The sequence below is a fragment of the Tachypleus tridentatus genome, chromosome 11, assembly GCF_004210375.1.
Source record: "Tachypleus tridentatus isolate NWPU-2018 chromosome 11, ASM421037v1, whole genome shotgun sequence".
Lineage (NCBI taxonomy): Eukaryota > Metazoa > Arthropoda > Merostomata > Xiphosura > Limulidae > Tachypleus > Tachypleus tridentatus.
In genome coordinates, this window is record NC_134835.1 from 43,956,636 (window position 1) to 44,100,814 (window position 144,179).

At 32.9% G+C, this 144,179-nt stretch overlaps 2 protein-coding genes across 5 annotated transcripts; one reads left to right on the forward strand and one right to left on the reverse strand.

The window, feature by feature from the left end:
- The first annotated feature begins 41,162 nt into the window (after window positions 1–41,162).
- On the forward strand, window positions 41,163–91,412 carry LOC143232056 (synaptic vesicle glycoprotein 2C-like). 4 transcript variants are annotated; one of them, XM_076467081.1, is made up of 13 exons: window positions 46,375–46,677; window positions 56,379–56,543; window positions 58,669–58,880; window positions 65,069–65,216; window positions 68,151–68,331; window positions 71,293–71,444; window positions 72,950–73,083; window positions 78,779–78,862; window positions 80,002–80,097; window positions 87,202–87,290; window positions 87,677–88,179; window positions 88,786–88,945; window positions 89,744–91,412. In XM_076467081.1, exons 3-13 carry the CDS (start codon window positions 58,704–58,706, stop codon window positions 89,922–89,924), a joined length of 1,905 nt encoding a protein of 634 aa, XP_076323196.1. In that variant the 5' UTR covers window positions 46,375–46,677; window positions 56,379–56,543; window positions 58,669–58,703; the 3' UTR covers window positions 89,925–91,412. The 4 variants fall into 4 exon arrangements, with proteins under 4 accessions (XP_076323198.1, XP_076323196.1, XP_076323195.1 ...); XM_076467080.1 differs by lacking the exon at window positions 46,375–46,677 and adding an exon at window positions 50,872–51,187; XM_076467083.1 differs by lacking the exons at window positions 46,375–46,677; window positions 56,379–56,543 and adding an exon at window positions 41,163–41,287.
- Window positions 91,413–93,302: 1,890 nt separating this feature from the next.
- LOC143232057 (carnosine N-methyltransferase-like) lies at window positions 93,303–116,434 on the reverse strand. Its single transcript, XM_076467084.1, has 7 exons — window positions 116,276–116,434; window positions 113,851–114,049; window positions 111,743–111,906; window positions 109,776–109,916; window positions 107,431–107,609; window positions 102,835–103,052; window positions 93,303–97,193 (listed from the first exon to the last, which is right to left on the reverse strand). The coding sequence occupies exons 1-7, from the start codon at window positions 116,365–116,367 to the stop codon at window positions 97,089–97,091; spliced, it is 1,098 nt and encodes a 365-aa protein (XP_076323199.1). The 5' UTR covers window positions 116,368–116,434; the 3' UTR covers window positions 93,303–97,088.
- Window positions 116,435–144,179: the final 27,745 nt, after the last annotated feature.

The window sequence follows — 144,179 nt, forward strand, 5'->3', positions numbered from 1 at the left end:
TAGACAACCTATTACCTAATAAAGTTATAAAAGAAGTTAAAACCCATATTGAAATGGATAACTACTGTCAAACAATTACGGAGTGCCTTCAGAAAGCAGCCAAGTTAACAATACCAAAACAACACCATAAAACAACAAACAACACATGGAAACCCACCACAGAAATAATCAATCTAATCAAAAAACGAAGACAATTAAGAAAACAGTACATGATAACAAGAGACAGAGAAACCAAAACGCAAATAAACAACATTAGAAATCACATCAGAACACAAATAAAACAACAAAAACAAGATAAATGGGACAACTACTGCTCAAAACTAAATGATAAAACTGACCCGAAAAAATTCTGGTCACATCTTAAAAGACTCACCAATGAAAATACAGTCACAAAGAAATATCCTGCACTCGAACATAATAACACTATAGCACACACAAATAAAGAAATAGCCAAAGCTTTCAAAGATCAACTTCAAAATACTTTTAAAACTCATACTGATCCAGATATGGATACAAATTTCTACAATAAAGTCACTAATCACATATTAAACAATAAACATCAATTTGAACCAATTTTTCCAATAAGCATAACTGATACAAATAGAAGTTCCAACACAGATTATACAAGCACGTTACTAACAAATGAAATATCCCTTCAAGAACTACTCGAAGCAATAAAAACACAAAAAACAAAGCACCAGATGAAGATGAAATACAAGCTACCCTTCTAAAAAAGGCACTCCGAAATTGTTTGACCACCTAAATTCACTTTTTAACCTATCTCTATCCTCAGGATACATCCCAGTTTCTTGGAAGCTTGCAAATGTATTAATGTTCCATAAGGAAGGAAAGGCAGCAAATAAACCTAATAGCTACCGACCAATCAGCCTGACCAGCTGTGTAGGAAAAATTCTTGAAAGAATAATCAGTAATAGACTCTCCACATTCTTGGAGCTAACATCAAAATTACCAAAAGAACAAAATGGATTCAGGAAATTTAGACAAACGACAGACCACCTAATCAGATTAACCGAAACCATAATAGATAGCTTCAATAAAAAAGAATGTACTGTCGCTTGCTTCCTTGATATCGAGAAAGCATTAGACACTGTATGGCACGATGGTCTAAGGTTCCGAATGAATGAAATGGAACTACCGCGAGGAATTATTCGCTGGTTATCTAACTTTTTGGAAAACAGAAAGTGTAGAGTAAATGTTGAGGGAACATTTTCTGAATACTTTACTCCTGAAGCTGGTGTCCCTCAGGGAGGGGTAGTTAGCCCTATACTCTTTATCATGTATGTAAACAATATGCCACTGAAGGATCCGAATCATGGATTCTCCTCACAGTTCGCAGATGATGTGGCAGTCTGGAAAAGTGCCGCAACACCCACGATAGCAGCCACTAACATACAACCGCAACTAAATAGAATAAGTGAATACTGTCAAAAATATAGAATAAAAATAAACACAGCAAAAAACACAACTCGTAGTCTTTACGAAATTGACAAAACACAAAAAAAACAACAGCCAGAATTATATATGAATGGCACACTACTCCAGACTGCCCCATCGGTAAAAGTTTTAGGTCTGGCCTATGATTCAAAACTAATTTGGATCAATCATGTGAACGAAAGTAAAAATAAAGTCTGGCGAAGAACTAACTATGCTAGGAGTCTAACTGGTAAAAACAGTGGAGCATCTACATATAACATACTAAAAATCTATAAAACATATATTAGACCTGTAATAAATTATGCAGCTCCAGCATGGATGACTGTAAGCAATAAAATAATTAAAACCAAACTACAAACAATCCAAAACACACTCCTCACAACTGCATACAGAGTTCCAAGAACTATATCATCTCAGTTCATTTACAAATATTCGAACATACCAACCATACCAGATAGACTCCTACATAGTACAATAATGTACTTTAATAAGAATTGGATGATAAACGAAATACTATGCGAACTGGACAGGTACATCATACATGATGAAGCTAGTCCTAAATATCTCTCCCCAGTTAATTTATATTTTAAATATAAAAATAAATAAAAATATATATAAAATAATAAAAATATACATATATATATATTAAACAATTTTAAAATATGCCGCCAACAAACTTGACATTCTGCTGACAGAATAAAATAATCACTATATATGAGCCACAATACATGGAAATTGCCCTGAAAAGGTATCAAAATAATATTCAGTTCTGTAATTATAAATACCAATCCGACAAGAACATAAGATCACAGAGAACCTGACCCTCCACGGTATGAACTTTTCTTACCCAAACACCGACAGAGATTCGAACGTTTTTCTGCACTACTGGCGTACGTGGAGAGAGATGTACAAGTTTATAAATCACTTGCAGCAATACAGTGTGGTGTAAACACTGGAGCAAGTGAGATATAATTCATATCAATTCATAGATGGGAAAAGAAGAGAAAGTTTTGTTGGGATAAAGCTAAAGTGTGAAAGGAGGTAAGTATTATCATAAATACTTGTTTAGAATAAGAAAATGTAAACTTGCACTGAATCTATCAGGGAATTTTGCAAAAGGCTACTTAAACTTTATGATGAATTATGCTTCTCAGTCTTGTTCCTGCTAAATTAGAAAAGTGTACATCAAGTCCCATCTGTTTACCATGCTGTTCCTGAACACCTTTAATGTGAAATTTATGTCATGTATTACTATTTTACAATTGCAGGATCCTTTAAATATTCTGCAAGCTAATATATTGAAGAATCTGAAAACTTAATCAGATTTTAATTATATCACATTGATGTGTCTTCAGGTTTGAAATTTTATTTGTTCTAGTTGTGATTCATTAAGCCAAATGGAGTCTTTAGCAGGTGAATCATTCTCTGTTACCTGTATAATTACCACTTGGAACCATGCCTGTTGTGTACATGGAAGTCTTTACTAGGTAATTTCATGTTTGAATGTATTCGTCTAGTCAAGATATGTTACTTGAATGTCAACAGTTGTTCTAGACAAAACTTCATCAAACAGAACCAGCTTTTATTCTGCTTCTGTATTCTACTCAAACTTTGCTTGATATATCTTTCATTTTATGTGATTTTGATTTACCTTTCTGCTAAAGAGCCCAACCTGTAAAGTTCAAATCAGATATGTTAGTGCAAGTATTCTGACATTTAACATTTCAGAGGAAAGCCTCAACTGATTCGAACTGTCTATTTTAAGAAATAAAATGAATTTAAAAAACGTACCTATATCTTTTACCTCTACACATCCATGAGTTTTGTGGTTCCTATCATAACTGTAACTAAGAAATCTGGATTGTTGTGAAGAATTGGAGCTTGTGTACATTCTTCTGATGCACACTCAAGAAGTCGTGAGGGTGGAGAATTCTGGGGGGTGTTGATCCATGCTGTATGTTGTGTTAGAGCACTCAAAACCTAAAGTCACGATTGTTGACAACATGAGAGTAAACTCAACAAGCAAATAAGTATCTGCATGAAATTTATTTTGATTCTAAAATTTCAGAAATTATGAATCCCAATTGTGTTAGTCCAGTTACAGTGTATTTAGTCTTTGAAGGGTAACTGTTTTCCTATACCAGCATTTAAATTATTACATAAGAGTGATGTTAAAAGTCATTTTAGCTAAAACCTTTAACCAAGTTATTTATCATATACTTCAGTCACACCTAATTTTGAGATAATTTAAACCTCATGTCTACCTATTGAATATTTTGATAGGTGGCAAACCAAACCAGTTTACATTATACTAGTGTAATGATGACATTAAACATTTATATTTTTGCTTACGTTCCCTCTTTTTAAGTTTTTGAAATATTCTATATTAGAATTACTGAAACAGAAATGAAATTTTTGATTAACTTGAATTTATTAATAAAAACTTCTGAATTAAAATTAAGAAGAGTATATAATTTGTCAATCATATTGTATGTGCTTTATACTGTGTTGACTAGGCCTTTTACCTAATATTAGTAATCTTGAGGCTGGGTGGAATATGAAAGATGTAGTAATGGCTTAGATTCTATTTATATTAGTAAACCACTTAACAACAACTCTGTGGAAAGTAGGCTGAGTTTGTTAAGTGTAATTTCATGTAATTTATTCATATCATAACACATCAGGTTCAGTGTAAGGATTTCTTAAGACTGCTATTGGTTTGTTAACTTATCATCATATATTGTTATTTCCTTGCATTATTGACTTGCTCTTTATTCAGAAGAATTGGTGAAACAACAAATTAGTCTTTCTTGATTCTAAAGTTGGTTAAGCAAACACAGCATCAATGGGAGACTACTACATTGGTAACTATTCATAAAAACTTTAAAGTGAAAGTAAAGAATAATGTGTGATCATTTAGCTCGGTTAACAAATTATTATACTTTTGTCTTTACTGATCTAATGTCAGTACGGCCTTTCATGAAAGGCCAGCAGGATATGACAGACACTGGTTGAGATGTTATTAGTATTATCAAATTGATGAACACCAACTTTCACAGTGTTAACTGGATTGTTTGAGAAGTGTAATTCTTTTTATTAATTTTATATTTGTCACAACACATCCAAATTAGGGTAATAACATGTATGTGTTTATATAATGTTCAGCCTTGACTTGATTTGTAGATCACTTTCAACATAGAAGTTGTAATGTTGCAAAATAACAATTGTTAACTACATTTCCAATCTTTCATGCATATAATACACAAAATATGCAAACCAAATATTATATTTGGTTATAATAAAAAGAATCCTTGCACATAAATAGATTACAGCTAGCAGTAAGTGAAGATTTCTTTGTTGAAGTAATTTAAGTCAGTTTATGCATCACCATAGAAGATTACTTCTTTTTATTAATAACGTTATGGAAGAACCAATACATATTGTCCAAACATCATTTATAGTTACTTTGTGCCAGGCCATATTCACTTGTTTAAAGAATGGTGAATCAGCTTCTTTGAATTCCAGACAGAAAAGCAACTACCATAAAACTAGTTTCCTCATGGTGACGAGAAACCCACTTGAAATAAAAATGTATTTCAGAACAGCTGGTATGGGTATTAACACTTATTGATAAGGAGAGAACAACGTTTTGACTTTCCTAGCATCTTCAGGTTAACCTTTGTTGAAACATTGTTTTCTCCTTATCAGTAAGAGTGTTAATACCCATACCAACCTGTTTTCTGTTGCTACTTAAAGGAACAGTTTATTAATAGCATGAAATCTTGGTATTTTTATAATAGAATGTGTTGAAAATGAAAATTTTTCTCTTGTATGTATAAAGGTGTTTTAAAGAGACTGATAGAAAAGTGTAAAGATGGAGAAAATGTACTTAGCATATGTGAACTTGGTGACAGTCTGCTATTAGAAGAAACTGGAAAAGTCTTTAAAAAAGAAAAGGAATTAAAAAAAGGTAATTTCAGTGCTTCTATTTTTATCTGTCTAAAAATCTTTGTTTTATTTTTAAATTATGCTTCACAGATAAGACCAAAATATTGTTTAAAATAATGTTTATTGTTCTTCTTTTTAATATCAGTTTTAGTAATTTGATTGAGGTCTTAAAAATTCATAACATTTCTGCTACCAGGTTATTTATTGACTTTTGAGTAAAACCAGCAAACTAGTGTCTGCAAGAACTAAAGATTTTAAAAAGCATTTTTGAGCTCAGAAAGGCCATTATACAGACATATTAGCATGTTATTTTCACAAATAATAATCATACTGTAGCATTTTTCAGAAATTATCTACTTATGTTTATAAGGGGCATGAAAATGCTTATTAAAATCTGTAGATTTACAAACTTATACTGTTAAATTAGAACTATCTAGAACAGTAGAATCTGTTTTACTTTCTAGAGAAACTTGTAACAAAAGAAAGTCTTTTTTTTGTGTACAGAAAAAGTATTCAATACCTTGAAACAATCCATTTATCTCTCATCACATTGTAGCTATTTTTCAAAGAAACATTTTAACATGAACTACACTAATCTGTGATATAATCATTGTGCAACAATAGCTCTTCACCAGCAGGAGGGTGACACATACCTTGTGTGCAGTCTATCCCATAAAGCAATTTAGCTCAGAAATAATTTTATCCTTTAACTTGCTACTGTAATGAATGGACATGTTTATCATTGTTCAGTTTTTTTTCAAATAAGTAAGATTTGCACAGCCTTTATTCCAGTATTAATTTTCATTCATTTCACTTCATATGGTTTCAAGTTCAATTTCAAACTACACTGTCTTTTGATTACTGAATTATAAAACTTGATTTGGAGCAATTCTTTAACAAGTAAATTGTTTAGTGAATGTGACTGTTACTTCCTCCTAAGATTCTTGTGATGTTGCCAACACTGCTTCCACTTTGTTTGTGGCCACTGGAGGCTCATTGATTGTGAAGGATGTTACTACCATTGTTCAGTGGATCATGGATTTGTTAGTTCTTTTCCTGCTTCATCTCTTTCTTCTTGTGTTGAAATTGCCTTCCACCATTTCTGAACCCAATCACGGGGATAGTAATTGTGATAGTCCTTTCTACCTCCTAGATTTGCACTAAGCTCCTCTTTACGTGTTGAGGATACTTTTACTCTTCCATGTCACTTTCTAGATCTCATTTCTCAGGTTTGTTTACTTTCACTTTCACCTATGCCTTTTTATTCTTCTTGTTTCTTAGTACCCTGCTCTTGTGCCAAAGGTTATGTGGCTTTTCCTCATTTTTCAAATATGTGTATCCATACTGACCATTTTCTGGAACAGTATTTTGTGTACGTGCACACCCACACAGACAACTTGTGCTTCTTGAGTCCAGGATTCCTTTGCTATAACTCTTGGCTGTTCTTCTGTTCCATTTGTGTATGCCATAGAATTACTTTTACTCACTTGTGGAGCTGATCCCCTGTCTCCAGTAATTTTCTCTAATGCTCAATTTTTCCATTCTCACCTTTTTACCTGCCCATCTTTTTCCTTACTCATCTTCTCTTTTCCTCTTCTATGAAGCCTTAAACTTTGATATTGAAACGTTTTCTAGGGATTTACAGTTGGTACTTTTCAATTACTTGGCCAAGGTTTAGTCAATCATCTGGAGACTTGAGCTGAGGCTATCCATCACCAGTCCTTTTTTTCCTCCTTGTTTTGTTATCTCTTTGCTTCTTTTCATTGCCTTCCCTCTCTTCAAGTTAGCTGTCACACATTCCATAGACAGCTTACTACTTTGTGCCTACTCAGCTCAGGCCTTGTGGGGAGTGAATTTCTGTTTTGATTTGCAAACCCCTGGATGACTCCATTTGAAGCCAAACAGTTACTGTTATTCAATTACTTACCCAAATCATTTTGTTTCTCATCTCTATTTTTCATCTATTTTCCAAGCTTAAGTGTCTTCTGTGTTTCAAAGTTGTGGTATCAGATCTTTTGAACAGGAGAGTCATTAAGCTATGTGATTAACTTCGAAACAAAACAAACTACAAAAAGTAAGGATGCTGTGCTCCTCTCCAGGGTTTTATTCTCATTTTTTTTGTTTCCCTTGAAGAGATTGAATACTAGTGACCCATCGTCAGTTATCAACCTTTTTTGCAACTACTGTCTTGTGGTTCCTTAGTTCAAGATGGAGATATTTCTTCCACTCAGTTGGTTTTTTTTTTCCCTGGACTATTCCAGTTGCCTCATTCTCCTGCCATTTTCATAGATTTGTTTACCAGGATTGCCCTAATCACCAACATTGGGTACAGGAATCAAGACCACTTAATTCCATCCCCAAGTTGTAGAACTTTTGTTATCTGGTAAGGGCTGGCCTATAATGATGATTACTCATGTAGTATTCCACCCTTGATACAGGAACTAGGCTGCAGGTGAAGGGCATAGCATACCTGTTCTGGATGTAGTGTGGTTTCCCTGCTCGTGTACTACTTTTATTTTGTTTTCTGTATGGATTATGCTCTCAAAAGCCCCTCCACTTTCTTGGTGTGGGATTCTAGCTGCACAATCTCCTGCCCTACCTCCCCACTAAGAGCTGGTGCAAGTCTTGAAAAAAGTGATTATATTATCTAAGTGAGGTACTAAAATGCAGTACCAAAATGGAGGGTACATTGATCAAGGAAGGGGTAATCTGTAAATTGGATATTGTTCAGAGCTTTTAAGTGGGGATAAATGGCTGGAGCCATACGAGACCAATTCTAACATAAGAAAAGCCAATGTCTGAGAATAATTATGTTGTCAATGGTGGTAAGTGTTAATGGAAATACATTTTTAGTCAAAGGAAATATTAACTTCAATATTCTGGTTTGTAAGTATCTGTACTTTGTATATTTAATTGGTTGGATATTCTTGTAAGTTGTATAGAGAAAATTTAAAAATGAAACTTCAAAGAGGAAATTTGTCATGTGACACAAAAGTGAATATTGAGAATCAATTTCAGTATATCCTCCTGAAATTAAGAACATAAACTTTAAATTATAAACTGTTTTGATGCCAAGTTTATTAACATACATTGATAATAAAGCTGTTTAAATGTCACAAAGTATAAAAAAATAACGTATTTAAGTTATACATGTCTAATAGCCCAAGCTTAATACATTCCAACTATAAACTGAATTTTAAGTTTTCTTGGGTAGCTTGTACTATCTTAGTTTAATTCCATGAATTGTATAGCAGTATCCTTTCTTCCAGGTATTGCTTTTCCAACATGTGTTTCTGTGAACAACTGCATCTGCCATTTTTCACCTCTGAGAAGTGATCCTGATGTCATATTGAAAGATGGAGATGTTGTAAAACTGTATGTATAACACTATTGCTTTTATCTAACTAGATTTTTAATGTTTATTAAAGAATGTTGTGACATGTACAGAAAAATATGCATGGGGCTAGTGCTAAAATTATATTATTTATCCTCAACAGAAAGCCAAGGTTTTAATCTATCAGATGACAGTATTTTACTTTTTTTTTCTGTAGAGAAATTTATATATTTCCCTTTGAGTGAAAACTTTATTTCCCCCAGGGAACAAATCAACAAGCTCTTATCACATAGTGATGAAACTGGAAAAGTTGAGGTAATTATGGGACATTGTCAGCATTTTGTATGTGATTATTTAATTAAACGAAACATTATTTAGGGCAGTAATTCCAGTAATATAAAAACACCGCAGTAAAGTATCATCTACAGTCAAAAACAACAACAACAAAAAAGACTGAGGTAAGTACTTGATGTTTTTGTCCTTCCTGTGTATTTTTTGGTTATTATAATAAAAGTAACTAAAATGCAAAAATTACAAATTTTTAGGTTAGTCAAGATTAGGTAAAATAAAGAAAAATAAGATATTTTCAAGAGGTATGCTTCTGAGTAGCTTTTGTGTTATGTAATTTTATAGAGTAACATGAACTGTACGTTTTATAGTGATTTCCAAACATTATGCCAAACAAGTCATTTTAAAGGGCAATAAAACAGTAAACATCAAATATAAAAAAGATGTATACTGTTACAAGTTTAAAGCTAATTAACCTTAGGTCATGGGTTAAAGAACCTGTTATTGCATTTGTTGACTTACATTCAAAATTTTATTCAACTACTGTTTTATGAACATATATCCTTAAGCTGTTGGTATCAAGCTGTAGAATATAATTCAAATTTTCTTATCATACATTAAATATTAAACACATTGGTCATTTCCCTTTTGCATTCTTTGATTGTCTTTATATCTCATATTCATTACTGGAGCTTTATTCTCTTGTCTTTACCTTCTCTTCACTCTCATCTCTTCACAATTGTTTTCTTCTTATTTCCTATTTGACCCCTCCACCAGGTTCTGGATAGTTTTCCTGGGATGTCTGTGGTTATTCCTTGTCCCTACTCAGATCAGGATCTCATCTTTGGCTTTCTCTTCATACAGTTTCTGTGTAGTTGGCATCTATTCAGATATGACACCCTTTTTTCTTCTTGTTCATCTCCTTCAATCCTTCAGACGTGACTTGCATCTTTCTTCTCTCTCATTTGCCATGAGGTATCTAAGGCGTTGCTTTCACCTTGGTGACTCAAGCAGAAAGTGTTTATCAATTTATTTTCACTTCTTAGCTCACCCGTCGTGTCTATTCCTGCATATTCTTACACATTCCTTGACTGCACCTTTTTTTTTATGTTTTACATTTCTTTCTTCTTTGTCTCCTCTCACTACTCTCTCTCTTGGATGGTTTGCTTTTGTCTGTCATCCTGATGATTACAACTCTTTGTACCCAATCAACTTAGGGTTGGGGCTCGTATTTTCTTCTTTGTTAACCTATGTAAAAGATCTCACTATGTAGATCAAGTGAGTGAAAACAACTTGATTTAAAGAGAATATCTCACACTTAGTTTATTTTAACTCTTTTGAATGCCTTTGCTTTGTTGATAAAATCTGTTGTTCAGTTCTGGTTGTTTTAGTGTTTTTATTTCTCAAAGCATGCAAATTGTATCACTGCAGCTTGTGTATCAGATGAAGCCCATCTGTACTTCACTAATTTAGTTTGATGGTAAGTCTAATTATTTTATCAATGATTTTGAAATGGAAAGCATTTTCCATTTGGGACTTGGAAATGATATTTATTTGTAATTTGTTTGTTGTTAAGTCTGGTAATGTTCCAAATAGCAACGCTATTTACTTTTCAGTTTTGAAGTCATTTTCTAGTCTGTAAAGCATTTGAATCTGTCTTCTCCACATTGGTTTTGCAGCAGTGGATATCTACTGTGGATATATTTAATGGTTTTTCTAGACCTTTCAGTGCCTTTTCATATCCTAGTTTGTCAGTGTGTTTTCTATGTTAGATCCAAACACGTTTTTGTGGCTACCATTGCAGCTTATACAAAATAAATCCCCTATTACACTTTGCCTTGGTCACTAATCTTGTACTTTACTTAAGGTTTATTTACATGTAAAAATTAAAGTTAGTAAGATCTTAACTTAGTGTGATAGCCTTTTAACTTGTATAAACAAAAACAAATTGTTTATACTTAAAGTTTGAGTGTATGAGAACTGCACCTCAGCAGTATTGTATAATAAAACTCCAAAAAATAAGTTTTGTATACAAAGACAACTTTTTGCAATCAAGTAAAATTAATTTAGGACTGAATTTTCAATGTTATCCATGTTCAGTGGGTTTGCTGATTTTTGAATAAAAAATACACAATTTCAAAAGTTATTTTTCTTCTAGTTATAAGACCCATATTTAGTTTTTTGTAGTTTAATTCAAAATAATTTTCACACCATGTATTTTGTAAAATAATCTATTATTTATCACACTTATTCTGTTTACTATGATTATCCATTATTTTCTGAAATTTCTGTTATGAAAAGTTTGTAGAAGAAAGAAAGATTAATAGTAAACTGCACATTATTACAGTCTTAGTGATGACTGTTGTGCATAGATGCAACTTCCTGGTCTGCACTTAAGCAGACCAGAGGCTCAGAAGTCCATTGGGATATGTTAGAAACTTTACAGTTACGTTTGAATGAGACTATTGTGGTTTCAGTTTCTGTGGTCATATTTCTTATGGGAAACAGTCTCTGGTTTTGAGATGTAACTGGAAGCTTTTGGCTTAAAAACCTTTGTCAGTTTTAGTACTTGTTTGTATTCTTGTTAATTGCACCAAGAAGTAGGTCCATTTTTTGTTGTAGTGACATTTCAGGTGTGGGGTCGTTCTTTGTAATTATGGCCTTGATTTTGAAGATTAGGGTATTTTTGTAGATTGTAATGTAATTTTGGATTACATTGCAGTCTTAAATACTTACTGTTGTGAGTTTTTCACATCCATTGGAAAACAATGAAGCCTTCTTTCTTTAAAATGTTATTTGAATCTATATGGTTGACAATCTCACCATGTGTAAGTCTATTTTTGAAAGAGCTGTGGTATGTTCTTGTAGACATAAACCTATCCTAGTGATATTGAGTGGTTGGGAATTTACCATGAATTAAATAAAGAAACTAAACATAGCTCTGTGACTTCTATCTGTGGTGGATGTCACTTCATTCATATAAATCTCCATTTGTACAAAACATGTAAGGTTATATTTATTGTATTTGATTTTTTATTTAATTTATTCATGAACAAAAAGATTAACTTTGTTTTTCAACTACATACGTTGTGTGTTTTTTGTACATTTCGGAGACCTTGGAGCTCATATTGATGGTTTTATTGCTGTTGTGGCCCACACCTTAGTAGTTGGTAGCTGTAAGGAAAGAAATGTGAAAAAAGTTCATTTAGATCAGACGTGGTAAATATTTTCGGATGCAGGAACCAGCCTAAATAGAGGAACCTGATATGCCTAACATTACTTCACTATTATTTGTACATGGAAATGGGGGCTACATTAGTGCCTCAGTTACCAGCACCTCTGTTACCTACAATCTTCGATTATCTGTTATTGTTTATTTTCCCATATTTTTTAAAATAATTGTGCTATTACAATTCTAGACAATAAGTTACATATTTTGGAGAAATTGTCACTCAGAAATTGTTGTTGCAAAAGTTTTAGGTGTTGGACAATATCTAGGGTTTATTTATGTTGAATCTGGCATTTGTTCAAATCATAAATTAGCTGGTTCAAACATAACTTTGCTTCTTTTATTTTTAGCTGTTGAGATAAGAATACAAAATATTGAAAAATTGTACTTAGATTAAACAATGGGCTAACTACTGAAATATAAAAGTGCTTCAATTATCCTATGTTTTTTTTTTGTTTTTGTCTTCCATGGACCAGTGGGATAATTAAGTCAGCAATGTGTATTTACTTGTTTTCAGGACAACAAGTGAACGTTAATGATCTCATGATATCAACAATCATTTAATAGTATTGCCTGAACTACCTACCTTTGGTATCATTAGAATCTAAACATATCTACTGATTGGTTGAGCTAATAATAATAATAAAAAAACAACAATTACAGTGGAGCAAAATTACTAATGTGTTGTGTAACTGCAGCATTTCATTCCTAAAAAACCATTAAGTGCTGATTCCACTGTTAACTTCCTATAAGTCCCCCCCATTGCACAGTGGTATGTCTGCAGACCCACACTGCTAAAAACCCGGGTTTCGATACTTGTGATGGGCAGAGCACAGACAGCCCATAATGTAGTGTTGTGTTTAATTCTAAAACAAACAAATTCCTCGAAACAAAGCTCATTTTAGAACTCAAAGAACATGAAAATAGTTCTGGACTTCCAAGAATCCAGAACTGTTCTAGATTTGAGTTCTATTTAGCACAACTCTATATACGAATAAAATGGGAGAAAATAATAGGTGCCACATGAAATGTTTAGTCACCATGGCAACTCAGTGTCCAGTATTTGTTGAGGCTTGATATGGATCCTAAACACCATTGCATTAAAATAGTGTTGTTACTTGCTGGTAAATTTCTGAATTAACCAATTACAAAACATCATTCTCACAATGCAACATTTTTTGTATGACTTACATTTTAAATATATACACATTCAGATCTCTTTCTGAAAGTATAAGATCATGAACAAGTCTAATAATTTTTCATTATTTGTGTGGAAAAGAAAAAATTATAACCATTATTTTGTTTTGTGTTTTCATCTACTGCTTATGTTTAAGAATACTAGTTGTGGTACCCATGCTCTGGAGAGAAGTTATGTAAATTCATGATTAACCCTTAAACAGTGAGAATGTTATAGGTAGAAGCATCAATCGATTGATGATGGCCACCATCTAAGGATTAATGAAAGGTTATCTTCAGACATGAAAAGTTGTTTCCTTTATCTATAGTTTTTAAAAGACCCAAAATGGTCATACAAACAGTGAAACTGTAAATTTGCATGTACCTCCTCATGGACCAACAAACTTTCACGCCAAATTTGGTGAAGATTCACCAACGGGGATGAAGTAGTGGTAAGAAAAATACACACAAAAAAACTTATAAAAACTGCAATATTGAAAATTTGTGTGCATTTCCCCATGGAACTAATGAACCTTCATACTAATTTTGGCAAAGATCCACCAACACCCTGCAAAGTATTTGCATGGACATACAACAGACAATACTGTTATATTTACATAGATGGCATCAATGCATTAAATTCACATGTGACATATTCATGACATCATATTTGCACCCTGAGTATGGAAGAAAAAATAAAATTCTCCATGATTGGAAATGGAAGCGAAATGGGAAAATTGTGAGTCCCATTGCATATCTACATGCACACAGAATAAAAATTTCACAAAAAGTTCGTGGTTCCACATCACATAAAGTTTTTCCAGTACCATATACACAAGAGTTCCATTATAGTGTGATGTATCATGTTTTGCATGTCATTGTAAAAATGCTTTCTGATATTTGAGCTTACAGTAAATGATGTGAAGTTGTATTATTATTTTCCTATGTTTTTTTTTTTCATTTCTCAGGTGCAGAAGTAATAACTTTGAGTTCATACAAATCAGACATTTATGAAAAAACAAACTGAATTTAAGATATTCAATTAAACAATTTTTTCTTTTTCTTATTGCATAACAGATTTAAGGTTGTGTTTACAAAACTGGCATCAGTTTGTGTGATATATTTTTAAAATACTTATAATACAACCAAAAGGTTGTTTTTTATTTAAGACTTGCACGTAAAGGTCCAACCTGAGAAATTGTGTATCCATATCTCTTTGTGAGTTACTATTCCACAAACAACTCTTGTACAAAGGTACAATTTACCCTTTCAACATTATAGTTTCTACCTTTCTTTTTCTTCCACTTGTGACATTATTTTTTAATATGGTGTCTGAGAAGTAGCTTCAAAATGATGTAATTTAACATGAAAAAATGCTGATATGCTCTTTTCTATGTGAGTTAAAATTAGCAAAACTGTTGTATGATGTTTATATTCCATCGATCTTATCCTACATATATTCATACTGTATCTATTTCGACATTTTCCCACCACTGTGTCAAATAGTGTAAATATGTGCTTGTTAAATAATGTGTAAAAGTATTATAATAGAGTAGAGGAATACAAGACATTCATGATCCCACACTCATGGCTGTAAAGAAGTAGTCATGATTAATAGGCTCGGCATGGCCAGGCGGGTTAAGGCATTCAACTCGTAATCTGAGGGTCGCAGGTTTGAATCTTTGCACGAAATTCAAAAACAAAGAAACAAACAGTCATAATTAATAAAGGGTTGTTGTGAATATAGTTCTTCAGGAAATCTTTTTGAGGCATCAAAATACTTTTTACGATACATATTGTTTTCTTGCGTAAAGAGCATTCCTTCTGTAACATTTATAACCACATACATTCTAATGGATAAAATGTCCTAGAACCAGAATCAAGACCTTTCTCATACTACATGTGGAGAATATTGAGTACTTACTGTCAGATTCATACACTTCACCCAAGTGTACAAACTTCCACAATGTAGTAGCACTCTGTTTTGCCATTTGCTATGTAGCTATTTAATTTGTCTAAAATGCACCCTCCAAGACCAAGTAATATTTTTGTTTGTTAATACTTCTTAGTTGTGACTTTATTCCATGAAATAAAACTTGTTTTTACAACGACTTGAATCATTGTTGGTTGGATGTATGTCAGCAATTTTGTGTGATGCACATAAACTTGAATTATTATAAACATACATACAAATGGTACAGGAGAATTTGATCACAGAGATATGTTTAAAAATGCAGTTAATTACCTCAAAGTATAGAGAGAATATTCAAATAAACTTCTTTTTAATAATATTTTAAGGATAAAAGAGTACTGGTTATTTTAAGTTTAAAGATAGCTTTGTGTCCACTGTTTTGCTAACAAATTAAAAAAAAAGCTGTAAGTGTTTTGTAATTGATGTACAACATGCACCATGTTATTTATCAAGAGAGAAGTAATTTGTTAAAAGTTCTTTTCATCTAGCATCGACTGAGGTAATACAGATTAGTTTGATATTCTAATATACAATCAAAGAAAATCCTTTTATGATACATAGTACATGTTTTTTACACCAATTTATACAGGAAAATAAGGTGACAGGAAGAAAGGCTGATGTTGTATGTGCTGCACACTTTGCTGCAGAAATTGCTCTACGAATGGTAAAGCCAGGGGATGAGGTGAGTATTTTTTATGTGTGGCTTTTATCATTTTACATAGTACAGCTGTTCTGAGAATACTTGCATAATTTTAAACAATCTATGAATATTGTTTCTGAGAATAAGCTTTTTTAATGTTTATTTGGAAAAGAATACAGTTTAAGTTAATTCTAAGCTCATGGATACTTTTGTTTTTCTGTATATGTTTTAAGGTTTTACTGAGTTGCATTCAAAATTTAATTAAGCAACTTTTCTCTCTATGTATTAAATAAATTTAGTATTATAATCACCATTATGATGTGTGTTATGTATTATCTGAATTATAATTGTTTTATTTCAAAATAAACTTTTAAAACGAAAAACAACTTTAGTTTTGTTGTCCTTTTATGTATGCGAATTCACAAATCTTAACTTTTGGTCTCTATAACTTAAGTAATCATTCATGTACAACAGTGGTTCCCAACCTTTTTTATGCCCTGCACCCCTAAAAAATTTTGATATGTTCTTGCACCCCTCACAGTAATTATTTATTTAAGAATAAAGGTGAAGATGGCCAAATTAATGTTATCTCGCACCCCTAGTTGGGAACCACTGATGTACAACATACGTGTATGTCTAGTTAGAAACTAAGGTAATTGTATTATTTATACATACTTCTTAAAAATTCCCAGAAATAATAAATTAATTTTGGGAACACCTAACAGAAGCCATGCCTCTCTTCTGTACTTGAGATTTACAAGATAAATGCACATAGCTGATGTCCATTTTTATACAAAAAGAAATAGCTCATTTTAAGCAAGAACTTCCTGATGGTTATTGTTAAATGGATGTACAATATTCATTTTTGAGTGCATCTGATTACTGAGAGCATTTTTTTTTTAATGTTTTGTTATTGGTAGCACTTACGGTTGTTTATTACATGGATACTTATTAGTCAGATAGAAAGTTAAATTGTATTTATGTTTGTATGAGTTAATTACTTATGTGTTGCTTACGTTTTGAAATTCATATGGGAAAGGTTTAATACCTTTTTAAAAGTATAAACCAAATTTTGCTTTGGTTTGAGATCCTTCTGGTTATATGTGAATGCAAGAACACTTTGACACCATAATATTGCCCATGGGTGCTCATTGAAGTGTGGTTGAATAATAAATTCTAAGGTAGAGAAAAGAGAAATGAAACATTAAAAATAAACTGTTTTTTAAAACGTAAAGATGTACAATTAAAAATATAATTAATAAAAGATGGTATAAGATTATTCAGTGAAAAATTGAAAGGTATATACATTTTTCTGTTTCTTAATTTTAAACACTTCACTAAACGTTGGCTCTAATTGCTGCAATTAGTACTGTGATAGAGAAAATGAAAAATAAAATATAAATATTTACATATAGAAACAACTCTTTTATTATTCATTCCAGAGGTTCAAAAGGTGATGCAAATTATATTTGAAAACTGTAAGATGGAAAAAGTGTTTTTAATCTTAAAAACAAAATCAACTGTTTTGTTTGGATAGTCTGTATTCTGAGGGCAAAAAGTCTTAAGTAAATTCACTAACAAATCTTTAATTGAAAATTTGAATTTTTTTTGTGAACAAAAGCCCTCGAAATGTGTATTTAATAGTCTGTCAGATGTCAAAAGCTGTAGTGTGGCTAATCTCATGTTTACTTTTGTGGTTCTATTGAGCCCAAAAGGGCATATCTCTTAATCATTGAGTTAACATGTTTAAAATTTAACACCAGCTTCCTTCAGTATAATAATCTTTAAATAAAACTCTTTTGAAAACAAAGATTGAGTTTGTCAGGTTTTATGCCAATTTAACAAGTAGGTTTAACCAGAAAGTTGACAGTTCTGCTCTGTATGAAATGCAGTTGAAGAATCATTTTGCTACACGTAAATTATTTTACTTACATTGTCACTTATAAATAAGACTTGACTACTTGTTTCTGAAGTAGTTAATGAACAGTACAACTATTTGGATAATAGATTTTTCAGTTTTATTTGTTTTAAAACTTTGATTAGTTAGGTGAACCTATCAACTTAATATTAATTTAGAAGAGTTTGAGCTTTTTTCATTTTGTCCAGATAAAAAAATTAACTCCTCTAATGTCAAGATTTTTGCAAATTGAGTTAGAAAAATGGCAGTCATTTATTTCAGTTTTAGATAGCTGATAGTCATATGTTATTGAAACAAAAATTCTTTTATGATCTGTTATATTTCTGAGCTGTGTAGTACCTTGTTTCTGTTATATCCTCAAATACATCATCAGAAAAGATTTTGAAAATGTGCAGAATGCTACTATTAAGGTTGATATTAACATTCAGTGAAGAAGCACCATAAAATTGTAAAGTACGTGGAGATTGGGATACATTGTTTAGTAATGTTTACTTTATATTGTACCCAAGATCATAATAAGGGTTGTATTATAATTTTCACGTTCTAAACTGTGTTCTAAGATGATAGTTTCATTTCCATAAAAGCTCTTTTTAATTTCATCCTAGTCAGTGTGGATTTCAACATGTTTCACAGGTTACAAGCAAAAAAAAGTTACTCTTTTACCACTTGACAATATATATTAGTAACTAGAGTACTGGTTATGTTATTAAGAATAAATCAAATCAAGATCAGCAAAAACAGCATTTCTAATGCTTTAGTGAACACTGATTGTAATGCATAACATATAAATACATTTGGGCAAGTAATACAAAATACAATAAGAAACGATTTGCTTGAATAAACTTGTACAAATATTTTCTGAAATGAGGAGGTTACCGGATTATCCCAGGCAAATCCTGGAATGGATTAGAATATCGTGGCTCATCCTGTTTTAATAATATATTTGAATGAGCAAATGATGCTGTTGTGGTAATATATTGCTCAGTAATTTGGATTTATTCCTGATTTTTTATGGCAGTTATGAGGTATGTCAAGCCAATCAACCTTATATTTAGTTATTGTAGAAAAAATAAGATAAAATATAAAACTCTTTCTCAGTAAAATACTTTTGATATTAATTTGGCAGGTTTTTGAGATTATGCAAATGACATTGAAAATATTGGATGTTAAAGTTTTTTTTAATGTAACTTGAAAACCACTCCACCTTACACTAAAGGCAGTCAACACTGACTCCTTGTATTTATGGTTAATTATTTAGTAAAAATTCATATTTTTCGGTCTTTTAGTGTTTACTGAGATCTTGGCAAACTTTATGAACATACATTAATTACTGTCAGTGTATGCATACTATGCATACTTTTATGGTTGCAAGTTATTTACCATGATGGCTACAAGGTTTTGTTAAGTAAATAGCCCATTTCAAAAATGGCTTGTTCTTGTAACAATAAAGGTTGGACTAAATTTGCCATTCAATACTTAGAGTTAGCTTTATCTCTTTCATTCAGGTTTATATATATGTAATATACATAGATGAAATTAGTGTACAGAAATATTAGTATCATTGTTTTGAAAACATCCCATAATCATAAACAGTGCATCATTTTTCCCAACTCTGCATGTGGATAACAAACTGAAAAAGTTTTAAAAAAGAAAAGAACTTGTAGTTTCAACTACATCAAACTATAAGTTGGTTTTAAGAGAAAGTGATAGTTTTATTTTTACACTTCTGTACATGTTGCAGTTACAGTTGCTTTTAATGTGTATTGATAGTTGAAGTATGCTTATTAATTCTTTCTGCTTTTTGTAAAATTATTTTAACTATATTAACATTTAAGTTATGTTGTTAATCTGCCATATTATCAGCAATGAAAGACTAGCAGCACTGTGTAAGTTACAGTGGAGTAAGATAGTTTGGCTGGTTTTAAGTGAAAATGCTTTGATTTTATGGTGTAGTTACTAACTTATAATTTTTTCTTATCTGATTTAATCTAGTTTTTTTAAGATAATTGGGGATTCTTGTTAAATTAATTTTAAGAACTAATTAGTGATATTTTTTAATTTGATTTTTGTTTGTTTGTTTCTGATATCAGTGGTTTTCAGAGTAACTCCACATTTTCCATCCCTATTTAGTACTAAAAGATCCTGGGCAGATGTTAAGTGAGAAATTTCTTATAAATAAATAAATACAAGAGAAAAACACAATTGCATCACCCTTATTTCACTGATGTGAAGGCTACAAAATATCTTTTTCAAATTTTGCTTTTTATACATAGGAATGTGAATTGAGTTTAGTAAGTATAATTTTAATGTTAACAGTGTTTAATGCTAAAAGAAAGTGAAAAAAATTGGAATTAATATTTCTAATAGTAGGGCTGTAAAGTTTTACACAGAGAAACAAGAATTCAGTACTTCCAGAAAATTGATGACACATAACACTTTACTTTTAATTCCCATTAAGTCCCAGTTTGAACATGTTCATCTATTTAAATGCATTATGCATTTTTGAGCGAAAAGTATAAGATAGTGGCTTTACCAAAAAATAAAACAAACGTGTGTTATTAGCTGAAATGTTTCTAGTTGGCTATTGTATCAAATCAGTTTTATAATTGTGTGTATCATTATTATGAACCATTCTCAAAATAGAATAATGAATTCTAGATAATAATCTCTTTTTATAAAACACAAACTGTCTTTTAATTCTATTTTTACTTTGCTTAAAGCATGCTGTCACATCAGTTGAAACAGTTTCAGGTTGATGGAGGAAAATTTATAATTCAAAATCCCACTGAAGCAGAGAGGTGAGAAATAATCATGATTATACATAGAAGGATACAGATTTCTCTGCTTTTTATAAAACTTCATCTGGTTTAGTACATATCTATCCATGTGTGACAAGGCTTGTGTAACCTAACTGCCCCATCGTCACCAAATCAATGTATGTGTTTATACCCAAAACACGTACAAGTTTTTGGGCATGTGGTATAAACCATAAAAGATTGATTTTTGAAAAATATTTCATAATGTTTTTTGATGCCACTTTAACCCTATCGCCATGGGTATCCTTTACTGCAAATGGCAAAAAGATTGTTTCTTACAGTTTTATTAAACTATTTGTTGTTTGTGTTATACCATATTTCAATAGTATACAAGTTTCAGATTCTATAAGGAAATATTTTCTAAAAATTCCTGAAGATCCTCTTGGGTGATATTTTTGCAAGGTATCTTCTATTTTAACCATCACTTCTCACTATAAAATCATCATTGTTCAGTAAAACCATAATTTTTATAGTCTTCGATTTTGTTTGGTTACAGAGCTATTGAATAGAAAATTAGACTCTTTTTGCCACACCCTCCTGTCGTATCTTATGTCCATTCTCTCTTATGTTTGATTATATATTATCTATAACCAGTGGAAACTCAAGGCTTTCATCTTTCAAATGACATGTGGTGCAATGTTGTGTTCTAGACAGATAAGAATTAATTTCATTCAGAGTACAAGCTTCTTTCCCATTGGAAATTTAACAACTAGCTGAATTTGTAATAGCTCTTTTTGTGTAGTTAGAAAGAAGTAATATTTTGAGAGTTAAGGGAAACTGTCTGGTTTGCATGTTATTATTCTATGTTTTTGGTTTATTATTTAATGAAATAAAAAGTATTTAATGCATTACTACCATTAGTATTAAAAATAGGGTTAAGTGTCATTAACAACTGATAGCAAGACAAAAGAAGATTGGGGACAAGTACTTTGTTTCTTTTTTTCAGGTTTATACTTCATTATTATAAAAGTAATCAAAATGCTAAAATAGGAATCTTTTTAGGTTAGTTATGAAAATATTAGATAAAATAAATAATGATAATATCATTTTTCATGAGTCACATGTGAGCAGCTCTTAGTGGTTTATGGGCAATGTAATGTAAGCTGCATGTTTTTAGTGATTTATAACTAATAATGGCACAAATAGTAGTTATAAATGGTTCAAAGGGCATTAGAATAATAAGATTTAATTATAAAGAGATGTACATTATTAAAAGCTTATAGCTATTTGGGATAAACAAATGGAAGGTCATGAAATGTAAATAAATAAATGTTTAAACACTCAAAATTCTAGAATTTCAATGGTTTTTATGAAAAGGCCCTTAAAAAAGTCTAACCTATTTATTTGATGACAAACTGTATTATTGTGTTTGTCTCAGTTTTTCGAAAAATGGTGTACAGAAAATGAGACATACACTGGTTTTGCATCACTGACTAGTAACAGACTTTGAATTGTGTACCTCTGCCTGCAAACAAACAGTTGTCGTGAGATTATTGTTGGAATTATGCTGTCAGTGTAAACTAAGCTCAAGACTCTTTGTTGAAATCTGAAATCATGAAATTATTGATAGGGTAAAAGAACATGAATGTTTCAGAAAGGTACTTATTCTACCTTCAACATAAGCAGAAAGAAGAATGCAAATAAAAGTATTGCAGAATGAGTGTATAAACTGAACCTATATGTATGAAATGGCAAACTATTTGCCAGTTTAGAGTTTGGCAATTTAATTGATAACATCAATTACATTGATTACTATGGTGTAGACTATTTAATGAATCAAAATTATTATTGGATTGAGTAATCAGAATTGGTATTTTTGATTATCAGTGTTTTTAATCATTCCAAAAATTAAATAATTCAAATCACAGTGATAATAAAAACAGTAAATAGAGGGAAAATTACGTGTAAAACAAAACATGGATAATTCTATTCTTAATGAATTACAAAATACAAGTCTTTGCTTGAGGATGAGCAGAAAAATTCTAAAAAAAAATTAAAGTTGTATTATTTGTGAAGGAGAATCCTAAGAATTGTTTGACATCTTTAAGTTTGACTACAAAAATTACTCCAAATGCATGCTATAAGGTATAAGTTTTAAAGTATTTTTGAGGTTAGTTATTGAAATAGAATTATTATTTGTATTTAGAATTTGAAATTTGATATATAAGTGTGTGTACTTTGCATCTCAAAAGTGCTCTGGTCTGAATATGTTCAAGCTCTATTTTTTCACTACTGCGTGCCCAACTTTAGTTCCTTATAATAAATTGTACAACTGCATGAAAAGATGTATTATATAATATGAAAATTAATGTTTCTATTTGTAATACTCTATTATTAAATTGACTTCTTTTTCTTTAACTAGAAAAGAACATGAAAAGTGTGAGTTTGAATTACATGAGGTTTATGCCATTGATGTCATCATCAGTACAGGAGAAGGGAAGGTAAAGTATTTTTAGTAAAGTTATCATATAAATTAAGTAATTATCATTTCCTCAAAAATTATATGAAATGTGTATATATATGCAATTAGGTTATTACATGACCTTCAAATTGCAATTTAAAAAAAAAGTAGTTTTGAGACTTTTTAAAACTATTGTTTTATTTTTTTCTGTATTTTATTTTGAACATAGCAGTGCCTTAGTGTTTTATGTATAAATGGTTTGTTACTTGTAAATCGTTTAATATACTACAGGCTTCGTATTTTGTCTTTTAATCAAAATTTAGTTTCAGGGGATGGGATCCATTATTAGAGGTTTATTACTGTGTGAGAGGAATAACTTTTTTCACATGTGTGGACGTGCATTATAGTAAGCTATACGTGATTGGTTAGATTTATAAAACAGAAATGTGATGGAAGAAATTCAACCATTTAAAGTTTGTTGGAATAATAAGGAATCCTAGTTAGATTTTCTTTGTGCACCACAAACATCATTTCATCCATCAGCACTTTAGACAAGTAAATCTTGTTTGTTATATGATGTCTCTCACTTGGCAGAGTGGTTTATGAAGACAGTTGATCGTAAAATGTTGCAAAAATTAAAATTTAAAAACTCATTTTACAAACCAGACACATAGTTTCATCATCAGTATATGTGTATAAAAATATCAAACTATCTTTTACCCAGCTGTGCATTCTTTACTACAAGGTGGCAACTTGATATTCCTAACAAAAATATGCATTTTCAATTAACTAATGCTGCTTCTCTTGTATAAAGGCTGAAACACAATTTCTAAACTTGTCAAAACTACCAAAAATAAAAATATTATATGAAGTTTTTTTTCACTCTATTCAGGCCATAATTAAACTGTACATTTTAAAGTTGGCAAAAACAACAGTTTTGATACACATGAATGGAAGTAGTTATGGGAAACACACAAGTAGTACATATACAAAAGTCACATACAATAAGTAGTAACAAATGGATGGTAAATTGTTTATTAATACAAATACTTGTAAGTGTAAAAAATATTAAGTAGAATTATATATTTACAATTAAAAGCAACATAGTTTTTACCTGTTTTTATTAACTTGTCTGTAACATTGACATGAGATATTGCCTTCACCAGTTATGATAACACTGCTTCATTTTTTACTTTGTATTTTTCTGCACCAGAACATATGCATCTTTTTTCTCTTTTTTTTTTAAGGCAAGTCTTTTTTAATAACTATTTATCAGGTAAGGATTTTAACACTATTGCTTCAATTGTAAATAGATGTTTTATACAAGTGTCATTTCCAATTGTTTAGAATTGTAAATGAGATCCATTTGTTTTATGTAGAACACCTTGTTTTCCACTGTCATACAGTTTATAAGAGTATAAATGTGGAAAATATTTCCAAATGTCTTATGTTGCTCTCCCAAATCTAGCCATTTGCTTGGTTGCCTGCCTACAAAGAATAATTGCACAAGAACTTTTTACAGGCAAGGTCGTGGTTTTTGTCTCATTCTTTGTAGCATCACTTCAAAAACACCACAATTTGAAATTTTCATATACTCACTGCCATCTCAGAACTTAGAAGGTGTATATTAATGAAGTTATTGATCCACATTAAGAAATATGTGGCAGTAATGCTAGAGATAAGTAATTTCAATACAATAAAAACTGAGAAAACCATGGGACTAGGGATACATCTCACTCATTATTTGCGAATTATGGACAATAATTGTTAGATCGTTAAAACAGTCATTGGTTGAAGAAATTTTTCTTTCTGCATTACAAAATCTTTTCTTTCACATTTCATCTTATGTACAATATATTTATGAATTTTGTGTGACTTTTCATATTGTTTTCAAACCTTGGTTTGGTTTATAGCTTATGGTGGTTGTGAAGATTTGTTTTTGGTCTCCTGTTGGGTTTTCCTGCCTTTTACATAGAGGTCTATTGCAGGGTGAAGATCAAAATGGCTTACCAGAGGCCATCAATAAAAATGACCATCAGGACTGACAGTGTGTATCCCATCGGCCTTGTCTTGTTGTCACTTTTGATTCTCTTCATAACTGAAAAATCCCTTTTAACATACTGCTGTATTTATAGACAGAAAGAGTGCTGTTAGGACTAATTTGCCTAAGTGGAGAATAAGGTGAAACTCTTCACCAAGAAGTTTCTTTAACATGGGAAAAAATAAACTTTTATTTGCAGGGACAGGTTTTGATACATGATGTTTCATGTGTTCATATTCTTGTATCACAGTCTGCTTGGGTGGCTCACTTGAATGTTGGCCTCTCTCCTCTGAATCATGACCACCAGACTTACTGGAAAATAAACATTCAGTGTGGTAAATGATCAGATTCTTAAGCTAGTCTTTGCTATAGTTTGGCAGCTTGTTAGATCCTGTTGGCCAGCACTTTGGATCTAAATTTTAGAATAATTATATACTTGCCAACATCTGATTGAAATCTAATTTGCATACCTATTCAAATACAAAATATTTACTCATTTCCATAATTTGATGTACATCTTGTGTATTCATTTGATTTAACTTTTGTAGGGTGGTTATGATCTCATTAATAGTGTCAGCAAAGATTAAATTATCTGACTAGGAAGTAGTTAACTGGTGCATAATTTTTAATGAAAGGTGCTGCATTGTGAGAGAAAATAAAATAAACTGATTTGATCATCCTTAAGTGCCCCTTGGTAACAGAAGCTTCATCAGAGTTTGATCTAGAAGCAATATATATAAGGGGACAAACTGTGGTTTTCTAGTTTTTCGTATAACTCGTGAACCTGTGCTTAATAGCTGCCTATCAAATGATAATCCACTTCCCAAATTTTTTGGTCACTTTATTCAACAAATCAGCAGTCTTCATTTCTTGCAAATGTATCAAAGTGTTTGAACAAAAATTGATTATGCTGCTCATTTTGGTTTGAAACTCGATTACATGCTTTATCCCTTTACATGTATCCAAAATAGTGAGCTCTAATTAGTGTGATATATAGTGAATTCCTACAAGATGCATCATGTTTTTACAGGAAGATTACTCTGCCACCATTTGAACCACAGTTGATACTTTCTCCATCTGACCTAAATCCAACAAGCTTTTTCTGCCATGCATTGCTAACATTTACAATCCTAAGCAAAAACTTTTGATGTTCATTATCAGTGAAAATATGAACTTGCACTATTTCTTGCCAGATACAGACATGTCATTTTTTGCAATGCAATATCCTGTTGAGTAAAGCTTTATAAACTTCTCATTTTGCTCATTAGACAAGTAAGTTAAGAGAAAATGGAGTTCTTCAGGCCATGTTAAAAACTGCTTTGCAATTAAGTTAAATTAGACTTGATTTTGAATAAGGGTAATGCTACTAGTCTCCTAAGGTTTTTTTGTATGTTTTACAAAATTACTGCTAGGATATTTCATTTTCCTAAAGACGTTTGTTTAAACTTAGTGAAATGAAAGTCATTGTAAGCCAATTGGAAAGATGGAATTTATTAATTTGATTTTATTTCCTTGTTTGTCTCTACCTGAGTGGAATGTACTAATATTTGCACCTACTTTTTCATTCAAAATATTGTATTAGGGTTACACTATGTTTCACTTTGGAGAAAGGTACCTTGTGACATTCAGAGTATGATAACTTTTAAGTGCATTGTGAAACTATGCTGTCAGTGTAATCAGGAAATTGCTAGTTTCTTGTGTAATATATGCATGTTGTGTTTTTATTGTCAATACAGACAAATATTTAGAAATTACAGTGAACTCACCTTTAGAGATGTTTATGGTTTCCTATGCTTTCTACATTTGTTCACGTTTGAGGTCTCCAACATTTCCTCCATGTTTTTGAAGAGTTCTTTGAAGGCATATAACTTACAAGACCCCACAAGCAACTGGAAATGGCTATCAGAGAAATTTGACCACTTTCTAAAAATCCACAGAATATAACTCCTAATCTACATTCAATTGCAACTAAGACCACTCATTCTTCCATGAATGGTCAAATTTTCTCTTTTTTTTGAGAAGTGTATATGTGAACACTTACTTATTTGGGGAATGAAAGGCATGGATGAGAATAAGTCTTTGTGGCTATTAATATCAGGTATGGGTTTAGAACAAGTACTGCAGAGTTTCTATATTTTTTCCTTTGAATCAGTCTCAGAATCACAAAGTTCATTCACATTTTGATTTTTTTCACCAGCCACGTTACTTTTCTTTAACCCAGTATGCTCCATTTTTGTTTCATTTTCTCAGAAGAAGGCTTGGGTTACTGAATTACCATGAAGCCAAAATTGTAAGAGCAGCCCACATGTATTAACACTTGAGGAAGTGCAAGTTTTATAACATTTTTGATGAAATTTTCATAAGCTTAGCAAAAGAATTAGCTGTTTTAGCCAATTGTGATTCAGCATTCAACCCAACTTGAAACAATGAACTAGTAGTTTTACCATATCTGTCCACTGTCTTAGCTATGTACTGTGTCTGTTTGGAGGGTGATTGTTTTTCTTTGTGGTAATGGGGTTTCCTTTGTCACCATTCTGTGGCCTGTGTAATATTTCACATTTGAATGCTTAGTGCATGCATTGTGTTATGATACGCTGGTAACACAGATTTGTGTGTTTGCAATGGCAGAAAGATAATTGATAAAACTGCGAGTAAAAAGGTGCCTCTTCTGTTTTTCAGTGCAAATTTAGGACGTTTTGTGGTATTTGGATGATCAATTGATTCTCATTTGTGTCAATATTTTATGCTATTGTGAAGGACTACATATGTACAGAAATCCATTAGGTAGTATACCAGTCTGAATATCTGGTATACTACCTAATGGATTTCTGTAGTGCCAAGAATTATGGGGTGCACTGTTTTGATACAGCTGCAGTTTTGTTTGGTTCATTAGTGTATAGCAAAATTCGTACCTTGGTTGGATGAGATGCAGCTCCCCACTTGTATTGATTCCCCACCATGCTTCACTGTAGATGTCATACATTGATATGATACCATACTTCTCTCTGTTGTCATTGTTGAATAAACTATTGTTGATTGTACTGAACAATTATAACTTGTATTCATCTGTAAAAAGCATTCAGCTTTATCTTTGTTTGTTCCACTGTTGTGGTCAAATGCTTGTTTTAACCTTTAAGCTGCCTTTTCTCAGCAGCTGTTTGCAAACAACTTCACCTCATCTCTGACCACTTTATGCCATTGTGTATCTTACTGTTCTAAAGGTAACATTCACACCTTAAGGTTATTGGCCAGATCTACACTTAATTATCTACCTCATACTTATGTATCCTGTGATACATAGCACAAGTTATGGAGAGTCTGGGTTTCTATCTCAACCACTTTTATTATTAGAATGTCAGTTTCATGTATTGCATACAAATGCCACTAAAATGTGGAGTCTTGCCACTTCTTTTGCAAAGAGTATTCTAGACTTGCCAAAATTAATTTCTACCTACTTGTCATCAGTATTTTGGTCCTAAAAATTATGATTGAATTCATACTACTACTGGGCATAGTATAACTGCTTGTACTTCATTTCATTTTCACATTATAAAGGAGTGGCATTCTCATAGTATTTGTCTTTTATATATTCTTTCTTAGTAACTGTTTCCACTGTTACTTCTAGTACTGTATTTATATTTGTTCTAATATAGTAATGTCTATAATTCTTTATCTGTAAACAAATCACAATAAAAAAATTTAGTAAAACCACAAATTTTTGTTATTTCTTAGAAATATTCATTACATGTCCTCTCAGTGTGGATGCTTGTATGTAGTGAGGGGCCTCCCAGACAAAGTTCTGTCTTTTCAGTTTACCTCCTCAGTGACCTAAACTCACCCACACGTTTGCTGTGCAGGGTGATCAATGAAGGTGAGAAGAGGATCCTGGTGGTTGAGGGGTCCAACCCCACTACATCACTTTGACCTTGAATTCACATGAATTGGTGATTTTGGGTCCTCCACCTCCAAGGGTCAGTTGGCTAGTCCTGTTGGTCTAGGGTCAGCTGAGTACCAGTTTTGGGCATTTTCAACAGTTTTTTTGTAAATTTTATCTGATGCTGGTGTTTAGGTATACCTCCCACAAAACCTTGGTGTTGCTTCAGTGCCCTTATTTATCATTATAGTGCATTCCTTGAATCCATGGTTGACGGGCTCAATGGGCACTGAACCTTTCTCATTGTACTATGGATCCCCCAAATCTCAATGAAAATGAAATAGTAAAAAAACAGCTCATTGGTAAATGACCACATCTTGAAGACTTTGAACAACAGTCTCCAAGTCATTCGATATCTGTACCTAATTTTCTTAAACTTCATTCTTTGTCTGACCACACTTTAAAGTGGTTTACTGACTCTTCACAGTCTGGCAACATCTTGGTGGAAACACCTATGCTGAAACACACTAAACTCCTCCTCAGTTGTAAGTCCATTGGGGGTATACTCATTATGTACACCCCATGATACATTGAATTTCTCATGAGGAGTTATTATTGAGAGGGATTTGAAGAACATCCCTGAGTTGGAGATCCTCGCTGGTTTCTTCAGCCAAGGCATTTCAACTGTGCTCCATATCTCCACTTGCTAGGACTGAATTACCTTGACATTTACAGTACCATATCCACATGCCTTTCTTAAGGCAAGTTACCTAATATATAAGGTACAGTCATATGTTTCTAACTCTCTCCAATGTTTCCAGTGTCAGTGGTTCAGATATTCAATGCATAAACAGGTGGAAAACATCTAAAGATATGTTATCAACTGAAATTTTTATGAATTGGTAAACCCTGTGCAAGTTAGAAAATTTGCTAAAAAAATTATAATACATTAAATAATTCATTGGTTGCCAAACAAAAGTTTCAAATCTTTCTCGTGACAAGTGCAGCAATAAATAATATTGAAAAAATGGATGATAATCTGTTGTAAACATGTAATAATAAAATTTCTTCACTAAAGTGAAATTTAAATTTACAAAGATATCATCATTTCTGTATTTTTACATTAAAATGAATTATTGAAAAATGTGTTTTAATCTTTTGTTTCTAACAAATTGTATTCACAGGGCCGAGAAATGGACACAAGGACAACAGTGTACAAGAAGACAGATGAAATTTATCAACTAAAGATGAAAGCATATATAGGTCAGTACACCTTTATTAAATGTAAGTAATGAAAAAACTATAACCCTAATATGCATCTTTTCATTAAATAAGGGTTGCTAGAATCTCTGTATAACTCACTCCTGTTTTCATTGAAAGCAGTTAATGGGGTCTGATCCCCAGTCCATCATACTAGTTTGTGATGATTTATATTAATGTTTTAAACTTCTTTAATACAATAGTCTGCCTGAAATACATCAGGAATTATTGAAGCTACAGTGAACTCAATATTTCTCTTGTTGTTTTATCAAAACCTCATAAATTTCCTTTTCTTCAAAATTGTCAGCAAAAGATTTTATCAAGACACTGAGAAAGCAAACTATTTTAACTTTTTTGCGTTATGAATTGACACTTTTATTCTTCATGTGGGACAGACGCTATATCAGCCATATTTACACCGTGAAGAACAATGCTGACTTTTTAGCTTGGATATGCAGTTATACCATTATGAAGAAATGTTTTACACATGACGATATAGAGATCTTAATTAGATAAATATATGAGTCAATGTTTCCAATACTGTTTCCATTTAATACAAGAGGTGTCAAAATATATACATAAATCAGTCCAAACATGATTCGGTAATATTGAACATGGTGGAATTTAGCTTGTTTTTTGATAAAGGTTGGGAATATTATTGTTGTATGTTCTGACTTCCTTGAGACTTGTACAACCTATACTTTAATGTATTTCATATTTGCTTACTCACATTACTTTATCAAGTGTTTTAGGAAAACAAAAATTGAATATTTTTCCAGAGTAATATGTAAGGTTTCTCATTTTGATGTGAGGAAACATTTAAAGCAGGATCTGTATAATACACCTCTCAGACTTTCTTTATATAAAAATGGGATGTAATACAATAAATTAAAATTTTGGCAAGTTTTACATAACCTTACATTTTGAGCTTCTAGTTTTCTTTTGTAATATATACACTCAGTGGCTACTTCATTAGGTACATCTGCAAATAACCAAACAGTGAATAATGTGGCTGTGACTCGCTATATAAAGCATGTAGACACTGTCAAAGGCTTCAGTTGTTGTTCGACCAAACATTAGAATGGGGAAGATGCAACTTTGACCATGGAATGATTGTTGGTGTCAGGTGTGATGGTTTCAGCATCTCAGAAACTGAGATTTTTATGTACTACAATCTCTAGAGTTTATAGAGAATGGTGCAAAAAAGAAAAAACATCCAGTGAGCAGCAGTTATGTGGGTGAAAACACCTTGTTAATGAGAGAGGTCAGAAGAGAATGGTCAGACTCGTTCCAGCTAAGAGAAATGCCACAAATATTAAAATAACCACTCTTTACAACATTGAGTTTCAGAGGGGCATCACTGAATGCACAACACATTGAAAGTTGAAGCAGTTTGGCTACATCAGCAGAAGATCTTACCAGCTTCCACTTCTGTCATCTAAGAACAGGACGACGAAGCTACAGTAGGCATGGGATCACCAAAACTGGAAGATTAAAGATTGAAAAAACATTGCCTGTTCTGAAAAAATTTGATTTCTTCTGCAACATGCAGATGGTATGGTCAGAATGTGGCATAACCAGCATGGAGCCGGAATTTAATTATGATATTGAGTCAGTATGGACCAAAATCCCTAAGGAATGTTTCTAGCACTTTGTTGAATCCACATTGTGAAGAATTCGGGTTGTTCTAGAGGCAGAAGGAGGTCCTATCTAGTAGTAGATAGGTGTACCTAATAAAGTGGCCACTGGGTGTTAGGTAATAGTGTAAAATTGTTTTTTAATTTAGCATTAGGTACAAGCAATAGTTTATTCATTAAGACACCTTTACCTCTTGTTAGATTTATTGAGACTTAAGTGTAGAAGAGAAACACGAGAAGAGTCTCTCAAAAGTATAGCTTTAATTTTTCATTAATTTGTTATTAGTAATCTGAACACAGTGTTAAAATAAAAATTAAGAAGAAATCACTGTAGGCTTGCAGTAGTTGGCTGCAATTAGAATAATTCATACTGATTTTAAAAAAATCATAAAACTTCAGGTTTTTCTAACAAGGCATCTGAAACATGACTTCTGTAATTGTATTTTCTTCAAGAAATGTATCTAGTGACTTCATATGTAGGTGTGTATGGATTTGTTTTGTTATATATGAGATCAACTAGTTTACCCTTGTATTTTTGGTAGAGGCATTTTATTTTGTTAGTATATTATCTAGGAAGAGAACTCTGTTTAAAAATATTGTATAAACAATAAGTATTTTGGAAATGCAACAGACTATGTAGACAAATAAATTTAATGTTAATAAAAACCCAAGAATGTTTGTACTGATAATTGTCTTGAGCAAGTTTTGTTGTGCACAATTCTACTTGGTATCACTTACACATACATGTATGAAAAAATAAAATTCTACAGAAATGTAAACCTTTAGTGATTTAGAAGTTTCTTTGGGTAAATGGGAATGTATTATGTTGGTTTTCTTTTGCAGCATTTTTCAGTGAAGTAGAAAAGAAGTTTGGAAACATGCCTTTCACTTTGAGGTTATTGTCAAGATTTTTTATTTATGCATGTCTAATTTCAAATATAATACTTAAAACATAAGGTAATAGATTTGAAAGTTCATACAAATTATTTAGTTGCTCTGTTGTACTTAAGAAACTTAAAAATTTTATTGTAGGTTACATTGCTTTAATGGTTGATGATCATTGTTAATGAAATGTTTCTTTTATACACACAAAAAATATGCAACTATCACATACAAAGAATGATTTATTAAATATTTTATTTTCATATATTAATTATAAATGTGAGATATTTTTGTGTGTGTGTGCTTGAATATTTGATATGATCAGGAGTTCGCAAGGTAAATGTCGAAACGTTTTTCATTTTGTAACTAGTGTTATGTTTACCTTTAAAATTTAGATTCTGTGGTCTGTTCTACACCAAGTGTTTAAGATGGGAATGATTTTTAGTGTAAAATGTATGTTAAGACGGCTGTTATGGTTGTTAGAACTTATATTAAAATAAGTAGAGAACAACGTTTCCACCTTTTTAGGCCATCTTCAGGTTACCAAAGAGAAAGTTTGCAACTGACTGTTACCAAGCACATGTCTTAGGAACGAGAGTGTAAACATGTAAGGGATTGTAGGTGGTGTTGCACTTAACATACCAATATCTAGATGGCTTTTTGAAATATTTCTGTTAAATTGAGAAATTAACTAACATACAGTACTAACATGTGGATTACATTTTACTGTTTCATATCAATCTTATTAACATTAGTTCATAAATTAGTAGTTGAATAACATTTTGAAAGGAGTCAAGAAATACAAAAATGTAGCTTTTGACCCACGTCAGTAGGGAAATATAAATGTATTCTTAAAACAATTGGTATGAATATTGAAACTTTAATTAAAATAATGTACATAACGGTGTTTTGACCTTCTTAGGTCGTCTTTAGGACAACAAAGTTTGTAATTGAACATTGCTGGGTACATATATTGGCAACAAGAGTGAAATAGGGCACAGAATTGTGGGGGATGTTGCAGTTAGATGTTAGGTTAGTAATTAGAATAGCCATAAAGGTGTTCCTTTATATTGGTTTAACTATGGTTTTTTTGTTTTATAAGTAGGGATTCTTTATTTTTATATATTTGTATCTCTACTTAGTATCTTGGTATTTTCATGGTTGTGTTGTGTTTATTTGATTTGCAATGTTCAAAATGTGTGAAGGTGTTTTTTTTTTGGTGTTCATTGAAACTAGTTTCCATTTTTCTGCATTCCATTATAAAAGTTGTGGCATTTACACTGTATTTCATAAATAATGTTGGTGTTATTTTGTCAGTGTAGTTTTACATAGTATGGACTTTAGTTTTGTACCTGGTTTATGAATAAATTTGATGTATAGTGAAATGTTGTGTTTTGTTATAGTCCAGTATTGGTATTTTTCTGTGGATTTCTGTTTTGAATTGTGTGTCAGTTCTTGCAATATTGAGGTTGAGAAATGTTATTTGGTTAGTGTATGGAGTTAATGTGGTTGAAATAAAAAAAAGTGTGTGTCCAGCTGTTATATTGACACAATATCTGTACCAGTATAGTGGTGGGTATAAAGCTGAATTGATCACTTGAGATTCGATCTGTATCATAAAGCTACATTGTTTTATGTGGTTGATTTGAATAGATAATGTGTTATAAGTATATGAAGATGTTTTAGTAAAAGTAAAGGAATTTATTTTTCACTGATTCATTGAATATGTATATCAAATCCAGGTAATATTATTTATAATAATTAAACTATTTGTTTTGCTATTGCACATATACATACTTTTCTGTTCTATCTTTAGGGCCTTGGAAGATGAAAAGAAGGCCAGGATGGGTGTGGTAGAATGTGTTAATCATAAACTAATAGAACCTTTCACAGTTTTATATGAAAAGGAAGGTTTGTTGATTGCTGTATACTATTTTTTTTAAATTTATTGATTGTGGAAATTTAGCATAATCATATTTGTTATTTTTATAAAAGATATTTAAGAATAAAAATCATTATTACAAGATAACTACATGAACAAAAATGTTGTAATTGTGTCAAAATTTTGAGAAAAAGAATTTCTGGAATTATGTAAGTTGCTCTCTCTCTCTCTCTAATCATCTTGTTTGTTTCAACTTTTGAAGTTTTTGCCAGCATATAACCATTTCAACACAGGCATGGTCCCTGTGGTCGACCCTGTAACCCTTTTGTGCTTATTACAGTTTTCATTCGATTACTTTTAAATTAGTAAACACATGTTCACAAAATTTAGTAGATTATCAGTAAACATTTCAAGGCTTCCATATGCAAATTTTCATGTTTTTTTATCAACTCTTGATGTTTGTTTAATCATGTTTTTCTCATCGCTTTTTATTTTTACATGTTGCCAATCTAACATGTAAAGTAGGTTTTATTTTAAGATTTAACGTACTTTTCAGATTTCACATGCAATGTCCCTATAAAGTTCAGATAGTTTTTATCAAGTATTTCTTGAGAAAAATTTTATATTTTTGTTATTTTTGTAAATGAAGCTCTGTAGGGGTTCATTCAATTTGACCAATCTTTTGATCACCATATCAATAAATTTAGGAAATGAATATTAATTATGCCTTTTTCATTCTACAATGACTATGGAATATAAAACAAAAATGTAAGTGTTTAGACCAAATAGCTTAGATTTATTATTTTTATTATATTCACCTTTATGGCCGGGCATGGCCAGGTGGTTAAGGCACTCAACCCATTATCTGAGGGTCGTGGGTTCAAATCTCTGTCACACAAAACATGCTCACCCTTTCAACCATGGGCGTGTTATAATGTTATGGTCAATCCCACTGTTGATAAAAATTGGCAGTGTGTGGTGATGACTAGCTGCCTTCTCTCTAGTTTCACACTGCTAAATTAGGGATGGCTAGTGCAGATAGCCGTCATGTAGTTTTGCGCAAACTTCAAAATAAACCAAACCGTATTAAACTTTAAGCCATCCTGAATTACAATGCAGAAGTTACAGTGACACAGCACATGCACTCGTGTTACCATATCCAATAATATAAAACTGTTATTCGTTTTTACAAAGTGACCTATTTGGGCTTCGTTTTAGTGGACTAGTATTTGGTAAATTACAGTCATGTTTGAATAATTATAAATATATGTATTATTACTATTTACTAACAAGTTCTTAAACATATTTTTCTTAAAACATAGAACAGTAAATAAAGTAGTAAAGCAAACAATTATCTCTTTGTTATTTTTATAAAAGATATTTAAGAATAAAAAATCATTATTACAAGATAACTACATAACAGCAGTTTTTGTGCAGTTTTAAATTTTTGTGTTGCTGCAAGAATTATATGTAGAAAATGTGAAGGAAAATTATTTGTTTTTCCTTTCAGATATATTTACGGTTAAATAACCAAAAAATCATACATTTCTTCATTTGTACCATAGAATTCCATTATTAACTAGTTAATTACTTAGCAGCTTTTGTTTCCAAACAATAACAAAATCTTGAACTGGCTGAAGACTGTACTTACCAGCACAAAGGTTTGTTTCGAAAAAAATGAAAGAAAACTATTTTCTATGAAAATGGCTGAGAAAATCACTAAGGGGAAATTTTGAGCTTCCATTGGCTTACTGACATGGCATATTAGAAGTAAATGTATATAAGGGACCATTTCCAGAACTGAAAGAGGTGAGCTAGGACCACTGTGTTTGTTGCACTGCATGAATACAGTGATAGCTCAGCAAATAAAGATCAAAAGATTTTATTTTACATTCTAGTTTGTCACTATTAATAATTTGAGTTCCTAATTCAAACGGAACTATAGACTTTGTATTTTGACATCACAATCAACTAATTTGAACCAGTACTGAGTTTAACATACCATGTGACACACACAAATCAACGTTTAGATGCATTTGTTTGATATTTACTTTTACATTACGAAATTTAATAATGTTTAATATGAAGATGTGAATTATTGTGTACAGTTTGAACCCAAACTTAGGGAGATAAGTTCACAGAATAATAGTTCAATAAAACTTTAAGAGCAAGTCAACAAATGCAATGACATGGCCTATGACCCATTAGCTGTTGAGATGGGGTTAATAATTTATTGTGCTATTAATATGCATATGAATAAGTAAAACAACGAATATTAAAGGATGTTTCACCAAATTTCTGTGAAAGTATGTTGTTTGTTAAAAAATATGTTGTAGTCAGTCAACACAACATGTCGGAGTACAATCATTGAAATCTGCTGGGATGTAGTACAGGAATATTCAAAGAAACTACACTTCTGCAGGGATATAAAACTAAGTGTTTACTAAAAAGTGCTGATACAATAAACAATATTCATGATAATTATGCTTTTTACTGGAAAACAAAAGTAATTATCAGGCAAATAAAAACTTTTTAAAGAACTTGCAAGTTAGTGTCAAACAAGGTTGATATTTATACAAACTTATGTTGCACCAAAGCTTACATTATGTAACATCAATTCATAAAAGTATTTTTATTTAAGAGTTTTGGATTTTATTGTATCATCTATCTTGCTTATCGTAATTTGCACTACTTTATTTATTTAATATTTTTGGTAATATATTTATACAACTTTAAATTTCTGAACATTTGATAAATCGTTCACATTACTTCTTTGTCTCTCTCTGAGAGACAAAACATGAAACCTTTGTGCTTCCTTCCTAACAGTTTTGATAAGTGGTCCATAATGGCAAAGTGAAGAAGAATTTTAACCAGACAAGGCACACAGTTAACCACCAGCAGTGTAAATTAATGATGAAGTTTTTGTTGATATTTGTTGTCAAATTCCATGTGCAATACTGGCACTTTTATGAAGGATCCAAACAGTTACACAAGTCCATGTTTATGAACAGCATGCAGCTAATGTGAGATATAAGTTAACAAGTATCTTTGGTAGATATGCTTCAAACAGTTTACTGATCCATTCACTGTATGCGTGTTTCTACATAAACATTGCCTTCTGTTATTGTATGTGTTAATGTTATTATGACGTATAAAACATGCTCTGCCTTTCTTCTCACAGGAGAACTGGTGGCCCAGTTTAAATTTACTGTATTACTTATGCCTTCTGGCTCGCACAAAATAACGGGTGAAGCAGTGGATTGGGACATGTATGAAACAGAACATGACATTAAAGATGATACCATCAAGGTAAATTTTTCAGCCACTTATATACAATTATAGGAGAGTATCATATAATAAAAAAACAAGTCCTTCTCTGACAACAGTTTTAAATTTTTGTGTTGCTGCAAGATTTGTTTTGTGTTATCCTTGTGGATAACCCTTTCCTTATGATATCCTTGTGATCTTTGTGTCCCTCGATCAGAGCAAAACTTTTGTTTGAGTTCACCACACATTTCTGTGTTTCGTTCTGGGGATGTGTGGCCTTCCTTCTGTTTTTGTCCAGTACGTGCAAGCCTTGTATACAACCACTTCGAGTATTGTTAAAATTGAGATTAAATGTTTATATATCCAAAAATGTTACAAAAATACACAGGCTTTCATAGGGTGTCATAACTTTTTCACATGACTGCATATTGTAAATACTAATAAGTATATATTTCATGACTTTAAAAATGTTGAATCGTTCTCAACACTCAATACCTTATTGCCTGAAGAGAGATTATAAGTAATATACAACTAAGGTGAAATAAATTATTTGTACCTTGCTTAGAATGTTCATTTATACAGTGAATCTTACTACCTTTAATTAATTCACACGTGTCAATGAAGCACTTTTTAAAACCTAATTCAAATTATAATAATAATAAAATATTTCACTTAATTGTTTAACTCTTTTTATTTGTAAATTCATCTCTAATATATATTTTCTTATAGTTTGTAATAACGTAATTTTTTACTTTATGGTGTGTTTGTCACGTCGGCATATGCATAATTTTCATTTGGTTTGAAGTTTTGAATTACAGTGCTCTTTCTCAGTCGTTGTTTGGTATTTTTTATACTCAGGAGGGTGAGGTGCACTTGACCTCTTCCTCCTTCTTTTACCTTGTTTATCTCAACTGTTTAATGTATGGATAAATATTACATGAGGGTCAGAGTAACCCGTACTTACACAGTCCCTTATCAGGGTAATGCCATGTATCATTCACCAATACATTTTGTGCGAAAACTATATCTCTTTACAGTTCCATAACAAATTGCACTTTCGTTCGAAGTAATTAACTAAAACTCATTTACTTAATAAATAACTCTTTCAATGTTTATTAGTGAGTTCCTCACTAATGTGATGTCTAGTTCGTAGGTGGCCTGTTTTTATTTTATTTCATTTCTTTAATTATTTATTTATTTAACAATGTTTATTTATTCTTTTCGACCTAATGTATAATTTAACAGGAGAGAGGTATTTTGGACTATCTTTATCATGTAGAGGTATTTTGGACTATCTTTATCATGTAGAGGTATTTTGGACTATCTTTATCATGTAGAGGTATTTTGGACTATCTTTATCATGTAGAGGTATTTTGGACTATCTTTATCATGTAGAGGTATTTTGGACTATCTTTATCATGTAGAGGTATTTTGGACTATCTTTATCATGTAGAGGTATTTTGGACTATCTTTATCATGTAGAGGTATTTTGGACTATCTTTATCATGTAGAGGTATTTTGGACTATCTTTATCATGTAGAGGTATTTTGGACTATCTTTATCATGTAGAGGTATTTTGGACTATCTTTATCATGTAGAGGTATTTTGGACTATCTTTATCATGTAGAGGTATTTTGGATTATCTTTATCATGTAGAGGTATTTTGGACTATCTTTATCATGTAGAGGTATTTTGGACTATCTTTATCATGTAGAGGTATTTTGGACTATCTTTATCATGTAGAGGTATTTTGGACTATCTTTATCATGTAGAGGTATTTTGGACTATCTTTATCATGTAGAGGTATTTTGGACTATCTTTATCATGTAGAGGTATTTTGGACTATCTTTATCATGTAGAGGTATTTTGGACTATCTTTATCATGTAGAGGTATTTTGGACTATCTTTATCATGTAGAGGTATTTTGGACTATCTTTATCATGTAGAGGTATTTTGGACTATCTTTATCATGTAGAGGTATTTTGGACTATCTTTATCATGTAGAGGTATTTTGGACTATCTTTATCATGTAGAGGTATTTTGGACTATCTTTATCATGTAGAGGTATTTTGGACTATCTTTATCATGTAGAGGTATTTTGGACTATCTTTATCATGTAGAGGTATTTTGGACTATCTTTATCATGTAGAGGTATTTTGGACTATCTTTATCATGTAGAGGTATTTTGGACTATCTTTATCATGTAGAGGTATTTTGGACTATCTTTATCATGTAGAGGTATTTTGGACTATCTTTATCATGTAGAGGTATTTTGGACTATCTTTATCATGTAGAGGTATTTTGGATTATCTTTATCATAGCAGCACCTGACAAGTTCGCATAGTAGCTCATTTTTCATCCACTTTTATCTAAATAATTTATTGTACTATGCAGGAGTCTATCTACGATTATTGGTATGTTTGAAAGTTTATGCATGAACTTTGAGGTAGATCTAGGTACTTTATATGCGTTGTTAGTAGTGTATTTTGTATTATCTGTAAGTTTGGTTTTCAACAGTTGTTTACTTACATTAATCCCTGCTAGAGCTGCATAGTCTATTACAGGCTTTATGTATGTTTTGTATATTTTTAGAATATTGCCAGGTGATGCTCCACTGTTTTTACCAGTTAGACTCGTAGTATAGTTTCTTCTTCACAAGACTTTAGTTTTTATATTAATTAGATGGCTTGTCCATGTTAGTCTCGAATCATAAGTTAATCCTAAAAAAATTGAGGACCCAGTAGTCTGAAGAAGTGTTCCAGTCATATAAATCTATGGTTGTACTTTTTGGTGTTTTGTTAACTTTGTAAATACCACTGGCTGGGTTTTTGCTGTGTTTATCTTGATTCTATATTTTTTATTGTATTCGCATATTCTATTTAATTGTGGTTGTATATTTGTGGCTGCTATTGCTGGTGTTGAGGCACTTTTCCACATTGCTACATCATCAGCGAACTGTGATGAGTATCCATGGTTTGGATCCTTAAGTGACATATTGTTCACATACATAATGAAGAGTATAGGGCTGACTACCCTCCTTGACGGACGCCAGCTTCCGGAGTGAAGAACTCCGAGAATGTTCCCTCAACGTTCACTCTACATTTCTTGTTTTCCAGAAAAGTTCGAGAGCAAGCGAATAATTCCACGCGGTGTTCCCATTTCAGTCACACGGAACCGGAAGCCATTATGCCATACAGTGTCGAATGCCTACTCGATGTCAAGAAATCAAGTGACGGTGCATTCTCTTTTGTTAAAGCTGTTCCTCAGGTAATTTTGATGTTATCTCAAAGAATGTGGAGAGTCTATTACTATTCAAGAATTTTGCCTACACAGCTAGTCAGGCTGATTGGTCGATAACTGTTTGGCTTATTGGCTGTCTTTCCTTCTTCATGGAACATTAATATATTGGCTTTCTTCCAAGAAACTGGAATGTAACCAGAGTAAAATGATAAATTATAGATTTCTATTACGTGGTCAAATAATTTCGGAGTGCCTTTTCTGATGAGGATGGCTTGTATGCCGTCATCTCCTGGTGATTTGTTTTTTGTGTTTTTTACTGCTTGTTTAAGTCCTTGGATTGTGATATTTTTGGATAGCAATAAGTTATTGTAGTCGTTTATGATGTTAATGCTATTGTTGTTTATGTTGACTGGGAAAAGTGGTTTGTATAGTTCTGTGTTTTTGTTACATGATTGTTTACCTTTGTAAAAATAAGTGTTTATATCTGAGTCGTTATGTGTTTTGAAAGTGTTCTGTAGTTGTTGTTTGAAAGCTTCGGCCTTTTCTTTGTTTGTATGCGCCAAGGTGTTATTATGCTCTAGTGTTGGGTATTTTCTTGTGGATTCTACATTGGTAAGTTTTTTTTAGGTGTGACTCAAACTTTCTTGAGTCTGTTTTTCACTAACTTCTGACTTATGTTATCCCATTTTTCTTGTTTTAACAATCTAATTTCTGGGCCCAGCATGGCCAAGCGCGTTAAGGCGTGCGACTCGTAATCCGAGGGTTGCGGGTTCGGATCCCCGTCGCTTCAAACGTGTTTGCTCTTTCAGCCGTGGGGGCGTTATAATGTGACGGTCAATCTCACTTTTCGTTGGTAAAAGAGTAGCCCAAGAGTTGGCGGTGGGTGGTGACGACTAGCTGCCTTCCCTCTAGTCTTCCACTGCTGAATTAGGGACGGCTAGCACAGATAGCCCTCGAGTAGCTTTGTGCGAAATTCAAAAAACAAACAAACAAACAAAAACAATCTAATTTTTGCTCTGATTTTGTTTCTTATACTATTAATTTGTGTTTTTATTTCTTTATCTCTTGTTGCCATAAATTGTGTTCGTTGTTTTTTGATTAGTGTTATCAATTGTTTGTTTGGTTTCCATGTCTTGTTTTTAGTTTTCTGTTGTTGCTTTGGAATTGTATTATTTGCTGCTTTTTGAAGACACTCCGTGATTATTTGACTGTAGCTGTCAATTTCTGATTGTTTCTTGGCTGTGTGCTTAATATTGTTTGGTAACATGTTGTCTAATTGTTTTTGGTATTTTTGCCAATTTGCTTTTTTATAGTCAAATTTATCTTTTTTGTAGGTGAGATCTTTATGAGGAGCGAGATCGAAGACACATCATACTGGTAGCTGATCACTGTCAACATCTTTTCCCACATTAAATTTCACTTACTTCTGACTATTGTTGTATGAAGTGAGGCAGATGTTCAGTATATCACTTGTACTTGTGGCATAAGTAGTACTGGCATATCGTCGTTTAATAGGGCTATGTTATTTTCATCTATGTAATTGTAATTGTGGCCCCCGCTAGTCCAGCGGTATGTCTCCGGATTTACAACCCTAAAATCAGGGGTTCGATTCCCCTCGTTGGGCTGAGAAATTGTCCTCCAAGTTGGGGATTGTGCGGTAGGCAAACAACCTACTCACTTAAAAACCAGCCTGTTCATGAAACTGCAGCGTTTGCGGCCTTATGTTCCTTAAGGAATTTAGTGGTATTATTAGTATATATTAATTGTAATTGTCTTCTGCTTGTATTAGTGGATTTACATCCAAAGTTCGTATGTTAGCTGTTCAGATTACCTGTTACAATTGTATTTTGGTCATGGGAAAGGATGTTGCGAAGTAGGTTTATATCTGTATATTTAATATGGGAACAATATATTCCTGCGTTTTTTTTTGTTTGTTTTTGAGTTTCGCGCAAAGATATCCGAGGGCTATTTGTGATATCCGTCCCTAATTTAGCAGTGTAAGACTAGAGGGAAGGTAGACTAGTCATCACCACCCACCGCCAACTTTTCGGCTACTCTTTTACCAACGAATAGTGGAATTGACTGTCACACTATAACGCCCCTATGGCTGAAAGGGTGAGCATTTTGGTGAGACGGGATTCGAACCCTGACCCTGAGATTACGAGTCGAACGCCTTAACCCACCTGGCCATGCCGGGCCTATATTCCTGCTACTGCAACATTTGAAAGATTATTTAACAGAATATCAGTTATTTATTTTAGTTACTGCTGCTCATTTTTGTTTCTGTAACTGATAGATTGTTTTTGTATAACAACATGATTCCTCTGTTTATGTCGTGTTTGTTTAATCTATCCTTCCTGATTGTTGTGTAGTTAGAATTTACTCTGCTTAATGGCTGTTTTATACCAAGTTAGAGAGAGAGCGTCGGAAAATAACTAGTTTCTTGATCACTCAGATCCACCACCCAACACTAGTCTGAATGATTTTATATCTAGGAAGAAGAAGATGTCACCCTCATTTTTGATTTGCGTTTAGTTAAGCACAAAACTATAGAATGGGTTATCTGTGTCGAAACCGATATTTTAACGTTATAAACCTTTCTTACCTTTTATTATTGTGCAAAATAATATCATGGTTAAATTCAATCGTAATGTGATAACGGTTTGTTGAATAATATATATTTGATATTGTTTATCATATCAGTAATTAATTATAATATAAATGAAACAAAATTTTCAAAATTAGTGGACTCAAATACACATTAGGTGTTTCATGTTTTAACTATTACATAAAGCAGATTTTTTTTTATTAACGTAAAGTGACGGAAATGTTTGAAACAAATAGCAAACTAATTCCTTTCTTCTTAGAAATAGAAAGTTTGAACTGATTATTCCAAATCCTGGGATAATCTCCGACAAATGGAGCATAATTTCGACGTCTATCGAGAACAATGTTTCATTTTACGAGTGCAGTTAACAATTTATTGCTATATCTTTTATTGTTTGTATTAAGTTTATTAAATAACAAAAAAGTCATTCTTTCAGGAAACAACAACAACGTTTATGTATATATCAGCCTCTCTGTCTTCTGTATTATAGCCGTTTTCAGGATTATTTTCTATATAGATTCTTTCTGACTGATTAAAATTTCGAATGAATCATGGTTAGCATAATTAGTCATTGTCTAGTAAAATAAAACTACATTCATTAGAATATAATAGTGTGTAATTAAAAATAAAATATCATTACATTTGCGATTTAGAAGTTCATAAAATGGTAACTGCAGAAATAAAACTAAATCATAGTTTATACAAAGTTCAGTGAAATGTACAGGTATCAAATGATATTCAAATGGATATCATTAGAATCTGATAACAAAAAATGTTGTAAGGTGCTTGCTGTCTTTCTGTTAGTTTTTGTGAGGATATTAATATAATCATACGTTACCCGTTCATAATAAATATAAAATTTATCTTAATAAAGGTATATTAATCTAACTCTTGGATAAATTTTCATACATTTGTTCAACATATAGTACAGCATATTCCTGGTAAACCAGATGTACGAGGGTGTTGTAAATATACATCAGTCCTGTTGTTTAGGTAAAAGTTACGTACTATAAAGGAAACCTGTAACAGCTTAACCCTATATTTTTATCTAATCTTTGGGGTGTAGCACAGATATCTGTTTAAGTTAGTACAAGTTGGGGGATTCTTTCTCTTGTATATTTATACTGGATAGTTTGCATAAAACAAAGTCTTCTCTATTTGTATTAATAAAAATGTTAATTTCTACAATTGTGTATTTGTATTTAATTATTGAAATATTACTCTGCATAACATTTACAGAACCTGCATTTTGTAAATGCTTGGTTCTGGTGGGCATCAAATAACCTGAACACCCTACTTTCTTAAAAGCATAACTCAGAAATGACAAGAAGTGCTACTTTTAAACTTAATACATTAAATCATCATAATTTTTCTTCAAAATGCAAACTCTTTTGGATTTAAAGATGAACAATAATAAAACACTAGATATATAAAATAATAAGTGGTATGAACTCATCAATTACATGAAATTGGTTACGTGGAACACGACATAAACTATAAAAACTTAAAGAAGTTATTTCTTTCTTTTGAAAGACTAAATCAGTTAACTGAAATGAAGTAAAAATCCTATATCCGATCGCTTTCGAAAGGTAGACCTTTTTTCTTCAGGGGCAAACTTGTAGTGGTGGTGCAATAGAACGAGTGATGTATGTAGAGGGAGTTTAGTGGCATCATGAAGGTCATCCGGTTTTCTCGAAAATGTTTATTTCTGTATGTACTATTGTAAATGTCTCGTTTCTGGTACAATGCAGCCGATGGTGAGAGTGTATATGAAAAGGTGTTAGGAATATTTTAATTTCGAAGTGACTAAATATATGTATATTTAAAACTATACTTAGGTGTTTAAGTAAAATAAAGGTGACACCTGGAGACTGATTAAAGACACGTTATATCAACCAATTTATAAAAACATCTATGAAAAATTATCTTAAACAAATAGTTAATTAAAATTTCCCTATAAAATGAGATCTATAAATGTTTCGGTAATTTATCAACTGTTTTTATATGCAGAATAAGTATTGGAAAAGCAACATTTTGCTGGATATGTAAGACTGTTAAGTTTAAGAGTTATTATTAAGTTTATTAGTGATTTAATGTTTAATGATTATTTAGTTTTCATAACAAGTGTAATAAAAGATAATTATCTTAAAATCGATAGTTATGACATATTTTGTTACATAACTGTACGAGTTGTACGTGTTATACAGTTTAATTGCTGTACTAACTCTTTGTAATATAGTTGACGTCATTTTAGTCGAAGCTTCCAAATTTTATTCATTATGTGTAATATATTTGGTACTAGAGGACTAGATAGCTCTAGATTTTTCTGTTGCTTATTATACGTGCGTATACAGCAAGTTAAGCTAGTCAAAGTGAAGTGAGACTGCGTGGTAGTTAGTTTAGTTACAACGAGCTATATCTAAAGTAAGTTTCACAGTGGTATTGCAACAACAAAGATAAAGGAGAATAATTTGTCTTGTCAAAGGATGTTCTGAAGTAACTGAACCCGCCTGTGTGGTTTTTGACGAATAGGATACAGCTATTTAAAGCACTGGATAAAACTATATCGAGTTTTTGCACATATGCTTGACTTGTTTTGAATATATTATTTTAAAACAAGTGGACTGTGTGATGTTTGTTCACTGTTCGAATTTATCGCCAACAAGTCGCAGATACCTACTGTAAAGAATCCCTGTCCACATATATCCATGAAAACCTGATAGATTTAGTTCCGGGTAATTGATAAAGTCAAAAGATGAAACCACTAATGTGAATCTGCTTGTATAAGGATTATTTTATGCATATACAGGTAAAATTATCTGCACTATCATAATTTGTACTGATTAATCCAAACTAACAGGTTAAAATAAATACATAGTAAGTATATTTTTATCATTACTCACTTATAAGTACTTTGCTGTATTGTGCTCATAATAATAAAATTGTGTTTACATTGCATTCTTCTAAATAAATATTGACATTTAAAACAAATGTTTTTAGAGTATACACATAAGACATAAATCTCACATTTATAAATAATGATAAAAAAGATGTATGTGTGCTTTCTCATAGCAAAGTCACATCACGCTATTTGCTGAGTCCACCGAGGGGAATCGAATCCCCTGATTTTAGCGTTGTAAATCCGTAGACTTAATGCTGTACTAGCAGGGAACGAAAGAGTTTTAAATTATCTTAAAATTCTTTGTTATTTTTAAAGTGTTGCACATTCTTTGTAATTACCAGTGTCTTCCCATTTTATATGAAAAAATAAACAATTATTGAAATAAAGAGATAGTTATCTCTTTATCTCAAAGGTTTTTCTCAAACCTTCCCCTTTCTGAAAGTTTTCCCACATCTATATATTTTGCAATTACTATTAAAACTATTTTAGCTATTTTATTCTTATTTGATATCTATCTTATCTGATTTACATAAATAAAAATATTATTATGAGTGAAGAAAACAAAATCAGGTTCTTATTCAAAGACTGGTTGATATAGGCTGCTTCTTTTTTTACTTCACTGGAAACCTAAATCCAGTAACTGAGAGTAAAGGATAAAAAATATGAAAAGTGTTTGGTGCAGTATCTTGTCAAACATATACTTTATAATACCCTGCCATTCAAAAGAAGCTTCGTATTACACATGAACATTCCTTACGTACAAAAGACATTGTTAGAAAATCTTTCTTTAAACATCTTATACAATCACTGGAATTTTTTTATACGATAAAAGAGGCCAGAAGAATAATTACAGTTATTATAAAAGACTTATAGTCAACTATTATTGATATGTATATAAACCTAGCACCAGCAGTGGCCTTAGTCATTCCGGAGTCTCAGACAGAATTCAGTAAATAGGGTCCCATGATTATAAGGAAATTCGGAAGTAGATTAAAAGGCATAGCACTGTGAGTTCTTTCCATGTGTGAGGCCCTGAGCAATTGCCCAGTTTAAAAAATAGGTAAGACCGCCTATGCCTAGCACTACCACTTGATGCTGGAAAATTCCTCTAGTAATGTACTTTTACGTCCAGGTTTTAATTTCACTGATTAAGCCACCTTTAAAAAACTGGTTACTTTAACGTTGAACTGTTGAAAAGGATACCTAGGACAGAAAGATTGTCTTAAGAGAACAGGTTAAGATCTTTGAAACCGTTTTCTCAGAAATGAAAAATAAGAGGACGTGATTGAGATGCTTATCATAAGACTGTTATAACAAGAGTTGAAACTTTCGATACAATATGCATCAAAAAGTACTGGAGGCCACTTTCGAAAATTAATACCAATCAAGTAATCTAAATTGTGAAATAAAATCATTTTAAGATAAATACCACCATTAATTAATTTCATTCCCCTATTTAGAATATAGAAGTATGTTTCTTATTTGCCTTGTATGAATGGGTTTGGTCCGGCATGACCAGGTGGTTAAGACGCTCGTAATCTGAGAGTCGCGGGTTCGAGTTCGCATCACACCAAACAAGCTCGCCCTTTCAGCCGTGGGGCGTTATAATGTGACGGTCAATCCCACTATTCGTTGGTAAAAGAGTAGCCCAAGAGTTGACGGTGAGTGGTGATGACTAGTTGCTTTCCCTCTAGCCCTAAACTACTAAATTAGGGACGGCTAGCGCAGATAGCCCTCGAGTAGCTTTGCGTGAAATTAAAAAAAAAAACGCCCGTCCAAGGTAAAAGAATACTATTGAAATTAAATCGAATATTAATAGCTCTACATGAACTTTAGAATACTTAATAAATAATATCAATTTCAATTGGCTTAACATTTATAATAAAACATTTTATCACAAATTCTGACTTATAAGTTTTTAATGTTTCGCTGGCTTTCAGTATCTACACCGTAATAATAGTTTGAGTTTAACAACTGTAAATACGGTGACTTATAAACTGAACCAGTTCACCAGAAAAGGGCATTCTTAATGTTTATAACTCTCCTTAATCTAGCTATTTCTATTTTCAGGTGCTGTGGAAAACTAACTAATCTGAAATTATTTTACGATTTATACTTTTTTTTCCAACTATAATTTTTATTAAGTGTTTCGAGTTAGGTTATTTCCAACAATGAATGTTTCATATTGAGCTTTACGCAATGTTTGAGCAGAAGTATTTTTGGATTAGATCTGTTTTAATAAATGAGTTTATTTTTGTGTTGTATTTCCACATAAAGTTAAAAACGACAGGTAAACAATTCAAATGTCAAATTTGACCAAAGGAACAATGGCTGGACAATCGTTTTACTTCGAAACGAATAAAGCACTTTAGTATCAAAACAAAATGAAAATATAGCAGAAAATGTTTTGCAGAAGGTCATTTCTCTGTATATTCAGTAAGTTGCAAAGAAGTCTAGACAGCTATCTGACTATTTTAAGCTGAAGCCTTGTTTTTGGTTTAAAGCTCTCTACCAATAAATTCAAGGCTCCATCATACACACTTACTAACTTGTACAAACCTTACTATCGTTTCATCAGTGGGGTGTAGCCCACACTTCAGAGGAGAGATAACACAAAAGCATGACCAAGATCTATAGAATGGCCATTGTCTTACGTTTAGCACACGGCGAAGATTAACCCAAGTTGATACTATTTACATCTGAAACAGATGAACGCTTTGTTGGACATTTTCCCTATTCTTTGTGTAGAATCATGCCGCGTCACATGCCAAAAGTTATAGGGCATCAAACTGTTCGACTGTTCGGAAATTGTACGAAGCAAACGGATATTGCTAGAACAGTAGGGCACCCCTCCTCCAGTGTACTGTATCGAGCATCCTGAAACGTCATCGGATTACAGGAAAGTCTACTAGTAAACGCTGAAAAACTAATGTCCGAGATGATCGTGTTTGATCAGGTTAACACGTGAAGGTCAACAGAAGTTCTGAAACATCTTATGACAGGAATAATATGATAACATATATCGCAGAGTATCCAGATAAGGTTGTTTTAGAAGATGGGTTATCTGTAACTCGAAATTAACCAGAATTCATCATCATAACCATGTTACTTGGGAAAAACAGCATGTGAACTTACAGTTAGGACAGTTGCAACATGTCATATTTTTATATAAGTCCTCTAGCTTCTTAAATTGATAGCAGGATTCACGTTCATCGTTTACCTGGAGAATCGATGAGAGAAAATGTCTTTTCTACAGAAAACAGAGGAGGTGGTGCAGTACAGGTTTTGGAAGCTATTCATCATGGTGGTAAAACTGCTCTTCATATCTTCCAGTGAAACATCAATGGTGCCTCCTACGGGCATAGCATGGAGACGAAATTGATACCATATGCCAAGGCAAGGTTTAGTAATAATCTTTTGTCCCAGGACGACAGTTGCCACTGTCGATAGCGCGCATATTGTACAGGATCACCTTTACCAGAAGGATGTTAGAAGATTACCATGGTCAGCAGTCTCCAAATTGTAATCTCATTGGGAACTGTCTAATAAATAGTTCATGATGCCCATAGAACATGTCCCATTATACAAATTACATATGTAGATGTTTGATATAATAGCGTTAAGTACATTGGTATTCCACTCTTTATAATAGTTATTTTATTTGTTACAAAACTTGCAAACATTTTGTCCTAAACGGTAGCCAAATATTAAAGTTTTAGCTGCGACGAATCCGCGCATCTGTGGTTACATTGAACGAATGCAAAGATGCTTCTTATTTTTCTAATTATGGTCTAACACCTCCATCAAAATATACAGATTTTATTGATAATTTCTTCTTTAAATAAATAATTTTTATTCTCAATTAAAAGTTACGCCATGTAAACATGTGTTTCGGTGTACAGTTTTAACAGATTCGATGTTCTATAATTAATGATATTTTAATTCGATGATAGCTCAACGTAAGAAGCTATGAACAGGTGGTTGTTTAATTTTCAACTTGGTTCAACAAAATATTTTTCCAGTCAGTACGTGGTGCTTTAGAAGGAAAGTTGATTACCACATTTACCAGGTACGCTCAACATGTGCTGCGCAGCTGTTCATAACTTTATCTCACATACGTGTGCGATTTCTTGTTCCACTTCACATTCAGCGGTAATACAGCTTAGTTTACGTTGCTAATTAAGTTTGCCTGGTAAATATATAATTATACCCTTGTATATACGATTTTTAATGTTGTTTTTTCTACCGCTAACCCTACTATTGCGTGAAGAAGTGTTAATTAGGTCTCCAACGCTTCGCTTTTACTTTTTTCGTCTGCCTGTGCGAGAGTAGCAAGTGTAAATCTCGATATTCAATAAAATGGCTGTTCAACCAAACGCTCTAACATGTTCGTCATGAACCGATTGAATTTCTGAAGGTAACGATCACATATCTATTTGATTTATTGATTCCTTTGCTATTTTATATTTCTACGTTCCTTTCTAAATCTCGTGAATAATAGGTATTACGATTACCAAAATTTTAGTTAGTATATTCATTATTTCCAATTAGGATATCCACTTTGATGCCTATCGTTGTGATTAATAAATAGATATTGAAATGTGTGAATACGTTATTTAAACATTTATGACACGAATGTTTTTAAATCAACAATTGTTTATTTTTATGATTCATAAGTCTTCGAAAGGTGAGTTGTATATGCTTACATAAACAATCCAGTTTATATTTTATTTTAAGATTATAATTCACACATGTTGTTGGTATAGGGTGTGTGGATGTGTGTGTTTTCTTACAGCAGAGACATATCGGGCTATCTGCTGAGTCCACCGAGGGGAATTTAACCCCCTGATTTTAGCGTTGTAAATCCGTAGACATACCGCTGTACTAGTGGGGGGCATTGTTGGTATAGGAAAAGACTATGCATCATATTGATCATTAATGTTTTTCTATTTTGTGAAATATATTTTAATTCTATTTTTGTGTGTTTTTAAACACATTCAACCATTTCTTTCCTAAGTAGTTGAGTATTTACAGGGGTTGGACAAAAAAATGGAACTTTGTATATATATATATATATATATATATATATATATACATGTATGTATTCAATGGTTGAATAGAACAAAATAAAGAATTCAGTAAAACCAGCTTAATAACCTGTGATTTCACTTTTGACTACAAGAATTCTTCAGTTCTTTGTGATAGAACATCTGCAAGTTCCTGAAAGACACACTGAAGAAACAAGTTCCGTTTCTCGAGAGCAGAAGTTTACACGAGTAACTGTGATCTTGTTCACTCATAATGATCTTCCATTATATTTTTAACCACAGGTTAAATTAATGTTCTGAAAGAGACGAACCTGTTTTGTGATCCCTTTTTATAGTAACAGAAAGTGTATTTTTGAAAATAACATAGCCTTGGGATCCTCTGAAAGCTGGTCTTCCTGAAGCTGCCTTTGTTGTTATCTTTGACACTTTTACCCTTTTCATTAAAATTCAGTACTTGCTGAATACTCCAACACCAAAATTGGAACATTTTGTTGGTAGTACCTTTACATTGCATTATTTATAGCAATACCCTCTCGCACCGGCGTATAATATTAAAACATTGCTGTAACTTGTTCAGTTGGTGGTTTTTCTTCCATTGCCATTGGCACTTTTTCTTTCAATAAGAGGACCAGGACTGTTAATGGTCTCAACTAAAAAGTGATGTTACATCAATACAGTACACTTTAACCTCTGTGAAACCTCAACATAACAATTAAATTTCGCAATTTTAAGATCAAAGTAAATCACTCTAACAAACTCTAAAATCAACGTTAAACGCTGTAGGCTAATATTAAACCAAAACATAAACAAGTTTAAAAATAAAGTTTAAGTTTCTCTAAAACGTTATTTTCAAAGGAGCAAACTTGGATTTAAATCCCAAGTATGACAGCACTAATAAAGCCAAGTTTACATATAAATGCACCTGGCATACATAAATCTTGTCCAGTAACAGGAGCTTGCTTTTATTTAGCACATCTTTTTCTTTAGTTTGGTTTTATGACATGTCATTAACATAATTACTCTAAAATAATTTCTTACCCTTCGACAAAGAACTTTAATTAAGAATAACTAATGTTTGATTCCCATGACGAAATTTTAAGCACATCATTTTCAAATAAGTTGAAATATAACTTAACCTAAAAAATTCGCAACATTGCTGGTAGAAGAGAATGGTAGCACTATCCTGTAGCTACTGCATTAGCGTATAGGTTGTTGCTTAGTGTCTTTACACGACGGCCCGGTATGGACAGGTGGCTAGGATGCTCAATTCGTAATAATCTGAGGATCGCGGGTTCGAATATCCATCGCACTTTTAGCCGTGGGGGCGTTATAATGTAATGGTCAATCTCACTATTCGTTGGAAAAGAGTAGTCCAACAGTTAGTGGTGGGTAGTGATGACTAGCTTCCTTCCCTCTAGTCTTATACTGCTAAATTAGGGACAGCTAGCGATATATCCTAAATATTTTGTGTAAAAGTACAGGCTATTCATACTCCAGCCCCTCAGTGGGACTACAGTAATTCTATGGACTTCCAATGTTAAAATCTGGGTTCAATTTCCCGCGGTGGACACCGCAGATAGCTCAATGTGGATTTACTCTAAAACAATCCACATTCGAATCACGATGATCAAATATATTCAGCTATACAAATTTATGAATTTAAACACTGTTTCCAACTGTACTGTCGTAGAATTATTGCTTTATTGGTATTTTATTTTAAATTAACAGGTGAAAATAATCTAATTTCTGGTCCATGTAATGATGTCAAGTTAGTTTATTTTCTCTTTTAACAATTTACAAACTTAAGCACTGATAAGTTGTAGGCAACATTTGCAATTGTACTAACTGTACTATAACAATGAAAAAAATCAATTTATACAAATTAACACAATATATGCAATAGTTAATACAGATCAAAATAATTCACTAAAAAATTGATTGATTCACTCTATTGGCTGGAAACATCTCTCTATCTTCCCCGAACTTTGTATTTATAATTTACCTTTAAATTTACTGGAAACTTGACATTAAATCTCTAGAACTTTATAGGCCTACGTTATTAATTTTTTTATTTGTGTGTAAATCTGGCTTTATTAGTCATCATTACGACCCGCAATTTTCATCAGCTAAGAAACAAATTAAAACTTTAAAGTTATAGCTCAGAACAATATTTTGGAATCTTAAAACTAACATATTCGGTGTGTTAGAAAAAGTAACTTCTGTATAAATATACCAAAGCGGGGAAGGCAAGCCACTACATAACTTTAAAATATTTTGTTTCCAAAATATTAATGCTGCCGTGTAACTGGTAATAGCATCTATTTTCGTATTTACACCAAGAGCTACAGCCCGGCATGGCCAAGCGTGTTAAGCCGTGCGACTCGTAATCTGAGGGTCGCGGGTTCATATCTACGTCGCGCCAAACATGCTCGCCCTTTCAGCCGTGGGGGCGTTATAATGTGACGGTCAATCCCACTATTCGTTGGTAAAAGAGTAGCCCAAGAGTTGGCGGTGGGTGGTGATGACTAGCTGCCTTCCCTCTAGTCTTACACTCCTAAATTAGGGACGGCTAGCGCAGATAGCCCTCGAGTAGCTTTGTGCGAAATTCAAAAACAAACAAACCAAGAGTTGTTACAGGAAACGATTTTAGTTTTATTCTTCAGGTAGCAGAAGAAAGCTACATATATGTGAAAACGGCTGGTGTGGATTGAGAAAATTTTTTATGGGTTTTCTCGTCATCACGGAGAAGAAAGCCATATTTCAGGTTAATTTTAACTACGGCCTTATTTATTGCTATAACAACTTGATACATTTTCACTTTTAAGTACAATATAAATGTGATAATGGTTGAACAATAAACGAGGGCTATCTGCGCTAGCCGTCCCTAATTTAGCAGTGTAAGACTAGAGGGGAAGGCAGCTAGTCACCACCACCCACCGCCAACTCTTGGGCCACTCTTTTACCAACAAATAGTGGGATTGACCGTACATTATAACGATCCCACGGCTGAAAGGGCGACCATGTTTGGTGAGATCGGGATTCGAACCCGCGACCCTCGGAAATTTTGTTTGAAGCAAAACCTTGCTTTTAATAAGAATATCTTCTTGTTTAACCCGATATTCTGGCATGCCATTAACATAATTACTCTAAGGTAATTTCTTAACTTTCAATAAATAACTTTAATTAAGAATAACTAATGTTCGATTCCCATAACGAAATTCTAAGCACGTCATTTTCAAAGCAGTTGAAATATAACTACCCTAAAAATTTTCAACACTGCCAATAGGAGAGATTAACAGCGCCATCCTGTAGCTACTACATTAGCCTATAAGTTGTTGCTTACAGTCTTTACATGATGCTCGGTAGTTTGAATCTTGATATACAGGTAAAAGGTTGGTTTGAGTAAGATTTTCTTATGCTTGGTTATTTCAGTTACCGCTAGAAGCTGATATTTTGTACAAATACTCCTCAAATAATTATTGTTCATTACTGGTTAATAATTATGTTAATATGACAGTCTGAAAATAGAAGGACCAGCTCAGTTTGCGTGTAACTCTATGTCAATTTTTTTTTTAAATGTTGTGACCTGTTTAGACGTAGCATAGTCTTACATAAGAGAGATTTGAATAAAATTTCCAATTATAAGCTAGATTCATTATGGTCTTATTTTGCTTTCTCTGGGTATTTTAAATTATGGCAGCTGTAATTTGTAAGTTGCTTTACATGAATCCCGAATAATATTATAAGTCAACGCTATTACTTTATTACTTCAATTTCGATTGAAAACTAACTATTATTAATAACACCATACTACTGATATTATTTAATGATGCTTGTTTTGTTTGTCTGTTTTGGAATTTCGCACAAAGCTACTCGAGGGCTATCTGTGCTAGCCGTCCCTAATTTTGCAGTGTAAGACTAGAGGGAAGGCAGGCAGCTAGTCATCACCACCTACCGCCAACTCTTGGGCTACTCTTTTACCAACGAATAGTGGGATTGACCGTCACATTATACGCCCCCACGGCTGGGAGGGCGAGCATGTTTAGCGCGACGCGGGCGCGAACCCGCGACCCTCAGATTACGAGTCGCACGCCTTACGCGCTTGGCCATGCCAGGCTAATTTTAATGATGCACTGAAGAGTTAGACGATGCTATGCGATTGTGTCAAGTCGGCTCTTTAAGGGTTGTTTTTTTTTTTTAATTTTATTTCACGGTTACGAGTTTTAGGTGGTTTGATTGTTGTAAAACTCAAAGCCTACCACGAGTATCGAAACCAGATTTTTTTAAAGTAAAAAACCTGCAGAATTACTGCTGAGTCATTAGGTGGTTATTGAGACAGGCCTATTTTATATGCATAACACATACCTAGAATATATTTTATAGTCAATTTGACACAGCTACCTATATTTCATGAATTTGCAAGATCGGAGACATAAAATATCGTTTGGGATCCGATATATTGTGCAATAATATTATGACGTACTAAAATTGTACATATTTGTAATTAGATTATAGTTCCTTAACTTTTGACATATTTGGTTTTTTGTTTTTGAATTTCAGCAAAGCTGCACGAGAGCTATCTGCGCTTGCCATCCATAATTTACCAGTGTAAGACTATAGGGAAGGCAGCTAGTCATCACCACCCACCGCCAACTCTTGGGCCACTCTTTTACTAACGAATAGTGGGACTGACCGTACCATTATAACACCCCCACGGCTGAAAGGGTGAGCATGTTTGGTGTGACAGGAACTTTTGGCATATTCAACCAATTCAAGAATAACTTTTCATATAAGTATTGACTACTGGACTTATAATTTAAATTATAGGTCACGTGCAAAAGAGTATGTTGAAACTGGCATAACAGCATTAAAAATGTTATGTTAAGCCATGAGGAATTTAGTCATATTATCTAAAAAACTTAAACATAAATCTTAATGTGAAAAATAAAGAATAATAAATCAGCTGATACCATTTTCTTTCTATAATGTTATATTTCTCCTTCTACATGTTAAGGTATACTACGACGAAAGATAAGTGCGCTTAACAACGTTGATTACTTTTATGTTAGGCATTCTAAAAAACAAGATATACAATTATGTATAATTTATTTAATGGATTTATGTGTGTCTGAATAAGGGGTGTATAGTATTGTTCTGTTCTGTAATTTTCATCATAATAAGTGTTTCATGTGCCGATAAATTCGTTTCGAAATCTAATGTATACGGCCATAACTCTGAACACGTCGTTTTCAAAGTCAATACACAACTTTCCATAAAAAACAAAAATCATAACACTGCCAGTACAGTCGAACAGTAGCACCATCTCATAACACTGCGTTAGCTTGTAGATTGTTGCTTACAATCTTTACAATTTTATTAGAACCTACCTGGTGAAATCGTTGTCATTCCACACAAATATGTACAGATATTTTGTATTGTTATAAATGATGCTTCGCTGTTCTGTATTTAAATAATCATAACTATATCTATTTGTCTATACGCCTGTCTGTATTCCCATAAAAGTCGGGAAAAGTGTGAAATAGTGAAGTTTTGTTTGTTTGTCAATCATAAGCTATACAATGGGTCATCTGTGCTGCGTCCATTAAGGGCTTTGAATCCTGGTTTTCAGCATTGTGAGCCCCCAACCTTGATGATGAGTCTAAACAGAAGTTTTCAACAAATGAAAGGTTTTTCGTATGCGGAACAATGTGTCCTTTTTTTATTTCTTTCGTAGTTTGCCAAAGTTCCTTATTACTAAACATTCGGCTTGAATGTATGATATTAGGGCTGGCGTTTAGAGTACGTGACTCACCGTGTGAGGGCTGCAGATTGTAATTCCCCCTTCCCACCAAACATGCTTGCGCTTTCAGCAGTGTGTGCATTATTCTGTTTCGGTCAATCTCACTATTCGTTGTTAAAAGAGTAGCCCAAGAGGTGGCGGTGGGTAGTGATGACTAGCTGCCTTCCCTCTAGTCTTACACTGCTAAATTAGGGACGGCTAGTTCAGATAGCCCTCGAGTAGCTTTGCGCAAAATTCAAAAAACAAACAAACAAATCTAAGCGGCATAGAAACACCAATGCGATCGTTCACAAGATGGAATAAAAGAGGCCTCGTTCACCAGATTGTCTTGTTTCTGGCAAATCTAAAAGGACTAAAACTGTGAATCAAAAATTAGGAAAGAGTATAGTGCAAACTATCCGGTCATTGCATCAAAAGTCAGTGACAGTCATGCGTTTTGTACAATTTGTCACATCGATTTTTCTGTGGCTTAAAGGCTTTTTCTGCTTACTGTTTGTGCATGTTCAATGTTGTTTTATCAGTATGTTTATTACTCTGAACTAAATAAAATACATAATTTCAAAATAATTAAAAAAATTATTTATTAAATACGCAAAACACAGTCATAAATGAGCAATCTATAGCAGTAATAAATAATAATAGTTATAATAATAATATACTAATAAACAGCTTAGAGACATTGGTCAAGCCTAGTAGCCACAAATGATAAAGGGCTCTGTCTACAATAATTACACTCAGTCACTTGAAATAGTTGGCATCTCTGTATTCTGAAGACAGCTGGTGTGGATATTAAAGCTTTAATTAAAATAATGTACCGAACAATATTTTGACCTTCTTAAGTCATCTTCAGATTAACAAAGGGAGTTTGCAACTGACCATTGCCGGGCACATCTTTCTTAAAATTAAGTTTTAATACCCTGACCAGTTGTCTTCAGAAAATAATTTTACTTCAACTGAGTTTCTCGTCATTATAATTATTTGTCACAACTGTTTATTTTACATGTAGACGTGTTCCTGAAACATCTTTATTATCATTTCCTCCAAATACAGGTAAAAATTTGTATCTAAGAGCTGAATTAACGAATATGGCCCAGGATTTGGCTAAAGACTCTGAGTGTGTGTCTTTAGTTGGTCAAGCGCCTGTTCACAGGCCTTATACTGAAGAAGGTGGTTGCTCCCAGGACTATCAAGACATGGAGATGGATTATGTTGACACGAACGTTTCAATCTTGTCACAATTTCACGAAGATGCAATTTTTCAGGTAATTTTATACAGCTAGATAGGAATTACCTGTATGTTTGTAGGCTGACTTCTTATGATATTAATAAACTAAATAATGATTATCTTTCGTCGATCTCATTATTATGTATATACAGAGGGGGTGAACAAAAAACAATAACTGTCGTCTCGCTAGAAAATGCTGTAAATTTATTATATCTTTTACTAGATAACAGAATAATAAGTAAAAACTATATATTTTCGGAATAAATTCGACGAGGTCTGTTCAAATGCAATCTTATATTCTAATTTTAAAATTTACTTTCGTGATTTAGTTACATATTCTGATAAATAGTGTTGTTCATCTGTTGTAATTTCTTAGGTCTTCTTATTCCAATTAGCCTACAAAATATTCACGTGAAATATTAAGTGTAGAAAAAATCGAATTTAGGTAGATGCAAAAAAGTAAATCAAAATAACATTTTTAATTCTTAGAATGTGTGGTAGCTGTTATGAAAACCTTATTTTCCTTATTTTTTGCCTAAAACATGCCGAAAAGTACCTTTTAAGCCTATACGTATGAATATAAACCTATAATTTAGCCAACAACATTGTCGCAAATATTCCCTTACTGTAGTCATGATATTACCATAATTATCTTATATAACATATAGAAACTTGTTATAACTCTTTCTTTTAAAATATTTAGCTTTTAACATTTTTGTTAGGAAATGTAAATAATCATTAAACATTAAGTCTTTAAATAAACTAAATAATAACTCTTAAACTGAAAAGTTTTGTATATCCAACAATAAGTCCCTCTGTAAGAAATATATTTACAATCTCTTTTCACTATATACAAAAATTGTTTTCAGTACATACACAAAGTCTCCTCATATATTGTGTATAAATATTTACAATTCCTATGTTAGTCTCTCATTGCATATGATCTCTACCACAGTATATATTGTAGTTATTTCTTTTGCTTGCCATTCAGCTCTTCACTGATGTGTTTGTACATCTTATATCCACCCAATGATCTTATTCTTAGTAGGTCTTCACCTTCTATGACATCGTTTACTGATTCTTTGTCTATACACAGACACACCTACAGTATCGGTGCCTCAATAGCTGCATCCATTAAGTCTTATTCCCGCTCAATGTATTTCTCTAACAAGTTGGCATGGTAGTTTCTGTTATCCCCTCTATTTTCACTTTATAGCACATTCTGTTGATAACTTCCGACACTTTAATCGGTACTTTATGCTGCATGGTGAGTTTATTGTTGTCTATGGGTACCAGAACTGAGACTTTCTGTCCGACCTTGAAACATCAATTCTCGGCCTTCTTGTCATAGAAGTCCTTCTGACTTCCGTGTTTAGCTTTTCCATTACAGCTGCTTTCCAGTCCTCTATTTTGTAAGTATTTTTCCTTTCGTCTTGTCCAGTATGTTCACAATCACCAAGTCAAATATTACTGCCTTCATACACATTACTTCACGGTCTCTCACGATTTACGGGTTATCCACCTGTATTTTTGCTATGCCAAACTTTTTCATTGTCCAATAAATCAATGTATTTTGCCAATAATCTGATCATAAGATACTAGACTGGTTCTCACTTCTGCACCAAGTGTCTCGTAGGACCTTCACTTTCTTGTAATTGACATGACCTTCATCTACTTGTACCTTGTGATTTATTGGCACCTCTTGATATTTATCCAATACTCTGGCTATTAATCATCCTATGTTTAATAATAATGATAGCGCATATTTTTTTTGGGGTAAATCTCATGTGTTGCTTCAATTCTGTTTCGTCTGGTAACAGAATCTATGATGTTAGTCACTTTTTGCTTGTCAACACCATCTTTGTGGGTGGCTCTAGCTGCTTTATGTTGCATGACAGATTACTCATTTGTGATGTGTTTCATTTATCAATATATACAGCATCTCTTCTCTCTTTTTTCTATTACGTTCTTGTCATTCTTGGGGGTATTTTGTTTCTTATCAGCTATTCCTGGAACAACTTTAACTGATTATTCTTTAACTTGTCAATTATTATTCCCTGTTTTGCCAGCTTAATCATCTCGTCCATGTCCTTTATTGCTCTCTCTCCTTTAGGAACAGAGACATTTAAGTTGAACACGTGATCATGAATTGTTCTTGTATGAGCAATGCTGCCAATTCTTAAATACTACTGCCACATTTGGTCACGTCAGTTCACCTTGTAAAGTACTGCCATAGGCGTACCACAAACTGAAATACAGTTTCTCCAGTGTCAGATTTGACTTTTTTGAATTTGCAGTAAAAACTTTTCTCAGCAAGTTTATAACATTTCAACAAGGCCTGCACACACTTGCGGATCTTTTTTTGTTGTAAGAAGTGGGCTGAGACAGGTTGCCCAGTTGCCTTTGTCCTAGATTTGACTTTGGGCGAATCTTTTATATCTCTGCAGAAAATCACCCAAGTAGTATTTCTGTTCATCAAATTTAGGCAGCTAGGGTTGGCTGGCTCTGACCCCGTTGCCGTTCTAGTGTCCTTTCTCTTTCTCTTGTGTGAGTTTGGTGGCTTCAGTTTATGCTTTATTCCCTCTATTTCCAGTTTTTCTTTCTCCCCTTTTGTTCTTTCAGCCTGTCTTCCTTTCCGTTTTTCCTCCTCTCTCTTCTCTCTCTAGTTTTTTGCTGTTTAACAAGTTCTAGGAGATTATCTTTTAGCCAAAGTCCTTCACCTCTTTCTACCCGTTTATCAAAATCAGCTGACATGGTAAATAGCGCAATTGTAACATCTAAACTATTTTCGATACCACTACAGTTGTGCATCTGTAGGTCTATTTTTGTTATCATTCACTTCTTCTTTCACCGCCGTTTACCACTGTATAATCCTGGCTGGCTCACTAAATTTTTCTTATTTTGTATAGATATGTTGAGAATCTCATATTCACTCATACACTAGACTGAACCACCTTCTCTTTGTTCACTTTACAGATGACCATTCCAACGTGAAGCTGAATATTTAACTGCCCATAATTGCGGCATAACTCCAAACGCATATCTTTTGTTGGACAAATAACTTTGAGCTAAAGCTAGACAAAACTATACATGATACATGATACAAACACACTAGACCAACATAGTAAATCATGGAATATCACTTGTGTGAACAGAAGTACTACAATACCCTCCATAACATACATATTTGCAGTACATTATTTCTGAGTTTGAGCTGGCTATGTTGGATGGCATTTTGGTAGACACATTGCACTTGCTGTACAGACAAAATTGGCTGGCAATTTTCATAGTCATATCATTTTTAGAATTTTATTGCCAGAACCAGAGTCAAAATGACTGCTTTCATTCTGTGGTTAAATTCACCTAGAGATAGTTGGAGATCTGTCTCTCCAATCACATCTAAATTATCCCCCTTTGCTCGAATAAAACCATTTTTATATGGCTGAAGTGATGTCTTCATTTGGAGTGCCTAATACACAGCAAAATCAACCAGTGTTCTGGTAGTTCCTGTACAAATCCAGAACTCTATCTCTTGTTTCTGTACCAAGCACTATCTAGATCTGAATGCTTTGACTTACCACTTTTTTTGTGGAAGCTGTTTGCTGTAGTCCTCCAAGCCAATGACTAGAACCAACCTAGACTCCATTTGTTTTTTTAAAAAAAAGCAGCAGGTACAACTCACTATTAATCACCTGCAGCTGAATTGGAAGGAGAACTGGTAGCCTCAGGTTCCTGGCAAAATATGGTAATTTTACTTTAAAGCGATCCAGTTACCACCACATACACTGAAATCAAGCACTTTGCCCCCTTCTCTAGTGCGATATCTGAGAAGTGGCACCATTGATTTAAGCTGTAGTATAAACATCATAGAAGAGCAAGGAAAACCCTGCCATTCATTGGTATCCAGTAGCACTACACTACAGAGGTGGGATATTTTAGTTGTTAGTTCACAGCTATTGTAGCTTGGGCTTAGAAAGATGCACTCATTTCCAAGATCTAATCACTGCAACTGCTGCTGAAACCTTCTTTATCTCCTCCAATTTATTTCATATTATGATCTTAAATATCATTACCTTAGAAAGTGTCTCACTTGATAAGCTTGTATATAAGTATATCCTCATGATTCACGAAAATTACCGCAGGTGTGTTTTCTCATACAAATGACACAGACCATCCACGTTAGTAGTCAGTCTTTCAGTGGGATCCCTCTCTTGAACCTCTAGCTTAGCCTGGCAGAAAACCCCGTTCTCCACTTGGTTGAAACATTGATTCAATTCAGCTACATTTCAGTGACTGAGTTGTTTCTCACTCAAGTTCTCAACAGAATCAATAGCAGGAACATACATACATAAAATCAAGCACTTTACAGCTTGTTTTTGATTCCAATTATTCCAAGCATTGACTTACTTGAAAATCTTTAAAATGTCTAGGACCTCTTTCATTTCACCCTTAAACCTCAGGAGAGGTTTGTTTAGCCTTGCTTACAGTGATATGAGATTGTAACACAGAAGTTTTTCATATTGTCTCTCAGCCATTGCCAGGCTGAGACGTCCTAAGCATCGAGAGTGTAGTTTAATGGGCTTAATCGGGGGATTATTTCACTTGGATAAGTTTTTATTCTCTACTCTCGTTTTATACAATTACTAATTACTAAGGCCAGCTTGTTTATCAGTTCTGCATAATCCAACGTTATTTGTGACCCATTATTGTCTTAACAGTGTACTTCTTGTCACAGAGTGGTTCACTGCTGCCGAATAAATCACCAATTTCTACAGTTAGTTCTTTCTTCGTCATCTGCTAGCAAACATTATGAGATACTTCTAGCCCTTCTTTCTCTGTCAGCTGGTCTCATTTATCATCAACCAGCGTTGGGTCGAAGTACTGTGGTTGGCAACTACTTAAGATTCTTGTAGATATCTCCTTATTCAGTCTTGGACTCACCAGACTGCATGCCACCACAACTCTCAGTCATACGTTGATCCTCAGGTGTAGAATTCATTTGATCATTATAGGTGTAACAGATTCCAATAGTCCTCTCTCCTGCATCTTTAGCCACAATGAGAAAGAAGTCATAAGCCTCTGTGACATTAACAAAAGTTCTAACATCTAAAAGAGTATTTCCCAGAATCTCGACAACTCTGTGACAGCCATCAACCTTCAATGACTATATAAGCCCTTTAAATTTGTAGAAAATGCCATTTTGTAAGGTATGAAGCCTTAAACTTAAAAAAATCACAGAGGAATACATCTATCAGGAGAAATACAAATTATATGGTTATGACACCAAAATCAGCTACCTATTTACTGTGTGAAGTTTTCAGATGCAGTTATTTTCTTTCAGAGTAATTGGGTAAAATTCACAGAGTAACAAGAGGTTCAATAGAAAACGACTTTAAGCTATGAAAAAGAAGACAATGAGCACAGTAAAAAAATATCTCATTTTAGGCACAATCTAATCAAACTGACGAATGTAAATGAAGGACGAGACTTTTAATGTAGTCTGAGAGCTTTCGAAAAGATCTGACAGAATGTATTTGTTTGTTATTGAGCATAAATGTGCATAATGAACTATCTGTGCTGTGTCCACCATGGGTATCAAAACGTGGGGTTACTGTTATAAATTTTAAGACTTACCACTGAGCCAGTGGGAAAGAGATCTGTGTTGAAATCTACAGAAATCTTTCTCATGATATTTCTGTAATGCTATAGATGAGCCACCTAGAACTCACAACGGCAGTAGAAACCCATCTCCACCTGACCAGTTTTCTTTGTTAAAACTAAACACGCTTATATACATAAAAATTGTAGACACTATTTAGGTGAAGAGGGATGGAAAACACGTTATGTTCGCATACTAAAGCGCACTCCAAAGACTAATGTCTTTTGAAACTACTTCGTAGGCAGGTGATTATCATATTTTTATCCTCTTAGCAGTTTTCAAAATAAATAAGAGCCTTACATACTCACTTCATGTTAGTGAGATTAAGAAAATAAAGGTAAAACAAGGCAATGGATAATAATAATGATAATGCATTGAAAACAACGATTAAGAAAGTCGAAAGGTAAAAAGAGTGAAGTAACTGTGAAAGATTTGTTACTTTACTTTTCTGTGTTCCTCCCTTGCCCGTGGCTCAGCAGCAGGTCTGAGGACTTATGACGTTAAAAATCAGGTTTTGATATTATAAAAGTAATTTGCAAGGTTTGCTTTTGTTTCATGAACCTTAGGCAGGCATTGGAAGATTCCAGTGGATTCTTTTCTTCATAACTGGGCTAGGCCTAGCTGCAGATTCCATAGAAATACTAATCGTAGCGTACGTTATGCCAAGCGCTGAACGAAATCTATGTATGGATTACAGTCAAAAGGAATGGTTGAGTAAGTGAAGTCACTTTATGAAATTATCAAAATATAAATATTTGCGCTTATAGCCATAAATAGAATTTAACAGTCAAATATTTGAGTTATAAGGTTTCTAGTATAGTATTTGAAAAATGTAAGCATTACAGCATCGAAATAATTATAAAAAACAAAATACGTAAAATTGATTATTATATTTTGTTGTATCTTTTAAAAACTTATTGTGAATGTTTAACCTTGACCTACAAAACATATTTTAAATTTTATAAGTAGTTCCGTTAAGTTTATCTTTTGCTATTTCAATTATTCTTTTAATCGTATGTACAGTATTATTGTAACTTTTGTCATTCCATTAATCATTCGTATTATGCATAATATCTTAACCTTTGTTCATATTATTTGAATAATTCTGTACAATTTTTAATAAGGTGTTTCCCTAAATATTACAGGAACTGAGTTTTAGATCTTTTTTATTACAATTTTTGCTTTTCCTTTCTTCTTCTTTATCATTTATTCTATCTAACATAGTTTCCCACTTGCCTTCGCTACCATTTAATAATTTTATCCAATACTTGATTATTCAAATCTTAATCTTCCACATTTCTCCCTCACTGAAACAACTGAAGCACCTAAACTGATTCTAATTGTAAATTATAAACATTTATTATGAAATCGGCTGAAATTCCATAGTTCAAACATTTTCCTACACATTACTTTCATATGCTAGTAAAAGTGGTTCATGTGTGTCAAAAAACAACAGTATTTTAACACCGAAGTTTCTGCCATTCAGAAAATATTGTAATTCTTAACTTTTTGTGTTTAAATTATGGTCTGAATACATATATAATTTAATATATTTATATGAATTCGATATTTAAAGCCTTATAATTACTCTATTAGCTGACATTGTCCTTTCTTATTCTAAGATATATTAGTAACAATAATTCATTTTATTTTGTTTGTTATATAATTAATATTATAATATGTATAACTTGAGCAAATGCTGAGGGCTAAGTACGTTATATTAAAACAATTTTGTATATCAGTTATATTATCAATTATTTGATAATCACAGCCCATATAAAGTTACAATGGAAGGGCGTATATCCGAACTACGTTTTCATATAGTTTCGTGGTTTTAGATGATATGATGCCACCAAGAAATTGATCATATAGGGAGAAGAGTATGTAATAGCCCTTTCTAACGCAACATGTTCATGTGTTCAGATCATACAGATGTATTGAGATCAAGGATTTAGCATTTCCAAGACGAAAATGTCACATTTACTTAATAGCATTGGAGAAAAAGGCATATGGATCAAATTGGGGTAACAGGATCAACCAGAACAGAGAGTCCTAACAAGTCGTATGTTTTGGCATCTTCTAACAGTTGAGAATCTATAAATGCAAAGGTCAGTGACAAACACCTTCACGTGTTCCAGGCAACGGTATTACTAGATAAAAAAGGAGAATATCTATCTGGAATAGCAACAAAAGTCACAGTTACACAAATTGCTTCCATAAAATACTATACAATGGATATTCGTGACATTCTAAACAAAGACGCGCAGATAAAGATGATGGTTGCATCGCCTATGGACTTCTCTGTGATCAGACTGTTGAAAAAGGTGCTGAAAATCGTTATTCTTGTACACTAGATGGCTTATGGAAAGTAAGCAAAGAGGAGTTATGTTGCTTAAATATGACAGCCTTACGACAAAACTTCTTACTGTAGAAACTACGCTGTAGGGCTTTTTATTGTAAATGTACAATGTCGTGAGATACGGTATGATAAGACGTGACGAAATAAGCTGCAATAACATAGGTCTAAAATTGCCGTAATATAACTTACTTAACCTCTATACATTGCTATAGTTGCCAACAAAATAATACTTGTGTAATTTTCTGGACTTTTTTTACTCAATTTAAAAAAAAAAAGCTACAGTATGACCGACTGTCCGAAAAGGCAGAATATATCACCTTACCAAAGTCTTAAGTAGAAACTTTAATAAAGAGAGACCATAATTCGTTCCTTAGCAGATATAGACACTTCTATTATGCATTAATACCAGGGAGATTTAATGTTTTGCTTTCTTCACACCTTTGTATAGTTCGCTCATATGTATATCACAGTAAAATATACTGTTTATGGATCTAGTTTTGTATTCTAATAACAGATCATTTTTACACGGAATGTCTATCTTTATGTGACCAAAATAACTACATCATTCAGTACAGTCAATACTCAGCTGTTTATTACTTGCTATTAAAAACGTATCCATACCACATTATTACCAAGCCGTGTGTACTTTCGAAAACAGTTTCGAATAAATTAGCCATTTTTGTGTTTTGATTCCACATCTTTTTTTTTAATCTTATATTAATATCGTTATTTAACATGCTGTTTTCTAACTTTTCTCATACGTTTTTATGTTTTTAAGGTTTTAACCCTCTATTTCAAATAATTTAATCGCTCTCCGCATTTCAGTTTCCCCACAAAAATCTTATTGATTAATTATATTCCAGTAAACTATCTGATATTTAAAATTTGTTTTAAACAAATTAGATGACACTCGATTTGTTTATTACTTTCAGAATATGTAAAGCTATTTATTACCATTCTCTTATAATGATTAATTTCAGCATAGTTATAAGTTATTTTTTCTGAACTATTTCTTTATCTGTTTTGTCTATTAAAATCTCTTTCACTTATACAATTCTTACAGAAATATCATTATTATTTCCTACACAGTTTACTTTCCTATAGTTTTATAAATATATATAAACTGGGAGTATATATGTATAATATATATTGGTGTGACAGTAACTGGGAGTATATGTTTATCTCTAAATATTTTTAAATTTCGTATTAGTAGATTTAAAATTCACATACAAAAGTGAGTAATTCTTTCACTCAGAATTTTCACTTTGAATTTTGAAATACGTCTATAGGTTGTGTTTCATTTGTCGGTATGATAATTGGTGGAGTTTTGTGGGGTCACTTAGCTGACAAAATCGGTCGTCGGAGAATTCTTATTTCAGCGCTAACCACCAATGCATTTTTTGCCATAGTTACAGCATTCATGCCAAATTATGGTTTTTTCGTGGTGTTTCGTCTTTGCAGTGGAATTGGGTAAGTTTCTTGCCTTGTTTGTTTTTGTAAACAGAACATTCGAAGTGCAGTTTGTCATTCTCTTTGGTGTATTCGATTATCTGACAATATACAAAAAATCTCCATTTAAATCTACAAAACAGACTCATTATGTTGACAGGATAGGTAACTTAAAACTCTGTAGTCACCTTGTATACATTATAGGTTATACATATATAACCTTATATGTATGAGGTTAATACATATAACTTTCTAAATGTGTTAAGCAGTTACTATACCCATTTCTTTATCGTCGATAGGATTAATTTGTATTTTGAAAAATTTGAATATAAGTAAAGAAAGTTTATACTCTTCCTACAGGTCCGAAACGTAAGATAAAAACTTTGTATGGAAAACCACGTCCAACAATTGCTCATATCTGAATTAGTAAAGCTAGGAAGCATATTATTTTGACTTACATGTTTTTAATCTAGCTCAGCGGTCCTCAAACTTTTAAAACTCACGTACGCGTTTTGTTAAACTTGGTTTTAGAACGAACCCAGACCTAATTCTAAAAACAAACTAAAAACCTAGTAGCAAAAATCAAATTTGTAAGACTTATCTATTGATGAAACAGATTCGTTGATATAATTGAAAAATATGTGATGCAGTTTTTTTGCCAATTTGAAGGGAAAGGAAATATTGGTAAGTTAAAAAGTGGAAAAAATGTAGTTGTTGCACGTGGAAAACTCAAAAAAGGCTTATTAGAAACTGTATTTTTACGTTACTTTTTCGCATGTCGCCAACATTAATTCCATGTTACACAGTTTGAGAATCACTAATCTAGTTACACAATGGGCTACCTGTGCTTTGCCCACCACGGGTATCGAAACCCAGTTTGTAGTGTCGTAACTTAACAAACATGACGCTATGCCACTGGAGGACAACCTACCTTCTAACTGACGTCATCCTTTCTGTTTAATTTTTTTGTTACAAGGTGTCTTGTAATTCTTCTATGTGCTCGTAATAATAGATTGGGCCCGGCATGGCCAGGGAATTAAGGCACTCGACTCGTAATCTGAGGGTCGCGGGTTCGAATCAGTCACACCAAACATGCTCGCCCTTTCAGCAGCAGGGGTGTTATAATGTGACGGTCAACCCCACTATTTGTTGTAAAAGAGCAGCCCAAGAGTTGGCGGTGGGTAGTGATGACTAGCTGCCTTTCCTCTAGTCTTACACTGTTAAATTAGGGACGGCTAGCGCAGATAGCCCTCGTGTAGCTTTGCACGAAATTAAAAAAACAAAATAATAGTTTGATAGGGGAAAAATTGATTTTACTAATTATTCTTGTAAACAAAACAAGATAGAAAGGGATTTATAAAGATTTTTTCCTTCAGTGCCTTTACTAAAACGCTTCTTTTCATTACTTTAAGGTAAATAAAACACTCATACTTTCTTTTATTAAATTGACAACACTTTAGATCCCATGCTTTAAAATGAAAATGCTGTTTTTGTGTTATACTTTTGTTATTTTCACAATTAAGGTAACCTAAATTAATTCCAGTGTACTAATATTCTTATTTGCCACTTTATTTTATTAACTTTTATAGCTTAAATATCTTAACCTTTAACAAAACATAGAAAATCGTAGTGGTTTTATAAAGTGAATAAAAGTCCAGAGACACAGCTTTGTGGATAGCTTATTTTATTTTTTAACTTTGTAACAACGTTTTGACCACTGGTACCCTCCTCACCAGGTAAAATATCGTCTATTGTATGAAATATTAGAAAGTTGCGCAAGCATTTAGTTCCAATTTATAAATCACAGAGTAATGTTAAAAGCTCTGTAGGCCCGACTTGGCCAGGTGGTTAGGGGACTCGACTTGTAATCTGTGGGTCGTAGATTCGAATCACCATCAGATCAAACATGCTCGTTCTTTCAACCGTGGGGCGTTATTATGTGACTGTCAATCCCACTATTCGGTCATAAAAGAGTAGCCCTAGAGTTGGCGGTGAGTGGTGATGACTAGTTGCCTTCCCTCTAGTCTTACACTACTAAATGAGGGACGGCTAGCTGCAGATAGCCTTCGTGTAGCTATGCGCAAAATTCAAAAACTAAACCAATACCTGTGTTTTGATTTTAAATGGATGCTTCTTTTATGTTTCTTCTATTAATGTTGCTTTCATTACGTACTATTTTAGAGTTGATAATACGGACTAGGTCGTTTTCGTTGTCTTCATAAACTAGTTGACGGGGGATTGTTATGTTTGTTGATCATGATATTTGTGTCCCGTTTCTCTGATGTATGTGCCATTGCATTGATCACATACAAACTTGTAGATGCTTCTGTCGTACTTAGATAATCTTTGATTATAGTATTCGTTTTTTGAAAAGCAATAACTTTACTCTTTAGATTAACGACAACAACAAAACCTAAAACTTAATTCAAATCGAAAGACAGGTGCCACTCTATATGTTTTCTAAATTTGAACAAACTGCTTGCACAACCATCAAATAAATAATTAAAGCCGGTACTTGCGCAATACAGACATACATACAGTGAAAAGTTGTACAATGTTAAAATAATTAAAATACATGATTTATTAAAACAGGAATTAGCCCTAAAATGATTCTATATGTTTTTATGTTTTTCCTTGAAGATGATGGGATAAGAATGTCGAAACATGTATAATCATTTAAAGGCTGGTTTTTGTTTTAATAAATCATTTATCGTGTAATTATTTTAACGTTGTACAACATTTAACTGTATATGTAGCTATTTAATATTTCTCGGTGGACTCAGCAGATGGCCCGATATGGCTTTGCTATTAAGAAAACACATACATTTAATAGTTCATACAGTAGACAACAAAGTACTTGTTAATGACCACTCGAGTGGTCGAAATAAAATAATTCACTGGAAAAGCTGTGTTTCTGGACTTTTATTTACAATAAACAGCAGATGTTCTCTCCTTTAAATAAATTATCTCATACACGTTTAGTATAGGCGGGTCCTTACCAATAGTATTCACTTACTATGGCGAGTTTCTTCCTAAGAACAACAGAGGACAGCACCTTAGTTGGTTACTCATATTTTGGATCTTGGGCGGTGTCATCGTTTCGGTTACGGCTTGGGCAGTAATACCAAGAACAGGTGAGATACGATTAAAACAAATTAAACTTTACATTAATCTGAATGTGATGGCTTTTTGTTGCCAATGCTAGGATTTGTCTTCTGTTCCGTATTTCTCCTTTCGTTTAATGCTTATTTGAATGAGCTATATACAGGGGACTGACTTTTCTCTCTGACTTTCCAGCAATGGTAAAGTCAAGTTTAATTTTTTTAAAATAGTTTATTTAAATAATGAAGGGAAAATAAAGGGTTCAAAATAAGAAAAGTCAAATGGTTGTTTGATTGTCTTTTACTGTTCTCAGTTAATACATGTATGACAGTACAGTCACGAGTTGATGGTTTACACTGTGACTGATTATCATACAATCAACCAGAAAGTTACGTGCCTGTATAAAGCCTATAAAAAGTACAGGTCGTATTGTTATGCTCAATAGTAACTCATGTAATCCAGTCACTGCTTTCAGCCCAGAAAAATCACAAGACAAACGTATCCAAATCAATGATTTGGGTAATCTCGTACACTCAGTACAAACAATCATAGCAAGACTTCGTGTTTCAGTAGGAGTTGCACAAAAGACTCTGAAGAAGTACGTGAAACTTCCTCTATTAATATATAAATGTAATAATGTTACATCTCTGGGTTTGTTCTTTATGAGATACGCCACACCCTATAACTGGTCTTGTTGTAACTGGAGATGTGAATGTTACCTTGAGAACACTAAAAACGTACTAGCACGAAGTAGTCTCGAGGGTCGTGAGTTATTTTAAATTTACTGCTCAGAAAAGCTGATCAAAAAATAAAATGGGCAAAGGTAGATAAGTGTGACCTTTACAGATTAATTTTAGTTCGAGTTGTCTGGCAACAAACAAAGACACTTTATTTGACAACGGAGAGAAAACAGTTTTAATGTGTAATATTTACAACGACGTCCTTAATCCACACAAAATCAGCGATACCCTGATTATAGACAAGTCGAGGAAAATTTAGACCCATAATGTCATTCTATCAAGAACATGATTTATTGGATAGGGATTTATCACAAAACAGTGGTCTCAAACATACAGAACATACGATGAAACAATACCTTCATGTCAAAGATGTTGGTGGGGCACTTACAACCATGGTGAACATTGTTGAACCTTTATGCGTTTACATAAAAAATGGAAAAGGTAAAAATGCGACCAAAGAACTTGATTGGATTGTGGAAAAGGATGCAGGATATTTTGAACATCGCAACTTTATAAAGTTTCGAAAACAAAGTATAACCTTCTGCATAAAGTAAATGGTTGACAAAAAAAACAACTAGTGCAATATACAACAATTTCATTGTTCGTTTTTCTATTGTATTATTTGTAATAATGGTGTATACCATTGCAAAATTAACTGTGTATTTGCTATTATTCGTTCTTTATGATTCATGTATGTGCAGTGTTCACCTTCGTTAATGTATTTTTAATGTTATTCAGTCATAGTGCGTCTGTAAAGTTTGATTTTATTGAGTTTCTTTTTTTTTTATTCTTTCAAGGTCTTACTATTCTCCTATCAGAGAACGTTCATTTCAGCAGCTGGAGACTGTTTCTTGTCATCTGTGTTACTCCTTCTGTCTTCTCTGTCATAGGACTGATGTTCTTACCAGAGAGCCCACGTTTCTTACTAGAGGTAGAGTCAAAATGTTGTAGCTAAAAAATGTGCAATATAGAGGTGTTTGTCAGTAGGTTAGTGCTTATTAAAGATGCTTAGCTACGAAAACCCATCAAGGACATAATGTAATGATCCAATGCCAATCACTGTTTTGTTCAGAAGTGAAGTTGTAGCGATGCAGTGTAGTTACTACTACTACTGCTACTAGAGAAACTTGGGTTACGTATATGTTAACTTTATGTATAATTTATGAATTGAATATGTTGGGTTAGCTGTGACTAAAACTGAACCAAAACTGAAATGTTGCTGATAAAGTGATGTGAAAAATGTGAAACAACAACGAATGTTTATTTAATCCCTAGCTTTAAAATTGATGAACAGATAAGTGTAAGAAATTACAGAAGGAACAACTAAATAAATGTTTGAAAATTACATTAACGCGAGTAGCAGTAACAGTATTTTCATTAGCCTTTATTAACGTCTTAGCGAGATATTCAAACTTCTCGATGGCGGTTAGAAACGTAGCAGTCTCATTTGATACGTTTATATGCTCGGTTGACTGGAAGGTCGGACGGATAGTTACATTTGGCATAAAGTTAAAATTTGGAGCTTTGCATGTGTTGGCGTTCAAGAAGTCCATTTATGACATGAGCGTCATCAGATTGCTAACACACTTGTCTATGTAACTTTGATATCCATAAAAAATTTATAGGCCATTTTTGTGTGTATATATACATGTGAACTTAGACGTCTTCAGTCCATAATTTGCATAGAGAGACGGCGGTTATTGGTTACTGTTTGATTGTTTGTTTCGGATATTTGTACAAGGCCATATAGTGGCTACTTGGGCTAGTTGTCCTTAATTGTAAATAGATGAACTACAGGAAAAGAAACTTTTCAACAGCACCCACTACTTAGGATATACTCTAATAGAATGGCAGAGTTTGACCATTATATTTATAAAAACAACCACGGCTAAAAAGTGTGAAGCCAAAATTTGTGGTAACGGAAAGTAAAGAATTCTTCAAACATGTTATGATAGCATTATTAGTGCTGACAAGCACAGGGTGTGAAAATATTACATCCTGTAAATGCTGTATATTTACATAAAACTTTACGGAAATTATACATGTATATATACATAGTGTAGCATGGTTGGTAGGTGATATTAAATTATCTTGTGAAAATATCACTTTCTGTATTCACTAATTTAAAGAATAAATATATCTCTACCATTCACGGCGAAACTACAGCATTGACAGATATACTCTATTTACCAAAAACACCTCTAGTATCTTTTTCAGCGCTAGGGTGAAAGCAGTCTGGCTAAAGTCAGTGGATAAATTGAATGCGTCAGAAATGTAGAAAATAGTCGTCACGTAGCTGAACCAAAAGTATGCTTACTGAAAACTATAGCAAATAATCCCTAAAGCAGAGTAATGATTTTCCCCACATGCTACCGTATTGCCTCGTTTTCATTTGTTAAGTTTAACTATAATAACTCAAATGATATGTAGGTAAGTGTAATAATAACTAATAACTATAAGTAACTAAAACTAAAGAGTTGTACCTTTAGTTGCAACACCTAGAAAGTTTGGCAAGCCTATCTGATTGAACTTAATAACGTTAATGTCATTGTTACCCGCAGATTCCTCTAGCTAACAAATTACAACATCAAAAATACAGCTTTCGGCACTAGATATCAATGTTAAGACATGGCTTGAATGAGCAATGAAAGAAACTTTATTACATGTAAGAAATATACAACTTTTGACTATTTTTTTATCATTATCATTAACAGTCACAGGTAGTCAACCACTAATTAAGTAAAACGTGAGACAGAAAACCTTTGATTTATTATACGTACATGCTACTCGCGTGTGAGCCTACTTCAATGTTTTTGTGCACCATGTTTCATAACAAGTTTTGTAGAACTTGTGGCCTTTTTATGCTATCAAACTACGTAGTACTTTATAAAATTTAATTCATTTTCTACAGTTTTGTTCAGATACTGACAGAGGATCTTCAGAAAGTACCGTAACTCTACATGTTCTAAAACACTTTGTAACAAATCAAGTGTAACATAGAACTGTGTCACTCATCAGTTCCCCGTAGGTAAAATGTAATTTTTTTCGATATTTATCTATTTTTATTTTAGTTCGGTTTGGGTGTAGAGATTCGTTCAAGTAAGCCGCATAACTTTCCTCTTCTCTAACTGTTTACAGCACACAATTTTACTAATTGACTATTTGTTGTGGTTACGTACAGAAAATATAACTTATGACATAGCTGGTTGTCTTTTCTGTTGTAGAAGTAGATAAAAGCTAGGGTCCGTCACGAATTTGTTCACAAATTAAACACTGTGCTACGTGGAGTTATGTACAAATTTGGTTTTGTATTTGTTACTACATTTTGGTAATTGAGTATTTTTTCTACTTTTTAGAGCATTTTTAACTTTGTCTACATAATAATTACTTTAACTTTTGTGATATTCTGCTTTAATGTTTAGTATTTTATTAAATCTCGTTTTAGTTTAACCGTATGGATTACAGCAGACTCGAACATTTGAGAATGTTGCGATTTGTTTAGCGTGTTTAACTTGTAGTTTAAGCATTTGTGTAGTTGAAAAATTAAATCTAACTTTAGGGTTTATTTGAGATTTTACTTGTTTTTGTATTTAATTTTATTTTAGTGTATCTTACAAGGGAGGATACTCTAAACAAATAAAACATGCTATTAAAGTCACTTTTTTCTTGCCATTTCAACTCATTCTTACTAAATCTTTGCCATCCTGTTTTGACTTGTTTGTATATAATTCAGATTTTAAAATAAGTATTTGTGTATCATCTCTTTCTGTGCGACGAATTTGGTTGAAATACAGAAAAAAACCTCCAGTTGGTGACCCTAACGGACCACTTTGTATGAAATCTATGAACCGGAAAATACACACACAAGTAACACGATAACTTACAGCATTTTTTATTATATTTTAATTTAATATAAGATAGTTTTTATTATTTTACTGGCAATTTTCTGTCTCCACGCAAATTTAAGTGTATGTAAACATTAAACATGTACTTAAGAGTTAAGAAAATGTAAAAATGGAACAACAACTTGAGAAAAGAACTTTCAAAGTTGTGTTGGCCAAGTGGCTAATAATTTTTGTGGGCCCTACATCCCAAATAATTTTATACAGAATAAAATTATCAATGGACCCCTATTAAGACCATGGGTCCTGGGACTGATCCCCCTCTAGCCCCTACCTAAATACGCCACTGCTTTCAAGTTGCTATGGCTTGACAGGCCACAAGGAACTGCAAGAAAGTTTAGGATAATGACAACTAAGTCTATTCATGAATGACATTCTGAAGATGTTGGTTTTTTCTTGTCAGTGATGGACTTTCACAAATACCTAGTTTCCAGAAATGTAACTGTAATATTTTAATTTAAAAGTTTTGTACTGCTTGTTAGAGGGAGGTTTGACATCGTACATTTCGAAGAGGATCGTTAAAAGACTGTAATAATATAAAGGTGATTGGTTAATCAGTTACTCAGCAAATTTGTTGCAGTGATGATTAGCGTATAATGAGTTAGGAAGCATGTTAAATGACCAGTTATTAGTTAGTGTTGTAGATACTAGTGGAAATTTAGTAAGTAGATGGGCGTTTAGTTTTATTTAAGAATTAGACTTATTAGTGGTTGACGCTCATTCATGAAACTGTGTAATTTGTAAAACTTTCAGTTGAAGAAATAAAACGCTTTCCTTTTCGCTAAGTAGACTAGACTTTGCATTATTTTTATTGAATAATACAAATAAAAATCCGACCAGTGATAGAAACCGTTGCAAGGATATGTAAATAACCCTTTAAATCAAACAGAATAAAAGTTAATATGTGAAGGTTCATTGAAGTACAAACGACATATATACTCACATCTAAAGCTGTTTATATTATTTATAGTATTGTAATGAATTGTATACATTTGCACATAATAGTATGGTGACATTTACTTATTTTGCCTCACGAACACTGCGTGCGCCTACAATCATCCTCTATGCAAGTGCTCTGAACACTGGTATAAAAAAAAGTTTCTAGAAATACGGGTCTATTTGCTAACTGAATTCTTCGTATGTCATCTGTTTTGTACTTTTAGGTGTTCTGGAAATCAGGACCATACCCTCAAACCGCTGAAAATTAGAGCTCGGGAAGTAGGCAGTAATGTAGTGGCAAAAGGATAAAATTAAGAAAAAAAAAAGCTATCAGACTCATAAAAATGGAAAAACAAATAAAGTTATTGGTTTTGGAATAACTCTAGGACATGAGAACTCCCCATAGTTTCGTGATGATCCAAGGTCGGAAAGCTCAGAAATGCTTGCCACAAACAGAGACATAAAAACGAGTCCTGCAAATTATAGATTTGAAATACTTAAAATAAACACTGGCTTTCTTCTATTTAATCTATATGCAAACATATGAAAGTGACGGTGAGAAATGATATCTGAGGAATATCTTAAGTAGCTGCTAGTCATGGCGGAATATCATATTCATTCATTCATTCATTCACCATTAGATTCCATCAAGGAACATAGGGCCGCAATCGCTTGCGGATTCTTCAACAGGTATTTTAAGTGAGTAGGTTGTTAGCCCACTGCACCGAGCCGTCTCTAGTTTAGTAGTGTAAGACTAGAGGGAAGGCAGCTAGTCATCACCACCCACCGCCAACTCTTGGGCTACTCTTTTACCAACGAATAGTGGGATTGACCGTCACATTATAACGCCCCCACGGCTGAAAGGGCAAGCATGTTTGGCGCGACGTGGATATGAACTCGCGACCCTCAGATTACGAGTCGCACGCCTTACGCGTTTGGCCATGCCGGGCCGGAATATCATATACTTACTACTAATTATACAGAGATGTAGGAGGCATGTTAGAAGTGGGAATGTGTGCCACCCATTACAGATAAGGTCCAGAGTTCGCCTTAGAGTCCTGGGTCATATTGGATTCTGGATTAAATGTTATATATTCTCCTGTTTTCCTGAGAATAATGTTTATGATTTTGATGGATTTTTTACTGTGACAAATTAAAGAGTGGAGCCACACCCCTGCTTTCTTCGCTACTGTTATATTTTGTAGGCTAATTGGAATAATAAGATGTAAGAATCTACAACAGGTGCACAAAACTTTTTATGAGACGCCCCCCATGTGGCTCAGCGGTATGTCTGCGGACTTACAAGGCTAAAAACCGGGTTTCGATACCCGTGGTGGGCAGAGCACAGATAGCCCATTGTGTAGCTTTGTGCTTAATTCAAAAACAAACACAACAACAAACTTTTTATGAGAAAATATAACTAAAATCTAGAAAGTTCAGGCATTTACTAAAGCTAGTGTTAAAATAAGGATTTAAGATCATATTTGAACATATCTCGTCGAGTTTGTTCTAAAAACATATAGTTTACATATTTTTCTGTTGTCCAATAAAAGATATAAGAAGTTAATATTTTTGAGAGATGTCAGTGTTTTTGTTCACCCCTGTATATATTATTATTTGTGAATATGATGTGTACCAATCTTATTTCATAATTCAAGAGAACTTTGAAAGCCCAGTTACATCAATAAAAATAACCTGTTTGTCATACATATATGAACTATTTAAATAATTAAAAGGTATATGTATTTATTATACTAAAAACAAAAATCGTATTTTACTTGACAGGTTGGACGAAATGCTGAGGCTATGTGTGTTTATCAGGAGGTGTTTAAAAGCAATCATGCTCCCAAGTCTGGAATGGAATATCAAGTGAGTTTAGAATGACATAACGTATTTTTAGCTTCAGAGTCTTTAAAGTTGAACAAAATGAATAAACAGTAAAAGAAGAATACATAATATATAACTTCTCAGATTTTCTGTTAATTTATTTAGTTAATCATATTACAACATTCATACCTAACGTTTTTGACTGATTTCAACCAAACTTAGGTACTTATGTGTTCGACGTATTATTCTGTGGAATAAACATCGAAGGCATCATCAGAATAAGCTAAGGAGGGGGGGGGGATATTAAAATATGGTCCACCCATGATGCTCCTGGAGGCCTCTTTGTCTTACTGTGGCACTGAATAGGTATTTCAGTTATTAGATGTATTAATGCAAAACTTGCATACTACAACGAACAGCCGTGTACATTTGAACAACACGTGTATAACTTGTACAACAATGTTATACATGTCTTTTTTGTTCTGCATCTCTCTAATGTCTGGAGTGTAAGAACAGGTTATGTTTTGGTTCTGTGCTAGGGCCTTCATTATGATACGATAGAACAATACTTGGCCCGGCATGGCCAAGCGCGTAAGACTCGTAATCCGAGGGTCGCGGGTTCGCGCCCGCGTCGCGCCAAACATGCTCGCCCTCCCAGCCGTGGGGGCGTTATAATGTGACGGTCATTCCCACTTTTCGGTGGTAAAAGAGTAGCCCAAGAGTTGGCGGTGGGTGGTGATGACTAGCTGCCTTCCCTCTAGTCTTACACTACTAAATTGGGGACGGCTAGCACAGATAGCCCTCGAGTAGCTTTGTGCGAAATTCAAAAACAAACAGAACAATACTCAAAAGACTTGTTGTTACGTATAATTTGCTTATAGTAAGTTTAGACCAGATGGGAAATAATATTTCCCACACTTTAACTGGGGGTGCGTGATGAAAGTAAAATTTAGTCTCTGAGCGTGGATAAAAGCGTGCTGATGACTGGCTTTTCTCCTTTAATAGGCTTGACTTAAGTACTAAAAACAAATGTTTACTATATACATAAGATATGTATATAATTAGCCGAGTTTATTGTAATTCACTTTTATAAATCATTTAAGGGATATTTGAGAAATTGTTGGATGTTAATGTGATTGCAAAATTTCTCACAATGTCTTTGTTCTCTTTAATGGCTACAGCTAACAGAACTGGAATTGCCGACAAGACGCCCAACTGACATTTCCCATACTGTAACCAAAGATATACTGACTGACTTATTTGAAACTTTGGATTCGGTAAGTGATATGAATCATTGTAAAGTTCGGTCAAACTGTTTAAAATATGCAACTTACTTGATAAATTCGTTAGTCTTAAAATATATAAAAACAAATTGATGCATATTCAATCACTCATTATAAATGACATTTAAACAATTTTGTTTTATGAAAAATTGTTCAATACATTTTAACGTGTAGTGATGACCAGCTGTATTCTCTCTAGTTTTACATTGCTAACTTAGGGACGGCTAGCGCACATATCCCTTGTGTAGCTTTGCGCGAAATTCAAAAAGAAACAAAAACTGAACACATTTCAATATAATAGTATAAACTATATACTTTTGTTGCTCCTATAAGGGACCCGATATATTTATAAAGGTAACCTTCTCTCTGACTTGTCCTGCGATTTTAAACTTCATTAATAAAAAATAAATCTTTAATTTATGGAACCTTTAAATTAGAATTTTTTTTTTAATTTTGTAGTTTATTATAAAATTCATTTTATACTTTCAGCAGTAGCCTCTGAACAACAATATTAGTTACACATTTATTACTTAGCAACATGATATAACAGCCATTTTTGGAAAGCATTGTTATCAAATTGTACTTGCTTTTCTATATATTAGAAGTTGTTACATAAGGAACTACTTTTTTTATACAGTTTTCCGCTAAACTGCCTCATGAGGAAGATGCGCGCACGTGCGTGTCTGTCTGTTCATGATTTATGTCTGTAATTTATAAAGTAAGGAACCAGTTATTTTTTATGTGTTTTTCCATAGCTTGTCTAATTAAAAGGATGCGCATGCGCTCACGCACGTGGATAAGATAAGTAATAATACCCAGATGCAAACCCTCAGGGCTCACTTTGTATGGATTCAAGATTTCAGGTTTATAGATTCTCTCCTCTTGGAGGTATAGCGGTCACACACACAGGCCCATAGACAGGTTCTTTTATTATTATAGATTGTAGGTTTCGAAACGTTTATTACGAATATATTTTTAATTTCTGTAGTGCGAAGTGTTTATAAATTTTTAATACTTGTAAATTTCATAGAAACTGAGGATAAAAACAGTAAAACTGCAGAGCATTCTGTTAAGTTTCAAGTAAGTTTGCAGTTTTTATAAGCGTTGCAAGTGAATTAAAGGAACTTAAATATCTTTAAGCACATTTAAACCTCGTTACAACATAATGAGTTTCTGCAGACTTTATTAACGTAATATTATTAGAATTTGAAATACACTACCGTGCAATGCGTATTAAATCCCTTGTGTATTTTCAACTTTCAATATTTCTATGTGTATAAATTTTAAGTCGATTAATTAAATAATGTTAAGAGTTAAAGATGAATTTATAAAAAAGCTTTTCTGCTGAATCACCAGAAACTTATTTGTCCTAATTCACTATGTAATTATACATAACATTAATAAATTGAGACTTCATCCATATGATCAGTTTGTATTTGTTAATAATAAAATTGTACAAGATATACTGTACTAAAGTGTTAAGTCAAAAAAATATTTTGTCATTCTATCCATTTTATGTGACTAATTCTTCTATGCTATTACAAAATGTAAATTTCACCACTACGGTAATGCTTCACAGATCCCTGTTGATAATTGAATGGATCAGGGTGAAAATAATTATAATTCTTTAGAATTTCCATATACTTGTACCAGGAGTATGTCATAAAGGTTTTGTTTGAATGAACATACTGGTCAAATAACTGTCATGGTACTCCCTGTAGTGTATTAACTATATAGAAAGAAGCTATAATATGGTACTGGTATATACTAGAAGAAGTCGACTTAATAGCATTTCGCAAGTAACCTTTAATGAAAACAGTGTTTAACACTGTGTATTAAATATTTTTGTTGTCATGCCCTTGTCAAAAAACGTACAGAATTGTCAGTAGAGTACAGAATTCACGTAAAAGCTTTATGTGATGTAGGTTAGACTCTCTGACAAATTGCTGCAGACTTAAAACGCTCCCCAAACACTGTCACGTACACCCTAGATCATGAGGCTGAGACAGTTAAATTAGAAAATAGAAAAGGAAGAGGCAGAACACTTAAACTCAATGATACTAATTTTAAGTATTTTTATTTATGTAACCTTCAGGACAGAAGGAAGAATACCACTGATCTCAATCATAAGATAAACAAATATATACCAAATGACAGAAAAGTGTCCAGATCTACAGTATCAAGAATATTTAAAGAGAATGGAATATTTGATCGTGTAGAAGTTCAAAAATCTTTACTTTGATCTCCAAATATTGCCAAGAGACTGAAAATTGCTAAAAAGTACAAAAACCGGACTACTGGTAATAGGAAAAGGGTATTATGAATGAATGAGTCCAAGTTTGAAATATTTAGTTCAAAGCATAGGTTTTACGTCTGGCGGGAGAAAAGTAAAAGATACTTACTTCAATGAAAGCACCTACCATAAAACATGGAGAGTGCAATGTGATGGTTCAGGGTTGTTGTTCTATTGAAGCAACATGAGGTATTTACAAAATAGATGGAATAATAAACCAGTACTATCACATGCTGATCCGTCATGGTATACCCAGCGGTTTGCGTATTCTTGCCAAAGTGTTCTGCTACCAAGAATATAATGACCCCAAAACACTCATTAAACCTATGCAGAAATTACTTAGCTAAGAAAGAAGCTGCTGGACTCATTGAAATAATATAATGACCCACCCCTAAAATTCCGATATCAACCAAATTGAGCAGATCTGGGACTTCGTAGATCAAAAACTTGACAAATCAAAAGTTACCCCCAAAGAAGCTTTATAGGAGTTTCTTAAAGACGTTTGATGCAAAATCCCAAAAGACACTTTGATTAATTATGTGCAACAATGTCTAAAAGACTGTCTGCAGTTATTCAAGCAGAGGGACAAACAAAATATTAACTGTTTGCTGAATTCAAACACTTCCACTGATTTCTATTGTACTAAATATGAAGATGAATAATATTTTAATGTTTCATCTGCCCCCAGTGGGTCTTATTTTTTTTGTGTTTAACGATAAAATCCATGAACAGATTGACGGATTGGCTATGGGCTCCTAATCTTTTCTATGCTTGTATGAAAAAGTTTGGTTACACTCCTGTCCTGAACGTTTTAAACCTATGTATTACAGGAGATATATTGATGACACTTTGTTAACGAATTTCTCCAGTTTATAAATAGTAAATAGCTCAATATAAAGCTTATCGTTGAAAGTTTAAAGAATGATAGACTCTCCTTCTTAGAGATTAGAAGCTCATATCTTAACTAACTAGGGTATATTTGCTACTAAACTGTATCATAAACCCACTTTCACCGAACTTTATAAACATTTTTAAAATATTCACTAATTGAACCTTTAATGAAAATCTGGTTAAAACCATGTCACATAGAGCGTTTAAAATATCAGAAAATCAATACCTTTCATGAAGCAAAAGATGGAAACACTAAAATATGTTTTAAGTTTGTTTTTTTTGTTGTTCTTATAAACAGTAATTACACACAAAAAAATCGATAAATTAAGTACCTCATATGTCGTTAAATTAGATGTCCCTAAAAAGACTGTTATTTTAATCATACTCTATTTGATGACTGCTTCAAATGAGATTCGGGAAACAAAATTTATAAAATTATCAAACAGTTATATTCATAAATACAGTTATAATGTCTCTTTAAAACAAAGTATAAGTTATAAGGCAGGGGTGGTCAAATCGCGACTCGCAAGCCACATACGGATCTATGGCTTATGATGTGCGGCCCGCTGAAATATGTTGGCTCACCTCCTTTTTGTGCCAATCAATATGAAAGGTGAATAAAAAACTTTCAAGCTTTATAATTATTTATCGGGTATAAACTGAGAGTCCGCTGAATTAAAACGTAAGTTTAATGTTCATGGTGAGTAAACATATTTAAAAATTTAAATCCTAATTTTAATGCTAAATTTGAGTCAGTGATTAAAGAAATTTCGAGCAGCAACGATTACAAAGAAGTTATGCTGGAGAATCGGTAATCATGCAAGTCAGTGCTGACAATGTTAGTTTTAGTGGGCGTGGCTTACGATCGCGTGATTGTGGCATGTATAGCTGTGTTGCGGGCAGTGAATTGGCGAAGTATTGGTGTGATACTAGACGCTGTAGAGTGTGGTTGCGTTGCGCGTGGTGAAGATTATTGTTTCCTTTCACTTTAATTTTTTAGAAGTGCCTGTGAATATTTTGTGAAGGAAGATAGCGTCATCAAATTGTAAGAAGCGAAAGTATGAAGACGAAAACAGAAATTTTAAACCAGAGTGGGAGGAAGATTTTGCATTCACCGTTAAAGGAGGTAAATCTTTGTGTCTTATCTGCAATGTGTTACACAGTCATTACAAAGCCAGTAACTGGAGACGCCACTATGAAAGAAATCACAAACTTTTCGTCTGGTTATCCATCTAAATCACAATTACGGAAAAATAAGTTAACTGTGTTAAAATCACAAGTAAATAGCCAGCAGACACTGCTGACAATGTTCAATAACGAAGTTCATATAAGGACTGAAGCTAGTTTTGTTATATGGAATACTGCTCGTGCTAAACGCCCATATTCTGCTGATTAATTTGTTAAGAAGAATAGCTGAATGTTGCAGTGTTAGATTCAAATGACATAAAACTTCAGCGACTAACACCAGCTTCACGCCACACTACAGAGAGACGTATCTTCCAGATCAGTGCTGATGTTGCAGGCAAAATGATTTAAGGAATTCCTTTGCATTTAGCTTAGCCCTTGACGAATTTACAGACATACAAGACAACCCACAGGTGGTAATTGTTTGTTATGTTTCCTCTGATGTAACTGTGAAAGAAATGTTGGGTCTAGTGGCACTAAAAGAAAAATTCGTGTTGTTGACATTAAAATTGTGCTCGACAAAGCCCTCAACAAATGCTGAAATTCCACTGGATAAACTTATCAGTGTTGCAACAGATGGAGCACCTGCAGTGGTGGGGAAAAATAGAAGATTAATTGCACTTATGAAAAGTGATCTCAGCTTTCCAGAGTTTCTCCCTGTTTATTGCATTATTCATCATTAACACCCAGCAGCCAAATACTGTATGAAGATGTTATGAAGTTTGTTCTTGAAATTATCGGTTTCATACGCTTAAATGGGAAGACCCACCGACGGTTCAAGAATTTTATTGAAGAATTGAAACTTGAAGATAAACCCAGTGATGTCTCTTTCTAATTCATTGTGAGGTGGCTGTTAACCAGTAATGTCTTAAATAGGTTTGTGGATCTGTTCGAGCTTATTATTATTTTTCTTGAAGAAAAGAAAAGATTCCATCCTCAAGTGGGAAATAATCAATGGACGCAAGATATAATATTCCTTACTGATATAATGAATCATCTACAAATTCTCAACTTAGTACTCCAGGGAAGGATAAGATTGTTTCTGATCTTACTCGAACAATTTTCAGCTTTTAGAATAAAATTAGACTTTTTCAAAGAGACATTATTGTTAAAAAACTTCAATTACTTTCCCAATCTCAAAAGGAGAGTAAATACATTACCTGATATTGAAATAAGACCACAAAATGGAAGATTACAAAGATAAGTTACAAGGACTGCTTGATAATTTCCTAGACAGGTTTGAGAACTTGCAGAAGCTACAGCCCTGCTTCGCCTTTCTTGTAAATCGATTTCATGGTTGATATGATCAATAGTGGCTGTCCAATTCTCGAACCTCTGGTTACAGGATCATCTGCTGTGGAAATGGAACTAATAGAACTACAGGAGGACCTGAATCTAAAGATGATCCATAAATCCCATTCTACAATTGAGTTCTGGAAGCAAGTTCTAGAAATAAAATATCTTGAACTGAAGAAAATCAGTGTGCGACTTATCTCAATTTTCAGCACAACATACTGCTGTGAATCACTGTTTTCTGAAATGGAGTTTGTGAAGTCAAAATATCGTGCAATCCTTACAAATCAACACCTGACGGAGCTAATTCGTACAGCCTTGACAACACATCAGCCAGAATTTCAATGACTCACAACCAAGATGGAAACTCACAAGACCTTTACTAGCAGTTAATAGCCTGATAATTGTATCAATGTTTGTTTGTGTCAGAAAAATATTATAAGACTAAAATTTTGTAAGGTGATATCTGATAAAAAATATCTCTAATTGTATTGTTTTACATATTTTCTTCCATGTTTTGATCAGATATTTACAAAGAGAAATAAATTTCATTAAAATATTTTTCCCCTTTTATTTTTATTTTTGGTGGTCTCATTTAATATTAATGAAGTGCAAATTTGCATATTTTTCTTAGATGTTTCTGTAATTCATTACCATATTAAATACGCTCAATATAGTTAAAACAATAATCAGCCAGGACTTGGAAAACATTTGGTATATGTATGTGTACTTTGTGATTTTTAAAACTAGTACAAATTAACAGTTTAAAAACTACATACATGAATAAATATTATTACGTACATGTATTTATTAATATTTATATAAAATTTATGTGACACAATATGCATGTAACAATAAAAACGTGTGTGTAAAATTTGTTCATGTCTTGTGGCTCTCAAACATTTGAAGTTTATCGTATGTAGCTCTTACGTTAAGCAAGTTTGGCCACCCCTGTTATAAGGGCTGCTCAACTTTAAAGATAAACAACATACATTAAATATAACTTCATGTTCCGAAGGCGTAACCATAGGTATATTGGAGCAACCACCAGAAGGCTTTGCAGTCGAATAAAAGAACATTGTAACATTAAAACCTATAATACCAGTAATATTAATAACCACTGACTAAGCGAATGTGATGTTGTGTCTACCTCCCAAGAATAATTACAACTTAGAATGCTGTAATTCCTTTCCATTAAGCTAAAAAAGCCAGTTTTCAACCAGAAGATGAACATATTGCCGTTACATCTTCAATAGTGTAAATGTAAAGGAAGAGTAGAACATGAATTTACATCCTTGAATATTAGGTGGACTGAAACCGATCAACGTTATAAAACTAATATATGCATAATTCTACGAAAAACGTTCACGTGTACACTTTCTCCAAAAGGTTGGCAACTCACTTGATTATTTTATCCATGTTTTATATTTATTTAGTTTTGGAGATCTTTTGGACAAGTACTCTGGCCTCCTTACTCAAAAATAACCATGATATTGTTGGTTGTATGGGTAACGACTTCATTTGGGTAAGTTTTTAAAAAATCTATCATAATATTACTTTGTACCTAATACAAAACTATTGCTAGATAATAATTCTGTACTAGTTATAGTCTTACATAATATCTTATGCACACGCTCAGTTTATAGAGTGGTAAGTTATTTAAGTAGTCTCAAATCTTGTTAGAAGTAACTTCAACTAATCGGAACCTGTTTCGGTATTATTTTACTCTACTGACTTCATGCTTCATAGATTTTCGTATGTACATTATAAATATATTATTTAAGATGCTATGTTTTGAAAAAAACATTTGTGATGATTCAAATAATCATCGAACTTTAAGAAAGATAATATTTATAGCATGATTTGTAAGTGCATAAAACATAATATTCAAGTGAACATTGTTTTTCAAAGATTTTATGGCATATCCGCATGGAGTCCGGAGTACATAAAGAAACTTCATGTGGAAGAGCACCAATCAAACACTGTTGATGTACATAATCAAACGATTGAGAATGTAGAATTTAATGCTACTCTGGAAAACATCAACTTCTACGGCAGCCATTTTGACAACGTTAGGTTTAATGGTATGGTTCTGAGTCATTGCATCTTTGAGAACTGCGTCTTCTTGAATTCCACGTTTGTCGAAGTACGTTCTAGCAAAACGTTTTTTCGACATTCAGAATTTTATAATATTTTCTTCATCGATACGGACTTTCAAGACTATCGTTTCCAAGAGTGCAATTTCCAGGACTCCACATTCGTCAATACAAAACAAGGATGCACCATTGACTATGATATCAATTTTAATCTTCGGACAATTTTCTTAGAGAATCTATTTGTACAGTTAGCGAGTGTCCCTGGAATTTTTATTTCTTCATGCGTTGTGAATCGTCTGGGTCGAGTGAAAACACTGGGTTAGTGAAAATTTTAAATCGCATTGCAAATCTTTTTTTTTTTTGTAACACATTTATAACAACGTGGACGTTTCAAATATGCATAAAAATCCTTTTAAACTTTTTTTTTTCATTTAGAAAACGAGATACTTTTACCTGTAAACAGTTTTAAAATGGCCAGATAATGCAGATTTTACAATACTGATATATCTGTAACTGTACCACCAGCCAGTGTTTATATTTTTCCTAGTGTTTGATCAGAAGATTTAATGTCCAGTTTAGGTGTTAAACCTTCGGTGATCATTACGATGATATTTCTACCATCTTGAATGAAATCATTGTGCAGCAGGCAAAAAACAAAACAAAATCAGGATGAAATAGCACAAAAAGCAACAAATATATTTGTAGGATATTTTAGTTATTTTTCTACAAACATTTTCTATTTAGGTGGTAATTATAATTCTTATTTAGAGTATAATAATGGCTGAAACATTGACAATGATGTTTTTAATGTCATGTAAATATTGCCAGTTTTTTATGATGATGAAATAGTTTCTCACAAGTTGTATATATTCAATTTTCCGTTATTTTTTTTAAATAGTACTTTAATTTGAAAATAATTCACAGGTACATCCTTGCTTCTAGCCAGTCTTACTGCATTCTTCACCTGGATCTTGGAGTCGGAAGCTTCTGTTATCGTTTTTCAAAGTGTCGTCTGTTTCATTTCCATATCTGGATGGAATGCTATCGATATCATTACCACAGAGATTTACCCCACCCATATCAGGTACATACAGAGGTTAATTACACTTTATAACAGCAATTTATTTATCTTGATCGACTAGCAAGTTGAACATATGCGAGGCCTGACATCAAATTTCGGGTACAGACAACAGTGCTTACTCTTGGTCATCAGACTGAGAATCAATCATGACTATAAATAGAAATTATAGAAAAGACTAACCGGCATTGAATTTCACTTTCATGTGCTTACTTATAATTAAAACAGAAAAAAAAAACTTTCGGTTTCCTTCGAGACTAATAATATTTACGCTCACTGGTTGAAATGTGTTTTTTTTTCATTACTATTATTTTCCTTAATTAGGTCATTAGCCTTTGCAGGCTTTTTTTTACAAAGAACTTTCAAAGATAAATTAATAGACGTCTTTATTTCTTTCTTGTATTAATTACTTCTAATTACATTCAGGCTCATTGCCCGTTAAATCGTATATCAACTTATCTTATGAAAGATATGCTTCTTGACTAATCCAAAACTAAAGTTTATTTTGAATTTCACGCAAAGCTACACGAGGGTTATCTGCGCTAGCCGTCCCTAATTTAGCAGTGGGCTGTGCTTTTACTGACGAATAGTACGACTGATCATTACATTACTATGCCCTCACGGCTGAAAGGACGAGCATGTTTGATGAGACGACAAAATTAATGTTAATGATCGTTATATTTCCTTTATTTTGAATTCTGAACCGAAATGTCACTGTTCAAATTAGAAAATCGTACGTACAAGAGTTGTGCTCCGATTTGTTTCAGTTCTCTAGTATTATGGTAATTTTTTCTTGCTTTTCAGAACAACGGGTTACGGATTTTTAAGCTCCGTAAGTTGGTTTGCGGCTATTTTAGGGAAGTTGACATTCGGCACGTTTATTAATGCAAGTAAAGTGGGGACTATACTAACGACTGCCACGGTTTTCCTAATTGGTGGTATTGTTTCCCTCCGACTACCAGAAACAAGAGATACTTTTATGTGAGAAAGGAAGAAAAAACAGAAAGACGTATTTATTTGTTTTCATCGAAATCACTTTGTTTTTATTTGTCGTATTAGTTTGGAACTAAACATAGAGTCATGTTCTTCACGAGTGTCAACTATTGAACAAGTATGTTATAGCTATTCGAAAGTATTTCGTTACCCATTTAATGAAATCTTTATGCATGGATTAATAGCGTATTTAGCGTTAGGAGTATTAGCCTATTTTAACGATACAACGTAGTCAAAACTTTAATTTAAAACATTGATGGTTTTTTTTTTAAAATAGGAGTAATACTGTCAAATTTCATAGAATGCCACACTAGCGAATTAATTTACTTGTTTGTACCTTTAAGTGTATACGTAAACGTTCTATTACTGAGAAACATTAGGTGTAATGCTAACTTATTGTACGTGATTAACAGCACTTTACTATTGTTACATAGCTATAAAAAACAACAGCAGAATGGTGGTTGAACATACTCGATATATTTTAAATATTTATATTTTCAATATCGTCGAGTGCTGATTAACTGTTATATAATAATAAGTTCATATTAATATAATAACAAATGTAATAATATAAGACTGCACTTCTCGTATAAGGTATTCGACATTCACGCTAACATATCTCTTGAACGTTTTCAGGGATGAATATCATCATTTTTATTGAACTAAGAGTTAAATGGACAATCTTTCATTGTGTAAGATCAAAGTATTTAAAATTTATTTTTCAAATGACTCTTAAGCAATTTCAAACACTTATATTTTGTATAATTAAAGGCACTGACGCAAAGCATGTGGTTAAAAATTGTCTGGTAAAGGAAGTGCTTTTATCTTTCCTATTATAAATGATTGTTACGTCGAACCATGTTAAAATCAAGTTTAAAAACAACTATTTATGCCCCGGCGATATTATAACTTGCATAATTTAGGTGATTGTTTTAAACTACGTTCCTTATTCAGTTTACTTTTAGTGAAATATGAAGTTCTTTATGTATGTTTTTGAAAGACGTTAATGTTACCATTAATATTTTATCCACATACGAAATGTATGACCACTAATATGTACTTTCAAATCTTAAAAGCTAAACTCTCTACATTTTTCACAGTACATCAAATCATGTATATGTAAATTAAAAAAAAAACAGGTCAATACGTGTACACAACGTTTCGCTAGATAGATAAAAGAGATGGAGTTTTCTGATGAAAAAATTTGGTTACCATTATAATCGGTACAGGAAACGAAACGTTATTTGATTAATATTATCACAACATTGTATGTTTAATAGGAAGGAATAGTTCCTGCGAAGAATTACGTTAGTACTGTTAGCTTTTATATATGAGACGTTGTTATTGAAATCACTTTATTTTTATTTGTTTACGTTCACTGTTTTAAGCTCAGCTATAAAAGAATGGACCATAAACAGTTCTGTTGGTTTTGCAGTGTAATAAGAACATATACATACAATAAAATAACTATAACCCGTAATTAACTCTGTTATACTTTACTTCGCATGTATTACTTCAAGATAATATATTATCTGAAGTCATTACATAAAAATTAATCAAATATTTGAATGTGAAACAGAATAAAACAATTTTACAACAGATATCACAGTGTCTTAAATTTCTTTGTTTGCCCAGAAAATGCACAAAATAAGTTGTTCGTCGACACTTATTTTGGATTACAGTGGTAAATAAAGTTCATAGCACTGTTGATGTTATTATCCAATCACTAGATCAATAAAGGTGATAGTCTAGGTTTTTAATAGCATTTTATTATTCCAGTGAAACTGTCCAAGGGATTACTGCTGGAGTGCTCCCTGTGATATTATGTAATATGAAATGTTATATGTATTAGTAATATCTAAATAGAAGAACGTGAACATCTGTGATTGTACTTATTTCATGCTTCTAAACAAAAGGAAAACAGTAAGAAGTATTTATTGAAAATGCATATCAACATTAAGTAGATGATGGAATTCTCAAACTGTGGTACATATACCAATGATGGTGGGTACTTGGAGCTAATGTCAGTGGTATGCAGCAAAACAAACTGTTGGTCAATAACTGAGACTGAAAATCAAGCACCCTGAACCTGATAATTGCTAAGGTTACTGTAAACAATGGAATAAAGTATGCCAATTGTTAATACAGCAGCTTAAAAGTATACTCATTAATTGTGATACTGACAAGCTTTGGCTTCAAGTTGCATTCATTGATTCACACTTTCAGTGTCTTTGACTTCAGGTTGCATTCATTAATTGGGATATTGATAAAGAGTGGGATGGAGTTACATTCACTATTTGGAATACTGACAAGTATTCACATTGATGATAAATTAATCTATTTTACAATTTTATCACTCCACTTGTTGAGAAAAATTCAGCTCTGTAGTTGCTTTCATTTTTAGTCAAATTATGTTTGAGAGCTTTTTTTACAGTAAACACTACTAATTATTACTGAATAAACTAATTAAAGCCCAACGTTTCACTTCTCCCTACACCAGTGTTATGTAGGTAGATTCTATAAGTGTGGGTTATGTATTTGTTGGTTAAGGATTTGAAAAAAAAACCAAAAAACGAGCAACTTCATCCAATTTTTGGTCAGTTCTTTACACTAACTATTATAACAAACACATAAGTTACATAATGCAAATTGTGGATTTCACCTGTAGTGAATAGTGTGTAAACATGTTGGGTTAAAAGCTTAAGCCTTTCTACTATTATATAACACACAGACAAGATGGTATAATATCTAAGTAAAACAGAATATACTTTCTCAAAAGTTGGATTAACACATTATATGGCAAAGCTGTTAGTTAAGTGACAATCCTTTCTCTTTTAAAGTGAGCATATAGCTTAAAATTATCAGAATTGTAATGATCAAATTTCAAAGTATTGTAAAGTCGTTTGAAAAGTACTACAAATCAAGATACAATTACTAGATTAGTAAAGGTGGATACTCTTTTTTTAAATTGCATTTCATTATTTGAGTGAAAATATCTTAGAGACTACCATTTGAGTGCAAGAACTATTAGAATTAGATTTGTTGAAAAACAGAAAAGTCGTGTGGTTAGGTGAATTTTGATACATGCTATTTTATACTGATTGGAAACAGCACAATGAAGCTTGAAAAACTTGTGTTATTCCCACTTTGAGAGACACTAGAGGTGGAGTAATGATGTGGGTGCAATTTCTCTTGGTCTTTCCAAATGGTCACATTACAATGTTTAAATGTGAAAATCCTTGAGAATCAACTTCATCCTCTTATAATCAACTTTATCTTCAAGTTGATTGGCATTTTCAAAACAATAAAATTTTCCATCCTGCCAGTATTGATAATGATTGCTTTGAAAAGCACAAGGAGTTTCAACATCTTTCTTCAACAAGAATGTATTCTTTATTTTCAACCAAGATAAATTTGGAGACAATACTGCATTAGAAATGAGTGAAATCTGAATACAATGCATTCCAAAAACTAGTGAAGTCTGTGCAATAATAGATTCAGTTGTCTTACACACTATTATAACAGAATTTCTAATTTGTTTTGGCCTAGAAGTGTACAGAGGATTCAGAAGGTTATATTAAAAAAAAAACTATGTAAATCAACCAATCAAGTAACAAACACAGCTAATACAGCTGCTATGGAATGGAATGTGTAAAACTATATTTTGACTTTGGCATTTCATTGGGAGTGTGATCTGACCAAAGGTGATTGCTTTTGGGAATGATATGTAAAAGATGTTGTCAACACAAAACATTCATACACTCAGATCATAAAAGATTTGTTTAGGTTGGGGATACATCTTTCGCTATTTAATGGCATTGGAAAATAAAGGAGCATAGCTCAACTTGAATCATCAGGACCATCTAAAATAAAGACCTACAACAAACCATACCTTAGTTATGTTGAGCAAAGTACATCATCTCGACAATCTATAAAGGTTAGTGAAAAAGCCATTCATGTGCAACAGTATGCAACATAATCAAGAAAAACTTCTGTCTGTAAAAGTCAGACAAGTCATGTGTACACAAATTGCTTCTGTAATATACTCATTTACCCATATTTTTGAAACATGGTTTAAAAAATAAACAACATACAAAATGCAACTAAAAAATGAGATGGCATTCTATGCACAAAAAACAAGTTGTTAAACACTGGAAAGTATAAAAGAATGAATCAAAAACAAGTACTTTTTTCCATATATGAAATGGTTAATAAACAGGAAAATAAATACATAAAATTTAACAACAACTACTTTTTTAAACAGATTTTGTTTTGAAACTTAAGTCACATGTTTGAATACAAAACAATTCTTGACTGAATACATCTTAAAACTTAAAAAAACCAAAAAAACATCATGCTACAGTAAGTTTGGTACTTAGTTTAAAATGTTTTAAGTTAGTATCTTGACCATAAATTTAATTAATCTACCCAACAAAACTCATTTGCAGGAGTATAGTTTCAACAATAATAATGTTTATTTTCAAATGAAGATAAACTAAATTACTAAACAAAGTAACAGGTGATGCATTAAGATCTTTAAAATTGTGTGTGTTTATATATAATAATTGAAACGTACATTACCACAACCAAACTAACTTGAAAATGAGAAGAATCAGAGTGAAGGTGGCTTCAAAGTTTCAAAATGAGTAATTTTCACATTAACAAATAGCCAGTTATTAAATTGTTGTGAAAGAAAACATTCTAAAACATAGTTCTAAATATGAAACAGGAAGTTAATATGGTACAAGTCAATACAATCTTAAAAATCATAAATCACTGTGCTATAATAATATACTTAGGATAAAACTTTGATATTTATAACACTTCAAATCCTGCAACTGTTAAAAATTTTAATTTCCATTTTAAATTGTTTTTTTGTTGTTAAGCACAAAGATACATAATAGACTATCAGTATCCTATCATAGGTGGTCTTACCAATTGCTCAGAGCACCACACACGGAAAGGCCCCTAAGGCTAGGCCTTTTAATCTACTTCTTACTTAGTTTTCTAATTATGTGGCCCCATTTATGGAATTCTTCCCAAAGCTCAAGAATGATTAAAACTGCCTCTGCCCACTTCAAGGTTTCGAAACCTGTTTTTATCATGATAAGCCCTCAAATTTGCCAATGAGGGTACTTTCTTTTTTCTCTCTCTCTCTCTCTCTTTTAAATGACAAAATTGAATGATCATATGCTATGAAAATTTTTTCTTATTTTACATACATAGAGATATAGCTTCAACTAAATTCAACAAAATATTACAAAAAAGTTAATACGAAATCTTTAAAGATGTAACAATACACAAAACTTTTTCATTTTTCAAACACCTTGTTCTAAACCAAAACTTTCATCATGACAGTGTGATCTTTAGTACGTTTTGGTCTAACTGTCCAATTGTACAAGTATTATTACTTGCATCTGATACACTTCTTGTGACTGGTAAACATTTCTGTATGAACACTTACTGAAATAATTTTGAATAAAGCCCAAGAAAATTCACTTCCATTTGTAATTTTGATAAACTGTTTTGTTTAGCTATGTCTATTTAAGTAGTTACCACAAGAATTTTGTGAAGTAAGAATGACACATAAGATGGAAAATACTGAGTTATAAAGTTAACTTTATAAATATTGCAAAATGTACAAACTCTACCTGAAATACTCACTGTAAAGCTCTCTCAAAATTCATTAGACTCCGTTAAGTTCCCTGAATCCATATGTTTATTTTACACACAGAACTCTTCAAATGCAAATTAAATATGAAAAAAAAAAAAAACACCAAAGTATTCAAATATACTGATTCTAATTTTGTTAACCCAACACTATGCTAAACAAATAGAAGAAAACCTTTGACCGGTATTTTTAATATGAAATAGTCAAATGTACATTATTTTGCAAGCTTGGTTAGTGATGTCAGACTGGATCTATGACAGTTGATGTACAACAGTTCTGAAAATGTTCTCACAAGAAAGAAATAATAATTTGTACTTGTTGGCACTGTTGCATTAAATCGTGATGATCTGTGCAGCTATTGAAATGAGTGCAGAAATTTTTCAAGATATACAAATAATTTTCATGATACAACTGACTGTTGAAAATCATTTTTAAAAAGCCTAATAGTTGCTGAACTGAGACTATTCTTGTGTAATATCTCACAATTTATTCAATGTTTGTATTTTTTTGACCAGTAGGAAGTTGACTTAAAAACATACAAGTTGTGCTTTTAAAAGTAGAGATAAAAAACAACAAATAAACATGACAGACAAACAAATACAAAAATGAAAAAGTCAAAAGTGATAAATATAAAATGAACCTTAATTGCAAAGGTAGTGGTATTTTTTATGAACCCTCAATAACTATGGATAACTGAATATCAAACTTGTACACTGTTTGCAGCCAAAGATTATTCCATGAAAAAAAAAGGAACAATAAGACCATAATGGCTCTCATATTTAATACTATGTTTGAAGTCAACTGATTTGATTAGCTCAAAGCAAAACTCAAGTTGTAGAAAGAAAGGAGTTTAAGAAAAAAATAATTATTCTAAAGTTATTAATACTCTCATTAACTTTATGTAATATGGGTATATAAGAAATTGTTTTAAAATTTATTTATGACAAGGACAATAAGATGATGAAATCTGTTATACCAAGAAGTATTCTTTACAAGATATTCTAGTATATCAACTTAAAATCTAAAGAACACTTAAACAATGTCAGTTTTAAATTGAAATATTATTCATTAAAAAAGGAAGTTATTAAATCCAAGTTGTTGTTTTTACTGATCATGAAACAGTTTCAAATTTATGTGCTGTTCCAAATGATTATCTTATTCTTTAAGTCAACTGTTCCTTTGCTTCTTTTCTTCTAATTATAGAATTCATATCACAATTGCATGGCCATATTTCTATATGCCTATTTGATGCTTTGAATGTATTTTAAATTTTGGTTCGTAATTTAATTATTTTTTTTATACTTTTCATATCTTTATTCATTTTCTTGGCCACAAAAGGTGAATTCTCTCAAAACAGGCACACAAAGTTAGTTATTTTCACAAAAAGCTTTCTTTGATGGTTAATTATGTTTATTACACACATACAAATGAAATACATGTACAACAAGAATACTGTGATGTCTTACATGAATCTTTTCCTAACATTTAGGATTCTGTCTTTCTGCAAACAAAAAACACACTTCGATACTCATGGAACATCATGGATCGAGGGTTTTGTGTGTATGGTGTTTTCAACCCTGTTTGTTCTTTCTGAAAATTTAATCCAGAGTAAGTAATTGTATAATAAACGATATATCCAACATTTAACTGATTCCAAGAAACACTATAAATGTACTGCTAAAAGTTGAGAAAATAGTTACTGAACTTTCATACAAGCTATGATACACAGTGAAACCACATTAATTCAAATTCATTTGTAATGAAATTCTTGCAGATTATCATGGTATCCACACAGTCAAATCTTTCAAATTGAATCCAATGAATATTATTTAAATAATAACTCAATAGCTTGAGTTATCAGTCAATGAATTTAAGGGTGCAACTAGTCAGTGATGCATATCTTTGTAATATATAGCAAGTTCTATTGTATATATTAGCCTATACTTATATCCCTACTGCAGAAGTAATTCTCAGAAAGACTTCTAAATTGTACCCATGACAAAAGCAGGTGTTTTGTGGTCAGAAATTACCACCTCATTTCCTATTCTAAACATCCTCTACTTGACTCTTGTACAGTCTTGGGGGTTATTTAATCATGTATACATATGAAATGCACATTTGTTATAAAAAATGGAATATTAAAATACAGATTACTGTTTAAATTTCCTGTTGGGAAGATTTGCCTACACAAAAAATTGCCCAGAAATTTCACTATTTAACAACTTAGGAATTGATTCAAATACAGTTAATAAACCAAGGCTGATGATTTTTGTTTCTGGCAGAAGGGCTTAGGCCTATAACACTGAGTGCAATAAGTAACATTATTAGTTGTTAAATTTTTATTTTCATCAGTTCTATTTTATCATATAAATTGTGTTTTTCTGTGGCTAATTGTATACTTGTTAAACCTTTTATCTGACCTATGATGACCCTAATTACTTGAAAGAGGGCAAATACAAATATATAATAGGAATAAAATCTCTGTAGGAGCAGACATTTATTGTTAATACTGCATAACAGCTGACAGTAAAGTTAGTAAGAGGTTATTAGCACATTATACGTCATATTGATGCTGTAAGAAATGCAATTTAATAAAACAAGCCTCAGAAGCAGCAACTAAATCTATAATGTCTGTGGTGATTTATGGAATTACAAAGAGCAACCAGTACCTTTACCATAATTATTCAACAAATTGCAATTAATTCCATGGTTTTCTAAAAAGAAAGTTTTACTCAAATACAACTGATCTATTGATTGAAAGTTAATATTTTCCTTAATTGAAAATGTATTTCTGATGGATATTAACCTTCTCTCACAAAAAACTTTCTTGACTTGTACTGTCCTCTATCTGTGCAAATCTTTGATTGCCACTAGCCTTGTTACTCACCCTTATTACTGCATACTAACATGCAAAGAATCATGGAGGAATCATCCACAAATAGGAGTGTGACACTACCCCAGTGGTAACTGGTACCCTCTCTAATCATGCACATTAACCACTTTGAGATTGGTCATAACTAACAAAACCAGTTCAAATCAGAAGTGGGGATGATGTGTGGGAAAAACTTCTGACACAATATCCTACCTCTTCTCACAAAAATCTAGAATCCCATATCCAACTGGTGGAGGACCAATAAGAAGGTGATCTCCATTTAGGAAGCATCCAATGGAAGATTATAGGGTGTGATAAGGAATTAAAAACAACACTGGGAATTTTGTTGAGCAGTCAGCAGTAGGAGGAAGGCATCCATCCTTGCACAAGTAAGAGGTCACATGTCTCATCCAGCTACAACCAATACCAGATCTACCAGGAACCTATATCCAGTAGACTGTAGGAAGAGGGACAAGTTTGTGATTGCAAATCTGGAAGCATTGGGAATTTAACACTCAGTCTGCAACAGGAGGAAAATACCAATCAAACACACATAAGGACTTATGTGGTTGGGCCATCTTCATCCAAAGTCTGATTCCCAGTAACTTACATCCAGAGGATGGTAGGAAGAAGAATAACTTAATCAGAGGAGCAAATTACAATATATTTGGCTGAATGATACATCCAACACCTGGCAACATCTAATTGTACATCATGTCCATGGTAGTAAGGGCATCAATACCATTGAAATACAAAGAATGCCACCACCTTATTCTCAAACTGAGTGGTATTGTGCAGACTCAGAAGAACAGACCTCCATGGTCCACCACTCCAATGACAAAGAAATGGAAAGTGGCAAGGACTACCATATTCCACTAGAAGGAGGAGGAAAATAATGTGTTGGAGAGTCTGGAGGGCCATAGCACCAGAGACAGTACAATGGTTAGTTGTGATACCCTATACTGAAAATCAATGATGTTGATGAAATGCATCATCCAATAAACTGGGAACATCTCTAACCACTCATCAGGCCCATGGTAGGATGAGTGTCAATTGCCATGGATCATCAGACATGGGCAATAATCAGTACAGTCTGGCATAAACCAAAAGACCACAAGATATATGTATATACAGTCCAATGGTACATCACATCTTAACAGTAGGCATAAAATTACCTTGTGACATGTTATTTTCTCTCTTTTTGTACACTTTACATTGATTCACATAGGACCTATTGGACAGACACAATCAAACAATATCTGACAGCATCTGAAATTGTACATCAGGTCCACTGTAGGATGAGTCAACATTACAGCCATCTATCATGTTCACAGGTGGTATAGTGCAGATTTAAGACTAAGTATACCTGATCAGGCAATACTTGCCACAGAGTGGGATCCAAATACATGATAAAGGCCCCTGCAAAGAAAATGCAAAATGAAAGCATTACTTACCACTATAATGAACAGTTACAGCACTGATGATTTCCCCTAAGGGAAGAGTAAATGTATAGTGTATAGCCAGGGGCAAGGTAAGTTGATGAATCTGAAAACATGAAAAAGCCAGGAGAAAGGGAAGAAAACACCAGGTAAATGAACAGGAGAATTCAACCCAGAAGGATGATGGGAAATGGTCATGGGACAGGTGAAGATTTCACAGAAGAAAGAACAGACTTAGGAACCAAAGAAGAGAGCAGTCTGTTTCATAAACCTTCAGAGTGTCTTGACCTGACATAAATGATGGGATTGGAACATTGAAGATAAGCACAGGTGTAACACTGGAAACAGGAGTTAACTACAAAACATATGTTGAATAACAAATCCACCAAAGGAGAAAAAAACCTCCCAAAATAATATGTCACTAAGAGGCATAATCAGGAGGAGAACACTGTTCAAATCTAAAACTAAACTATCACTGAAAACCCTTTGTTAGGATAATGATCAGTGTCTTCTGATTATTACATGAAAGTGGTCAACTCTCAACGGACCAGAGCTATCACTTCATTGACCAAGAGTCGTAGTTTTAACCCTTTAGGTGTGGTTGGGTATTCTGCTGTTGCAGTAGGACTAGTTATAATTGTAAACCCCCCCCCAATGAGTATGCATAACTCCACAAACTGAAAAAGAAGATAAAAAAAATAATAATTCTTCAAGAAACAGAACAAAAATATAAAATAAATTAACTGAATGAGAAATGCTTAAAAAATAAAAATGTGTAGACAGGTTAATTAAATTATAAGTGAAAAGTATGTCTAATCAGTAGGAATGTCAATCAAGAAGTGATTAACACATGCATGATTAGAAAGGGTGCTGGTTACAATATGGGTAGTGTCACACTCCTAATGATGAAGCATTGCTGCATGAAAATTTGTATGTTAGTATGCAGTAATAAGTGGGAATAACAAGGCTAGTGGTGAGTAAAAATTTTGACAATAGCAATCAGTACAAGTAGAAAAAACTTTTGTGAGAGGAATCATATCAGAAGTCTGATGTTAATTAAAAAAGAACTGTCTCACTACTAATTGCACCATTATAAATTGTAAATCACTCGAGGAATGTGCAGCTTACATTCACACTTCATGAAGTACTTTTATTTTTTCTTTTATTTATTTTACCTAACCTAATCTTAACCAACATAAAAGATCTCTATTTTTACATTTTATTTACTTTTAATGCACAGTAAAGGATACCTGGGACAAGAGTCTCACAGATACCTTGAAGGAATGAAGTAAAATGATTGTTATGAGACATCACTCAGCACAAAACCATTTGTTTGTTTTTTAAATATTTTACAAACATAAAATATTTGGTTGGAGAAAAAGTTATTCTAACAGGTCACTGGTCAAAGGTTGTGTCACTGCATTTGTTGACTGGGATTCAAAATTTTATTAAACTATCATTTTACAAATTTATGTTCATAAGTTTGGAATAAAATTATAGATTATAATTCAAACTTTAATATTATATATGAGTTAATTTCTTAATTTAAAAGAAAATATTAAAAGAACACATCTAAATATAGATTTTAGTGAGTCACATGCTATGTTTAATGCAAGTATTGTTTAAAATTAGATGTTTGTGATGTCAAAATACCAGATCTATAGTTTGTACAAATTAGGAACTCAAATTACTAATATTGACAAGTTAGAATATAAAATAAGAACCTCGTATCTTTTTATTTTGTTGAGATATGGCTTATGTACTGAATCAAGCACAGTGGCCCTGTTCAACTCTATTTTTGGAAACGGTCCCTTATATATTCTTAGTTTAATACATGACATGCGAATAACCAATCAACAGCTTAGAATGTTCCAAGAGTGGTTTTGTCAGTCATTTTAATCTGTGAAAAGGTTAACTCTTAATTTTGATCCAAGATTTCAAGGAGGTAGGCTGTGTGTTTAATCTGCTTGAATGTACATATTTTTTAATCTAATTACATCCTTGCTACTAAGCTTAATCAATTATAGTGGAATTCTATGGTATCAGTATAGTTATTTATGAATTTTTGGTTATTCAACTGTATACATAAAACATAAATTTATTTGATATCCTCCTACGTCCAGCAGCAACCATGTACAAAATGAGCAACCATAAGTGAGAAGAGATAACTGTTTGCTTTATTTCTTAGCTTGTTGTTCTATATTTTAAGAAAAATAAATATAATAATTTATTCCTAAATATTAATAATCTATACACATATATAATGTATAATTGAAACATGACTGGATATTACAAAATACTAGTCCACTAAAACACAACCAAGACAGGGAAGACTAAAGGTTAATTTTATATTACTGGATATGTTACAGTAATATGTAACATAATATGTTACAGGTCAGTATAATAAAAAATAAATATATATGTAAATATAGAGTTATGAAACTTAAACTACCTAGAGATTAAAAATTTGGATTTTCATGTTATAATATATACTTATCCTAGCACAAAAAAGTATAATTTATATTTATTTCCTAATTTTGTTATGATGGTTACAAGGTTGGTCTAGCGACAGACCCTACATATTTAGAGTATAGAAAATAACAAAATATAAAGTCTTACTGGACAAAGAATAGTTGTTTTCTTAATCATAATATGAAATCACTTTGCACTCAGACTAATAACAAAAAGGACTATTTTCACAAACAAATCTTCAGTAAAAATATTTCATTAAAAAAACCTGATTTTCTGCATACAAAATATTTGCAATTTTTACTAAAATTCTACAAGTTTTATAAAGTTACACATGTCGTATCATAAGTTATATTGCTAATAAATAACGAGTGCAAATTTGTAGATGAACTCGTAAATTATACCGAGCCCATAACAAAAGGGTTAAAATAATATTTAGAAAAATACATACCAGTATGTCAAAGTTATAAGAGAGAATGACTTTTTTCACGTCCTCATAGCTAGGTTCTATAGAATTTTCATCAGGCAGGTCAGCATAATGATACAGCAAAGGACCAAGATTGATCCAATAGCCTCCTTTTCTTAAAATATGGTAAATAGTTTCAATGTAAGAAACAATATTATTGGCTGTGTCAAGGAAGAAACAAGTAACTATACAATCCCAGGTACCTGGAAAAAGAAGCAAGTCACAATTACAAGGTTCAGTGTTTATTTATAATATAATACATACTTTTATTCAGCTTGGCCAGTTTTATCTATTACTTGGACAGCAATTACATCAATTACTTTCACAAACTAATTTATTAATTAGTTTAAATTATTACTGTTTTTGACTATACTGGACAACAAATATGCTATTGGAGAAAACTAAGTTATTCACAGTAATTTGATGATGCTGATTTAAAAATGTCATCAGAATTACCCTACTAGCCCATCACCTCAAGATCTTATGTTACAGTAATATCTTAATGTTATATCAGCACTATATGAAATACCATGCTATCAACTCAGTACAATAGATTTATGCTGTGAAATTAGGTTTACTTGGACAGTTTAATGGTAACTTCAAACACTGACTCTATTATATTAATGTAAAATATATTGTTTATATATGCTATAGTTATTGAAATAATTATTGCAAATTGCATCACTTCTGCTTCATTTCCCATAAACACATGCTCCACCCATGTATCACAAAACCCTCATGTGCTCAATCTGTTGGAACATTTGAGAAGTCCCTCAACTGAACGTACAATGGGTGGAGTCAGATACATCTCTTTCAGTTGCCTTTCATTCACCTTGCCTTTCAGTCTGTGCACAGTCAAAACAAAGTACGACCTTCTTTCTTATACCATACCCACATTATAATAAATTTTAAAATACTTTTGTTTTTGAAATCTTTTAAACTCTAGTTCTGTAAGCATAAATTTTATATTTTGAAAAAATCATTTGAAATACCTCCACTTCAAGTAAAGTCTGAAAAAAAAAAAAAAAAAATAATGGAAATGGTTTCTGGTAGTTTTGTGGAAACTATATCACAGTCTCATGAAAGAAAAATCACACACAAGGTAAAGGAAGGTTACTACCATAATTTTGGATGTAAAATTTGTGACCAAGAAAAACATTGCACTTCACAGGAATTTCTTGGCTCTTGTTAACAGCAATAGAATTTATTAGCTCCAGGAATGACAGTTTCAATTTACCAAAGTTACCATCAAAGATTTGCTTCTCACTACAGCATGTACAGTATTTTGTGTCTCTGTACAAATATTTGATGCACTAATGAAAGAATTAGGTACTGAACATCATCCTAGAGATGGAGATATTTCAATAAAATCATCAAAAGTTAGTCTGAAACCAATACTTTTGCAGAATGGAAACATTAAGCCATTAATTCCTGTTACTCGTTTTGTGAACATAAAATAAATTTATCAAAGCATACAGATTACACATTATTAAGTGCAATTTTTAATGAATAAATAAACTTTAGAAAAAATACTTTGATTAAATCTATCATAATTCAAAAACAAGATAATCATTAATTTTCAAACTGATTTTTAGAAATAGCATTTTTAAGGTACTCAGAAATAGTTGAATATTTTCTAGCATTAAAGAAAAAAAAATTTGTTGCCCAGTGTTATTTTAACAACTGATTACCCAAAATTAAGACTGAAATATCATTAAAACAATCCAATAATCAAAATTAGGCTTTCTGGTTTTTACTGTTTTTGATTATTCCAATATTTCAAATAATCAAAATACTAGTTATTTTTATTATCTGTTAAGCAAAAAAACTATATAATGGGTTACCTTTGCTCTAACCACTTTTCATCTAACACATTTGTTTTCAAATATGTTTTTATTTGGAGGAGTAGGAGATGGGGCAATAATTCTAGGGTCTTGGTTTTAATTCCTCACCCTTTATCTAGATCACATTTTGAGTATTTAATATTAGAAAATTTTTCATAAACATAGATAATTCAAGGTAGAATGGTATCAGAAGAAGAATATTGGTTAGTTTTGTTTTGCATTTTTGCACAAAGCTACACGAGGGCTACCTGCACTAGCCATCCCTAATTTTGCAGTGTAAGACTAGAGGGAAGGCAGCTAGTTATCACCACCCATTGCCAACTCTTGGACTTCTCTTTTACCAATGGATAGTGGGATTGACCACCACAATATAATGCCTTCACAGCTGAAAGGGTGAGCATGTTTGGTGTGACGGGGATTCGAACCCAAGACCCTCGGATTATGAGTCGAGTGCCTTAACCACCTGGCCAGAAGAAGAGTGAACAGCAGTAATGTTAGAACAAATTCTGTAATTTATAATAAATACCTTCACTTCAGGTGTTTTGTACTGGTGAAATAAATTTATTTATATTATACATAAATAAAAATTAGACAATACATACACTGCTGTTTTAATGAAATATTCAAACACTCATTTTAGTAAAAATTTATTTGTGAAAATAAGAGTCTGTTTTGTTACTATTCTGTGTGTGAAGTGATTTTCATGTTACAATTAAAAAAATATTCTTCATCCTAAAAATCTCAAATATTATTTGTATAATCTCTGAAACCTCCAAAATACATTTCAAACATTTGTTTTCAGTAAGACTATATTTTATCTACTATTTTCAATAATGAATTGCTGTATGGGTTTGTTCTATTCTACTGATTTCATCACCATAAACAAATATAAATTATACCTTTTTTGTTCTAGAATGATAGAAATGTTTATTCTAAATAGCTTAAGCCTCAAAATGTTATAATTATTATTTTTATCATCTTGACCTTGCAGTCATGCCTGGTGAACATTATAGAACTTGCAATGACACAGCATATGTTCATCCATGTTTCCATGTCTAATAATATAAAACTGACTTTTAGTCTTTACATAATGACCCTTTCTTGACTGTGTTTTAGCAGATCAGTATTTTTTGTGTGTGTTTTGTTATAGCAAAACCACAAAGCTGTATCCACTGAAGGGAAATGAACCCGATTTTAGCATTGTAAGTCCAGACTTACTACTGTGCCACTGGGCAACCAATGTTTTGTAACATACAGTCACATTTCAATTAATATATATTATATATGTACATAGTTTATTACCATTTAGAAGTTATTAAACTTATTTTTCTTAAAATATAGAACAGCAAATAAAGAAGTATAGCAAACAGTTACTTCTTCTAGCTACAACCTTTGTACTCAGTTGCTGCTTGACATAGGTTACCAAGCCTTTTAATATTTTGCATGTGGAGTATATGAAACGAAATTTATGTTTATATATAGTTGAATAACCAAAATATAAATTACTATATTGATACCACAGAATTTCACTATAATTTATCAAGCTTAATAACTAAGCTCTATTTACGTCTAAAAGAATACTGAAGGTCTAAAAGAATTTTGAGCAGACTACAGATACAACTACCTCCTTGAAATATTGACTTGAAAAACAAGGTGGCTGAGAAAACTACAAGTAGTCATTCTAAGCTATTTATTGGTTATTCAGATGACACACATTGATGTAAGTGTACATATGGGACTTTATCCAAAATTAGAAAGAGGTGAACAGGGCCACTGTGCTTGATTCAGATCATAAACAATATCTCAGCAAAATGAAAAGATAGGTTTTTTATTTTATATTCTACCTATCAGTATTAGTAATTTGAGTTCATCATTTGTACAAAACTATAGACTTTGTATTTTGACATCACAAACACTTAATTTGAACCACTGCTGCATTCAACATGCTACATGACTTACAAAACACAATATTTAGGTGTCTTCTTTTGTTTGAAATGCCAAACAATATTTGGAATAAAATTTATAAGTAACTTCGTAAACTTAAACATACAAATAATGGTACCTCAACATAACAGTCAAGATATTTTGAAAGAAACATTAAAAAAGTTAAAAAGACTTGAAGGAGAGCAGAGACAGGAGCTGAAAGATATTTCCATTTGAAAGAGAACAAAAAAAGGTAGCACAAAGAAAAATGTAAAACAAATCCAGGAGCTCCTGCAAGCTACAGAAATAGAAAAGAATGACTTATGTAGAAACTAACTCCCAAAACTGCCCAATTACCTTGAACTTATGATGGAAAAAAGACAAACTTGAATAAAAAGTAAATATGAGATAAAAAATAGGAAAATGATGGATAAAGAAAACAATGGAAATACACAAAGTAGGAAACAAGGTTCAGCTTGCTGCCAAGAGGAACCAAATGCTCTGAAGAAGAAATGAAGTAGGCTGTACACATAGAGCAAGTCTAACCACTACTGACTGAAGTCATCTGCTACCAAGGTCAGTATATAATCTAAAAAGGAACAAAATGAGATTTAACACATAAGTGAATGATGCAGCAAGTGAATGTATTATTAGCTCATTCACATACTAATATACAGACTGTTAATACATGAAGTGCAACAACCTTTTAAAGCTCATTTTGTGTTTCTTGTCAGGTATTTACAAATATCACTTCAACTGTACTCTGAAAAAACAAACACCTTATAATATGTAAAAGTTTGAATATATAACTAACCAGGTTCAGTATACACCTGTAGAAAATCTCCTGCTGCCATAGAAAAGTCTACTTGTGATGGAATATCTGAAGGATTTACATCAGGAAAATAAGCTGGTCGGGTTTGATCACTGGAAGAGAAGTGGTTACAAGACTGGTGGATCCATGGATGAATGCAATGTAAGTTTATACCTTTACACCTAGGTGAAAAATACAAAAAGGCAATTTGGAAAGAACCATTTTCATAGTCTGTTTGTCACAAACCAATCTTGTTTTATTTCAACTGTGTTCTATGCATATTTTAAATGTGAAAGTAAATTTAACTGGTTTCACAGTATTCTCCATTGCTGATATATAGGATTCTAATTTAACATGGTTAAAAATATAAAAAAAAAATATCAATTAATGCAGTTTTAAATTTATGTTCATAGTGAAGGTGCACACCTGGGGACATTATGTAGTTTAATCACTGAATATTTCTCATGTGTTATATTATATTTGTATCTTCATAAGCCTAGTTATACTTTCATATACATAACAGTTCTAAAACTAATTATGTCATAACCACAACTTATGAAACACATCAACTTGAATAATTATGATGATCAAATATACAACTATAGTATTTATAAATACCCCATATATAAGTTGTAACAAATATTTTGCTTTATGTTTCTGGTTTCACTTGCAGAAGTTCATTAAATAGGTAAATTTAAAATGAATTTTAATGTTTTGCACTGTAAAATCATGATGAGAGGATAAATATAAATAACACATTTAACTTTTAAAATATGTACTTGAATTTTATTGATAAATTGTTAGTTACACTATTTTTGTGTAACTAAGAAACTAATTATTTCCCCTACTACTTTCATGAGTCCCAAACTTTACAGATTAATTTCAGGAAGGGCCTTGTAGAAACATAAACATATAATTTTGAAAAAAGATAATGGTATAGTTGTATTCTTTTACACTACAAAATGTTTTACGCAGAATGTATACAAATCTTTAACCAATAAATTCCCGTTCACACTATATATAAAACACATGCATATGTACACACACACATTATATATACATATAAAAAAGGAAATTATGCTTGAAAATTATCTCATTAGCAACTTCAAATGAATTATTGAGCTTGTATACTAGACACAGTAGTTATCCAATATATTTCTGTAAGCAATTACTACTGGTAAAAACCTTCATTTTCCATACTTTTCCTAACTGTATACCCTGTTCCTGATTTAACTAAATTGTTAAAGATCTCAACAACTTCTTTTCTCATGTAAGTTTGTGTTGGGTAAACTTTTTTTTTATTCTTTTCAGTACATTAAAAGTACTATAAGGATGATTTCTCACTTTTTAATGTAAGAAAATGTCAATATTTTGAAAATTAATTTTTCATTTACTACATTTATTTCATGTTTATTTGTTCAAGCCACAAAGGCATACATATACTTTCGAGCTAAACTGTTACAAAGAAAAGTGGGTAACTTTGAAAATGTAGAAGTTTTATTGGTTTTTTAAAGAATCCATAAGAACATTGGGTCCAGCTGGGAAATTTTCAGGATACCCAGGAAGATTTGAAGAACTTGCTTCTTTCAGAAGGTACTTTTGCACAAGTTTTTTAAGATAAAGAAATAATCTTAAACATACTAACAAAAAGACAGTGGTGATTGGCATATAATGATTATTACATTGACCTAATGAATATTTTAAAATGCTAATATTAAACTTCATCAAGAACTTTTCTAAAGCTTTCACTATTGTTAATTTGAAATGCAGATAGGCAATATTAAAAGTTGTAACTTTGTGGATCCTAACATGAAATTTAAAGCTCCTGTTTGCTACCTTTTCTGAAAAGATTTAACTTTCTATTAAGACAAATGGACAAACAGAAAAAGAAAGTTTTAACTTGTAATGAAGCTTACAGCTGCTTTTCAATATTACACAATAGTACAAGTTATATTTACATCAATAAATATTTAATGATAGTGTCTCTGATTCCCTAATTAAACTTCTAAAGATAAAAACTCAAAAATGAAGCTAAATATTACAAACTACTAAAAGTAACAATGAAATATGAAATTTTACAAACAGAACAGAACTGCACACATTTAATACATCTTGAAAAATATTAATGAAGCAAAAACATAGGCTAATACTACAGCTTGAATGAAGACAAGTATTAAATCACAAGCAAAGAATCATCCATCCCATTTAGTTATTATAGATATACATTTTTTTAAACTGTGAACACTATGTAAACATGACATTGTACATGTATGCTGTACAGCAAACAAATATTCAATAAATATTTGTCTGAAATGTAACTTTATAATTATAGATTTATATTCTCTTACTTGTTCAGAATGTAGTTTGATGCAAAAAGCATAAATAGGCTGAACTCATTTCCTTGACAAGTGTACCCATGACGAGCTATTTCATATGCTAAACGACCAAGTCCAGCTCCCGGCACAAGAACTTGAATTTCTTGAGGATTACTGAAACATAAACAGAAAACTACTGTTTTTTTGTTGTTTTTTTTATCAGGTAATATATACATACAGGTGTACATAGATGTTTGTGTGTGTGTGTGTGTGAAATGATTTAACACCTCTACATTAAAGAATGCTTTAATACTATTTTTTTGGATTTGCACAGCATTAATTACCCTATTTCAGTTATTTTAACCTAAATTTAAGAAGAAATAGATCTGGAGTACACTTTTGTAAGTTTCTTAGCATAAGCAAAACAAATTAGCAACAATCTGTAAAGTGGTAGTGTGCATCCATTTAATGTAACATATGGATAAGGGGGTGGACTGTGTGATCATTCAAAGCTATTCTTTCATAGCTATCCTTGAAAAAAAAAATTTTGCAAACACCTTTTAATTTTCTACAAATCATCAGTCTACTTTTTAAACTCTTTTTAATGTGTTGGCCTTTAATATTACTGGTGACAACTCATTCCATGAATTAATCACCTTATTAGAAAGATAAAACTTTTAATGCAGCTTAGACTGTCTTTTCCAAATTTTAAATTTGTATTTTCTTGTCTTGTTTTGTTTCAAAGTATAGCACAAAAGTAATTACAGGATCTTAACCTTGCCCCTTTAACCCCAGAATTATGCTGGTGTCCATTTTCTGAACCTCTTTTGAATAAGTAAATATATTTTATTCTTGTAAGATGACAAACTGTATACATTATTCTAAGTGAGACCAAAACAGTGATTTATAAATACTACTTCTTTTGACTTATAAGGCCTGGCATAGCCAGGTGGGTTAAGGCATTCTACTCATAATCTAAGGGTCAGGAGTTCGAATCCCCATCACACAAAACCCTTTCAGCCATGGGGACATTATAATGTGATGGGCAATTCCACTGTTCATTGGTAAAAGAATAGCCCAAAAGTTAGCAGTGGGTGGTGATGACTAGCTGCCTTCCCTCTACTCTTACACTGCTAAATTAAGGATGGCGAGTGCAGATAACCCTTGTGTAGCTTTGTACAAAATTCCAAAAAATAAAACAAACTTTTGACTTGTAATAAATATGTTAATAAATCCACCCTAAAATTCTATTAGTTTAGTCTGACTACAAGCAACAGAGTGCAGCCTTGATAACTTGAGTGACTTGTCTAACACTACTCTGTCCCCCACTGGTACAGCAGAAAGTCTACGGATTTTACAATGCTAAATCAGGGGTTCAATTGCTCTCAGTGGACTGAGCAGATAGCCCAATGTGGCTTTGCTGTAAGAAAAACACACAAACACTAGTCTAGGACCTTTTTCTGCAGTCACACTACTTCTAATATTCTTCTATATTAAATATGTGATTCACACAATAATGATTCAAATGAGCTACCTTCCACTTACTAACATTAAAGATCCTTTATCAAGTATATATGTAACAAATCCAAGTTATTCTGTAATACCTCAGCATCCTCAAAACTATAACTACTCACAAGTGTGATTCCATCAACAAATTTCATTAATTTATTAATTAAGCCCTATCAATGACTAATTTAAATAAAAAAAATCACAGACCTTTATATCTTTTAAATACTGATCTCTGCTTAATAACAATATTTAAATGTTACATTTTTCACAAGCTGCTACTATGATAAAATTCCCATATAATGCCTGAAGTTTATCAAGTTTGCTCTTATACCAATCAAATTCACAATATCACAAAAACAAGGTAGTTTCTCACATGCTGATTGAAAAACAACAAATTTGCTGGTTGTGTTGAAACCACAATGAGTAATATTATTCTTTGAGGTTAGTCTATTAAAAATAAGCTAGTAAATTCCATGTAATGATGAACTCACCACTGATCTTTTGAAAATCTGTATGTCAATTCATCTAGTATAGGTTTAAAACATGCTTCCCTCTCTTGCTCTCCTTCTTTGCTCCATTCCCTGACAAATTGTCTCAGTAGACTTTGTACTTTATCCATGTCAGAAAACTTCACATTAGCATCACATGATGTCTTCTGATTTCATAGACATAAAAAGAGAAGCAGTCAGTAAGCCTTGTCACATCTTTTGTAAAATCAAACATACGATACACAAGTGAATCTATTAGACTAACCCTTAAAGCAAGTATGTACAGTGTCAAAAAGTTATCAATATTGTTTTAATGTAACACATTATCACTCTATAATCTGATGATTGTGTCACTTTGCATACATTAATTTTATTGTGGTAACAACTGCAAAAGTTAAACACAATGACTGAACAAAAAAAGAAAGTAATGCATTTGCTAATGTATGCAAAATTGAAATGTGAAATAATTCACTGACCAAGGTATCTTATACAGTATATCTGTATCGTATATTTTTACTTCAGTGAGCAACTTTTACTTTGTACAGAAAGTATCTTTAAACTGTCATCCATTAATTTTGTTAGTTTATCAATGTTAAGTATAACCATTGTATAAGATGTGTATATATACATAATTTATAAATATTACAATAGTTATGTTTCTGTACATACATGTGCACTGAGGTAATATACAAGAAATCTTATCTGTTTATTACGTGTACATGTGCATTGAGGTAATATACAAGAAATCTTATCTGTTTATTACGTGTTTTATTTACAAACTTAATATGATAAATATATATAATTACATGCAAATACCGATGCTCACTCAAGACTACAAAATTCCAATTCCAAGACCAACACAACATCTGTAGCCAGTTGTAGGTAAGTCAACACAAAATTCAATTACACATAAAAACCATAACAGAATATAAAATATCTTGGTCATAAATTACTGCTACTGCTATAAAAAGTAGAAATTGAATTTTTACTTACAAAAAACAACATGAATTTAATTTTTATAAAAGCAGTAATTTTGAACTTGGTCATGTTAGGTTTTAGTGACAATTATGGAAATTAGAATGATAAATTCAAGAGAAATCAACTGAAATAACTGGTATTATTCATTAATAGCAACTACCTTCCCACAACTAAAAACAAATTATAAATTGTAGCCTTAGATACAAGAAGTTATTATTTTGTAGGAATGAAAGTCTATATTGGTGATTTCCAAACTTTCTCCACTGGTAGCACCTTAATACACTTCCCTTAATTTGTGCAACACACCTGCTTCACATTTAACACATTTTCTGTTTTTTTTTTAAATTTTTTTTTTACATTCTTAATTATTTTTCCATTTAGTGAAACTTTCACAACATGCCTGGCAACTTACTACAATGCAAAGTTTTAAAATCTCTGGTCTATATTTACACTAAATGGTTACATCATCTCAGTCATTTGTGTGTGTTACTTCTGAAGATACTTCTCTATCACTTTCATGTTTGTTCCTTGGTTCTATTTGTATGCCCTTTATGTGTGTCCCATTTTGCTTAATGTTTTTTCTGAAAACTTGCTTTACACAAATAGATAAATCAAATTCCTTTTCAAACTTTTCTGTGACCATGTGAAGACTTAATATGATGCATTTAAAAATTGTATTCTTTACATGCTTGTTTTAACATTTTACAGCAAAACAATATTTCAGGCTCTCTTGTTTCCCAACTAAAAGCACTTACATCCTAGCTACAACCATGGAACCATGAATGGCTAAAAATTATATCTATTAAATCACTAAAGGTAAATACCGCCACCCAAAAAAATGTTGTGTGGTTTCAAATGTTTATGAAATCCCATTCCTGACATACTTATAACTTGTAGTAATGTTGATTTGTGGAACTTCTTGCTATTTAGCTTTCATAAGCATTAAATTAAATGGATGTACATTTAGATTACTTGTTTCCAGGTAAGGAAAGGGGATCATTGGTTACTGAATACACAACATAAATGTTAAGTTGTCTAATTTCTCCTGATTACAGAATATTTAATAAAAGCTTCTAAAAATTATGAATGTTATTTAAAATACCATACTATTATAATTAAGTTTGAAAACTCACAACATCAGCTGTATGGTCTGTATTCTCAAACATGTGGGCCACATCATTTATAATAAGCTTGATTACTTCATTATTCTGGTCAATACATTTTCGTATTTTATCTAAATGTTGCTTATAGCTCTTGAGGACATACTGATGAGCTACTGGCAGAGTTTCAAAGTACAATGAGGTTTTATACAGCCTCTGCAATGAGTTAATTCTGAAAATAAATGGAAAAAAAATGTTAGCTATTAACATTACAGTATTAACTTAAAAACTTTAAATAAGTGTAGTACAGTAGACTGTAAATACATATTAGAAACAATTTTTAAATCTATAAACATGGCATACTATAACCACTGAACACCCAACAATGTTAATCTTATACAGTAGAACAGAGATAAATAATATGAAATATTAAAATACTGATTCATCATTGTAGCTTAACTGCTAAAACACAGAAAACATGTATATAATATTGCCTAATTTTAAAAGACTTACAAATTTTGTATCAAAGAAAATTAAAGAAGGTAAAAGAGCAGATCAAACAATTTTACTTACACATTATGACTAATCAAATAATTGGCTATCAAAGATACAATGAATAATTACAACTTGTGCATACTTTTGATGTATTACAGCAAATTTATTTTAAGATAACTACTTTTGTGCAGATATTATAAATAACAGATAAAAATAAATGTTGAACTTTTGTACATAGTCAAATAGTGAAAGTATTTTCTTTTTATTAATGCTGAGTATAATAATAATAAATTTTAAATTATTAATAATATTAAATTTCCATTTCTTTAAGTGATTATGATTACTTGAAAAGCCTCATGTAGTGGGAGTCCTTTATAAGTAAATATTTGATTTTTTTGAAAGTGAATTTCGGGTCTATAAACCTATCAGAACTGAATCTGACAAACATCCATCTTATGTTCCAGAAACAATTGAAACTGCTCCTATAATAGTGCAACCAGTAAAAACATTTGCAGTAAAGGGAGACTTGTAGAGTAAGTGGTTTGGGTTGATCAACAAATATTTCAAAAAGCAGTCAATTACTAAAATAAGTCTGGAGAAATTGCTTTTAATTTCTGTTAAAATTGTCTGATCAACATTCTGTCTACTAGGAACTCTTACTAAAAGTCCCAGTTTTGCATGGATGATATCATTTCATCTTCAGAATTATTCACAAATAGTAGTTTCCTTAGTTTGTTTGATATGCTTAGACTTCAAAAGCAAAACTGAGCCACAGTTTCAGTAATGTTAACAATAACTAGTCAACAGAAGGTATATTGTCTTTTGTTTTACTCTGAGAAATCTAGTTTGTAAAGATGCAAGCCTAAAAGAAAATGTTCCAATTCAGATCTGTATAAAATTTTCACTTGCTGTCAACAAGTAGTTATTGTTAACAATTTGGTTCCTTCTAACTCATGCACACTCTAATTGACTTTATTTTTTCCATCCTTGGAAAGCCTAAGTCTGCTTGCAGTTTTCCATATTTTTACATATGGGTGTTGTGTTTTCTTCATTGGCTATGTTGCCAAGAAGTCTAATCTCTCTCTGTTATTCCAAATTTCTATAAAATTATATGAATATCATTTTTCCAGCAGCCAAAATGTTATTTGATGTAAATGTTTAGGTGTTAATTACGCCATAATCATTAGACACATTTTCACTGCTATCTGAGATCATACTAGATTTGTCATTTGCAGTGAATGTGCTACTCACTAAATTACTAATGTGGAATAAGGAGGTTCTGCTGCTCAGTGAAGAACAATCTTCTTTTCCAGTTCTGTCATGTCTTTCAATGTTATAAACCTTCACTATAGAGCTGATAAGGCTTGTGTGAAAAGATTCTGAGGGACAATCAATATGATGTGATTTCCCTGATTAACAAACATAAAAAAACCCATCAAAATTCAAATGATCACAGCACTTTAATTATACTTATGTGACTCTTAAACACATATTCAGTAATAGCAACTGAGAACTTTAGTTACCAGGTGCAGCAATTTATGTTTTGCAAAAATATGCAATCCATACAAATGGATTAATTATAGTAAAATTTTAGCATGGAAAATAATAAATTTATTTAGCTTATTGTACACAGGCTTCATGTTCTGTGGAACTTTATGGCAGATACTATGAAATTCGTAAATCTTAAATGTATATGGCAAATGTCTAGATGTCCAGAGTCAACAATGCACAAAACATCAAGAAAACGTAGCCAAAACACCAATCACCATCCATTATATTATTATTTGTATTCCAACTGTGCTAAGCAACTTCAAATTGAACTTGAAGTTAATAACAGAGTAACGTCTTTTTAAATTTAACTATTTGAAAAGGCATAAACATGAATACAAAGCCTTACAAGGTACGACTGAAAACGTAAAACTATACTACAGGTCAAACTATGTACATAAATTCCAATGCCCACCTGTAACATCTAAATGCATTTAATATACGTTTAAAATGCTTTCGATCTTCATTTTCTTCTTCCACCACGTCCCTACACACTGCTCCTGCCATAGTACATTATAAAAAAAAAAAAAAAAAAGAGTGGTTTTTGACAAAAATAAAGAGACATCTAGTGGAGTTTTGATTTTATTCAGGATGAAAATTTAGATATAACGCCATACACAGGAACGAATTGTTTAGTTCTTCAAAGCTGTACCTGTAAGCACAACCCTGATAAAAAGTGTAAAATAAAATAAAACCTAACTTTCATTTTCAACAAATTACCGGTTTCCTAATAAAATTTTTGTGGTGCTGGCTTCCATTACTTTTGAAAGCAACTCAGTTCATAAGTCTGTTTTTGTTTGTTTGTTTTGGAATTTTCGCACAAAGCTACTCGAGGGCTATCTGTGCTAGCCGTCCCTAATTTAGCAGTGTAAGACTAGAGGGAAGGCAGCTAGCCATCACCACCCACCGCCAACTCTTGGGCTACTCTTTTACCAACGAATAGTGGGATTGACCGTCACATTATACACCCCCACGGCTGGGAGGGCGAGCATGTTTAGCGCGACGCGGGCGCGAACCCGCGACCCTCGGATTACGAGTCGCACGCCTTACGCGCTCGGCCATGCAGTTCATAAGTCAATCACCCTATTAAAAAATAAAATCACCTTATCTGGAGCTTAGTATGTCTTTTTTCAACTTTTAAATTTGGTTCTTCTCATCTTCTTGTTTTTAGAATGCAGTACAAATAATAAGATGCCTTTATAGCATCAAACACTGAAAGAATTTTACTTTAATAACATCAACTCTTTGTTTTCTTTTCGCAGGAGAAAGTTCGTTACGAGATCTTGAACTATTCTCATAATATAACAGTTATTCCTGATTCAATCGACTAACCCTCCTCTAAGCCATTTACAATACGTTAAAATTTTTGTTGAACAAGAAGATTAAAAACTGAACGTAGTTTTCTAAGTGAAACCAAAGAAGTGACTTGTAATTAATAAGTCTATTGCTGTAAAGCTGTGCTTTCATTGGGCTGGTTCTTTTAAATTGTTTGGTAAAAATAAGGTCAATTTTAGTCTTGGAAACGACAAGAAATTAGGTTATATCTTCCCTACTGTTTATACATTATAGTAGCTTGCAGAATTAAGTTTACAATTGATGGTTTTACGGAAATATCCAGTTGATGGAGCGACAACTAAGGCACAAATGAACTTGTGCACTTTCACGGCTCATTGATCAAGTAACTGATTATGAATGATAACTACCACTGATTCAAATACTTGTCTGAAAGACTTGATACCCTGTGATCGAAAACTGACTGCATGCTACACAGATTCTTGTTTTTATAAATTAGCCTTGTTTCTAGACTTTTCGCAGAATCTCTTGATCACAAATATTCACGAACATTTCGTGACACTTGGATTGTTATTATAAATATATTTTATTTTTGCGTTATGCGCCCTCTAGTTAACACCTGAGTCTTGAAAGTAAAGCTTAAAACACTATAAAAATAAAAAATTATTAGCTCAATCAGTAGTGTGTTATTTTCATTGTAAACCAGTTTCCTGAACGACTAAATCAGGATAAGTTGACTATTTAAAGGAAAGTTCGATAAAACTAATAGAGTCTGTGCTATGAAGTAAGTGGACAGTGCAGAATGTGTAATACAAAATTTTTGGTTGTTGAAAACGATTACAATAAACAAAAATTTGAAATATTCTTATATTAAAATAAGAAAACAGAAAACGTTTGATACGACTGTGATATTCCACATTGCATGATTTTCCCGTGGAGTAGACCGTTAGGGTAAATTGAAGGTCTGAAGGATACCCAACTATGGAATGTATGAAACTTTCCAATATCTGAGTTCGTTGAGAACAAAGAGTCGAATCCAGAAGATAATAACTACAATTTTTATTTACATAAAAAGAAATACAAACACAATATAAAATAAAAACAAAGGCAAATGCGTTATGATGGATGTGGAACTCGTATAAGTTGTGAGTAGTGTCCTAGGAATGCTACCTTATGCTGATTCACTGTCTTAGGGAATAGGGTGATCCTACCAAAGACAAAAACGTTATAGTTCCACAAATTATCACTAGTTAGCGACTAATCTTAGAGAGATTTGAAATTATATTTCAATACCAAGCAGACAGTGTGAAAACAAAGAATGTGTTTTTAGGTCGTAATGACGTCATAATTCCAGGAAGTGGGACCAGCATAACATTTCTAAATATAACAATTGGTTTAAATCACTAATTTATTTATTACTTATTTTAGAAAACATTGAGTCATCGTAAAAAGGGCACCTCTTACTAAATTATTAATTACATTTCTTGACTATTTAATTTAAATCACCATAAAAAGATGATATCATGAAATAATTAAAACTTACTGTTTGACTCTTTAATTATAAATCAAGCGATTATTTTAAATATTTTCGGCTTTTATTTAATATGCAAAACAAAATGTTTCATTTTTCACATGAAACTTTTTATAGATTTATCTAATGTTTTACAGAGGTGATTACTACACTTGCCCGGCATGGCCAGATGGTTAAGGCACTCGCCTCGTCATCCAAGGGTCGCGGGTTCACATCCACGTCGCATCAAACATGCTAGCCTTTTCAGCCGTGGGCGCGTTATAAAGTTACAGTCGATCCTCCTATTCGTTTGTGAAAGAATTAGCGAGGGGTGGTGATAACTAGTTGCCTTCCCTCTGGTCTTACACTGCAAAATTAGGGACGCTAGCACAGATAGTCCAAACAAATCACTACACTTTCACATGCGATCAATGTCTGTTTAACAAGGCTGGGTACTACACTTTCATATATGATCAATGTTTATATATAATTATATTAAAACTATTAATTTAATCAGTGTTCAAAGGATTTTAACAAATACGTTGTTACAGGGTTATTATACTTACAGATATGATTATGTCATCAACGTCTATATTTAATTGTGTTAAAACCATTATTTTGCGTATTTTAACACCTGTGCTAGTTCATTTTACTATAAAATAATAAATGAATGGCATATTGTTTATTAATCCATTTTTTATAGGTGATTAAAATTGCATACGTCTTTCAACATATCTTATGTTATTAGAAATTTATCACTGGCAAACATGCTTCCAAACTTCTTGTGAAAGTATGGAATACGTTTCTAAACTGTTCATAGCTTCTTTCATACAATGTTCTGAAGGATACTCACTGTTTTGCTTTTACAAGTAAAATATACACATTATTTGAATGAGACAGTTATTCTAACATATAATTACTTGTATTATCCTAAGACTAAATATAATAAATAAACGAATTTAACTTTTATTTAATATACGAAATTGCATACAACTTACAGACTGAGTAAGACAATATTAGGAAATCACACATACAAACAGTGTGGGCACTGATGTCAAGACAGATGTTTGCTAGGAGGCTGTCACTTGGTCATACACACATATATACAGTGTGGAGTTGTGAGATATTTCAGCTTACCAATCAATGATAAGTTGATCATTGTTTATTAGCCTCAATGAAAAAAAAAAAAAAAAGTGTTCCTTTCGGCATTTTTTAAAACTTTGTGTACATTAAATTGTTTCCTAAACACGCATATGAACATCATTAGCATTTTATTATAATTCTTCGATTATTTTACTTTATAGAAAGATCATAAGTTACAAAACAGTTTTCGGTGATTATCTTACATAAAACTCACGTTTCTTTCATAGTCCAATATATTATCATGTAAGTAAAACTAACAAACATCAAATGTGCTTAACAAAAATTTAGTTACTATAAGCATCATAATTTACAATGTATTGGGTTAACTTTCATAAAAATTATATCCATTTCAATTCAATATGTAAGATTTTGCATAGTTTATAAGTTCTTGTACTTACATTTGGTCAAAAGTAAAGTTTAATTATTTCGTTGTAATTTCCGTAGATTCAAAAAATATAATTAGCGGACGTGAAACAATGTTACTGTAACAACTGAAACAAGTATTGTTGTGTTTGTCCTAAAATGACACGTTTTCATGATTACCTTTATACGTAAGTTGAGTTTAAAGTACCTATATAAAACACAATTATTGTTGCTATCTCTTTGTCTTGTAAAGCTTGTTTCTTAATAACTAAATGTAGTCTATACGTTTGCTTCCTGCCATGAGACACGTGTTTACTGTTTAAGACTACTGCCAAGTTTGGTTTTACAAAATATGCAAGGCAGGACACCCAGTTTAGAAATTATTTTTGACAATCCTTCTCTCTGCTGTAGAGGGCCTAAGTCTCTGACAACTTGGCGCTAATCTCCTAACCACGCCATTTGTAGACAGGTATCTAGTGTAACGAGGATTGGTTTGTAATCACGTTGGGTGCTTTTGTTGAAGTTATTTCTTGGTAGGTATTTGGGTTAAATTCTTATTTCGTTCTCCGAAGGGATACGAAAAATAACCCGGGGCGGTCAAAAACTCTTGTTTCTCGTCACCCCACACGCGGCTAGAGTTAATTTAGCTTATTGAAACTTATTAACAACTTTTTGTTGAAGTTTCACTCTGGTCTGCCTCTTGGGTTGTTCTTAGAACTGATGGGCTGATGGCACCTGTCAAGGCAGAGGCCTCTCACCTTGTCTCCACTAACAATACTTTTTTTTTAATCGCTTAATAGTTGTTTCATTCGGGTTTCCATATCTGATGTTTCTTAATATTTGTAACTCTGTGAATATACAGGTAAGTCAGATTAAAATTCTCCCTGTCTGTTTTCAAAGTCTTTCAGTCGTATTTCTGTATCATCATAAATTAATATAAAATGTTGTTTTGGATTAAGCACAAACCTACATAATGGGCTATCTGTGCTCTGCCCACCACGGGTATCGAAACCCGGTTTTTAGCGTTTTAAGTCTGCAGACATACCGCTGAGCAATATAAAATGTAAAGCTATAAATATAATTATATGATATTATTTTTCTTTGTTTTTAGAGTGTTACTTCAGCCATTTATTAAACATTTTGTTTTAATTTGTGGGAATAAAACCAGAATTTTAGCGTTTTAGGTCTGTAAACTTGATGCTGACTCACCTTTAGACAATATTGTTAAATCGAGCAAGGTTATGGGTTATCACAGTTTGGCAGAATAAGTGGAAATACAAACGTAAGATAAACAATTAGTAACTATCAACCAAGCTGTGAAATTATGGAGGGATGGACTGTGGTAAATAAATTTTGTATATAAGCAAAGGCACTGCTGGGCACTGGATCCCTGTCCCGATTTTACCTGTAGTTGATGTATTGAAAACTAGGATCCAATATTTTACAGAAACGCTGACAATTCTCGTGCCTTTGAGTGCCCCGAATCTTTGAAGCACCTAACGACACTTCTTTATAGAACTTCTTTTACTGTTCGGACTCAACCTTTAAACGAAATTCAGAAAATTAAGACATGACTAAAATGTTTTAACTCTATTAGTTAGCTAAGGATAATAAAGACAGCATACATGGACTAAGACTTTGATGAAGAGAATATCCCTGGACTAAGACTAGATTTAAACATCTGATTATCTGGGTTGATTAGATTAAGACAAGGAATAAATAAAGAGCATCTGGCTAAGATTAGACTAAAATTCTAAAATATTATTGCCAAATTAATTAATACACTAAACTTAAAATGCAAATTAGATTAACACCGAAGGAAAATTATTAAAATTCAAGAGCATATGATAACTGGAACTGGAGAAAGAACAGATAGAAGAAATACAGCTCACGTCAACAGACATGAAATAAGTTCTCGAGGACGGCAAAAAAAAAATTATACAACGCTTAATTCAATGTTAATTAATAAAATGGAGTAAAGAATGTAGCAGTGTCAGATTTATAACTAGACGCAAAAGGCGTGCTATGAGCCGCCGATTCATGAAGTCTCCAAACTCTTAAGTTAAAAATATTAATAAACATGCTTCATCAAAGTACAATCAAAAAAATTTTCTTTATGCGCCATAGGAGGTCTTTCATTCAGTTTCCTATTTTCAAGGGAATGTAATTAGTTACGACAGTGAGAATTGCCTCTATCCACTGGCACAGCGGCATATCTGCAGACTCACCGCTAGAAACCGGGTTTCGATACCCGTGGTAGGCAGAGTACAGATACCCCGTTGAGTAGCTTCAAACAAACAGTAAGAATCAGTCAAAGACTCGGGGTTGATACTTATCGTCCGTACCAATAGTAAGTAATAACCACAAGCAATGATCACTTACAGGCTGACCACTGTCTATGGCATATATATATATTCCCATTTTGGTCTTCCAGTATCTTATATAACAGTCACTATCAACCAGAATATTACCATTACACCCTGTCCATCAAATAGTAAATTTGATTTTTAATAAAAGTAGGGAAACATATGGATAATTTCCAGCAAAACGCATTTTAAAATATTACATAAAAGTCCCTTGGTGGTTCAACAGTAAGCTTGGGAGATTATAACGCTAAAATCTGAGGTTTAATATCTGCGGTGAATACAGTTAAAACAGCTCACTGTGTAACTTTGCGCTAAACGGAAAAACAAATTACAACAAACCAAGAGGTTCGTACCATAATTGCCAACATTATCTAACGTACAGAAAAACACCCGTGAACTACTTTTCTATTTTTCTTCAAATCTACAGGAGGACCAAACTATTGTGATATTTTGGTATATAGATTGGGTTTATTTTACATCTGCGGGATTAAGTTCGTGTTTTGGACGAAGAAGGGTCAAATTTAATGTAGACCTCTTTCTTGATCTCAGGAATTGTTATTTTGTTTCCAACCCAACTGAAACCTGGGTAATAACCATCTTTCTTATGTTGTTGTTGTTTATTCAGAATATCTTACATTTTGTCCATTGTCCACAGCTTAACTAAGAAACATAATTTATATTAGTATGATATTTTAAAGGATAACATCCAAATTTTTAGAAGTTTATATTAAATCGCCTATAATTAAGAAAAAGTAGACAATTTACATTTTTGTTATGCATTGAATAATTGAAAAGCCTCTTTCATATATAAAAAGTAGTTATCCAAAAGTACGTGCATTTGATTTAATGCTTCTGAAAGTTAATAGCGAGAAGTACCGCAAATCAACATTCCTGCAAATTATAAGTATGCCAAATAAAAAAATATTCTTTTCAAAAGTTGGTAGGAATTTAAAGCACGACACCAAGAGTACGCGGTAAACTTGTTGTGCCACCTATTGGTAAATATAAAAGTACTAAGATAGCACCAAAACCTAAAGTGACTTCCGTAAGTCCTTTAAATTAATAAAAATATTTTTCTGTATATAAAATGTTTGTAACAATAAAACGTACGTATTAATTCCATGAAATAAATAAACTATTTGAAATCAACACAGATATACTTTTAAAACATATATTTCTGAAATTAGTAAGAAAATGCCCAAGGTCAGTAGATACAATTAAATAACCTAAGTATCCTAAACAGCACTTAAAATTATTGCACTTTTACGATATAAGTACGAATACTAGTAAGAGAATGTTCATTGACAATATTTTCATGCATTTCATATTTAATTGAATTCTTTTGGGAGTAACAGACTACTTACAGAAAGATTTTTAGGTTTGATGAATTTTCTTTACATTAATTAGGACGAGTCCTTTAAAGAGGCCTGGCATGGCCGAACGCGTAAGGCGTGCGACTCGTAATCCGCGGGTTTGGGCCCGCGTCGCGCTTAACATGCTCGCCCTCCCAGCCGTGGGGGTGTATAATGTTTCGGTCAATCCCACTATTCGTTGGTAAAAGAGTAGCCCAAGAGTTGGCGGTGGGTGGTGATGACTAGCTGCCTTCCCTCTAGTCTTACACTACTAAATTAGGGACGGCTAGCACAGATATCTCTCGAGTAGCTTTGTGCGAAATTCCAAAACAAACAAACAAATACATTAATTATTTTGTACAGAGGGTTATATGTACAAATTTAGATTTGACCGCTGTCTGAGAGGAGGGGCCATGTTAAGCATACACATTTATAATTAAATATAAAATATGTATACAGTGTCAACACGTATATCATATGCACCGAAATAAAAGGCGTTGCTATGCGTATTTGTTGAGTTTTGCGCAAAGCTACTCGAGGGATGTCTGCGCTATCAGTCTAATTTATTTGTGACACACTAGAGGAAAGGAAGCTAATCGAAACCGCCCTCCGCTCATTCATGGGTACTCTTTTACCAACGAAAAGTTGGATTGACCATCACAATAAATCACCTGTAAGGCTGAAAGGTTTGTTTGTTTTGTTTTTGAATTTCGCACAAAGCTACTCGAGGGCTATTTGTGCTAGCCGTCCCTAATTTAGTAGTGTAAGACTAGAGGGAAGACAGCTAGTCATCACCACCAACTCTTGGGCTACTCCTTTACTAACGAATAGTGGGATTGACCGTCACATTATAACGCCCTCACGGCTGAAAGGGCGAGTATGTTTGGCGCGACGGGGATGCGAACCCGCGACTCTCAGATTACGAGTCGCACGCCTCAACACGCTTGACCATGCCGTGCCAGGGCTGAAAGGACGAGTGAGTTCACTGATAGGATTCGAACATAGGACCCACAGGTTTTGAGTCGAATACCATAACCACCAAGCCTAAAACGCATTACACTCACCACTATGACTGATGCTGCATGCACACCCATGATATTGCATTGCTTATCTCTGACTACAAACATTCGATTATAAAATCTTCAGTAACACCGTATAGTTTTAACATGAATTCCTTAGCATTACATAACGAAACATTGCTAGCTTTGTGTTCAATCATATTGAAATACAATCCTCTAGTTTTTTGCTCCTCTCTCTCTTCTTCATTATTTGCTTTTGCCGGTTCGTAACTTGAAAGGCTACACGAGGGCTATCTGCGCTAGCCGTTCCTAATTTGACAGGGTAAGACTAGAGGAAAGGCAGCAGCTAGTCATCATCACCCACTGCCAATTCTTGAGCTAGTATTTTACCAATGAATAGTGAGACTGAACGTCCTGACGGCTGAAAGGGCGAGCATGTGTGGTGTGATGGGGATTCGAACTCGAGACCCTCGGATAACGAGTCGAGTGCCTTAACCACCTGGCCATGCCGGGCCCAGGTGATATGTAATAAAAACGTTGAAATACAATTTAATCTAACGAAAACCACCTACAATAAATTCATGGTTTTCAAAATGTATAAAGTACAATTCGTAGAAGTCCAAGTAACTAGGGTCACTCGAATCCTAATCTGAGGGTTGTAAGTTCGAATCCCTGTTAAACCCAAGATGCCCAACCTTTCAGCCTTGAGACGTTATAATCCCACTATTCGTTGGTAAAAGAATAGCTCCAGAGTTGGCGGAAGGTGGTGATAACAAGCTGCATTCCCTCTAGTATTACACTGCTAAATTAGGGACGACTTACACAGATCATGGCCAGGTGGTTAAGGCACTCGACTTGTAATCCGAGGGTCGTAGGTTCGAATCCCTGTCACACTAAATATGCTCGCTCTTTCAGCCGTGGAGGCGTTATAGTCGACGGGTAATCCCCCTATTCGTTGGTAAAATAGTAATCCAAGAGCTGTCGGTGGGTGGTGAAGAATGGATGCCTTCCCTCTAGTATTACACTGCTAAATTAGAGACGGCTTGCGCAGACAGCTCTGGTGTAGCTTTGTGTGAACATCAAAAACAAGCAAATGAAAGCATAACAATCCGTACAAGGAAGAGGTCTTTTGCACCTGACCCTCCTGGGTATCTAAAATCCAACATACCTTAAAACCCACAAAGAAGAAAGTGAACATCTGTAGAAATAAAGTAACTGCATTAAAATATACTTTCTCCTTTTTTAAATTAATATTTCATTCGTTAATACACTAGACCATCACTAATCCTACTAGTCTGAACGTAAACATTGTTTGATTAGTGCAGTGTATTAATATTATTATCATAATATGAATATAGTGTTTTGATAAATTTGAAAGTTTTCGATACAGGGGCTGGAACGCAGAAAAATTGGAATTTTCACAATCTGCAAATTCACATTTTCTAATAATTATAATCACGAAAGTATTGTAAGTGAATATTACGTGTGTGTTGATTGCGCTTATATATGTGTAATATACATTTTTCTTTCCAATCCAATCTGGCCCAGAATTTCCACTTTCTGGTTAATGGTATGTCTCCTGCGAGTTTTTTGACAATTTCTTCTTATTTGCAGTCTCCATTTCAATTTAGTTGCCCACATGTTATACTCTCAATAATGTTATCAATATGCGCATGCGTCTGATAGTTTCAGGTTCGGATTTACAGGGTTTCGTATTAATAATGGTTTGCAGTGTACAATTAAAAAAAAATAGATAAAAACTGAATGGTGTTTTCAAATACAATAAAATTATTTTATAAAGGTGGTACTCTTCAAAGTTATAAGTCTAAAACACATTAAAAACATATTGTGGTTCATGTAATTCATATTATATTAAAACTAAAAAACAATTAAAGTATTTCGTTTTTCATGAATAATTTGTTCAAATACTTTTCGTGAAATTAATATATGTCAGAGTGTACAAACTGTGATACATTCTATGTTGGTGAAACAGATAATTTCAGATTAAAGATGAATTTACATAAATTCCATGTTAGATATTTCGAAAATTGCCCACTATATTCCAGTAGATATTTTAATTATTGTATCATGAATATATTTAAAATTCTCAAAGAACAGTAATTTCACGTTTTCACTTTTTTGGACACCCAATATAAAACATTTCATAGATTTTGGCGCCACCTTAAAAACTTGTTTCTTTGTTTTAGAGGAAAGTATTTCTAATATTTCTGCTATGTAGTTTGTGAGGAATCGAACTCGAAGTTTTAGCGTTGCAAGTCTGGAAACTTACCGTTGTAGCACCAGGGGACGCATTAGATAGCTAGGAGTAAGGAAGTAGAAGTAAAGTTGTGGAGAAAGGTTAGTTGGAATTTTGCAATAGTTTGTTTGTTTTTTTAATTTCGCGCAAAGCTACACGAGGGCTATCTGCGTTAGCCGTCCCTAATTTAGCAGCTAATTAAGACTAGAGGCAAGGCAGCTAGTCATTACCATCCACCGCCAACTCATGGGCTACTATTTTACCAACGAGTAGTGGGATTGACCGTACATTATAACGCCCACATGGCTGAAAGGGCGAGCATGTTTGGTACGACCAGAATTTGAACCCGCGACCCTCAGATTACGAGTCGAACGCCTTAACCCACCTGGCCATGCCGGACCTTCCTTTCAACATAAAAAATAAAGTATGTAAGTGATATGTTTTTCATCAAATTGTTGAATATTATGGAAATAATTTCTTTTTCTATAATATCAGAAGAAAGTGTAATTAAAATAAAGCTTTAATCTAAATCAAAATGATAAAGGAAGAGAAAAGAATTGAAGTATATTTGATAAGCTTGAACTAATTTATTTTTAGTATATTTTAATGTACGTAATTTTTGTTAGGATTGTATTTTGTGTTTCTATATTTTGAATGTTATTTATCTAATTCAGGTTATTTATGTTTAGTTAAAACGTGGTATTTGAATGTCGTTGTTACAGATTATCTGTAAAATTACATACTGAAGAATGACCTTTGAAGTCACGAAATCGGTAGAAAAACACTAATAGAGAAGAGAAGAAAGTGAAGGATTGAAGATGGCGGTATTTTGTTATTTATGTTCACAGGTGGAAACTGTCCATTCATCACGCTCTAGATGCACTTGACACTGTGAAAAACTTCTGGAGTAAGATAAGTCATTATTAACACATTATATCCGAGTCAGAAGTCTTATGGAGTCTTCACTTTTGGAAAATGAAAGAGCGACGGAAATGAGAGGCTTAAGGAGGACTATAAAAAGACTGCTCATCACATTATTCTCACCAACTGTAAAATCAGGGGTTCGATTCCCCTTGGTGGACTTAGCAGATATGACTTTGTTATAAGAAAACACACATACACACACACACACTCACCAACTAAATATTTTTGTACATTCTGCGTATGTATTTTGGTTAAATATATTTATTTGTTTGTTTGTATGTTTTTAAGCGTAAAACACAATGAATTGGCTATTTATGCTGCGCCCATAATCATATATCATACAGCTTAGACATATAATATGTTCGTTACTTATATGAACAAAGTCTAGAAAAGTGAGTGCCGTTATACCCAGTTTTAGTTCGTGTATTTAATAAACATTTTAAATATCAATTATAAAGCCCGGCATGACCAGGTTAACTGGTTAAGGCACTCGACTCGTACGTAATCCGATGGTCACGGGTTCGAATCTTCGTCACACCAAACATCCTCGCTCTTTCGTCCGTGGGGGTGTTATAATGTGACGGTCAATCCCACTATTCCTTGGTTAAAGAGTAGCCCAAGAGTTAGAGGTAAGTGGTGATTACTAGGTGCCTTCCCTCTAGTCTTAAACTGCTAAATTAGGGACGGCTCGCGCAGAAAGCTCTCGTGTAACTTTGCGCGAAATTCAAACCAATCAATTACGATAAGTTTCGTCGTTTTACGTGGTGAGTATTACTTTGTTTCTCCCCAATGTTTATGTTACATCTCACGAGTTTTCTCTGTAGCCCACTTCCTAGCAGTTTATCAAGACAGATGTTAAATTAATGTTAACGTTGTAAAATATGAGTATTAACAGATACAAGAAGCGTAATATTCTTAGTTGTCTTCCCTGTCGTTGGACACTGTTTTTCTAGTGTCACTGGTGTTTCATACTCTCGAGGAGTCTAAAAACTGACTAATGTACAACATAAAAATGTTTCAAAGTATAATTTCAAGTCCTATATTCTGTTAAGTGCTTTACTGTGTAGTTAACTGTGTGTATCAATATATTTTACGTTGAATTGTTTGTTTGTATTCATAATATTTAATGGTGTATTTTTATGACAGACAAAAATGATGATATATATGTTACATAAACTTTAATAGAAGAATATTGAATCTAGTATTGACAACTGTTTGACCTGTTTCTTCATGTGCTTACTGAAAACAGTTTTAGGTAGTTAGATATAGCACATCTTCTTGCATTATGTTCAGGAATTCATGCTCTGACTCAAACTTTTTAAAACATGTACCATTAAATGTGGCCAGTTGCTTGAACTAATTGATGTCTACTAAATCGTGAACGTTATACAGGATGAATTCACCCGTCAATATTGTCACATATCAAAAAGAAGAAAAACATGTTTGCTAGCGAGCTAATAATTTACCGGACATGCAGTAAATTGTGCATCGAATTACGCGGATTGGTAAGTGACATCAAACCAGACGCCAGGTGGCGCACTTTTTGAAGATCATGGTTCGCTCTCTCTCTCTTGTCGTTTGGGTATTTGTATGCCCTGTAGGGTTAGGTGCGCTTGACCTCTTCCTCCTAGTTTATGCAGAGGTAGAGTTTGTTTTTGAATTTCGTGCAAAGCTATACGAAGGCTATCTGCGCTAGCCGTCCTTAATTTAGCTAGTCATTACTACTCACCGCCATCTTTTGGGCTACTCTTTTACCAACGAATAGTGGGATTGACCGTAACATTATAACGCCACCACGGCTGAAAGGGAAATCATGTTTGGTGTGATGGGGATTCAAACCCGGGACCCTCAGATTACGAGTCGAGCGCCATAATCACCAGGCCATGTTGGGCCCAGAGATAGAGAGAGAGTCGTGTTAACAATACGGAGTATTTGATATAAGAATGAGTAGACATGAGACTATTGGTTATGTCCAATACCGGTAATCCTAAAGATAAATATAATTTGATACTTTACTATTCCTTAATAAATGTACGTATAATTTATTATGTCAAGACATTTATAGGCTTACGTGTGTCAGTAGATACTCTGTGATCTCATCAATCTTGAAACTAGTTTTTTAAAATGTCATGAAGAGAAATCCGTGTGATACTATAAATATCTCTGACATCGACAAACAAGTAGAGGGATTATTCTAATGCAGTTGAAGGTCTTTAAGTCAATTTTCAGGAAGATGAACTGTAGTTTTCATTGTTACGTTCGTTTACTTTATAATTACTGGTATATCAGAATTGACAACTTGGTTTCCTATTAGAAACAGTGTTGTAAGTTTTTCAAGATCTACCAAAGTTATGCAAATCTCATATGGTCTGGTAATTAGGACGCTGGACTCGCAACCTACGGGACGCGGGTTTGAATCTCATCATTGAACACGCTCACCTTCGGGACAATATAATGTGACGTCAATTCATTAGTAAAGATTAGTGTTGGGGTCGTCTCCCTCTAGTAGCGTTGTGCGAAATTCAACAAAGCTATCCGACCTGTATGTACATAAAAACATTATAGAAGTTCAAGTGCTCGTGTTCTTTTCTGAGAAGGAAATTAGTTTTAAACCTGTGATAAATTAAACAGCTTTAGACTATTATATAGGATCCAGTCACTGCGACGCCACAGCTGTTGACATTCATGTACTGTATCTAAAGCGGAATGCCTATATGTTGCATAATTGTATTTTGTTATAATATTTAAAAGCATAATATTTCTTATATATGTAACTCTTCATTAAGTTGGAAAGTCTAGAACAAAGAATTTGATTAACATCAGGAGTCTGGGATGTCGGTTCCAGACTGCTCTTATAACCGTATTAATTTCACTGTTTTCACTTTAGTGCCACATTCTCGTTTTCTACCGGGACAGATAAGTCCCTGGCGCCGTTAGCAAATGGCTGAACCGCTGATTCCATCGAGGTTTTAAAAGAATTTCAACACTCTACTTGGGCGTGTTGCCAACAGAATCCCTGGCGTCCTCCTGATTACAAACACGCTTGGTTAGGCTAGACAGAGCGAACACCGAGCGTTTCGGCGCCCTCAGTCAACGTGTATATTTCTTTAGATTCAGGAAGATCTATATTGTCAGTCTGATCGTAAAGACCGGCGCCCATCAGTGTCAGAACTTTGCTATTAGCACTTGAGATACGGCAATGACGGAAAAAACTTGTATTGTACAGTTCTTTCCATGCACTATTAGTTTGGTTTGGCGGCTAGAGGGGGTAATTGTAGCTAACAAGAGAGTCTCGCCGCGGGCACAGTCGCCAAGCTCGTCGGTTCACTAACCATCAACGGCGTTACCGTCTAGCAGTTTGAAACATTCTAACGGCTTATCTATCTGAGTTCTCATTTACGTGCCAAATAATGCCATAGTAAACTACACTAAAAAGGGGTCGTTCCTTTTTCTTACATGTGTGGTCTTTTTTTAAGGTCGCTTTCGTATGTAAGTGAATACATAACACAAGAATGCTCCTAAAATTATACATACATTTCCAAATGTTTTTTTTTTTTTCCAAGGAAAGAGATGTTAAAGGAAATATCCCTGTTACTAGATTAACACGAGGTTTCCGCGCCGTCGAACATGTTTGGTATCACAATTTTTTTCATTATCAACGATATGAACTGTTTTTGTTTTTACCATATATCTTAATCTAACTACTATTCTATCATCTTTTGTAAAATTAAAATGTTTTTAACCATACATGGAAATCATATGTAGTTGCTTCCCACAAATGTTAATAATCAATGAAACCGTCGTATCGGAAGATACTACAAAAAGTTATTTTTATTACCTTATGTTTGTTACGATTGTTCACATGGTCATAAGCTTTTAGTTTTTCTTGTGAAAAGGCTATTTAACAGGTCTACAACATTTGGAACAATTTTACAAACCTACAAAATTTTTTCACTCTATTCGAAGTTCATTCTGAAGATTGAAATATGTTATGGTTAACGGATAGTTTCAGAGCACTGCACGACAGGACCCCCTATTTCCAGTAAACCACTAGAAAATATGTGCATATTAATCAAAATGTTTTTATAGAGAATTTCAGGGTACTACTGTTTGTTTTCGAACTTCGCGTAAAGCTGTCCCTAATTCTGAAACGATGGACTAGTGAAAAGGCTAGTTGGCCAGTGGTCAACATCATCCATTACCAATTCCTGGGTAGCTCTTGTTCAGTAGAACAGTGGCACGTGACAACCACTCTTATAGCGCATCAACGACCATAAAATGCAGATCATGTTTTAGCGACTCATGAACCCTCGGATTCACAAACCGGAGACGTTAACCACTTGGCCATACATGGCCCCCTACGGCTTAGAATAAGGTTTGGTTTTTTGGAATTTCGCACAAAGCTACTCGAGGGCTATCTGTGCTAGCCGTCCCTAATTTAGCAGTGTAAGACTAGAGGGAAGGCAGCTAGTCATCACCACCCACCGCCAACTCTTGGGCTACTCTTTTACCAACGAATAGTGGGATTGACCGTCACATTATACGCCCCCACGGCTGGGAGGGCGAGCATGTTTAGCGCGACTCGGGCGCGAACCCGCGACCCTCGGATTACGAGTCGCACGCCTTACGCGCTTGGCCATGCCAGGCCCTTTATTAATGGAGATGACTGTTATCAATAAACGACTAAAGATAATCATTGTATGCTATTCATGAATACTACGTTATTATATACAATTACAAGACAATTTTAGGATGCTCTAGATACGACATTAATTATATTTAAATAGCAGAAAAAATACTATTGATAGTTACCTAGACATCATTAAGGAAATGCAAAATCGATGTATGAGAGTTAATAATCTGACACTAACAGCATGTCATTCACTTAAATTTGTACTGTACATAGATGCTAACCTAATACTAACGATACACCATTCAGAATCCACAATACATTACATAGACACTAACTTAACACTTACAGTATATCAATAAATACGTATTGTACAAACTGATCTATAATACTTCAAATAAATACAACAGTAAGTTCTAAGGTTTAATGGATGGAAAGTTAGTTGCCCAAATAAGTCGGTCATGAAGACTAACAGCAGAACCTGAGGATTCCACGTAACGTAAAAGTTGTGTCTTCTTGGGTACAGAAGGGTCCATGAAGAGTGAAAATGAAATGTACATAAGAAAATATCACGCAATGGATGTAACAGATATATTGTGGTTAACATAAAATACTGATATGTCCCTAGAGTTAAAATTCTATGAAAACTATTAAACCTAACTCTGAAAGTGTCACTTCTGATAATTAACCAATCGTAAACAGGCAAACATAGCTTTTTTCACATGACTGTATTTCTGGTCAGTAACTTCTTAAACCAGCTTAAGTGGTCATTAAACAGATTAATGAGAGAGCAAAGAATATTTAGATTACCAAAACGTGGAAGTGACACTCTTCTCAGAGTCGAGATTATGTTTTTAGAGACTTAAATTTTAGTATTCAGAAAGATAGCTTATTTGTGTTTCGGGTTTATTTTATAACACAAGGTATGTTTAGTCAGAATTATGTATGTTTTATATTCGTTGCATACATAAAAATCAAATTCAATACATCATGTCCAAGTCACTATTGATAATATTTCAATAAACTATTTAGATTAAATCTTTTAAGGAATAGATGATTAATTCTATCACCATCAATTAACAAACACAAAAAACACGTTGCAAGAATGGAGAAAACATTTCTGGATTGTTCAGGTAACTCAGAATAACATGTGAGTAATAGGGGGTCTGTGGCATTTCCCCAGGACAATTTTGTAAAATAGGTACTCTGAGATTGAATATTGTGTTAATTTTACTATTTTATAGGGCCCGGCATGGTCAGGTGGTTAGGGCGCTTGACTCATATCCGAGGGTTGTGGGTTCAAATCACCGTCACACCAAATATGCTCGATGTTTCAGCCGTGGGGGCGTTATGATCCCACTATTCGTTATTAAAAGAATAACCCAAGAATTGGCTGTATATGTGGTGGTGACTAGCTGCCTTTCCTCTAGCCTTACACTGCTAAATTAGGGACAGCTAGCGCAGATAGTTCTCGTGTAGTTATGCGTGAAATTAAAAAGCAAACAAACAAATACTCTGCTTATCGATAAAGGTGTTAATATCCATACCATCCGTTCTGTGACACAAATAAACAAATAGTTTGTTTAATAAATCTAAAGAATTCAATGGAGTATCACCAAAGTTAGTTTTGTGGATAGCGTTTAGATGTTTCATTTCTCCTACTAAGTCTTCCGACGCATCAGATCTACACTTGGCAACAAACTCCCTAGTTTTGTAGTGTAGATCATTCTATAATATATCTAGATATTGCCACAAAAAATAAATTGTTCAATTAATATCCGTGGCTGTTCTATACCTTGAAAATCAGGCCAGCAAAAACAGAATCTATGATTAAATAAACATGTTTAATTTTGAATCTTATTTCCTCTACACGTTTATTTTCTTCACAAAGGATCATCTTTATTTTCATCATGAGAATTGTTTTCCGTTTTGCAGGAAGTTGTGACAGACGCTTCACATTACTTTCAACCAATTTAGCTGAATTAAGGTTTGAGCTTCAATGTTCACGCAACGTTTTTAAATCAGTCAACATACTTTCAATGTTGCTCACTTCAACAACAATAATAGCTTTGCGGGTCTGGAATACGAGACTACGATGATAGATAATCACAAGTGTCTTCAACCACATTCCAGTCATTAAAATGTAAAAGAAATTATTGCACATAGCCAGTTTATACATTTGACTTCAGTTTTTGTTCGAGACGTAAGGTTGAAATGAATACTTTCTGAGAGTGCATCTATAACCCCAGGAAAGTAAGCTTCGAAACACATGACACTGTCTATCCTTCGTGTTCACGAGGAGGAAAGCCAATATTCTTCAGAGGAATCCTCCATCAATGTATACTAACACTAAATAAATTGTATGTTTAAAAAAATAATTCTAAAGAATCTCTGAACCCATTTTCACCTTTCCGTTGCTTGTGCTCCATAAAGATTGAGACTACGCCAAGCACGTAGTAAGAACTTAGTTAGGGGTAATAACTTTTAATAATAGAGTTTGAACACTATTATACTCACCAGATATATTGGATCCATTGCTACATCCTTGGGCTCTGCAACCCATTATTGGTATTTCATGATCAGCTGAGCAATCCACTATTAGATTAAAAATATCAGCCGCAGTCTTCTTACTGAAATCAATATATATTTTTTTTACTTTTGAACGATAAAAGAAGAACATTTTTATAGCATGAATATACACCGCAGGATAAAAGTTGTTTGTTCTTGAATCGGGTGTTATGTATGCTATGATATCAAAATGTTCTGCAGGTATTTCTTCAAAAATAATGTCTTGTACATGCTGAGCACAGGTTGCTATGAACTAATTCTGGGACCTACATGATAAATAGTGAGCTTGAAGACGGTAACCTGCTCGCTGAGATTCTACAACTCTCTTCATCTGCTCTTAGAACTAGATTGTAATGACTGAGTAGGTCAATTATTACCATTATCAGATGCACCAATTCTTTGTGAAAAAGCACAAAAAGCTAAACCTCTCTCCTCCAAGAAAAGGACAACATATATAATCCTCTTCAACATATCCTTTCATTTGCCTACTCTTGAAAGAATGTTTTTCTCAAACTACAAACCAACACATGAGTTGTATTACAAAACGTTTCCTAAGCTCACGGCACTTACTATAACATTTTTTATGATGAACACTTCACTCATGTTGTGGGAACTTATAATAAAGTTTCTTTCAGGTTGTTGTTAGTAGCCAGCCTTTTTACAGTTGTAATTGTACAGTATGATGCAACTTAAGTCTTGGCAAGAAGTCAACGAGAAAAAATACAAATCTTGCAAAATATTACTCCAAAATACCCAGTCATTATTACTGTATTTACCATTTTGCACGAAATACTTTAGAAGAGAATTTGGAAAAGAAAAATCTTTACGGTGTTGTTTTAAAGCCCCACTAATTCTAGGTTTTCAGCTAATACATTCCGATCAGTTAAGGTATTAACATCAAAGACATTGAGCTGTTGTGACTTTTCAAGAACATATTTGGAAAGTTTTCCACTAGTAGTGATTATATTCAACTGTAAAAGTCACCTTGCTTTTCTGTAACAGGATATACTGTGAGAGTGTCATTCGTATTGGTGTCATTTGACATTACATCATGCTTTTTCGACTTATTTAAAGTAACAGTACTTGCTTCATAATAATCAAATAATGAATAAAAAGCAGCTTTGGACTAATATTTACATGTGTTATATTTTCAAAAATAACAGCAAAAAGACTTTGTCTTCCTCTACTTTCAACATATTGTTTCGGCTCTTTGAATTTTCTTTTTTGCCCACCAAGTTAAAGCTTACATCGTAGAGACATTTCTCAATGGAAAAAATATTGTAAACTGAAGAAAGAAAAAAAAACAACCTCCAATATCTTTTGTAGTAAATATATATTCAAACAGCAAATTGAGTTTCGAGTTTATATCGCTAGAAACACCATTAATTAACACTTTGCAAGTGAAAGTTAGTAATTGTTGGTTTTGATTTTCGAATTTCGCGCATAGCTATCTGCGCTAGTCGTCCCTAATTTAGCAGTGTAAGACTAGAGGGAGAGCATCTAGTCATTACCATTCACCGCCAACTCGTGGGCTACTCTTTTACCAACGAATAGTGGGATTGACCGTCACATTATTACATCTCCAAGGCTGAAAGGGCGAGCATGTTTAGTGTGACGGGGATTTGAACCCGCGATCCTAGGATTTCGAGTCGAGTACCTTAACCACCTGGCTTTCCCGGCCCTGAATGTTATTAATACACACAATTAAGATTCAAGCTTTTTCACTTTTCATGTGGCAAAAAATAATAATGAAATTGATTAATAAAAAAATAAAACATTGTAGTATGAGTATGTGTACATATACCTTTCTTTTCCTACGTTTTATATTGTTAGTATTACGAGTTCAAATAGCTCGAAAATGAATTAAGTTTTAATTTTAATTTATAAGTTAATTAAATCTAGATGTATATCAAATTTATGATGTTTGCCAACAAGATTGATTCACAAAGTTTGCTTTCTTAAAACAAATATATTTTAATATACAAACAATGATACAATTTATACTAACACGTATTACAAATAATGGTTCACATACAAAAGTTTTACAAAGTTACAAACAATATCGAGTCCTCGATCTGGTTTGAAACTGGATATTTTTACCGACGTTTCACGATTAGCGAATTAAATTTGAGTTGCTATAGATGCAATTTACTTAACGAGGAGCAGCTAGCTAGGTGTTCACGGGTGAGTTTTTCACGCCTGAAGTTATACTATGTTTTCGTATATATACGCCCGAAGTTAATTTGCTGAAGTTAAACGGTTTGTGATGTTCGAAATCTATAAACGCCCCTAGTCAAATATCTGTAGTTTCTCGATTAATAAGCGTTAATCACAGTTTAGTTCCCAAGCAAACCAACAGTATGTACTGTCTCTTGGCGTGTCGAATTATAAATGTTAGCCAAAGTTCTCGAATTTTAGTTGGCAACAATATTGACAATCACTAGTACTTACATACACACAAAGTGCATTGTTTATTCTTACACTTGAGAATCTTCCACAACTTTATTGAATATATGGGAGTTTCGCAATAGCGATTTAACAGTATAACTTCATGCATTTCTGAATACGTATTTAACTTAAAAAAACATCGATATTAAATATATAATGGTAAATCCATCACAATGTATACATATATATTCATACAATCCAGGCTATTTCAACAAAAATATCAGAAACCTATAAAGAGAAGTCCATTTTTACGTGCAACTAAACCAATTTCTACTGTTCAAGTGACAGTGAACCTGCTGGCCTGCTATTGGCAACATGACGTCTATGAAGATACTTAACTCGCCCCATGCACCACCTCCTCCAGCTTGTAGGAACATTTGTCGGTTACATTTGTAATTATCAAAACCTGACCATAAGGAATTTTGACGCTGTATCCAGGAATTGTGGAATTTTGCAACGCATTTTTATCATTTATTGTGCAATCCAAATTAGGGTTAGCTGAGTTTTTGATTTGAATAACCCTTGAATGTGTTGGTCTTAATACTATTTTCTCATAGGGTCCAAGTAAAGTGGTCCAACCCACGCCAATATGCAAAATAATTGTTTAGTAATATTAACATAGAATATTAGTTTAGATCCATATAGTATAAACTAAAGGTGAGAGTTGACCAATTTCAAGCTTTATGTCATTATGAGAGTAAGCGAGGCTTAAGATTACGTTTCTCGAGTTTTATGTGACTCGACTTTCTCATAAAATGTTCCATTTAAGATTTGACCGATCTTGTAACCACCAAGAAAAATACGAAATAACTCTAAGTTACCTATTTTTTTCTTATCCAGAATAATAGCAGATTATAACTCAAAAGTACGTTTATTCACCTCGAATTCTTTGTGGTTGCTTAGATTTTATATATTTTTCACTTCATTTAGTTGCTTTATTACCCTTTTGAAGTATACATAACGAAAACATTCGGCGAGTGTTCAGCCCAATCTGTTAATTGTATAATTCGCGGGCTCGCATACGTTCAGTGTCAGTTCTCGGTGAAATTTAAGCCTTAAACTTTTACAGTCGTGCTTCTGGTCTGTTACATAATTCTTAATTATTTAAAAATACACCTAATAACACAAAATAATAACAAGCAAAATGTCAAAAATATTCCATTCCGATTATAATTTGACTGGCTTTCAACTATTACGTAAAGGCCTTAACAAATCCATTAGGAACTCTCTCTGAGTAATTCCACAGAAATGTTCAAATTGAGTGAGATATGTCTTTTACCCCATAGCATAACATCAGCAACAACAAAAATATGAATATTACACACCATTCATAGATAAGTGTTGCGTCTTTCTATTGGATATAAATTAAAAGATCAGAACTATTTACTGGACAATTCTGTATCTCACTATCTAATTGGTAGCACCATAAACAAAGAAGATTCAAGACTGAAGAAGTGATGTGCTTCAAACGGTGGGTGGTTGGTAAGTTATCAGAGACATGGTTGTGATTTAAGGCGAGTTTAAGATTTTATTTAATTATTTTCTTAGTGAATTAAGACATCAAAATTTTTCTAATATAAACATTTGCTTTGTTAACCACCTACTGATACCAAGTTTATTATACACATAGATAAATATGTGGTTAATTTTGAATGTAAGTTAACAAAGGGGATGATGTGCTCTACACTCTGACCGAAATCAAAGGGTTAAACGACATAGCATTGTACTAGCGTAGTGCGGAAGTCATATGTTCTCACATACTGCTCCATTATCTGATGACTGATGGCGTTTGTGACAGTGTATTTTAACTGTCAGGAACGAATGTTAATGTTTATAATATTTATATATTTTTTTCTGTAATTTAATCAATTACTCTTTTATTTGTTATTTTATCTTCCCTCTCTCCTGGGGTTCCTATAAGACCGGGCCTAGGCGCGGCATGGCCAAGCGTGTTAAGGCGTGCGACTCGTAACCTGAGGGTCGCCGGTTCTCATCCTGGTCGCACCAAACATGCTCGCCCTTTCAGCCGTGGGGGCGTATAATGTGACGGTCAATCCCACTATTCGTTTGTAAAAGAGTAGCCCAAGAGTTGGCGGTGGGTGGTGATGACTAGCTGCGTTCCCTCTAGTCTTACACTGCTAAATTAGGGACGGCTAGCACAGATAGCCCTCGAGTAGCTTTGTGCGAAATTCAAAATCAACCAACCAAGACCGGGCCTCGGGGTTTTACCTGTATCCATGATCTCTCGGTGTCTGATGACATACTGTTTTTTACTTATATAAGTTTTAATATTTTACTAAGTACATATAAAAATGTGGATATTATATATTTATTTAACCTTACTAGACAGGGTTGCCAAATAACCACAAAAAATAACTATAACGGGAAGTTTGAAATGCTAAGAGCCACATAAGAAATGTATTTTAATTATATTAAGGCAATATGGCAGACAGATACGCACAAACAAAATGCTGGAACAAGTCTCCACTAGTGTGATAATATGCTTTCACTTACCATTAATTTTAACAACAACAACGGAAAAAAGAAAGAAAAGTTATTAGAAATTAACAAATTACATTCTTAATAGATAATTACTATTTTAGATGTTTTCTATGATTTAATATTGACGTGGGGTATACAAAATAAAATGCTCAAAAACATTTTCACGATATCCGGCCAGTGCATGCATAACACGCACATAAAAGAAAATGAAATCAACCAAATGAAAATGTTGAATAAACGGTTGTACCCTAATCATAACTTCACAGAACTGTTCTAATCGAATGACAATGCTTAATAAACGTTTGCATGCTACCTCGGTTTATTAGAACATCCTGAAAGCTTAATGACAATATATAGCATAAGCCTCGTCCCACAAAATAAAATTATAGTAATATTTGGATATTGAAACCTCAATGGATAAACCAGTGAACTAATTGAAAAAGCATGAGTGATTTTAGACCTCGGATAAGAATTTATGAATCAGGAGCAGTGAAAAGGAAAGAACAAAATCCAAAAAGAAGAAAGTGCCAAGAAATTAAGAGAGCCTTCATATTCTAAGTCATTTAATATTTGTACCAAAAACTCTGGCTAGTCTTCCTATTCTTAGCCATGACAGCTTCTTTATTAAACTGAAGAAATGATGACTGTAATTAAATGTGGTTCAAAGTCTAACTCTTCTTTTGGCTTTGAGAATGATTCTGAAGACAACAACAGTTCATCATCAATTGACGGTAATACTAACAACTATTTACATACTGATCCAGCTCATATGATAAAACAAGTTTACTTTACCAAGTTGCTCTTAAGAAGCTTTTCCACAAACACAAACAGCAAATAAGTTTGAAATTTTATTTAATCTTTACGATCCATACACGTGGCGTACTACTGACAGTAACACCAGGATTTCCTTGGTGAAAAATAGTCTGCATAATACCAAGGATAATTTCCATATGCATTGAAGATTTTTTGTTGCAAATGTATTACTTTCATGGCAATATGTCCATAAAACTCAAGAAGAATATGAATATAGCATAATGCACGTAAAACATATGGCATCCTGAACTGAGTTAGAACAACGTCTTTAGAGTGACACAACAATACATAATACTACACAAAATCTTCTTGAGGTGGAGAAAAAACATTTGACGAGTTTCTTTTGGCTGTTCAAAATCAAGCTTTTAAGCGTTCATCGGGTATGTTGTATATCTATTCCAATAGAAACATTTTGGCACAAGTATAATTTTTAGCCAAATTTAACTCAATCATGAATAAGTATGTCCAAAGATTCCTAGCCAAATAAAACCATTGTCACTATCTCAGTCATAAAACACAAAACTGGTTTATTTATCAAATTCTAGAAGTTATTACTATATCATTGTTGCAAACACGATACAAAACAAGTACTAGTCCATTATGTTTTACTGTTCGCCTGATACCGATCATCAAGAGCATCTGCCTGTCATCATCAGATTTGTAGATGTGGGTGGTGGTTGCAAGTCTGTACGCGAACACTTTACGGAATTTTTTATTGCTTAAGAAAGAACTGGAGAATATGTAATAGAGATTCTCTTGCAGTTTTTACAAGAACTTGACATTTATTTTTCAGATTGTAGAAGTCAAAGATATGATAGTGGCACAAATTTGCGAGCCCAGAGCAATGATATACAAGCTCAGGCCCTAAAATTGAATAGCAGAACTTTTATGTTCCTTGTGGCTGTCATTTCTGTGTGATGCTTGCATGTCATCTCCTTGGAGAGAAAATTATTTGGAGTGATACCAGACAACTTAGATACTTTGAAAACGCTGTCATATATTTTTAAAACAAGCTTGTAACCCTGTACCCAAACACGCGTATAGCTCTCAAAATATTTTTGACAGCTTCTGTGACAGTTGTGGCAGCTGAACGGAGTATCTTAAGATTAAAACTTATAAATATCTGCTTAAGGTCTAGTGTGTCCTAACAAAGAGTCTCTGGTTTAGCAATACTTTATCTAGAGAAAGAAGTTGCAGCATAAGGTCATCCCATAAGTAATGTCCGAAAATTTAATACAAAAAGTGCATCATCATTTCTGTCCTTGTAGAATGTTTTAATGACTAAAATATGTAGTAGAAAATGTGTAAAAATATTCAGACAAATAAAAGAAACTAACCCAACTCCACTTTGTCAGATCATTAATCAAATAAACCCTTATGAAGATGGATGTGGCTGAGGAACACATTAGACATATAATGCTTATGAGTTTAAAAAAGGGAATAGTGCAGCAGAAACTACACGAAACATTCAAGGTGTTTATGGTGTTGAGTCTCTCAATGAAAGAAAATGTCGAAGGTGATTTGAGAAGCTCAGATCAGGTGACTACAGCTTAAATGATGTGCCACGTTCAGGTCGTCCTGTTGAGTTTAATGATGACTTGTTGCTGGCTGCAATTGATGAAGACTGTTATGTAAGAGTTGAAGAACAAGCACAGAAGCTTTATTTAACCCATTCAACAGTTCATCGTCATCTGTAACAGCTTGGAAATGTGTTAAAACTTGGAAAATGGGTCCCCATGATATGAAAGAAGCCAACATTAGAGTAAGAGAGGACATTTACTCTTTTCTTCACTCTCATTAACGTAACTCACCTTTTTGGACAGGTTATGGACTGGAGATGAGAAATGCATATTTTATAAAAATGTTAAGCGCCGCAAACAATGGCTCAGTGCAAATTGGACCTCCATCCCAGGAAAGTCTTATTAAGCATTTGGTGGGATATTATAGGTGTGATTCACTTTGAGTTGCTGCCACCCAATGTAACGATTACATCAGACGTCTGTTGTAAACAGTTAGAGCGCTTGAATGTTGCACTGAAAGAAAAGTGGCCTGCTTTGATCAATCGTAAAGGTGTTGTGTTACACCAGGATAATACACGGCCCCATACAGCAATGATCACACCTGCAAAGAGTGAAGAGCTATACTGGGGAAAACTTCCATATCCTCCTTATTCTCCAGACTTTGTCTCATCTGATTATCACTTATTCCGAGGTTTGCAGAACTATATTGACGGAAAACAGCTTTAAACACATGAAGATGTCAAAACTACCCTCTCTACATTCTTTTCTTCCAAACCCCAAGAATTTTATAGAAGTAACATTTAGAAGCTTGTGAATCGTTGGCAGGAAGTAATTAATAACACTGGAACATACATTATGGATTAAATAACATTAAAAGCGTTTGAAATACATTCTATTTTTCTGAACCTAAAATCAGACATTACTTTAGGGATGACCTGATATAAAAGTAGTTGCAAAGGCATTATAAAGATAATTTGTAACGCAGACCAATTTTGCTGATACATTTTTGTACATGTAGGAATGAAGGTTCTTGGCGTTGCTTGGTCATTAAGTTGATAGTATATGTATTCTGAACTCATCCTTGTATAAAAATATAACCTATGTACTCTTGTTGCTAAGCAATATGACACAAGAACCATTGTTGGAATGCATTATTACAAAAAATGCACTGGCTTTTTTGTTATATAAAGTTGTTATTCAAAGAACCACTTGGATAAGCTAACAAATATCCACTGTCAGGATCCACTTAGTATAGGTACAAAAGTTGAGGTTTCTAGGTTCTTTCCTCTTGGAGATATGGCGGCCACACATGCACGTGCGCGAGCGAACACACGATCTCTCGTGTCTGTTTGTCTGTCTGTGATTTATCTTAGTAATATAAGGAACTCCTACTTCTCTCGGCATTCGTGAAGAGATCTGTACCTAATTCTACTCCCAACACTGCTCCAAAGTGAATAGAATAAATAAAAGTTATTTACTTCGGAGTCACTGTGGATAACTGCTTGAATTGGAGGTCCATATGCTAGACTTAACAAATAAAATGTGGAAGTGGGCATACGTATTTTTAACAGTCAGATAATTTTTGTTGATAAATAGATTAAAGATATAAAA

Excerpts from the sequence above, each read along its gene's own strand:
- LOC143232056 (XM_076467083.1), top strand. The coding sequence starts at position 58,704 with ATGGCCCAGGATTTGGCTAAAGACTCTGAGTGTGTGTCTTTAGTTGGT. Across the intron at positions 68,332-71,292 it reads CGTCTTTGCAGTGGAATTGG|TATAGGCGGGTCCTTACCAA; the intron begins GTAAGTTTCTTG and ends ATACACGTTTAG. Across the intron at positions 88,180-88,785 it reads GGGTCGAGTGAAAACACTGG|GTACATCCTTGCTTCTAGCC; the intron begins GTTAGTGAAAAT and ends AATAATTCACAG.
- LOC143232057 (XM_076467084.1), bottom strand. The coding sequence starts at position 116,367 with ATGGCAGGAGCAGTGTGTAGGGACGTGGTGGAAGAAGAAAATGAAGAT. Across the intron at positions 114,050-116,275 it reads AATGCATTTAGATGTTACAG|AATTAACTCATTGCAGAGGC; the intron begins GTGGGCATTGGA and ends ATTTATTTTCAG. Across the intron at positions 107,610-109,775 it reads TCAAACTACATTCTGAACAA|GTGTAAAGGTATAAACTTAC; the intron begins GTAAGAGAATAT and ends TTTTTCACCTAG.